Here is a 144179-nt window from a genome sequence, read left to right as displayed (position 1 = left end):
TATTATTCAGATTCCATGAAATAGTTCAAGCCATCTGAATGAAACGAACCTTTCCAGCAAACAGAACAACACATAATAATTAAAGTGAATGAGACATTCATATAGTTAAAAATGAGCATGACACATATAAAGCGTCCAGCTCCTGAAAAAAAAACCTAGGTGTGACTTTCCAGGCCCAAGCATAGAAATTACAAAGACTTTAACTGGCAGGCCTCATAGGGAAACTCTGCTCTCCCCATACCAGACTTGGAGCACAATCAGTGCTTTGCAGTCTCTGAAGGGAGTTACAGTCAAGGACTCGGGCCTCTCTGCCTGGTCCTGCTCTTAAACACCTTTGCATTCCCAGGCACTCTTCAGCCAGGGCCTTCCTAGGTGCCTCTGTGAGAGCCTCATTTTGTGCATGTGTTTGAGAAGGGAGGGAAAAAGGGGAAAACTTGAGGATACTTTCTCAGTACTTTTTCATTCTATCCTTCACCCTCACCAAGATTTGAATATCTATCTGGTATTTAACGACGAAATCCACAATAAGAAAAACAAATACAAAAAACATTGTCAAGACATCAAGTATTCAATAGAACAAGAATCACAAAATAGCAAGATGTTGAATCTATCAGACAGGGATTTCAATGTAGCTATGATTAATATGATACAATATGTAGTAGAAAAGGGGAATGTGTATAGATGGGCATGTCCAGTAGAAATATGGAAAATATATAAAAAGGCAAACAGAATGCTTAAAATAAAAATACATGATATCAGAGAGGAAGAATTTGTTCACAGTGTTCAACACATAGCACAGCCAAAAAAGAATCACTGATCTTGAATATAGTTCAATATAAATGTTCTATGCTGAAATAAAGAATTAAGAAAAAAGAAATTTAAAAGAAAATAGTATCAAATAGCTATTTTAAAAATCAGATAACCTAATGTATGTATTTGAAGTCACAGAAAAAGAAGAGAATGACTCTGAACATATATTTGGAGAGATATTGGATGATATTTTCAAAAAATAATGAGAAAAAACAAATAACTGATTCCAAAAGGCAGAAAACTCCAAACACTCTCATTCGATGCAGAAAAAAAATGATGAACTTTATCCATTCATGATAAACAAAACAAAACATAAACTCTCAGCAAACTAGGAGTAGAAGAAACATCCCTGAAGTGATAAAAACATCTACAAAAACCTTCCCACAATACTATATTTAACAGTGGTCTGCTCTCACCAGTTATACTCAACACAATTTGGATGTCTTAGCCATTGCAACAAGGCAACAAGAAGAAATAAAGGACATATAGTTTTGAAAGGGAGAATTAAATGTCTTTATTTGAAGATGATGTGATTGTGTATCTAGAGATTCTACCGAAAAATAGAGAAAAATCTTAGAGAATCTACAAAATAAGCTGCTAAAACCAATGAATGACTTAGGCAAGTCTGAAACATGCAAATTAAAATACTAAAATTAATTTTATTTATATATATTATGACCACAAAATTGAAAGTGAATGAAAAATAACACTTACAAAGTCATTAAACCTACAAAATACTTAAGGATAAATCTTGAAAAAATTTGCAAGATTTGTTTGCTGAAAACTATAAAATATTGCTGAAATAAATCCAATAAACCTATACAAATGGAGAGATACATTGTGTGTATGGATCAGAAGTCAATACCTTTAAGATGTCAGCTCTTTCTGGATTAATTTATTGCAATTCATATCAAAATCATATTGCTTCACTTTTTTTTTTAACATCTTTATTGGAGTATAATTGCTTTACAATGGTGTGTTAGTTTCTACTGTAAAACAAAGGGAATCAGCTATATGAATACATATATCCCCATACTCCCTCCCTCTTGCATCCCTGCCCCCTTCCCTATCCCACCCCTCTAGGTGGTCACAAAGAACCAAGCTGATCTCCCTGTGCTATACAGCTGTTTCCCACTAGCTATTTTACATTTCGTAGTGTATATATGTCAACGCTACTCTCTCACTTCGTCCCAGCTTACCCTTCCCCTTTCCTGTGTCCTCAAATCCATTCTCTACATCTGAGTCCTTATTCCTGTCCAAAGTTCATCGGAACCTTTTTTCTTTTTTAGATTCTATATATATGTGTTAACATATGGTATTTGTTTTTCTCTGTATAACAGACTCTAGGTCCATCCACCTCACTACAAATAACTCAATTTCATTTCTTTTTATGGCTGAGTAATATTCCATTGTATATATGTGCCACATCTTCTTTATCCATTCATCTGTCAATGGACACTTAGGTTGCTTCCATGTTCTGGCTACTGTAAATAGAGCTGCAGTGAACATTGTGGTACATGAGTTTTTCTGAATTATGGTTTTCTCAGGGTATATGCCCAGTAGTGGGATTGCTGGGTCATATGGTAGTTCTATTTTTAGTTTTTTAAGGAACCTCCATACTGTTCTCCATAGTGGCTGTATCAATTGACGTTCCCACCAACAGTGCAAAAGGGTTCCCTTTTCTCCACACCCTCTCCAGCATTTATTGTTTGTAGATTTTTTGATGATGGCCATTCTGGCCAGTGTGAGGTGATACCTCTTTGTAGTTTTGATTTGCATTTCTCTAATGATTAGTGATGTTGAGCATCTTTTCATGTGTTTATTGGCAATCTGTATATCTTCATTGGAGAAATGTCTATTTAGGTCTTCTGCCTATTTTTGGATTGGGTTGTTTGTTTTTTTGATATTGAGCTGCATGAGCTGCTTGCAAATTTTGGAGATTAATTCTTTATCAGTTGCTTCGTTTGCAAATATTTTCTCCCATTCTGATGGTTGTCTTTTCATCTTGTTTATGGTTTCCTTTGCTGTGCAAAAGCTGTTAAGTTTCATTAGGTCCCATTTGTTTGTTTTTATTTCCATTTCTCTAGGAGGTGGGTCAAAAAGGATCTTGCTGTGATTTATGTCATAGAGTGTTCTGCCTATGCTTTCCTCTAAGAGTTTGATAGTGTCTGGCCTTACATTTAGGTCTTTAATCCATTTTGAGCTTATTTTTGTGTATGGTGTTAGGAAGTGTTCTAATTTCATTCTATTACATGTAGCTGTCCAGTTTTCCCAGCACCACTTATTGAAGAGGCTGTTTTTTTCTCCATTGTATATTCTTGCCTCCTTTATCAAAGATAAGGTGACCATATTTGCATGGGTTTATCTCTGGGTTTTCTATCCTGTTCCTTTGATCTATATTTCTGTTTTTGTGCCAGTACCATACTGTCTTGATTACTGTAGCTTTATAGTATAGTCTGAAGTCAGGGAACCTGATTTTGTCAATGAAGTTTATAGATACCTCTTTTCTACTCATCTTGTTTTGATCTAATCCAATGTATCCTCTAAATTTCCACTTAAGTAATCTTTTTTAAGCAACAAATCCACTACAGTAACTCCCTATAAAACACTTCAGCAGTTTCTCATTGTTCTTATGGCAGGGACAAAATTTTGAAAATGTCTTAGACATGTACCCAAATCATGCAATATCACTGCATTCTCTTCCTTGACTTCTTGAATGTGGAATTTTCTTTTATGCCATAGAGACATTTGTCTATTTAGTCCTTAAAATAAATTTACTTTATATTGATGTGTATAGATAACAAAAGTTAAAATTATATAAAATTTATGTATAAAGTTTACATTTGTAAGCTATATACATACATATATTTACATTTAAAGTGTTTTTTGCTAAATAATTTTCTTTTTTAAGATATCGGAGGATTTGATAGTTTGCTTTATATGATTATAACAGCGGAACATAGAGAAAGAGAGAGGTCTACGTACATATTGCATACTGTATGCTTTTATAGACTGAATATTTGTGTCCCTGGAAAACTCATATGTTGAAACCCTAATCCCAATGTGATGGTATGTGGAAGTGGAGCCTTTGGGAGGGAATTAGGTCATAAGGTTGGAGCTCTCATGAATAGGATGGTGACCTTATAAGAAGAGCTCAAAGACTTAGCTGGTTCTCTTACTTCACACAGCAAGAAGCTGACCATCTGTGAATCTGGAAAGGAGTCCTCACCAAGAACTTAACCATATAATTACCCCTATCTTGGACTTCCAGCCTCCAGAACTGTAAGAAATAAATATTTATTGTTTAAGTCATGCAGCTTATGGTACTTTGTTATAGCAGCCTGATCTAATACAGGTGCAAATAGCTTGATTTTGATCATACACATACAAGTATGGAACTTAAATTTAAATATAAATTGAATATAAGTAGAAACTTAAATGGTTTTCATTACACAGAGAGTGTGTATATACATATGTATGTGTGTCTGTGTGTGTATATAGATACATGTATATGGTGTTTATTCATTAATTTCTAGTAACTCTTCCTTTCTAAGATCAAATCTTACTAGCTTCTTCATCATATAACTTTTTTCTATAGCAATCAATTACTAGTTACTCTACTGAGTTGTAATTTTACATTTATAATATGATCATTTAAAGGCTTGTCTCACTGCACTGTATATATTCCATAATGTCGATCAATATTTGTTTGTGTTTCCCAATGCAGCCCCAATGTCTGACAACTTATAAATAGTCAATAAATATTTGGACAGATAAATGATTGAGTACAGAATGAATGATGTATCTTTCAGTGGATTAAAGAGTACATATTTGTCAAATGACAGACAGTAATTGATCTCTGCATTTGGAGTATAGGGAAAAATTATCACCATAGATTTATTATCAATGTACTCTAATCAATCAAGCTCTTATAAAACACCATTTTTCTATTATTAACTGTATAATATTATATTAAAAATGTATCTTCTAATTAATTTCACAATAGACCATTATTGCTTCAGTGCTTATTTTATATTTTTCTTTTTAGATATTTCCTATGTATTGTTACCATAGAAAAGTTATATTATGTTAGTATACAAATACCACCACACAAATAAGAGAATATTGTCAAGAATATTCTTGTTAAATTTATTTCAAGATCTTGCAATGACATTTGAGTGCAAAGAACTGCATACAAATCTGATAAAATTAACTTTATTTCACATTTGCAATGTTATTTGCAACTCCTTTTACTAAAGAAAAAAGTTATTTGTATAATTAATCATTAGAATCTTCCCAAAGGATTTATTTTTTTATAGAGAGAAAACTTTTGTGGTTTGTAAGTAATGAAATCGTTTCATCAAGACTCTGTGGTGATCAATTACCTTAGTTGAGGAAATTTTCTTTATTCCTTATCTAAACAATTCATTGATTTCTTTCATTCACTTTTGTAATATCTCAAGAATAGCTTTTCATTATTTATTGGTGACATGTTTCCTCTGTAGCATACTATTGTTTTCATATTATTAAAAAATATATTTATACACACATGCACAAAAATATCAGCATTTAATATTTTATTTTCAGGCTCTAAAGAGTAATAATATAAAGCAATTTACAGCCTAAAGAAACATTTGCTGAGTAGCTCTTTCACAGAGATATCAGAATGTTGATAGTTACCCTTTATGTTTATAAAGGCAGAACATAGAGAGAGGTATATATTTAATATGTTTAATAAATATTTTGCATTGTGCCCAGATTGCACTGTTTTGTCATTTCTTAACATAGTTTTCAGAAGTCAATTTGAGGGAAAATGAATATTCTTTAATATCAAGAAAATCCAGCTATTATACATATCCAGCTTTTTCCAAGAAAGGGAAATAAAATTCAGGTTTTTACATGAAAAAGAAATAATTATAACATAAGAAAATGTTACCAGGAAGAAATATGCAGTTCTTACTTGATACATACATGTGTACACAAGCATTGCACATAATTAGTATATAAATAGCAGGTAGCTAAGTGCATCATAAACTCTGAAAAGATATTCTAGATAACAGCAAAATTAAGAAAACATTTACATCATTGTAATAATATTATATATTTACTTAGAAAGCTTTCATAATACTACAGAAGGAAAGAAAACAATCTTATACTCTACCTAAATTATCTAAAATTTCAAATTAGTTAAAAATTAAGAAAACAGATAGGGAACTATTTTTTCATAGATCATTTATCTGGCAACATTAACCATGTGACATGTGCCACAAACTTTGAAGGTAAACATACTATTTGCTGTCTTGTTTACTGCCACATCAGTGCAAAACAGTACCATGACTCATAGATGCCCAGGAGGTATTTGTTAAATGAAAAATAAATTGAAGCATAAATATGTGGTGGTCATTCTTTACTCTGATGGTCAGCAACCTCAGTGGGAAATTGGGTTGTGAATAGATACTAGTTATCACAGTGAGCATCCCTGAGAATCTATCAACACAAAGTAATTCTTATATTCTGTGGTTTTAGGTTCCTAGATTTAATAAGCGGTAGCTACCGTAATGCAAAAAGTACATTACCAAGTGCATTACCAAGTACTGGATAGCATTTCCTGGCAATAGTTTCAAGTAAACGTAATAAGAGAAAATCATTTCCCTGAGTGTGATCTGGGATTGGATCCATTTTTCAGGTTGATTCTGAGCAGGAATCCTTCATAAAAATGGGCAGATCAACCAGGTTCAGGCCATCTTGCCCAATAAGTGAAGCCATCTTATAAGATTGCCACCTTCAGGTAAAGATGGGTTTGTGAGTTATTTTCCAGTTATAAACTTTGTCATCAAAGTCTTTGGATTCCCTCTATAATCAATCTCCTGAGACAGTATTAAACATAGTAGAAGAGCAATTATCTCACTCTTACACCTAATGTCACACTGTAAATGCCTTTAAGGATTCTAATTCTATGTCTCCCATATACTCCCTACTAATCATGATAGGTAAGTATCTCTACTATCCATATTTCTAATAATCTAATATCCATCTTAAATTAATCTCAGGGAGGTATAAAGATATTTTTGTGCCTATGACAATGGTAACATCAAAATTCCACCATTTGCTAAACTGCAATAAACCATAGAGTGTCCAAAATATAATACTAGCCATGAGTTCACTGCTAGCTCGTAGAAAAAGTCCCATCTAGCTGTGTTCAGTCCCACTTCAGTCAGGAGTGGGTATTTCTCTTTGTTCTCCTTAAAGCATAAAACTCATCCAGACTCCCTGCTCCTGGCAAGAAAGTTGTTAAAATGTATCAAGAGAGCTGTTGAATGGCAGTGTTTTCAGAGATGATAGTTTAGAAGGAGGTGAGGGTGTTCACACATTCAAAGGCAATTCATCCTCTGAAGCTCTTCCATTCTGCTATTTGGTCCTTATCACCTTGAGGACTCCATCAGTGCCTGTCTCCGTTCAAGTCTCTACTCCTAATCCTTTCTTCTTTTTCCTTTACTTCTCTTCCTTCTCCCAGCACAACTGTTAGCTATCTAATAAAAAATATGATATTATTTTCTTTCTAAAAATTATAATCATTTCTGTTCCATAGCATCTTCTTTTCTTCTATATACATCATAGATTCAAAATCAATATGCGGAGGAAGAGAGAGTATTCCAAAAAAAATGTCTGAGTCTCTGATGACAACACTAAGCCACTGAACAAACCCTGGGGCCACTAACTCCAGGTTTCTATTATGTAATCATTAAAAGTTATTTTTACCTACAAAGGAAAGTGAAATTAACTGAACTATATACTAAATGTCTCTTTTTCTGACTTACAAGATGGAAGGTCAATTGCACATGACACCTTTAAATACCACCCATAAAAAAATCTCTACCTGAGATTTCCCTGTCATTTTTACTAGTAGTTGCAACTTTTAGTCTATGGATGATAAAAGAAAGGATATAAAAAATACCTATTTCAGGCCTAATCATTGAGTTTTTGCATGGGGATTTGGAATTGTGTTGCAATTAAGGTTTGAGTAATTCCCAGTCCTTGACAGAATGGATGAATAAGAGTGGGTGGACCCTAGACGTGGGTAATGTTTCCCTTTGGGTAAAAGCAATGTTTGGAAAATAAGTGACCATTCAAAAGCTGCCATGCCTTGAAAGAGAAATTCATTGTGTTTGTGTGTGAGGTGAGGAATTAGGCATTGCAGGGGGTCTCAATTCTTATTCAGAAAGCAGTATTCAAGTGAATACCAAGTTTGTAGGAGATCTAGGGCATTCATTCATATGTAACATAAATGTCACCATAAGCTATGGAAGTGGATAGCACCGAACTGAATGCTGGAGTTTCAGGGATAAATTCAAATATACTCTTTGTTGGTGATGGACTACCATTGGAATGAAGGAGATTCATGAATGTTTCAGGTGAAAAGTCCAGTACAAAATAAGGTAATCAGTCAGAACAAGAGAAGAAAAACTTAGGATGAGATCAACTTTTCTGTGCTGGGCCATACTGGAGCAGATGAGAAAGGCAGTATATGATATTGTGACTAATGGGTTATAGTAGTATTGAGACCCATTCTTGGACATTTTCATTATTGATAGAAGAGACCTCATAATCCATAAACCCAGGAAGAATGTCTGAACCAGTGACTTCTGATAGAGACTTACCTACAAACTGCAGTGGCTAGAAAACAATCTGAGCAGCCTCTTTCCGAGTTGGCTTAGGAACATTTTGTGTATAACTGTGCATTAGTCTACGACTGGATACTTCTATATATGTGACCGGGAGGAGAAATGCAGCATACATCAACCACTTTTTTTAACTCAAATTCACATGTACTCTTATACTATTTTTTTCTCAAAGTATTCCTTCATAAGAATATATATTCTTTCATAATATGATCACTATTTCTGTTAGGTGATTTGGTGATCTTTTATTAAAGCCTGCATTTAAAACAGTTCAAAATAAACAATTAAACATTTCAAACATAGAAAACTAGGAGTAGTTATGAAAGAAAAATTGGACTTAAAAGGAAAACATATAAATTATAATCTAAATGAATCCAAAAATAGACCAGAATGCATTTATACTGTATACCTAATGTTGAGAAAAAAATACACGTATGATTTTTCTTCCAGTTCAAATAGACTTCCATGTGGAATTTCAAAATTCTTTTTGTGTTCCTGTACTGAATGGTAAATGCTTTGTGTGAGAGAACTCTTTTATTCAGAAAGTATTGTATTATTTGATATATCTAAAATTTCCCTTATGCTTTTAGACAGATACCAGACATACTAAAACACTTGAGTTTTAAAATAACTGGTATTATAAGGAATAGGTACAAATAGTATCTATAATGCTTCATCATTATTTTTACTGTGAATAGAATCAGCTTTATAAACTCAGAGCCAGTTTCTTTGGGGCAATTATCATGAATACGCATGAATTGTATTCATTTTCCATTTATGCTGCAAATAGTCAATACTAGAACTGCAGTATAACAACTTAATCTTAATGCTCTTCATTCTCTATGCCTAGATTTTCCTAGGCCAAAATGATTTATATGCTTTAAGTCAAAATTAAATGTGCAATAATGCAAAACTCTTTCTGAAGTTTTCTTTTATTGTAAGTACAAAACTAAATATTGGAATCCTCTAACTAACAAACAGGTCATGTTCCAAACAGCCATTTTGAAGTCAGGTGAGAGGAAATAAGAATGCATTTTCCTACAAAAATAGCAGTTAAGCATCATAGCTGATTTGAGGGGAATAAAGTGAAATTTCTAGCACACCAGGATTTATGACCAGATATGTATACTGTCTCAGTAAAAAAATGTATACTGGTTTTCTCTGTCTGCCCCCTTTTTTTCCCTACTACTCAGCAATGTGCTTCTGCTTCTTCTAATCATCAAGGTGGTTGAACACAGTTGGGAGGCTGATGGGAATTCTGTCTCCTTCAAGTAGATTCAGGACATAGATTCTTTCAACTGATTATGTTGAATCGGACAATGGGTCCAGCCATTAATATTGACAGGTACAATTACTTCTTATAGAGATCAAATTCTACTTAATTGAGATAGACAATAAATAAAAATATAATACATTAGCAGATCATGATAGAAATATATCAGGGTGACAGAGCACAGAGCTATTAGGCGAGTTTTTCTAATTGTGTGGTGAGGAAAGACCTTCTCAAGGGATGACGTTTAACCTTGATCCAGGAGGACAAAGACTTGACTAAATAGAGATGAAATAAGTGTATCTTAAAGGTTAGGGGCTTAAACCGAGTGACACATGGTAAAGTGGTGACAGCAGGATGAAGCACATTCTGTATAAATTTGCAAGCCAGGATGTAGGGTTTGGATTTTATCTTAAGTGCCCTAGGAAGCAAGTGAAGGTTTGAAGGTAAGTAATGTTATATTAACATTTGAAAAGATCACGCTGAAGTTAGCCCCAATAAAGAAGCCCTATTCTCTTTTCTATTTTTTCCTTTGTGTTTTCTCTCATTTATCCTTCTCTCCTCCTTTCCTATGTTTCTCTTTTCTTTATATTTCTAAACACAGCAGATTTTAGAATTAAATTTGATAATGTGACTTATGAACAAGAATTATAATTGCATTTCTCAAACTTAAAATATTCCCTAATGCATGTAATCATCCATTTATTTAACAATATATATTGAATGTGTTCTTTATGTGAAGACTAACCTAGATACCATATAGGTATAGAGCAGCCCTCAGAAGAAGGAAATAGACAATAGACAAGGAGTATTTAAAAATAACTAAATAACTAAAATACATAGTGAATAAGGAAGTGAAAAATGTGAGGAAGAAAAATAAGGCAGAGAAGATAGATTTGGAATGTTGGGGGATGGGGGGAAGCTTTCAATTTCTTACAGGATTGTCAAAAAGGCCTTACTGAGAAGATGATGTTTAAATAAGGACTGAAGCATGAGGAAGTGTACCTTGTATAAACTTGGGACAAGAGACATTCAGGCAGGCAAAAGTCCACATGCCCTGAGCTATAAGCATGATTTCTGGGTTTAAGAGAGCAAGAAGGCAATATATATACAAGATACAAATCCTGCAAAGCCTTGAAGAGCCTTGCAAGCATTTTGTTTTTACATTGAGAAAATGGAAAACTTTTTGAAAGTTTTGATCAGAATAATGATAGGATCTGTCCTAATTATAAAAAGATTACCCTGACTGCTTTGTGAATATAAATTTAAGAGAAGGGCAAAAGCAACATTAAAGAGATCAGATTCAATTTTTTTAATGCTTACTAAAAAAATAAAGTAAAACAAGATTATAAACATAGAAAAAGAGAGAGATCAATTAAGAGATATTAAATAATAAAGGCAAGAGTTAAAGGTTGCTTGGACAAAGCAATAGCTTGAAAGAAGTAGCAGATTCTAGACGTATTTTAGAGGAAGTTCTTATAGAATTTGTACAGGAATTGGATGTTGGATGTGACGAAAAGAAAATCAAGGATGATTCCAATTTTCAGCCTAAGCAATAGAAGGAAAGTCGGCTTTAATGAAGAGATGAAAGAGAGGCAGACAGAGGCAGTTTCATTTCAGAGTAAGGTGTGGATGTAGACTAAGGACTTTGGTTTTGAACATGTTAAGTTTGAATGTCTATTAGATTTCTTAAGTGGAGATGAAATTCAGGCAGTAAATTAGATGAATGACCAAAAGAGAAGTTGTTATATAGATGATATTTGAAGTCATGACAGAAGTCGAGGTCAATAAGAAAGGAAATGTACAGTAAAAAAAAATTAGGAATAGATCCTTCAGACACTAAGATTTCAAGGTCTAGAGAAAAGCAATAAGTTTTGTAAGGGACACAGAAAATGAACGATCCAAAGAAAGTACAAATGCTGTATTTTAGAACAAAAGCCAGAAGGACATGATTAACTGTGTCATTTACTATAATAGGTCAAGGCTAATTTAGACTAATAATCGAAAGTTGGATATTGTGACACAGAAAAGGACATTTTAAGGGATGATTAGAATTAAAAGAATGTTTGGATATGATCCAACAGCAAATCAGAAGAGAACAACTGGAGACATTGACCATAGACATCTCTTTGGAGATATTTTGCTCTACCTAAAAGAAAGGAAAAGAATCTGTGAAAGGTTAACGGAGTTTAAGAGCTAGCCTTTTTGATTTTAGGTTTTAGCGGAAAATAGAAATATTTTTGTAATCATAGAAATAATCTGTGAGATAAAGAATCATAGAGAATGGAGTAACAGAGGAGAAAAGCTAAAATAAGGTCCATGACCTAGCAAGTGAGGATGAAAGCTGTTCTATACAGGAGCATAGAAAATTCTTCCATAGTAACAGGAGAGAACCCAGAACCAGGTGGGTGTGGGAGCTGTGATGCTGGGAGGTTGTGGGAATTCTCTTTTGATGGATTGAATGCATTTTTTTCTCAGTTCAATATGAAACAAGGCCATTCACCTGAGAGTGAGAATGGGCAAGAGAACTGCAGAAAGAATAGAAGTATAGAATTAATATCTAGGAGAGTGGGAGGGTAATTGGGTTAGGGAAATAGAGAATGACTCCTGATGGCTACTTAAAGTTAGTGACCATTAATTTTAAAAAGTGCTTTTCTCAGTCATCTTCACCTTTATAAATGAAGTTTGGATACTTTTGTATTGCATGTTTTTTATTTCTCCACTAACCAAGAAGGTATTGTACTTTCTTTGCTGCATCTGGACTTTCTCTTATACAACGTATATTTAATATTTTGTTTAACAACACTCATTTCTTAACCTTTAAACGTGTTCTACATCCCATTGGTTGCTTGCTGAAAAAAACACTGTTACACCGTTTTTAGTCATAGAGAGGGACTATAATTTGGCTCACCACATTTAAATAAAAATAAAGCCCACCTGAAAAATGCCCTTATTCATAGGCCCAACTAAAAGATCAATAGAAGAAATTAATATTTTAGGATGAATGACTTCTTTATTGCAACACAATGACTAAATGAACATGTATTTAAAATTCATAGAGAAATGATGAACATGTATTTAGTGAATTTTAATAACATATTTTCAAAATATTATACAATGAATATTACATTGCCTAGCATATAGTCAGAAATCAATGTTGCTAATATTATTAGCAGTACTGGTGTTATTACTATTATTATTGATAATATATTAATCCCCAAATCTATTTAATTACGATTCCTACAATTATACCAAATTGGTCTGGGCGTTATCCTCGTCAACTCCTTCATTTCCTCACTAAAAGTTTATCACATTAATTACCTCCTTCTTACTCTATTTCCAGCATGTTGATTTTGGACCTGCAACTACAATATAGCCCCTTAGTTATTATTACCATCCTAGTTTCAACTTCTTCAACTATGCTAGCACTGATTGACCAGAGTTATATTGGTAAACCGTAAATCTAAACCAAATTTACTTACTGAACGTTCTGAGATGGCTGCCTATAACCTCCAAAATGTCCTATAGTGTCCTGTGTGTCTTTTTGGTATCAGCTCTCAAAATAATCTCGTTTGTATCCCATACCCAGCAATGCCAAACTATACAAAATGATCAAAATATGCTATAGTTTACTCTAAGTCCAACTAATTCTAAATCATCCCTGAAGGTTCAGATCAAGAATTACCTCTTTAAGGCAATCTTCCTTAATCACAGGCAGTTAATACTCTTTTAAAATCACAACATAACTCTTGTTTACGTTTATTTAGCACTTAGCTGATTCTGAGATCTTGGAGAGAAGAAATCATATGGTGTTTACTTCTGATTCTCTGTACTAAAATCAACACCAGCACTATTGGAGAGGTACAATAAATAATTGTGAAATGAGTAAATTAACGAATGAACTAGTTAATGGACAATGTAATCTTCTTCTGGATATTAAAATCAGCAAATACTGAAGCAATGACAAGAAAGACTACTCTCAAAAAATAATACAAATAGAGTTGTTTTTAAAAAGGCTAAAGAAAATTTAAAATCAAATCTATAAATAGCTTAATTATATTCAATTTTTAGAAAACACTTTAATTTTATTAATTGGAAAACTTTCTGTTAAAGAAGTAGAAACAATAGAGCAGCACATTTTTATAGACATGTTAATTAGGATACTACAGACAACTAGCAAGTTGAAAAACTACCTGATGTAGCTAATGACTTTAGTAGCATTTAATTCAACATGTGAATAAGGTAAATAGTCCCCAAAGTATAAATATGATGGATTATAAAATAGCCTGATTAGGCTTAGCAAATACTGTAATCTTGACCTACCACTGAACTTCCAAAGTTAGTCAACACATCCTTAATTATCAGTTTAAATGTTTCTAAAATTATGCAGAGTTAATTGCTATTTTAATAAGTATTTTCAGACTAACAGGTCATTGCACACGTTTGGGCTGATTAGGTTAGGAAATAACACCTTTGAGAATAACAACATAGTGATTTTATAAATGTTACATTTTGTAAATGTTACTCAGAACCATGATGAGAAATAGATTCTTAAAATATTTTTCTTCAAAGTTAGATTAATGTTAAAGAAAAGATAGGTAATATGATACTACTACCCTTTAATGGTTTGTTGTTGTTATTTCAGAATCAGCCTTCTAATAATATTGTTTATGACAATTTAATGCAGCCTGGTCTCCTGCTTCTTTGCCCAGGGCACCATGTTTAGAAAACCCTCCAACAGAGTTTCAAGACGAAAATACCTTTTTTTTTCCTTTTCCATGATGTAACCAAAATGATCGTAGTTTTTTCAGCTGTGATTAAAAACATAAGTGATGTTTTCTGCAATAAACAACAGACTTTAAAGACTTTAGATCATTCCAGAAATACTGTACAGGATCTTAGATGAAAGCTCTGTCTCTTGTCTCTTCATTTCTATGAGTTGAATTCCACTCAACTCCTCAAGAAGAAATAGACTTCACCAAGTATGATTGATTTTATTTTTCTTCTCTCCTTTCTGTCTCTCCAAGAGGGAAAGTATGATTTATCTGATTTAAAATACTTTTTACATTTCTATTGTTTGTAATTTATTGAAATCCATTGAAGTATCTCTTTTAAGTGCATTTATTTGAGAAAATAAAGATGTATAATTAATGTTAATTAGCTGTTGATAATTTCTTTATATTTTATATTATAATACTTAATGCATCTTACAAAAATTGTATGTATAGGTCCTGTATTAGTTTCCTAGTGTTGCTGTAATAAAGTACCACAAACCGGGTGGTTAAAAAAACAACAGAAATTTATTTTCCCACAGTTCTGGAGATTAGAAGTGCAAAATGTTGTCCATAGAGCTATGTTTCCTTTGAAAACTGTAGGGGACAGCCTTCCTTTTTTCTACCTAACTTGATGGTAATCGTCAAGCCTTGGCTTTCCTTGGTTTGCAGGTATAGCACTTTAATCTTTGCCTCTATCAACACATGGCACTCTCTCTGGTGTTTCTGGATCTTCACATGCCATTTTTCTGTTATAAGGCACAACCATACTGGATTAAGGCTCATGTTATCTCAGGATGACCTCCTCCTTACTAATTATATCTGAATGATCCTATTTCCAAATAAGGTCACATTTGGAGATCCTAGAGTTTAGGACTTGAACATATATCTATTCAGGGAACACAACTGAAACCATAATAGGCACCGTGCTGTTCCTTTGTGGTTATTGTAGTTTTAGCATTGAGGTCAGCTATTTGATGAATAAAATAGCTGACCACAATGCAAAAATTACATTCATAAAGAACTTCTTGTGGTAGGGGTAAACAGGATTTACAAAATTAGGGATTTTTTTATGTTTTAGTTTTAGCTTTAGCTTTCGACTTTAATCTTGAGCACACATTAGACAAAACTACATGTTTTATGTGCCTTGGAAGGACTTGTCTCCCCTTCACTTTCAACAGCATTCAAAATGATGTGATGGCTAAAAGCAAGCCCATTCAGTGGTTAGTGCTTTATGCTGACACTTCTTCCTGCTTCGCCCCACTTCTCATCTAATAGTTTACCTTAGGTAGGAGGTTGGGTGGTAGATAATAAAATAGCAGCTAACCTCCCTGCCACTTCACCCTGTTGAATATTATCTCTGCAACAGTATTCTTGTTTTCATCCATGGTTTTATTCCTTCTGGATATCTTCACTCTAATCAAAAGATCATTTGGAAAGGCTTTTCAGTATTATAAAAAGGTAGATTTAGAAAAATCTCTGTTGGATTTTGAAGAACCAGATACCAATTTTCATCAGCTACTTTTACTTCATTCTACATTTTACAATATTTGGCAATTATGACTCAGAGTTTGCCAGGATTGGTGATGTCAGTGAAAATGGAGCTTATTTTCTCTCTTTATTTTTTGGGAGATTTACTTTTGAGTGAGTAGATTAAATATGTGCATCTTTACTTGGGTCTTTGTATCAAGGAGTTCTTTATAAATTTGATTAATTAATAATGTTTTTCTGAAATGGATCTGCTATGAAAATAATATTGAAAAACAACACCATTCATGATTTATGTAGCCATTGTAAAATAGAGTACATAGTGATATATTATTGGGTGTTGTTAATGACAAATAAACATTACTTAGAAGTCACATTTGATTAATTCAAATGCTATTAATGGGAATATGGAATTAATAGTAAAGAAATGTGAGACCTATGATATTTCTCAAAATTAAAAATAGACTAGGTGCATATTACTGAAGCATGACTCTATTATAATTGATCATAAAAACAACCTGTATAATGAGCATATTTGCCTAAGAGAACAATGTACTTAAGTATTTAAACTGCTTCTTCAATTTTATGGTAATCACTCTTACTATAAATATAACGACATATGTATTCACAGAAGACATACACTAGTTCATTTTCACATTGTGTAAAACCGTAAGGCATTTTAATCAGGTTAAATGTCCATCAGGAAATTTTAATACATCAATATAATTGTAAAAACTATGTAATGATAAAGTTTGTATTTTATTAGCATATTTAATAACATGGAAATTTAAAAATTATATAGTAAATGTAAAAATCAATTGAAATAAAAAATGCCAATGGTGATTATTTCTGGGGGGTAGGGATTATGGGTAACTCATTTTTAATTTATGCTTTTTATGTATTTCTAGTTGTCAACAGGGAATATGTATTGCTTATAAAATTAGGAAGAAAACAATAATCGTCATTAAGATTTTTTAAAAAAACAATTAAAAATATTATTTATGATAGTCCCTAAATTTAAAATTGATAAACCTTAATAAATCTGTTATATAAGCACATTGCTTATAAGAAAATACAAAAAAGTTTTAAATAAATGATTATTTGATTTTTTTAATTTATATTTTTATAATTAATTTTTATTAGAGCATAGTTGCTTTACAGTGTTGTGTTAGTTTCTAATGTACAGCAAAGTGAATCAGCTATATGCATACATATATCCCCTCTTTTTTGGATTTCCTTCCCATTTAGGTCACCACAGAGTATTGAGTAGAGTTCCCTGTGCTCTACAGTAGGTTCTCATTAGTTATCTATTTTATACATAGTATCAGTAGTGTATATATGTCAATCTCAGTCTCTCAGTTCTTCCCCCTACCCTGTCCCCCTTGGTATCCATACGTTTGTTCTCTATTTCTGCTTTGCAAATAAGATCCTCTATACCATTATTCTAGATTCCACATAAATGTGTTAATATACAATATTTGTTTTTCTCTTTCTGACTTACTTCACTCTGTATGACAGTCTCTAGGTCCATCCATGTCCCTACAATGATCTTTTTAACTAGGCTTTATTTTTTGGATGAGTTGTAGGTTCAGAGAAAACTTGAGTGGAAGGCACAGAGATTTCCCATATACTCCTTTTCTCCAGTCATGCATAGCCTCCTCCATTATCAACATCTCCCATCAGAGCGGCACATTTGTTACAATCGAGGAACTGACATTAACCTACCCAGACTCAATGCTTTTTTCTTTTTGTGGAAAGAAATATATATAACAGAAATGCTATTAGTTGGATTTTTATTTAATTTGGGGAATATGTTTGGGCTACATGCTTTATAAATTAGGTAGCCTTCTTTGTGCTCTGACAGCTGATTGAATCTTAAAATTAAACCTCCCTTGCTTAATACAGGAAAAGTTTATTTCTCACTCATTCCATGTAGTTCCTCCTGGTTGATGGATGGAATTGCAAGAGGTGGCACTCTACTCTGTGTGGTCTCTTAGAGATTCGGGGTGCTGTATAAATTCTCTGACATCTTAAAAGATGATCTGTGGTCACTGTTGCAGAGAACAGAGATCTGTAGGAATCACACCTGTTGTTCAAGTTTGATTTTATCCCATTTGCCAGATTAGTCATGTGGAACACTAGAAAATGTCACCTTGCTCTATGCCCAGGAAGAGGAAAATGTGATGAATAGATAGTGTTGTCTCTGTGACACATAGACTCTTTGAAATTTACATCAGTGCTGCATTCAAAGGGACAGAAGATATTTTGAACAGAGTAACAATCCAAGGCATGAGATTCTTTTGTGACTGCTGACCTCATGAGGCAAGCTATATATTTTAAGATAACATAAAAATAAACAAATAACTGTTAATAATATGACCACTATATTTAAAAGTATATGAACAATTGCTTTTAATTGTAGCCTTTTATTTTTAATCTAGTTGCTTCTTACATGAACAACATTATTTAGTCATTATTTACTGAACTTACAGTTCAGTAGCAACAGAAATTCACCTAAGCATTGCTACACGGATTTTAAAATTTCTCTCACATATGCATGTTTTGTTCCCTTCTGTCTCTATTTCTTCCTCCAATGTTGCCATGTATCTATACATTTAAGACTAAAAAATGGAGGCACTGAACCATTAATAGTGAACTCAGGATAACGAAGTAGTCAAAAAAGAATCTTGATGCTTTTCTGTACTTTACAAATATAACACAAATTAATTGTATTCTTTTTAATTCAGAGATAAATCACTAAAATAAAATATAGATGTGATTATTTAACTTATATCATATTACAACCATAAATAGTTTTCAGGATCAATTACAACTTATCAGCAACAGTGAAAGTGTATAAGTATTACCTGTGTTAAATTAATTAAACAAGGGAACCATTAGACTGAGGTGGCTGTAGTGCAGTGGCAGCCTACTTAAGCAAACTAAAATCTGAGACTGTAAATGTCTCAAGGTTACAAAATTGAAACCTCAGGACAACCAGTCACAAACAGCCAACTAGACTTTACGCCATGCCAATCAATTTCCTTACTTTGCTTCTGCCTTTTCTCTATAAAAGTTCTTTCCCCCAGCTCCTATAGATGGAGCACTCCTAACCACTGGGACTGCCTTATTCCAATTGCTTTTTGCTGAAATAGATTCTTAAAAATTTTTATTTGCCTCAGTTAATCTTTTAACACCTGCCCCTTTGAGTGCATCACCAATGTGAATATCATATACACCAAGTGTGGCAGAGACAAAAATAATACACTCAGACATTTCCTCTTCCTTCCCCAGCCTTCCATGTGCCTGACCTGGCAAATGGGAAAATTTGTAAAGTGAAGTTTTTTGTTTTTGTTTTTAACCTAAAGCAATGTTGGAGTATTGTAGGAATCAAGATGATATCCTCAAAATTTGGTTCTGAGACTTGGATAAAAACATGAATGAGGGCTTCCCTGGTGATGCAGTGGTTAAGAATCTGCCTGCCAATGCAGGGGACACGGGTTTGAGGCCTGGTCCGGGAAGATCCCACATGACAGGGAGCAACTAATCCCGAGCACCACAACTACTGAGCCTGTGCTCTAGAGCCCGCGAGCCACAACTACTGAGCCCGTGTGCCACAACTACTGAAGCCCGTGCGCCTAGAGCCTGTGCTCTGCAACAACAGAAGCCACCACAATGAGAAGCCCACACACTGCAATGAAGACCCAACACAGCCAAAAATAAATAAATAAAATGAATAAATTTTTTTAAAAACCACAAATGAACTGAATTATATAAGCTTTTGGCCTACAAATATAAATATATCTGGCATCATAAAACAGGCAAGATAAAGTAAACAAAATGTTTCTTAAAACAGACATTGTGTGGAAGCAAACTGGCTATTAGTGTGACAGAATTGTCAATGATACACACTCTTTCTACTTAAAATTGTTATGAATATGATCTTATTCTATTTTTTGTTAATTGAATTTAATCCAATCATTAGATGTATTGATTATTTAAGCAGAGCTATGAAAAGGTACTTTGACCTTTATTTGAGAAGAATAGAAGCATGGGAAGAAGTATAAAGACATTTAAAGTATAAAAATTAGCAAAAAGAGCAAAGCTCACCTTTTCTTACCTAATATATTTTGTTGCCAAAGTAGTAAAAACAAAAGTCTTTAAACATAAGTACAGTGCATTCTATTCTCATACATTCTCTTAAGATGTCCTGGGGAGCGTTAGAATATCTTTGAGCCCGTTAAAGCTAGTTACTTTCTGGCAAAATGTTTCTGGTTTGCTGTGCAAATAAAACTAAATTTACATTTAAAATATGAATAGTAAAATAATTTTTATAAGCTCAAAAATTATAAATCCTGACAAATTTTAGCCACCTTTTGAAGTAATTCACATACACTCACAGTTGTTTTTTGTTTTTTCTTTTTTTTCCTTTTCTCATAAATCAGGAAATCCTACTACTATTTGTGCTATATACAATGACTGTGCTCAAGTTCTTGTAAGGAAATTGGTATTAATACAATCAGAAATGTATTCTACTTTTGAACTCTTCTCCTGTTTGAATTTAACTTCTACTATCTGGGAAATTCCAGCCTTCCAATAAATAAAATATAACATATAGCAATCCCATAATATATAATTATTAACTCTTCAGATTCTAGGACCAAAACTTTTAGGAGTGACTCTCCTCCTCAAAGGGAAGATTGAATTGGGAGTGGTGAGGGGTGTGTAGAACAGGGAGAAGAACCGGGAAGTTCCGTCAGGTAACCAAGAGAAAAACAGAATCCTCAATGCCCCAGAATATACACAGACTACAATTTTCACACCTTAGAAAACAAACTGTCTAATTTTATGACCCATGAGTCTTTTACTATTTTGCCTTTTAACTTGAAAGTGTCTGCTAAATATTCTTAAAAATAAAATATTCAATCTTAGCTGTACTGTGGCTATTTAAGTCAAAGCAACAATATTTGCATAGCTTTATGTATTTTTAAAAAGTTATAATCGTTTAAAAGTGACTATTTTTATCCATGGAAGAAATTTAGAAACTTGAATTATAAATTTAGAAATTATTTAAGTGAAATCTATTGAGAAAATTATAGAAGAATACAGTTGATTCATATTAGAAATAGTGATGCATTAAAGAAGAAAACAGTAATCAAAATTGTTTGTTGTTTGTTCATCACTTTAGTACTTTATAGCTACTTGAGAAAATACTTGAATCCCCTGTATAAACAATATATGCCATTTAGTAAAAGACTAAAAAAACTTTTTTAAAGCCAAACAACACTTCAGAGACTCTAGAATTATTCTGTATATGGACATTTAAATCTTCTTGCTGTGACAGTAATAACCGAAATGTTTCAACACACACACAGACTTCTCTCATCAAAAACATATGAAAACAAGGTACAAAGAAAAGCCCTTGTCCTAGGAAAAAGAATTGCAATAATCTTCTAGAGGATGACACCCACCCTCCCTTCTTCACTTTGGTACTAATACCTTTCAGAGGGCAGACTCAGTTACATCTTATTGTTCTAAACCATTCAGCCTAATGGAAAAGAAATACAAGTCATCTAAAGCACTGAAAATTTTTCACTGAAAAATTCAGTGAAAACATAATCTGTCATTCTCTTTTCTAATGTCATTTTAAAGAGTTATTGAAGCCAATGTGGGAAACACATGGTTTCTCTTGTGGTGTCATTTTTCCCCCCTCAGTGAAACCCATAACCACCAAATGTCAATTTTGATCTTATACCAAGAAAAAACAAAGCCCAGTTTTGTAACTCTTTGAAGAATAATTTTCCCATCGTAAATTAATCTCATTTGGAAATGATTTTTAAAATTTGATTTATGCAAAACAAACCCCAGTGCCCAAAATAACCTGCATTTGTGGTTGTTATGCCACAGCTAGAAGTGAAATTACTGAGCAGTGAACTGTTTCAGAATGGCAACGTGAACTGCAGCCCAGATTAAGGAATCTGATGAAGCATAACCTACCATGAAAGAAATAAAAATATTTAATAGGATTCATGGGCATTATTGACAGGTTTCTACTGCTTTTTCAATATGATTCTATTCAGCAGGACATCTCATTTGTAAAGAACCCTTTTATTTAAACATAGTAAAATGTCTCATTAAATTAGGGGAAACCCCAAATGTTTTCCCATTAACACAGTTTTGTGTAGGGAATTGTTGCTATGAAATCTTTTGAAACACTTTTCGGCTTGTTACATTAAACTTGAAATAAAGAAAAAGATAGATATGTTTTTAAACTAAGTAGGGTTTATTTACATTTGAAATTCAGTAAGCATTTACACCAACCTAGTTTTAGGATGACACATTTTTTCAATTAAGAAAAAAAATAGTACTTCTTCTGTTAAATCTATATCACTCTAGCAAGGCTACTATTTTGATAAATAAATACTGTCTTAAGAACCCAATTCTTAAAATAAAAATAAAATGCTTCCTTTATTTAAAATAAAATTTACTCTATAATCTTGTAATGGCAGTATCGTCAAGCCACACATATTTTCCAAAGTGATTTAATAAGTCTCTTTATAAATGAGGAAAGGACACATAAGGAAAAATGGAAGCCTTGATTTCAAGTATGAATTTGAAAGAAAGTCCTCTTTTCTTTTAAGAATTACTGCATGTCACTTCTTTTTGTCTGCAGTTTTCTATCTCCACCACACATCAAAATCATCCAAAGAGATAGTAGACACCAACAGAAGAGTTCTTAGATTCCATATCCAGAGATTCTGTTTCTGGTTATTTGGGGTGGAGCTTGGATATTGGTACATTTAAAGAGTGTCCCAGGGGATTTTAATGCAATTGAGTGTTGATGCAACTGCTCTAAACGAAGGGAGAAAACCAAGTGAATACATGAATATAAGCAGAGATCCTGTGTATAATTATAATTCTATAATTATATGCTTTAAATTCAGAATTTTTCTTTTCAGGTGAAGTTAAGATTTTATTAATGGTCTAGCAATAAACTATCTTGATATAACAATTTTCGCATAATGTAAAAATTGCCAGATGAAATCATAATTTTAACATCAATTATAAGTTTAGGGGATATTTTTAACTCTTTATTAATATGTTAAGTTAAACATTTAAAAGGCAATTTCAGTTAATACAAGAGATAACATTTCTACTACAAAGTGACAAAAGAATCACTCATGCAAGCTGACTTGAAAATTACCTTGGTTGCTCTTTTAAGAAAATGTTCTAAACACCTACATCTCTCAGTCACAGTTCTGATACATTTCACAGCTGCTATATGAAGAAGCAGTTCACAAAACCCAAAGTCTATATATACGAATGAATACACAATAATTTATTGCATCTGGTATATCTCATACAAAATCTTACTGTAAAATTCTAAAAATAATGAATTGGTTTATAAAATATTTATGCAATATCCAATTTCAAACCCTAGCAAATTAAACAATTTAAGAGGCTAAGTCATTAATATTTGTGCCTAGGCCTTCGCACTGCCGATTATCCTTTACACTATATACAGCCAAGAGTCACTGCTGCTTACATTCTGCCAGATATTGGCATTGTGAATCATGTTCTTCTGCTATGTCATCCTCTTCCACACCTGTTTCTTCCACTTTGTCAGCATTGTTATCTTATGTGATGCCTTCTTTTCATGAAATAGAATATAACTCATGAAACTAAATTTTCATTTAAAAATTATTCCGATAGCTAATTATCAACTATTTTAACACTTGAAGGAAACATATATTAGCATTCCATCTTCAAGAGTTACAGGAACACAAAAGCAGTTTGAAAGAGTGTTCTTTCTGCTCTTTTTACTGCTTAATGATTTTCATAATCTGTGTCTTTGCTGTCAGTTTACCTGCCTGTCCTGCCATGATGTCTATTATTTCTAGCCCATGGGACAAGTAGGTATTAGAATTATCTGAATTGGCCTCTTTTCTATGTTTTCATTAGCATCTCATTTGGGAAATAACTCAATAAGTTCAAAAAGAAATTCTATTATAAAACACATACGCTTGACAACATCTGAGAAGTTGGACATCTTTCAAGAGTTTGGCAATAGGTTAATCAAATTTGAAGAGGAATATTCAGATATCCCAAGTCATATATTTGGGCATATTAACATTCTAAAAATAGTCAACAAAAAACAAGGAACACATTGTGGGCAGTCTTTTCCTTCATGTGTTTTACTTTCCTCAAACTTGCATTTCTCAGAAATTACCTTCCAACCATTTTTGAGTTTTTTTTTACATTCATATTTTCTAGACCCATTCATTTAATTGATCATATAATATCTTTTTTTGCAAAAAGAGCTGGAAAGAGCCCAGTGTTCCCTATTAAGATTATGAATTTTTTTAGAGTGTTTGACTGCTGTTTGTACAATTTCTACTTAAAGTTTATTAGGGCAATAATTTATCACTTAACAACTTTCAGCAAGTGTCCAACGTAGCCTGAAGATGCTCCAGTGTGTTGGCACATCTTTCTAAAGGGGTTACAAAAAACGGAAAGAATTGTCTCCGTTTTAACAGTTGCTTCTTTCTCTATTTCTCAGCTTCCTCCCAAACCAATCAGCCTCCTCATGTTCTGCAGCATTTTCCCTCTGTGTCGCTGGCACAGCACAGGCTCCTGGTCTACAGATTTGTTTGCATTTTGCAGCATCGTGATTATCTTCCTCTTCATTGCCTTTGAAGCTAAACCAAAATGGTATCCTGTAACTACAGGTCTGTGAGCAGTTTAGAGCAAGGTGTATCAGCCTGTCAGCATTGTTTAGTAAGTGGATTTATGTTTGCACCTGAATTTGGATGAGCCTGGGGGTTGGGCAGAGAATTTTAAGATTAAGGAGGTCCCTATAGCTAGAATGTATCTGTGCATCAGCTCCTTGTGAGAGCTCTACCTCAAGGGGACTCTGAGCTTCCCCATGGAGAGGAATTTGTCCTAATGCTGGCAGTGTCTACAGACTTGGAGACAGTGGCAGTGGTGGAAACACAAAGAAGATTATTCCTAAATTCTCAGGTTCCCTTTCAACACATATCTTTGTTCCATTGTTGAAGTCTACACTTTGATTGTAATAATTCTATTCCAGGTGTAAAATCTGGTGGTGTCCCAGAGTCTATTAGCATCTGATTACCTAAGTTGATCCAAGTTTAATTAACAATAAATGCACTTTCTCATAGAAGGCTATTTGTACACTAAGACCAATAATTTTCTTCTGAAAGTATTGCTATAACACCATAATTTCTCTTTATTAGCACTTTGCACAGATACAATTTGAAAATTTTAATTAATTTTTACTGTTGATTTTTCCTACTACATAGAGTCCATGAGGACAAGAACCATCTCTGAGGAACCTGACAAAGAGCTCAAGAAATATTTGCTGACTGGCTCAAGAATCAGGAGGTTGAAACAGAATATTAAAGGTATAAGGAAAACTGAATAAATTAAGTCACTGTGGAGTAACCAGTAAGGAAAGGCAAGGTTATGATGAGATATAGTTAAACTGCAGAATACAGTTCCGTATTCTGGAATACATGGAAGAAATGTTATGATAATGGAATAATGGAAGAAATGTTTTCAATAGTACAAAAAAAGCAGAATTTTACCCATTGAAGACAACTCTAACAACAAGAGAAAATGAATGGGGAATAGTTTAGGAGAAGATATAGATATGCCAGGACTCATATTTAACAAATTTATTTCCATTCTGAAAAAAGAAGTGAGATTTTCTTATTGAGTGAGGAAAGAGGTGTGAAAGTTAGAAGTGGAAAGTTGCTAGAGAAAACCTGAAATAAAAGCCGCAAAGAACAGGAACAGAGCTGAGCAAATGGCACCATTTACTAATGTTGCCTAGGCCTTTGCATGAGGAATTGTTATAGGAAGTGTAGTGCTTATGATACAGAGCAAGACCCTGTGGGGCTCTTGAGCAAAAATCATTTCGGTGTCCCCTGTTTCCTGATTACAGGAAATAGGCTTCATTCAGCCTCCACGACTTTCCCTGAGTTCCAGTGGGCAGGTTCGAACCGATACTAATTAAGGAAGAGAGGGGATGTGGAGATAAGGGAAGAAGAGTCCATAGTGATACCTTGGGGAAGGGTCCTGGTTCCCCCTCCAGGGAAATACATAACAATATCTTTGAGCTGTTTTGCAGATACTAAAACCCCCATCAGGTGGGAGAAGTTAACAGTTAACAGGTATGCTGCCCACAAGCAGGACCCCAGACCATTTGGAACCTGAAGGTTGAAGATGCTGACTCCCACTTACCTCACCACCAACCAATCAGAAGAATGTCCGTGAGCTGATCACGCCCTCTTGGAACCATTACCATAAAACTCTTAACAATCCCATCCAGATCAGGACACACAGTTGTGAGAGCATTAGCCCACTGTGGCCCCCTTTGCCTGGAAAAGCAATAAAGCTCCTCTTTTCTACTTCACCCAAAACGCTGTCTCCATCATTTAATTCGGTGTTGGGGTACACACGCAGGATTCGGCTTCACTTAGACTAATAAGGTCGTGAGGCATTGTGTTTAAAAAATTAGAAAAGATTTGTTGCAAACTGTAGTTTTCATCATATTAATACAATGAAGCACAATGTGAATTTCTGATAAGTAAATATTATGTCTAACATTTACTGTGTTTACTTAAGGCCATATTTCCTAATGTTTATGTGCATGTAAACATTTTTAGTTAAATTAAAATAAAAAGAAAAGAAAATCCATAAATCCATATAAAAACAATAAAGCTTTACTTAAAAAAGAAAATAAGAGAATGATGAATACAGGATTCAGGAAAATGTTAACTTCATTAAAAGGAAGCCAGGTAGATGGGATGACAGCAACGATATGTTTATATAAATAATTATTGGTCTCAGATTTGTTTTTGTGGTGGGTTCATGGGTGCTTTTTACATTTAGATAAATATGAGGTTTTTTTTTAAAAAAAACTAACTAAAAAACTAATACATAAAAGAAGGCCAGGCATGGATCAATGACTGTAGTGTGTCATGAAACAGAGATTAAGAATTATTCAAATATGTGCATATACAGTGAAAGTAATAATAAAATTAAAGTAAGAAAATAATTTTGTTTCCAGAAAGAATTTTGTGTATGTGCACTATTATCAAATCATCTTAAGTGATTTTAAAGATTTTGTAAAATGTGTCATCTATTTCTTCCAACGATGCTAACTTACTCATTGATGTATTTATTTGTCCTACATCTTTCTACCTAAGGAGTCTCTTTATATGTGTCTTCATTATTATTATTATTTTTTTAATAATTCACTGAGGGTTAGTATTGGCAGTTGGTCTACATTATGTGCTACAAATCTGGTAATTAACTGAGGGCAAATATTTTGACTGTGGTGGATTGTTGATGTAGTAGCAATGGAGCTAAACGTTACCTTGCCAATGGACCACAATGAAAACTTCCTGTTCCCTGGTTTCTTACACTCTCCTTTCTTCGGACTTTTGTAGACATATGAATCCTTTAGCTCCTTCTCAGACATTTGAAGCAAAAGAAAGTCAAGAACTCTCCCATAGGTCTGATGTCAACTTTACAAACGGGAGTTTACAGATTTCTGCTTATCAAACTCTTCCTGGGATTGGCATATTCCATGACCCTGACACTTTCATGTGCTGGTCTCCAAGCTCTTGCATATCCCACAGGGAAGAAAAGCACTCACAACTCTCCCCACTAAAGCTCACCAAGAGTTTTATTTCAACCCAACTGCCCTCTAAGCACAAAGCCACAAAGGTAGATAGAAGATTTGGTGAATGATGGGTGTATCACTCATGGAAATGCTGATATCTCCTGCCTCAGGGAACATAGCTGATGACAGCTCCAAATATTGCCCTCTGAATCCAAGACTAACTTCCTGCGGGCCACACTTCCCCTTTCGACCCCACCTTCTAGTCTGCTCCTACAAAATGAATTGGCGTGACTGGGGGAATGGTGCAGGCTCGCTCCTTCAGAGACAGGTTCTCTCTAATGAGCAAATTATGTGTATACACAGAGACTCTTCCTATGTATTCACAAGTTTCAGACCTGCCTGGTGGTCTGAGGGTTTTCCTGCCTCCTTCTGCACCGTCCTCTTTACTCTTCACAAGGCATTTCTCTCAATAAGTCTTGTGCATATATAAGCCTGTCTTGGCAACTGCTTCTCAGACGTCTCCAACTGACACGATGCGGATGCAAGATTTATATATAGTACTATTTTCTCAGCATCTTTGCCACTGCTATGATATTACAATGTATCAAAATGAAAATATATTATGACAAATTAGGGTTTATTCCAAGAATGTAAGAAAGTAAAAGAGATATCATATGTTCACATCAATAGGTGCTGAGATACAGTTGATAAAATTTTGAAGCCATTTTTAATAAAGGCACAGTTACATAAATATACAATCTATTTCCTGAAAGACAACAGCAAATATTATTCTAAACAGCAAATCACTGAAAGGAATCCAATTAGAAATATAAACTTGCATTGAATGCCTATTGTGACTATTAACGTTTATGGGTGCCTCAGAAGTGACTGACAGAAGGTGTTTACAGGGATAGTTAAGTGATATAATGTAGCCTAGGGACTTGTGGTATGACACGGTAGTTGTGTAGATTATTACCTTTCTCCTCTTCTTCTAGAAATCATGTAACATACTTTTTAAAAATAAAAATGAATTACATTCTCTATGGTTACAGGAACTTGGGAGTCAGGTGTGATATACAGATTCTAGAGTGTAAAGGTTACTAAAATCAATTGAATCTGTGCATATGCCTTGCAAAAATAAGTGTGAAGTTTATTTAATTGGCCCAGGGGTGGCAGATCCCAGGATACACTGCAAAAATATACTTCCCACAGATAAAGGAATCATCCTGAGGGGTGAACAGTGTATCTCTTATTTTTACTAACCAGGTAAGTAACTTTAATACATTAGGACCAGGTTGACTATGTTCCCAGAAGGATGGAGAGAAGAGGCAGGAGAGTGGAAAGGGTCAAGAGACTAAGCAGAAAAGGGTTTTTAGCATCAGAAAAGTGCATGTCCTAAACTTAATGTGCTTACCAGGAGTTGAAGAATTTTATTTTGCAGTGGCTTTTGATAAAACTGAGAAGTTTAGGGTTGGCAGCAAAAGTCCTCTAGGTTCAACTTTGTACAAAGGAACACGAGAGACGGATTTTCAAAGAGCACACCGGACTTTCAAAGAGCACATTTGTAAGAAGCTGTCTGATTTGTAAGAAGCTGTCTGTCTCTAGGTCTGAAGAATAATTAAGAGCTTTGACCTCTTCATGCCAAATGGGAAATCTCTGCAAACAAATAGTCAATAAAAACTAATATGTTCAGTAACAACATAGGAAATGATAGTCTATTGTTATAATATTGTTATTAGAATAATCTGGAGAAGGGAAACAAAACTTTCATATTGCCAAATAATTATATAAATAGAAAAGCCTTTTCAGAGCAAGTGGGAAGCAAATATTCTGCCATGAATTAATGAACACACACACACTGAAGTTTGCAATCAGTCTTATGAAGAGCGATCACAAAGCAGTGTAAAGAGTTAGAGAAGATAATGAGAAAATATGAAGGCATGAAACATGAATTTGTAGGACCTAGGTAAAAGCTGAAGGAAAAAAATAAAACCATCAGACAAATGAAGACGGAATTAGAAGTGATACCAGGGAGAATCTATCAAAGAAAATATAGAAGTGACTTGGAAAACAGAAATGAGAAAACTGACTCAAACACAGTCAAAATTAACTTGAAAAAAAATTTTAAATGGGAATCCATTTTTAAGAGGCTTGGGGGAAATCATGTTCTGTATTGTGCTTGGTAGGAGTACAAATTGATACAACACCTATGGAGAGCAATATCATATACACTTGACCCTTGAACAATTTGGGTTTGAACCATGCGGGTCCACTTATACGTGGATTACTTTCAATAGAAAGACTACAGCACCACTCTGTCTGTGGTTGGTTGAATCCATGGATTGGAACACCAGGGATAGAGGAACCCATGCTGTATGTTGGGGGTCTGACTCTAAGTTATATGCAGATTTTCAGATGTGTGGAAGTTGGGTGCCCCCCTATCCCCAATAAGTTCAAGGGTCCCTGTATATGTAATATCTAAGTTACAAAAGACTATAACCTTTAACCAAAGAGTTTTGCTTCAGAGAATTTTTCATACAGGTATACTTTCAGGAATGCTATTCATTGCAACCTTGTTTGTAATACCAGAGTAGTGAAATCTAAACAATTAAATGAATTAATTAAATTTTTATATATCCAAACATTGGAAAATGTTATAGCTCTAAAAAGGAATGATTAATGTCTCTATGCCCTGAAATAGAAATGCTTTTTACATATTTTGGAAGGGAAAGGAAAAGTAAGGTGATGCACTGTATATGTAATTATTATCTTTGTTAAAATATACGGAAGGAGTCAGAATCTCTACACTTGTTTACTTGTATATACATAAAGCAACTGTGGACAGATTGATATAATTCAGGAGGGCATGGGAACAGGCAACTGGGTAGAAATGTGATAAGAATAAATATTGATTATTTAGCATTTTTAACATTTAATTTTGACTTACATTATTGCCTTGTGTGTCTTAAGCTAACAAAATACAAAGCTAATAAATAAAACACGTGGTGGTTTAAGCAGTGGCATGACATAATCTGTATTATGAATACAAATGGACTCTATGGAGGCAATGAATCTGAAATAAAGTTGATGAATTTGGGATAAATCTTGAGGGCAAAGCTATAGGAATTTTGGATTTATCCCTTTAACAAATATTTACTGAGTACTTGATACATGTCAAGACTGTTTAAAGGCACTGATCATTAGATGTTAGCAGTGTTGTGAAAAGGAAAAAATCAAAGGTGACGTGAAGGGCGTTAGTGTAAACTATTGAAAACAATGGAAGTGCCATATACTGATGAGAAAATTTGGTACAGGAAGAAACTTGAGGACAGAGTTCCAATGTGAATATTTACTTTGAAGATGTCTTCTTGGCATTTATGTGGAGATGTTAAAGTAGATATATTAGTAAATGATTTTTTTTCATATTTTTTAATCTGACATAGATGCTTGTCTTCAAAAATATGGTGAGACATACTATGTTTCTCTATGGGAAAACTCAATATTTTAAAAATGATAGCTCTACCCCCAATTGAATTATAAATATAATTCAGCCCTAATTAAAATCCTAGAGGGTTTTTTAATGGAACTTTAAATTTGTATTCTAAATTTAATCTAGGAAGAAAAATATGTAAAAATGGCCAATTCTAGAAAGAAAAATGGAATTTTTATCACAACAGATATCAAATGTTACAAAACCACTTTTTACAGCACTCTGGGTTTGGTACAGAAATGATCAAAAAGTGATTTTATTGGTAATGTTATATCACAGTCCTTGGTCAAACAGTATGAATTTTGAGGAAATTGGGTAGGCTGTGAGCAGTGTAAGCAATTAATCTTTTCTGTGAAACATTTTTCTTCCTCTTTGTTAAAACTGCCTTTGCTGGGAAAATCCTCAAGTTATCCCTCTTTTTGGCAGCATACAATCTCATTTTGGCTGATGCTATGTGCTACATTAAGGGCATAACTCTAATATCGTGTCAGGTTTCTCTTTGCTGTAGCTCCTGGCATTGGACATGAATTGTGTAATCTCCCAGTGCTGCTGTTTCCAAATACCAGGGATCAACACACACAAAATTGATTCCAAATGATGTGTGACGTATCTGCTTCATGGTTCACCTTTTGGCTCCAGATTCTATCTTCTTGCTTAAGGGATATTAGTAATCATTCCAGCTTGTCTTATTCATTCTGTCTATTCCTTTCAGCAGTACATTTTCCACAAATTCCTAAAGAATTGTGGTATGTATATGAAATTCTTAAGCAAACTAAACAGATTGAAGCAGTACAATATTTTTAATATTACATTAACTAGTTTTAAATTTTTTTGAGAAGGCGATGACATCTCTGTTTACACTATCATGTCAATGGTATTTTTCCCTTACATCTTTATCAATAAAAAACTAAAATAAAAAAATGAGGTAAAACAATAAGCCCACACAAACACACAAATATTTTTTTCTCTGACTTTTATTATGATACTTCAATTTCTTTGAAATAAGGTATATAACTTAAATAGATAAATCGATAAATTGTCTTTGATGTACTGTTTTTGTAAATAAAGGACTTTTAAGGCACTTAAAAAGTAAAACGTTTATTTAATTATGAATCATAATGTGTACACTAGTGACACTTTTCTCTCCAATCTACTGTCAGCTTTCTATGCCCAGGGATGTTTCTCACAACTATGCTTCCTTGCTCAGGCTTGGTTGAGGAGCTCTGCAGAATAAGTGAAGGCTTTGTTCGTCTCCATAGTATAGAATATACATAAATTTAAGGTACATATTAATGAATTATTATAAATTAGATACCCACTTCACAATTTGCAGTCTAGAAATAGCATTGATATGACTCCAGGATCCCCAAGTTCTCTTGTTCCCTTTCCATATCATAATTGCCTCACATTTTCCTGGTTTTTATTATAGTCACTTTCTGCATATATTTATAGATATATCATCTCCCCATCTATCTCTAATTATGACTTTTTTGACCAATTAAAAAAATTTATATTAATGGAAGTGCACATTACATTTCTTGTAATATGGATCTGCTGAAGATAAATCCTCTCAATTCTTGCTTATCTGGAAAATATATTTAATTCCTCTTTATTTTTGAGGGATATTCTTCCATGTTGCACAATTCTAGACATATTTTTCTTTTATCCTTTTGAAGGTGTGATTCCATTGCCACTAGCTTCCATTGTTTCAGATCAGATATCAGCAATTTTTTTTTTATTGTTGTTCTCTGAATTAAATATGTCCTCCTCTCATCTGTTTTTAAGATTCTCTTTTTGTCTTTGGTTTTCAAAACGTTTTCTTTGATATGTCTAGGTCTGATTTTCTTTATTTTTATCTTACTAGAGGTGTGTTGAACTCCTTGGAACTGTGAATAAATGTCCATCAATTTAGAATGGTCTCTGTCATTATTTCATCAAATATTTCTTCTGTGTCACTTTCCTGTCCTTCTTGAAATGCAGTAAGTACGTTAAGATATTTGATATTATCCCACAAGTTTTGGTCAATTTTAATTTTGAAATTATTTTCTTCATTGTCTTTCTTTTTGGATGATACTTATTATACTGCTTTCAAGATCACTTACTCTTTCTCCAGCTATATCCCGATCACCAAATGATTTCTTCATTTCCAAAATGTATTTTATAATATATATGCAATTTCTGTGTGATTCTTCCTTGGAGTTTCTAAATTTCTGCTAAAAGTATTTATCTACTGATGAATTAGTTTTCTCTGTTCCACTAAATTATTTAATCATTTTGTTAGCTTATATTACTTATTTTAAGATCCTTATCTTTTAATTTGAACCTATGGTCATCAAAATATATTCTTTAAAAAAATTTTTTTAATTCATTTTTATTGGAGTAGAGTTGCTTTACAATGTTTTGTTAGTTTCTGCTGTACAGAAAAGTGCATCAGCTATGCATATACATTTATTCCCTTTCTTTTGGATTTCCTTCCCATTTAGGACACCACAGAGCATTGAGTAGAGTTCACTGTGCTATACAGTACGTTCTCATTAGTTATCTATTTTATACATAGTATCAATAGTGTATATATGTCAATCCCAGTCTCCCAATTCATCCCACCACCACCACTTACCCCTTGGTAACCATGCAGTTTTTCTCTATGTCTGTGTCTCTATTTCTGCTTTACAAATAAGATCCTCTATACCATATTTCTAGATTCCACATATATGTGTTAATATACAATATTTGTTTTCCTCTTCCTGACTTACTTCGCTCTGTATGACAGTCTCTAGGTCCATCCACCTCTTTGCAAATAACCATATGTTTTCCTTTTTATGGCTGAGTAATATTCCATTGTATATATGTACAACATCTTCTTTATCCATTCCTCTGTTGATGGACATTTAGGTTGCTTTCATGTCCTGGCAATCGTAAATAGTGCTGCAATGAATATTGGGGTGCATGTGTCTTTTTGAATTATGGTTTTCTCATGGTATATGCCCAGTAGTGGGATTGCTGGGTCATATGGTAGTTATATTTTTAGTTATTTAAGGAACTTCCATGATGTCCTCTAAGTGGCTGTACCAATTTACATTCCCACCAATAGTGTGAGAGGGATCCCTTTTCTCCACACCCTCTCCAGCATTTATTGTTTGTAGATATTTTGATGATGACCATTCTGACCTGTGTGAGGTATTATCTCATTGTAGTTTTGATTTGCATTTCTCTAATAATTAGTGATGTCGATCATCTTTTCATGTGTTTGTTGGCCATCTGTATGTCGTTTTTGGAGAAATGTCTATTTAGGTCTTCCACCCATTTTTTGATTGGATTATTCATTTATTTTGATATTGAGCTGCATAAGCTCTTTGTATATTTTGGAGATTAATTCTTTGTTGGTTACTTCATTTGCAAATATTTTCTCCCATTCTGAGGGTTGTCTTTTCGTTTTGTTTATGGTTTCCTTTGCTGTGCAAAAGATTTTAAGTTTAATTAGGTCCCATTTGTTTTTTTTTTCTTTTTTCTTTTCATTACTCTGAGAGGTCAGTCAAAAAGAACTTGCTGCAATTTATGTCAAAGAGTGTTCTGCTTATGTTTTCCTCTAAGAGTTTTATACTGTCTGGCCTTACATTTAGGTATTTAATCCATTTTGAGTTTATTTTTGGGTATGGTGTTAGGGAGTGTTCTAATTTCCTTCTTTTATATGTAGCTGTCCAGCTTTCCCAGAACCACTTATTAAAGAGACTGTCTTTTCTCCATTGTATATCCTTGCCTCCTTTGGCATAGACTAGGTGACCATAGGTGCATGGGTTTATCTCTGGGCTTTTTATCCTGTTCCATTGATCTATATTTCTGTTTTTGTGCCAGTACCATACTATCTTGATTACTGTCGTTTTGTAGTATAGTCTGAAGTTAGGGAGCCTGATTCCTCCAGCTCTGTTTTTCTTTCTAAGACTGCTTTGGTTATTCAGGGTCTTTTGTGTTTCCATACAAATTGTAAAATTTTTGTTATAATTCTGTGAAAAATGCCATTGGTAATTTAATAGGGATTACATTGAACCTGTAGATTGCTTTGGGTAGTGTAGTCATTTTCACAATATTGATTCTTCCAATTCAAGAACATGGTATATCTCTCCATCTGTTTGTGTCATCATTGATGTTTTTCATCAGTATCTTACAGTTTTTTGCATACAGGTCTTTTCCCTCCTTAGGTAGGTTAATTCCTAGGTATTTGATTCTTTTTCTTGCAATAGTAAATGGGATTGTTTCCTTAATATCTTTTCCTGATCTTTCGTTGCTAATGTATAGGAATTCAAGAGATTTTTGTGTATTAATTTTGTATCCTGTAACTTTACTATATTCATTGATTAACTGTAGTAGTTTTCTAATGGCATCTTTAGGATTTTCTATGTATAGTATCATGTCATCTGCAAACAGGGACAGTTTTACCTCTTATTTTATAATTTGAATTCATTTTATTTCTTTTTCTTCTCTGATTGCCATGGATAGGGCTTCAAAAACTATGTTGAATAATAGTAGCTAGAGTGTACACCCTTTTCTTGTTCCTGATCTTAGAGGAAATGCTTTCAGTTTTTCACCACTGAGAATTATGTTTGCTATGCATTTGTCATATATGGCCTTTATCATGTGGAGGTAAGTTCCCTCTATGCCCACTTTCCGGAGAGTTTTTATCATAAATCGGTGTTGAATTTTGCCAAAAGCTTTTTCGGCATCTATTGAGATGCTCCAATGGTTTTTATTCTTCAGTTTGTAAAGATGGTCTATCACACTGATTGATTTACATATATTGAAGAATCTTTGCATCCCTGGGGTAAATCCTATTTGCTTATGGTGTATGATCCTTTTAATGTGTTGGATTCAATTTGCTAGTATTTTGTTGAGGATTTTTGTGTCTATGTTCATCATTGATATTGGCTTGTAATATTCTTTTTTGTGATCTCTTTGTCTGGTTTTGATATAAAGGTGATGGTGGCCTCATAGAATGAGTTTGTGAGTGGTCCTCCCTCTGAAATTTTTTGGAAGAGTCTGAGAAGGATAGGTGTTAGCTCTTCTCTAAATGTTTGATAGAATTTTCCTGTGAAGCCACTTGATGCTGGACTTTTGTTTGTTGGAAGATTTTTAATCACAGTTTCAATTTCATTACTTGTGATTGGCCTGTTCATATTTTCTACTTCTTCCTTCTAGTTCACTTCTACTTCTTCCTTCTATTTCTTTTTTCTAGTTCACCATTGGAAGGTTGTACTTTTCTAAGAATTTGTCCATTTCTTTCACGTTGTCCATTTTATTGGCATATCGTTGTTTGTACTGGTCTCTTATGATCCTTTATGTTTCTGCTGTGTCCATTGTAACTCCTTGTCCATTTTTAATTTTATTGATTTGAGTCCTCTCATTTTTTTGCTTGATGAGACTGGCTAAAGGTTTATCAGTTTTGTTCTTTATTCTTCTCATAGAACCAGCTTTTAGTTTCATTGATTTTTGCAATTGTTTTCTTTGTTTCTATTTAATTTATTTCTGCTCTGATCTTTATGATTTATTTCCTTCTACTAAATTTGGATTTTTTTGTTGTTCTTCTTCTTTCTCTAGTTGCTTTTGGTGTAATATTATGTCATCTATTTGAGGTTTTTCTTGTTTCTTGAGGTAGGATTGTATTGCTCTAAACTTCCCTCTTAGAACTGCTTTTGCTGCATCCCATAGGTTTTGGGTCATCATGTTTTCATTGTCATTCTTTTCTAGATATTTTTTGATTTCCTCTTTGATTTCTTAGTGATCCACTTGATATTTAGTAGCATATTGTTTAGCCTCCATGTGTTTGTGTTTTTTACAGTTTTCTTCCTGTAATTTATTTCTAGTCTCATAGCATTATGGTTGGAAAAGATGCTTGATATGATTTCAATTTTCTTAATTTTACTGAGGCTTGATACATGACCCAAGATCTGGTGTCTCCTGGAGTATGTTTCATGTGCATTTGAGAAGAAGGTGTATTCTGCTGCTTTTGGATGGAAAATCCTGTAAATATCAATTAAGTCTATCTGGTCTAAGGTGTCATTGAAGCCTTCTGTTTCCTTATTAATTTTCTGTCGGATTGATCTATCCATTGATGTAAGTGGAGTGTTAGAGTCCCCCACTACTATTGTGTTACTGTCAATTTCTCCTTTTATGGCTGTTAACCTTTGCCTTAGGTATTGAGGTGCTCCTATGTTGTGTTCATAAATATTTACAATTGTCATATTTTCTTCTTGGATTGATCCCTTGATCATTATGTAGTGTCCTTCCTTGTCTCTTATAATAGTCTTTATTTTAAAATATATTTTGACTGATGTGAGTATTCCTACTCCAGTTTTCTTTTGATTTCCATTTGCATGGAATACCTCTTTCCATCCCCTCACATTCAGTCTGTATGTTTCCCTAGGTCTGAAGTGGGTCTCCTGTAGACAACATATATATGGGTCTTGTTTTTGTATCCATTCAACCAGTCTGTGCCTTTTGGTTGGAGCATTTAGTCCATTTACATTTAAGGTGATTATCAACATGTATGCTCCTATTACCATTTTCTTAATTGTTTGGTGTTTCTTTTTGTAGGTCTTTTACTTCTGTTGTATTTCCTGCCTAAAGAAGTTCTTTTAGCATTTGTTGTAAAGCTGATTTGGTGGTGCTGAATTCTCTTAACCTTTGCTTGTCTCTAAAGCTTTTGATTTCTGCATTGAACCTGAATGAGATCCTTGCTGGGTAGAGTAATCTTGGTTGTAGTTCTTTCCCTTTCATCACCTTAAATATATCCTGCCACTCCCTTCTGGCCTGCAGAGTTTCTGCTGAAAAATCAGCTAATACCCTTATGGGGATTCCCTTGTATGTTATTTGTTGCTTTTCCCTTGCTTCTTTTAATATTTTTTCTTTGTATTTAATTTTTGATAGTTTGATTAATATGTGTCGTAGTGTGTTTTTCCTTGGGTTTATCCTGTATGAGACTCTCCGTGATTCCTTGACTTGGGTGACTATTTCGTTTCCCATGTTTGGGAAATTTTCAACTATAATCTCTTCAAATATTTTCTGACACTTTCTCTTTCTCTTCTTCTTCTGAGACCCCTATAATTCGAATGTTGGGGCATTTAATGTTGTCCCAGAGGTCTCTGAGACTGTCCTCATTTCTTTTAATTTATTTTTCTTTATTCTGCTCTGCAGGAGTTATTTCCACCATTCTATCTTCCAGGTCATTTATGCATTTTTCTGCCTCAGTTATTCTGCTATTGATTCCTTCTTGTGCATTTTTCATTTCAGTTATTCTGCTATTCATCACTGTTTGTTTGTTCTTTAGTTCTTCTAGGTCCTTGTTAATCATTTCTTGTATCTTCTTGATTCATGCTTCCATTCTATTTCTGAGATCTTGGACCATCTTTACTGTCATTACTCTAAATTGTTTTTCAGGTAGATTGCCTATTTCATCTTCATTCATTTGGTCTTGTGGGTTTTTACCTTGCTCCTTCATCTGCAACATATTTCCCTGTCTTTTCATTTTGCCTAACTTACTGTGCTTATTGTCTCTTTTCTGCAGGCTCCAGGGTCATAGTTCCTCTTGCTTCTGCTGTCTGCCCCCTGGTGGGTGAGGTTGGTCCTAGGGCTTGTGTAGGCTTCCTGGTGGGAAGGACTTGTCCCTTCCCTCTGGTGGGTGGAGCTGAGTCTTTTCCCTCTGATGGGCAAGACCGTGTCAGGTGGTGTGTTTTGGGGTGCCTGTGAGCTTAGTATGACTTTAGGCAGCCTGTCTGCTGTTGGGTGGCACTGTGTTCGTGTCTTGCTAGTTGTTTGGGGTTAGGTGTCCAGCACTGGAGCCTGCAAGCACTTAGGTAAAGCCCAGTCTTGGTGTCGAGATAGATACCTCCAGGAGAGCAACCACAATTAATATTCCTTGGGCCTGGGAATTCTCTGGTGGTCCAGCATCTTGGACTCAGGGCTCCCATCTGGAGTCCCAGGCCTGAACCCTGGCTAGGGAACTAAGAACCTGCAAGCTGTGCAGCATGGCCAGAGAAAAAAGAAAGAAAAGAAAAGAAAAAGAAAATTTTAAAAAAGTAAAAGAAAAGAAAAAAACCCAAAACCCAAGAGAAATAGCAAAAACAAAAACAGAGAGCAACAACAGCACAACACACACACACACACACACACACACACACACACACACACACACACACAAGAAAGAACACAAACAGATATACCAAATCCAAGACAAATGATAAGAATAAAGCCAAGCTAACAGAAACAAAGAAGCAGACAGAGAAGAAAAGAAAACCAAACCAAACAAAAAACCAAGCACAAACAAACAGTGAAATGATCTCAAAAATCAGAGTAATCAATAAGGACTAAGCTAACAAAAACAAAAAATGAAAAATAAAACAAAAACAGAAAGTAAACTAAAAAAAAGCAAAGAAAACATAAACACATTAAAATGATAAAAAGTAGATAAATATAAAAGTTTTATATATATATATAAACAAAGGACAATACAAAACAACAAAAGTAAAGTAAAAATAGAAAAATTAAAAAGATATATTAAGAAAATAGAAAAATAAAAAATAATAAAAACACCACCGCCAACTGAACAAACCGAAACAAACAAAAAAAGAATAATAGTAATAAGAATATTTTACTGAGGCTTCCTCTGTCCGTGTTCTGGCTCCCACAGTGAGACACAGCCAACCCCCATCCCCCCAGCAAGCTCTGCAAGCTCTGCAACATATCTAGTTAGTCTCTGGGTCTGCTGTTGACACTGTGAGGCCAGCTCAAACTCTGACCTGGCCCAACTCCCATGTGTACTTGTCCCCAAAGTACACTGCAGCAAAAGCTAGACTGGTCTCAGTTGTGGGTACACTCGTCTATTCAGATATTCCACAGATTTATTCCACAGGATTTATTAAGCAGACTGCAGGGATCTAATCCACGGCTTGTTCAGCTGCAAGGAGAGATTTCTGCACTCAGCTTTGGGTTTGCCCCCACCTCTGTGTGTGCACCACCCTCAGGCATCTCTTCCCCACCCAGGCAAGAGGGAGGTAGGGGTTGGCTGGGGTTCATTGAGGGAGCAAAAACAGTGGCTGATTGGGGCACACTTACTCAGGCCTGGGAGGGGTATGGCAGTCACAACCAGGGTGTGTGTGAATTGCCTGCAGTGGTACAGACTGGCAGGGAGTTGCAACAGACTGGGGCATGCTCACTCTGGTGGGAGCCCCTCCCAGTGCCCGTACAGGCAGGGAAGAGCAGGTAGAAGGAATAGCAGCCCTGCCCCTTGTGTGCCACTCAACAATGGAGCCTCATTTCCTAGGTAGACCACACTTCCTCTAGGGGTATTCCCAGTCACAGAGCCACTCACTCCTGACCCTCTGTTGTATCTGCGCAGCCAACAGCGTTCCTCTCTCCAGATTTTCTCTCTTAACCCTACACGTTAGCACTCAGCCCCTCTCAGCATTGGTGATTCCCATCTCATGCAGGGCTGCCCAGGCTGATTCCCAAGGAGTGTTTGGGATGGGTGGCCCTCAGGACCCTGGAGCCTATGCAGAAGGCCTTGGCTTGAAGGGTAGGTGAACCTGCTCAGATGAATGTCCCTCCCAGTGCTCCTGGAGACCAAAGAGTTGATAGGTGGAGAAAGGGGTTGCCATGGGAACCTACCACTTGTGTACCACTCAACAATGACAACTTGCTTCTATGGTGTCCTGGGCTTTGTCTGAAAATTTTCCTGGTTGTGGAGCTCCTTACTCCTGTCCCTTCAGGCTGTCTTTACAGGTGGTCTCCCCCGGGCTCACACTCCAACCCCCACTTTCCAGCACCCAGACCCCTCCGCAACAGGAGAAACAAGACTCAGGCTGTGGTGCACGGGGCTGCAGCACAGACCATGTGCGCAGTTCTTACTCTGTCCTGCCTTCCAAGACCATCTGCTGTGGTCTCCTTTTATTCCTCAGAAGATCCCTTTCTGTCCCAGCTGATTTCCCCTCCATGAGGGGGTTTTTCTGAGTGCAGGGCCTCTCCTCACTTTCCCCTTCCTGCCAAGGTTGCTGGGCCCTTTTTGATTCCCAAAATATATTCTTCTTCTTCTTCTTTTTAAAATATTTATTTATTTTTGGCTGTATTGGGTCTCAACTGTGGCATGCAGGATCTTTCACTGAGGTGTGAGGGCTATTCGTGTGGTGCGTGGGCTCAGTAGTTGTGGTGCATGGGCTCTCTGGTTGTGGCGCGTAGGCTCCCTAGTTGTGGTGCGTGGGTTCCAGAGTGCATGGGCTCTGTCGCTGCGGCATGTGGGCTTAGTTGCCCCACGCTGTGTGGGATATTAGTTCCAAGACCAGGGATTGAAACTGCATCCCCTGCACTGGAAGGAAGACTCAACCACTGGACCACCAGGGAAGTCAAAACTATATTCTTCTATTAACTGTTTTTATTTTAATTATGGTTCATACATTTCTACTTATTTCCAATCATATTTTTTATTATATGGCAGAGCTTTTGTACAAAAGAACATAGAAATTGAAATTAACAATATTTAACCCAAACACATATGTGGCCCTATATTTGTTATGCCATTAGGGTGAAAGAGTACTGAGTCAGTCTACTCTAGAGTTGAGTTGGTTTTGAGCTCTGTTTCAGTTTTAGTTAGATTCAGTTTCCCACTGATTTTAAATGTTTTTAAGTCAAGATCAACAAAGGCTCTTCATCAAAGTGAGCACAGTGCTGCCCAGTAACTAGATGCTAGTGAGTTATTTCTCTTAAGGCTTACCCTCAGTTTTCTATGCCTAGAGATATCTCTCACTGCTAGGGTTGTTTCTCACTCTCACAGCTGATTCCTCACTTACCCTTTGTTGAGGAGCTATTCCACACTCAGTGAATGGCTGTATTCCCTCTATGGTTTCTCTCCTTAGCCCTCCAGCCCTGTCCCAAACTTTCAGCACACTGCTGTTATACTCTTGGAGAAGACCACGTTAGAAAGAAGTGGCAGATGGGTGCAGACTCACTCTATAACTAGGGACCCTAGGTTATTAAATTTATCATATCACCCACACATAGCCATCAAAATTTGTTGAAAGTTTCTCCCTAACCTCAGCTAGGGAAGGTTCTTTATATATATACATATATATATATATATATTCTAGATATAAAAGCACTAAAGGCTCTCTTTAAGAAAAGGGTTGTCACACCCCCCACCCCCCAAAATAAAAGAGTTTTCTCTATGGAATTTTGTGAATCTAGAGTCTCTTCAAGTCCCTCAGGTCTCATAGAAGTCTTTCGTGACACCCCAACCTAAAGTGTACCCTTCCCTCCTGTTCCTCCCTGTCACATGAACTCATATTATAAATAGTATAGCATTTGTCACCACTGCGTATTTTCCAATTTTCTTTTGAGTTACAAAAGCTCCAGGACAGTATAAAAACTTTTTTCAAAACAATCACATTGGGCTTCCCTGGTGGCGCAGTGGTTGAGAGTCCGTCTGCCGAAGCAGGGGACACGGGTTCGTGCCCCGGTCCAGGAAGATCCCACGTGCCGTGGAGTGGCTGGGCCTGTGAGCCATGGCTGCTGAGCCTGTGCGTCTGGAGCCTGTGCTCCACAACGGGAGAGGCCACAACAGTGAGAGGCCCGCGTACTGCAAAAAAAAAAAAACAAAACAATCACATCATCAAGAATGTTATCTGCATGTATATACATACACTATATATGTAATAAAAATATATAAAATATATGTCATGAAGATTTTAGAATAAATGCATAAGAAAATAGCATATAGATGAGAACTGGTTAACTTATCTGCATGTATATACATACACAATATATGTAATAAAAATATATAAAATATATGCAATGAAGACTTTAGAATAAATGCATAAGAAAATAGCATATAGATGAGAACTGGTTAACTTAAGAATGAGAAATAACAGAAATTTAGAATCAATTTTCGCAGAAAATTAAATTGTTTGCAAAACTATCAGTTTTAAATTAAATATTGGTTCAAAATGCCAGATGAGAGGAATTAAGATTTAAATCAAGGAAATACAGGATATTTTAGAAAGGAGATTTACATATTATGGTAGGCAGAATAATGGCTCTCCAGAGATGTCGCGTTCCAATACCCAGAATGTGTGAATATGTTACCTTATATGGCAAAAAAGACTTTGCAAATGTGATAATTAAGAACTTTAAAATAAGGAGATCATGCTTGATCTTCTCTGCATTTCTAGTGTAATCATGAGGGTCATTGAAAGATGAAAAAGAGGCAGAAGAGACAGAGAAGGGAACATAATGATAGAAACAAAGGTCACAGTGATTTGATAGCTGAGGGAACGTGGGGCTCCAAGCCGAGGAATGCAGGCCACATCTAGAAAATGGAAAAGACAAGCAAGTTGATTCCTTCCCTGGAGTCTCCACAAGGAATGCAGCCCTGCTCTCACCTTGATTTTATCTCAGTGAGACTCATTTCGAACTCATGAACTCTAGAAATGTGAGATAATAACTTTTTATTATAAACCACCAACTTTGTGAAGTTTGTCACAGCTGCAATAAGAAACTAATGCACGTGTTAATGTCCATTTGAGTTATTATTCTTATATTTTAATCAATATATGTTGCAATCGTAGGTAGTCATGCATTGCATTACTTGTCCCCATCTTTGAGGGGAAAAGAAAAACAAAAAACAAACGAGAGCATAAATTTGCAACATGCAGGTTTAAAAAATAATCCATAGATTAGAATGATAAAATGTGGGGATTATACTTTCTTCCATAAATAATGTGCAGTTTTTGATTGATTCTTTTTTTATAAATAAATCCACGGGTAAGCAACAATCTATTGCATAAGTATTTTCCCTGTGTTGTTGTTATTATTATTATTATTAGTGGTAGTAGTAACATGTGTTTTAAAAGAAGTGTTTTGCAGGAAAGGATTAACTCAGCACACCTGAGTAGCTCAAAACCTGCATATTGCCTGCAGACTGTCTTCAGAACTGCCTATTGTCTGGCTCCTGGGAGATGAGGTCTAAGCCCGTCAATCTTGTGCCTGACGTGATCATTGTTGTATGCCTGTTGCTAAATTGTGATTTAGAGTGGACACTTATTTTTGCTCTGTAGTGTCGACATGTGAGAAGCCAACCTCAGTCACACAGTGCTGCATGCCTACATGACTGACCCCAGTAAATACCCTGGAGCTTAGGTGAGCTTTTCTGTTTGGCAATACTCCAAACATATCATATATAGTTGTTGCGAGAAGTAAATGCTTCCATGTGGCTCTACTGGGATAAGACACCTGGGTGCTTGCTTCTTGTTTTTCTTGGAATTTTCACCATGCATCTTTCACTTTGCAGACTTTAAGCTGTATCTTTGCACTGTAGTTGCCATAATCATGAATATAATCACGGGTTTTTTTAGAAGCTTCTTGAAAATCGTGGTAACTGTGAATGGTTTTGCGATCTCTCAACCCAATGTAAAATTTTTTCTTGCCTTATTTACTAAACTATATAATTCTAATGTATATGAGATTAGGATTACAAAGGCTGTTTTAAAAATCAGTTATTACTAACTTGATAATGATTTCAATAAATTGGAAATATAACAAAACATAGCTAACATCTGAGTGAGTTCTGTTTTCTAAGCACCATGACAAGAGCTTTACATGATAAAGGGTTCTTTACTCTATGAGGTTAAAATCCATAATGTGATTGTTCTATTATATAAATTGAGAAAATCTGATCATTCCCTAAAAATCAGTGTTATTAGGCAAAACTGCCTCTGGAGTCTTTGCTTCCAGTAATTATTCTTGTATTTGGTATAATGTACCTCAGAATATTGATTTTAATGATGTCAGTGAATTTGAATTGTGAAGTATACTTTTCAATGATAGTCAGTATTTACTTCTGTCGTACGATACCTAACTATTAAACTTTAATTTTGTTCATGTACTTTATAAGTAATATGTTTGTATTATGGATCATTCAGTGGCCATGACTTCAGCAAAGATGTGGAGAGAGTGATTAGCAGTAAAAGGTATGGTACTATAAGTGAACGCAAAAAATAACAGGTAGTGGCCCATTTTTAAAGTAAATTTATTAGTGGAATTCATATCTTATTATAAACTAGATATACATCCACACAGTTAAATGATGCCAATCTGATTTATGTATATTTTAAATTAAACCTTTTATTTATTTATGCAGTACTAAAAATGTTGCCTACTCTGTCTTGTTTGGTATTTATTCATTAGAATAACAATTTTGTTTATACCTTCATAGAAGAAAGTGTTAGAAAAAGATTTTAAGCCTCAAGCAATTACTTCCTTGCCCCTGGAATACTATGACTCAGATAAGCTTTACAAAGAATATAAGTACTAGTTCAGTTTTTCTTTGGTAACTCTTACCTTGCTTTTGTTTCAAAAGCTGATTCAGACCATTTCTAGAGGGAATTCTGGAAGAGAGAGCTTATTGAGGCAAAATACCTCTAAGAAAATCATGCTTCATAAAAGAGGAGTATGTTTTTTGTTTGTGTGTGTATATTTGTGCGAGAGAAAGCATACCCTCAAAATCTCTAAAGCCAAAGGAACATTAAAAATAATGTTTTCTATTTCATCATGTTACATTGATCTTCTCCTGTGTTACATAAAACTGATAGTTGAAATTTCCTGGTATCTTTAATAAGCTAAACTGAAACTGGTTGCAATTTAGCTTCTAGTGATGCTAAATAGAACTATTTTTAAAAAGTAGAGACGTGGCTTCCCTGGTGGCACAGTGGTTGAGAATCCGGTTGCCGATGCAGGGGACGCAGGTTCGTGCCCCGGTTCGGGAGAATCCCACATGCCGCAGAGCGGCTGGGCCCGTGAGCCATGGGGAGAGGCCACAATAATGAGAAGCCCACGTACCGCAAAAAAAAAAAAAAGTAGAGATGAGAGTAAGGTTATTTTCTTTCCCTGTGCTTGAAACTCTACTGCCACTACTTAATTTTCAATTTCCTACTCCTAGCAAGTTGCCAAAAAGCAAAATCACCTTGAACGAAAAAGCTGTGAAGCCATGTTAATATTCTATTAAAAAATTATTACCAAAAAACTACCTTTTCAGGTGCCCATATGCAAGCTATCCCAAATCTGTGAATGAATGTTTTAAACTATCATTATATTTTTATACAATACTAAACAAAAAATATGTCTCATCATTCTTTTTTTAATGCAAAAAGAGTTCTCAAAGATATATAGCCCAACAACAACAAAAAGATATATAGTCCATCTAGTGGTAATTAAGTAAATCCTTACCGGTACAATTTAATGTTTTCTATAGTGTATTAATATAAACAATCAGACATTGAAAAAAATTTAAATCGAGAGAATGTTTGCTGCATAAATGTAAGAATTAATTAGATTTTTTAAAATATTATTTATTTTAATTGATTTAATGAAAATCCAAATAATACACCATGTTCCAAAATGACATTGAACCATTCTTCTCAAATGAGCTGGTATGAATTAAAATTTGGGGAAAGTAAATCTAATACTGTGATCATCTGACCATTATTACAGCATAAATTTAAATAAGTAAATTAGATAGATATAAATTAAAAATTATAAAGAAACAACAAGACAGCCAATTTTAAAGCATTTTCCACTATTGAAAAAGGACAGTGATATTGATAATTTTTATAATAGCCTTTCAACTTAATAACTGTATGTTAAAGTCTATGTAGAAGGTAATGGTGGTCCTGAAGATGTCCATGAATCTCTATGGACAAAGGGTCTTTACATGCAAATTGATTAAGGTAGACTAGAACAGTGCCCTCAAATGTTAATGTGTAAACATATAACCTAGCTGTCTTGTTAAAATGCGTTTTCTGATTTAGTGGGTCTGGGATGGAGTTTGCGAGTCTGCATTTCTAACAGACCTCGAGGTAACGTCAATGGTCTTGGTCTAAAGACCTCAGTTTGAACAGCAAGAGTTAGATGGCCCTGCTGTTTATTGACTTTTTGATTGTTCAGATCTAGTTCCAGATCTGCAGGAAAGAATGAAATAATAGAGCTATTATATGACAGTACATTATTTTAATAGCAGAAGAAAAAATAAATTGCTTTCTTGTCTAAGAAGAGATTTGAATTAATTTTGAATGTGGGTATGGGAAAGCTGTGCATGGAAAAAATTATTTTGTTGTTAGTGTTGAAAGATGGGTGAAAGTTCAGGATGCAGAGACTAGAAAGAAGAGTTTTGTGTGAAGAGGAAACAGCAATCAGAGTGAGTAAGGATCTATGGGGAAATTTGGGGAGATTGTCACATGGTCATCTGAGCTTAGAATGTCTGGTGGAATGTAGGGAAAACATGGATACAAAGTTCTCCGTGCCATGTTTTAAGCCAGTCTTGCAGGCCAAACTAAGAAATTAAAAACAGCAATTTGGTGCATTTTGTATAGTAACTGCTTATTTATGTATTTTTAAAATCAAAGGACAGAAAGTTCAACATAGTAGCATTTATTTGCTCTGTATACTATTTCCCAGAAAAGAGCTTGTGCTAGTTCCATATTGCATGAAAACAACTTTTAAATCGCTTCTCAATCCTATCAGACCCAATGTCTCTTCCTTACAACAAATATATTTAGAATTCCTTTTACTACACTGAACTGAGATGCATAGAAATGATCACCTAAGATCATTCAAGCGTTTTAAATCAGAATGATGCACTAATTTTAACTAAAAAGGGAAATGAAAGGGAGATAAGTTATATTTCAGTGGATGAATGCCTACAGTGAACTACATAAATAATATAATAAAGTAGTCAGGTGCTTGCACCCATATGTGGATTAACCCTAAATGTAAAAGCTACAAATGCAGACCAATAAAGATTTATTTTCCTGGTAATTCAAACACCATAAATAGTGTGATCTGGGATCATCTGCTAAATGACGAACAATTTTGGTAACACTGCCAATAAAATTAAGTATAATCTTTCTTAAATTTATATAGGATTGAATTCCTGGATAATTCTGTTTATATTAAAATTATGCACACAATAGTTTATGCATGATACTGTGTTTACATATAAATCAGAATAATGTCCTAGGTGAAGATAATTAATAGCTGATTTTCATATACATGAATGACTTATAGGATATACAGACCTTGTGCAGGGTGGGGAACAAATCTTCATTGGTGACTCACTGCATTGGAGGATATCAAGAATCTCTGGAGACTGTGGTGCCAACTCAGTGACTGTGAATATCAAAAAGACCCTATGAATTTCAATCTGCCTGAATGGTGTCTCAACTGATGAAATCACAAATGATCTTCTCAAGCTTATTATCTCGCAAACTGTTCAAATAAATTGTGAATCATTTTGTTAATACAAGTTCACAATTGAGCAATATTTATTGTGTCAGAAACGCAAACCTGAGAATGAGGAGCCTTTATTTCACTTAAAAGTGACTTTAAAAATTCAACATAAAAGCTTTATCAAAGTTTTCTTCCCTGGTGAGATTTTTAAAAAATGTAACTATACTGTTGGATAGCATTTTTGGGGGGATTTCTAATAGTATATATGCAATCATTTATTATGTATTATAAAACATTTGTTGTTAAATGCAGAAATTTAATCTGTCTTAACTAGAATTTTGTTTAATGGCCTTTTAGATCCTTTTGTCATGTTATATAATTAAGTCAAAATCTCACTATAAACTTAATGACATTAACATTCATTAATGGTGCTTATTAGTAACTTGTGCATTATTAATGGATTAACATAGTAGATTAACACTGTAGGAGCTCTTTCTTAAGCTGAAAAATCAGTTTCTCCTGTGGATTTAAACAGAAAACATTGAAATACATTCATAAGATGTATTAGTAAGTATCTGCAATTTCTTCTAAATATAGAAAATGTTAGATGACATAAAAAGTCTTTTATAACACCAGAAGCTTTATCAACAACTTCTGATGGGAATGTACTATTGGCAATATATTGTCACTTTTTAAGAAACAAAATCAAAGGCAGCTGTGAGGTTTTATATAATTATACAATATAAAATAATAAAATCCAAAATTTCTTCAAGTTGACTCATCTTCCAAATATATCAGTTAAAAACATCTAACTCCATTCATCCCTCAGTGCTCACTTAGGTCATTTCCATGTCTTGGCTATTGTAAATAATGCTACTATGATATGCAGGTGTTGGCATCTCTTTATGGCATAGTGTTTTGTTTCCTTCAGATATATTCCCAGAAGTGGAATTGCTGGATCATATGGTAGTTCTATTTTTATAATTCTTTGAGAAACCTCCATATTATTTTCCATAGTGACATTTTCTTCACATCCTCACCAGTATTTGTTCTTTCGTTTTTTGATGATAGCCATTTTAACAGGTGTGAGGTGAAATCTCATTGTGAAATATATATATATATATATGAATATTATTCAGTAATAAAAAAGAAGGAAATTTGCAACAATCTGGGTAGACCTTGAGGGCATTATGATAAATGAAATAAGTCAGAAAAAGACAACTACCGTATAATGTCACTTATATGTGGAAGCTAAAAAAAAAAGGCAAAAACCAACCAGCCAAATCAGCAAAAAAAACACACAAAAAACAAAACACCCCCAAACTCATAAAAAAAGAGATCAGATTTGTGATTACCAGAGGTGAGGGATGGGGGGCATTTGACAGAAGTGGACAAAAGGTACAAACTTATAAGATAAATAAGGACTGGGGTTGTAATGTACGTGATGACTATAGGAAACACTGCTGTATGGCACACTTGAAAGTTGTTAAGAGAATAAATCCTGAGAGTTCTCAGCACAAGGAAAAAAAAACATTTCTTCTCTCTCTCTCTCTTTTTATTTTTAAGTATCTTTATGACATGATGGATGTTAACTAAACTTACTGTGGTAATCATTCATTTCACAGTATATGCAAATCGAGTCATTACGTTGTACACCTTAAATTTACACAGTGCTGTGTGTCAATCACATCTCAATAAAAATAGGAAAAAACCCTGAAGATTTTGTACTAAAGAAACAGGGATATTTCTTGACATTTGAGAGAATGGAACCATGTGAATAGCAAACAAGGTAAAAAAATACACACTTACATGACATTTTGTACTTGACGTGGTAGCGAGACTCCAAGATGGTGCCCAATGATTTTTGCCTCTTGATACTCATAGACTTGTGTAGTTTTCTCCTGTTCTGTATCAAGATGGGTCTGTGTGACCAATAGATTCTGTTAGAAATGATGCTATGTCATTTCCAAGATCAGGTCGTAAAAGGCATTTCTGTTTCCTCCTTGCTCTCTCTCTCTCGGATCACTTGCCATGGGGGAAGTCAACTGCCACGTCATAAAAACATTCAGGTAAACTTGTGGAGAGGACAGTATGGCAAGGAATAAGGTCTTCTTGCCAACACCCTTGGTGATAAAGATGCCTTTTATTTTTATCAAACGACAATATGTGTGACATAATCTGAATACAAATTATGGAGTTCCTTAGTCATCTTCTCTCTTTTGAAATTGATCTATAGTTTTTAATAGAATTATTTTTAGGTCAGTTTAAAGTTCACAGAAAAACTGAGTGTAAATTACAGAGCGTTCTCATAGGCCCTCTGCCCACACACATGCAAAACCTCCCCCCATTATCAATATCCCCCACGTCTGTTACAACTGATGAACCTACATTAACACATCATAACCACCCAAAGTCATAGTTTACATTATAGTTCACTCTTGGTGTTGTACATTCTGTGAGTTTGGACTGATGTATAACTACATGTATCCATCATCATAGTATTATTGTACAGAGAAGTTCCACTGCTCTAAAAATCCTCTGTGCTCTACGTAATCATCCCTCTCTCCTTCTTAACCCATGACAACCACTGATCTTTTTATCATCCCCATAGTTTTACCTTTGCCAGAATGTCATGGAGTTGAAATCCAACAGTATATATGATTAGTTTCTTTCACTTAGTAGTATGCATTTGTTTCTTGATGTTTTTTCACATCTTGATGGTCCATTTCTTTTTAGTACTGAATAATATTCCACTGTCTGGGTGTACCACACTTATTTATCCATTCACTTATTGAAAAATATCTTGATCGCTCCCAGGTTTTAGCAATTATGACTAAGTCAACTTCTTTATGCTAACTAAATAATAAAAATGATCAATTTATGTAACTTCAAACAAAGAATTGTGTTTTCATAATATGTAATTAATTTCAGAATGTTTGCTATTATATAATGCAAATTTTATAGGTGTCAGAACTTAAAAGTTGTCATTTTCAAGTGTCAAGATTTCTATGCTGTTAGAAATTAGCATTAAAAGTTTTTAGCCACATGAAAGTAAAAAAATCCCGTTCATTTTCAGACTATAAAAAAAGATACTTGGGGCTTCCCTGGTGGTGCAGTGGTTGAGAGTCCACCTGCCGATGCAGGGGGCACGGGTTCGTGCCCCGGTCTGGGAAGATCCCACATGCCGTGGAGCGGCTGGGCCCGTGAGCCATGGCCGCTGAGCCTGTGCGTCCGGAGCCTGTGCTCTGTAATGGGAGGGGCCACAGCAGTGAGAGGCCCGCTACCGCAAAAACAAAAACAAAAGATACTCGAAATGATTCTATCAAGTGATATAATATCGATAATGTATAAAATCTAAATAACCCTGGATATCTGTGCTAGTTTATTGGAAATTTTTTTTCAAAAATCTTTATATTCTTTTCCTAGAGCCTGGATCATGTCCTGAAATAATCCCTAATTCTCTGCCTATTTTCTTTTTTATCTTGGTAATTCACCCTAGTACAGGCAGACTGATTTTCTTTATCACTTTTGTCACTGGAACACAAATATGTGTTTTGAAAGATCTTTCACATAAAATGAACAGAGAAAAAGAATGGTAACTGAATGGTATTGTGGGGAGGATGGCAGATAAGGGCTAATGCTTCAAAGTTAAGAGAGAAAATGATAAAACATAGATATGGGTTTCATGCCAATTGAGATTATATGGTAGAAATCTGAGGATATTTCATATAATAATTTGAAATTTATCCATGATAATGTTTTACTTGGTTGCCTTATGACTTCAGCTCTCTGATGGATTCAAGAAAATATATAATTTTGAATTTTATCTGGCTTTTTTTTCACTGTTAGATTGAGAGCAAAAGTCTTTGTAGACTTCTATGTCCTAAGTAGGAAGAGGTCTTCTTTGTTACTTTGGATATTTTAATGGTTAAATTAGAACTTTCCCTTTACCAGGCCAGGGAACTGAGCACTGAGGGGATTCCAGATATCTATTTAAATGTAGCCAAACCAGCAGTCTGCAGAATAGTAGGCGATTTCTCCATATTTTTCAGAATACTTGCTAGGGTTTGTGTCACTGGGGTAGGCTCTTTGTGGTCTAGTGCCTCCACCTATTCGGTATATTTTTCAGCCTTCAGGTCCTTTGGAGTTCAGAGGGCAGAAGTTAGTGAACTCCTAGAATGCCTTCTCTCGGCACTCCTGCCTCAATCTCTGCTTTTTTTTTTTTTTTTTTTTAATGAAAGTCTGGAGTTTCTCTGATCTATTTTTCTCAGCTCTCCTGTTCTGCCCAGTTGCATTCTGAGACTAGCTACCTTGCACCTGATGGATAGAGTGTCCATAACACGTGGGGACACTCAACTCCCCTTTTCTGCTGCAGCTTTTGGCGTGCTTCTGCTGAACACTTAGTGAGTAACTATGTAAGAGGTAGCCGGTGGGTGCAGACTCACTTTGTGCCTGGACTCTGGGATTTTAATCTCTCTTGCCAGCCCAGGAGCAGATAACTAAAGTCGCTTGAGTTCTGCTGCTTTCACAGACCTTCATCATAGTGGCCTTGGGTTATCTACTCACAGTTCCACAATTATTAATGAAGCTCTCAACTGAAAAGCTTTTCACTTTCTGGAATTTATTTTATTTAGGTTTCTTTGAGTCTTCAAATTTTCCTCATTTTAAAGAAAACTTAGATTGTAACGTTTGTTAGTGTGAACCTGCAGTCTTGCAAATTTCCGTATCCAAACTGGAAGCAGAACATCTTCTCAGTTATTTTAAATTTAATTTTTGTTGTTGCTACGTTTGCATCTGTAAAATCTTTTTGAAATTCACTAGACAAAGTCAACTATAAGTGAACTACACATATTCATAATATTTTTCAATGTGAGTGCCTAAATTGAAATGCTGTTTTGAACACTGACTTCTTAGGGGATTGGTTTTTGCAAACATATTAGCAAAGCAATGATGGGGAAAAATCATGCTCTTATCAAAATACCAGTAAGCTGTCTTCACTATCAAACAGTTTCATCACATTGGTCTTTTCCAACCACACACACAAAAGAAGACATCTGGGAAGAGAGAAATTATCTCTTCAGATTGAGCCCCAAGGAGGCATTTGCTTTCATATTTGGGGATCAAACAAAAGAGGAAGTGGTTACATTCCACAGCTTTCTCTCTGCAGGCTATTTTTAGACCACTTAATCTTTTATCATCCCATTTTAATCTCTTATGCTCCACACCTACACTATGTTATTAACCCCTAACCTAGTCTCTCTTGTTCTAGTGTGTCCTTTATTGGATATCCTTCAACAACCATATTGAACAACCAAAAATACTACCTTCATCATATTAATTTTCTTTTGAAAAATCAGTGTCCATTATACATGACATAAAGATGCCAAAGCAAGAGTGGAAACACAGAAGCATTTTAACTAATTAAACTGGCATTTTATATTAGAAAATATTGTAACACTAAGATCATATTAGTTTATAATAATTATTGCTCATTTCATGTCAGGTACAATTCTAAGTTCATTATGATAGATTGACTCAATTAATTCCCACTAAAACTGTGTGATGTGAGTAATATTATTATCATCAGCTCTGCTTTACAGATAAGGAAATAGCACAGAGAGATTAAAGACGTTGCCCAAGGTCCAAAACACATACGGTTCCAAGTTGGTTATTTGACTTCTCTAGAACCTAAAAATGTACCCAATACACTATTACCTCAGTTGATAAAATTATATATAAATATTAATAGAATGTAAACTGTGTGTCTAATATAATCATTTAAAAGAGGTGGTAAAAAATGCTGTTCCTCCATTTTGCTTCATTATAAAATCATACATTTTAGAAAGTTTAGATTAATTTTGGTTTGGTAGTTTAATTGGAGAACTTGAATTTTACTTGCTGTGAAGTATCTTTAGAAGTCAAGGAGAAAGATCAATTCAATATATGATCTATATGCTAATGGAAACCTGGCCCAGTGTTAAAGCAACTGGAACAGATATGGGTTGTTATTCCACCTGGAAAGTAGTTTGGGAGCACGGGGGTAGAGGTAACTTTAGTAGCCAAAATTTAATTCAATAAGCACTCATTCAATTCCTGGCCTAGGAAGTTTTTTCTTTGTTTGTTTGTTTGTTTTTTGCGGTACGCGGGCCTCTCACTGTTTTGGCCACTCCCGTTGCAGGCTCCGGACGCGCAGGCTCAGCGGCCATGGCTCACGGGCCCAGCCGCTCCATGGCACGTGGGATCTTCCCGGACCAGGACACGAACCCGTGTCCCCTGCGTCGGCAGGCAGACTCTCAACCACTGCGCCACCAGGAAAGCCCAGGGAGTTTTGATAATAACAATAATAATGAACATGTAAGCCACACTTCTTAAGCTGTACGTGTTATCCTATTTGCTGATTGCTACCATGTCTTCAACATCGGAGAGGCTCTCTTAGAACATAATTATGGAAAGACATTTTTCTATTCAAACTTCCACTTATAAAGGGATAAATCTATGAATAATGAGTATTCTAAAAATCAGTACTAGCTAGTGAATACCTAGATTTATGCTACAATAGAAAAACCAAATACATGCATTGACCTTTCCAAAGATTTGGATCTGTGGAGACCACATGCATGGGTAACTTACTGAACACAAGGAACTCTTCCTTTGAGGGGGACAAGGTAAATTTGGAGAACAATCCCATCTTGAGTTGCAAGATCCTTCCTCCAATCATTACTGATAGATTCTCACAATACTTAGCACAATACCCTGTATCTAATAGCCATTCAATCAAAATATATTGAATTGATAAATAAAATTAGTTCTAGGGTACATGATAAAATTTAATTGCTAATATCATAATGAAAACTACAGTATTTTAACTATACCTTTTTAGAGTAAAAATGTATAGCTTTATAGTTTGAAGTTATAAGATTGGTTTGTTATCCCCAGTCCTATAACTAACTCTCAAATTACACTTGTGTAAGTAATTAATCTCTGGGTGACCAAGTTCTCTCATCTGTAAAGCAGATACAATAATTATTATTGCCTACCCTGTGGGCATAGTGTGAGGATTAATGAGGTAATTTCTAAAAGCTAGTTGCTTGAAAGGTATTTATATTTATAACATCTTTCTGTCCCAGGCTATTTGTTTTATTTTCATCATATAAAATCAAAGTCTAAATGTTTTACAAAATAATTTTAAGTTTTAAGGTTTAAGTCTTTTAATTTTAAGTTGACCAATTACCACTAACAGAGACCTGATGGCTCAACGAGAGTTGAAATGTAGCAATAATAATTGAAATCTTAACTAATATTTCTGTAGTGGTTTTTTTTATTGGCTATATATTTGTGATGTACAATATATCCCTGTAGTTGTTGTTTTTTTTTCTTTTTTGGCTGCACTGTGCGGCATGCAGGATCTTAGTTCCCTGACCAAGGGTCTAACCTGTGCCCCATGCAGTGGATGTGTGGATCCCTAACCATTGGACATCCAGGGAATTCCCTCTGTAGTGTTTTATATGTATTTTATTTTATTTTATTGGAGTATAATTGCTTTACAATGTTGTGTTAGTTTCTGCTATACAGTGATGCGAATCAGCTATATGTATACATATACCCCCTCCCTTTTTGACCTCCCTCCCCCACAATCCCACCCATCTAGGTCATCACAGAGCACCTAGCTGAGCTTCCTGTGCTATACAGCAGGTTCCCACTAGCTATCTATTTTACACATGGTAGCATATTTGTGTTAAACCTAATCTCCCAATTCATCCCACCCTCCCTTCCCCCCCCCACCCTGTGTCCACATGTCCATTCTCTACATCTGCGTTTCTATTCCTGCCCTGCAAATAGGTTCATCTGTATCATTTTTCTAGATTCCACATATATACGTTAATATACGACATTTGTTTTTCTCTTTCTGACTTACTTTACTCTGTATGACAGACTTTAGGTCCATTCACATCTCTACAAATGACCCAATTGCATTTCTTTTTATGGCTAATATTCCATAGTATATATGTACCACATCTTCTTTATCCATTCAACTGTCAATGGACATTTAGGTTGTTTCCATGTCCTGGCTATTGTAAATAGTGCTGCAATGAACATTGGGATACATGTGTCTTTTTGAATTATGGCATTCTCAGGGTATATGTCCAGTAGTGGGATTACTCGGTTGTTTGGTAGTTCTATTTTTAGTTTTTTAAGGAACCTCCATACTGTTCTCTACAGTGGCTATATCAATTGACATTCCCACCAACAGTGCAAGAGGGCTGCCTTTTCTCCGAACCCTCTCCAGCATTTATTGTTTGTAGATTTTTTGATGATGGCCATTCTGACTGGTGTGAGGTGATACCTCTTTGTAGTTTTGATTTGCATTTCTCTAATGATTAGTGATGTTGAGCATCCTTTCATGTGTTTGTTGGCAATCTGCATATCTTCTTTGGAGAAATGTCTATTTAGGTCTTCCACCCCTTTTTTGATTGGGTTTTTTTGTTTTTTGATACTGAGCTGCATGAGCTGTTTGTATATTTTGGAGATAAATCCTTTGTCCACTGCTTCATTTGCAAATATTTTCTCCCATTCTGAGGGTTGTCTTTTCATCTTGTTTATGGTTTCCTTTGCTGTGCAAAAGCTTTTAAGTTTCATTAGGTCCCATTTCCTTATTTCTGTTTTTATTTTTATTATTCTAGGAGGTGTGTCATAAAAGATCTTGCTGTGATTTATGTCAAAGGGTGTTTTTCCTAGGTTTTCCTCTAAAAGTTTTATAGTGTCTGGCCTTACATTTAGGTCTTCAATCCATTTTGAGTTTATTTTTGTATATGGTGTTAGATAGTGTTCTAATTTCATTCTTTTACATGTAGTTTTCCCCGCACCATTTATTGAAGAGACTGTCTTTTCTCCACTGTATATTCTTGCCTTCTTTGTCATAGACTAGGTGACCATAGGTGCATGGGTTTATCTCTGGGCTTCCTATCCTGTACCATGGATCTATATTTCTGTTTTTGTGCCAGTACCATACTGTCTTGATTATGGTAGCTTTGTAGTATAGTCTGAAGTCAGGGAACCTGATTCTTCCAGCTCTGTTTTTCTTTCTCAGGATTGCTTTGCCTATTCAGGGTCTTTTGTGTTTCCATACAAATTGTAAATTTTTTTGTTTTAATTCTGTGAAAAATTCCATTGGTAATTTGATAGGGATTGTACTGAACGTGTAGATTGCTTTGGGTAGTATAGTCATTTTCACAATATTGATTCTTCCAATCCAGGAGCATGGTGTATCTCTCCATCTGTTTGTGTCCCAAGGTATTTTATTCTTTTTGTTGGGATGGTAAATGGGACTGTTTCCTTGCTTTCTCTTTCTGATCTTTTGTTGTTAGTGTATAGGAATGCAGGAGAGAATACGTGTATTTTAAATTGAACATTCTTTTGGGTAAGTGATCTTGTTTTCTAGAAGTTCAAACTTTCAAAATTTTCTTTTTACTTTTTTAATCCAATAGTTAGATACCAAAAGCTGCTGCGATCTATCTAGAGAAGGGTTCTTCCACTTCAGCACTACTGGCATACTGAATCTAGACTAATTTGTTTTGGGATGACTTTCCTGTGCATTATAGGATGTTTAGCAGCATCCTTGGCCTTTACTCACTAGATGCCAGTAACAACCCCCCATGGCTGATGTTCAAAAATGTCTCCAGTTTTGACGTTACCAATTGTCCCCTGCAGGACAAAATTACATTCAGTCGAGAACCACTGCCCTAGAAGAATTAAATAGGGTGAATGGCCTATCCAAGCTCTGCAGTAAAATCAATTTAAACAATATTAACACTCGGGAAATGCACAGATAGACATACACACACACACACACACACACATACCCCTAAGGGGACCATATAGCTTAGTTTGCCTGGCATAGGTCTGATTTACACTTGATATCCTAGCATCTGGTCTCATTACCATTTGTACTATATTTTCAGTTTTGTAATGGAGTATCATTATTAATCCATGTGAAAAATAAACAGGTGAGGATTTCATTGACTTACAATTTGTACTTCCAGTTTCTTCCATTTTTTGCCTTATTGTGTATAGGATCTGTTCTGGGTGATGAACAGAGTTTTCACTTTAAGACCTTGTTAATATGAAAGATGTACCCATTTCTTGTTTACTCTGCCCTTTCCTGAGACAATGAAACTGAAGCTTCCTTCTGGAGCCAGTATGCTGAGCGGTGTGGAGAGGAGGAGCTAGAGCTCCCCCCAGATATGACACAGAGGTAGGATCATGCTTTCCGCCCCTGCCAGTCACTGGATGCACCAGCTAGTCATGCTTTGGCTCATGCATGGAGCCTCAAGGTGGGTAGTCAGTGGGGATCAGTGGGAAAGGTAAGAACTTCTAGATTGACTGTACAGGAAATTTATGTAGAAAGTAGAGACTAAGGAATACCATTTCAGAACATATATCTTGCTGTGGTTGTTTTTAAATTTATTATATAGTGGAAATTTACAAATATTTATTTATTTTAAAGTTTGATTTTTAAAAATTTACAATAAATTATTTTAATGCAAATAAATGTATAAAAATAAAGTTGATATTTAAGGGAAATTTAAGTATTTCATTGATGTGCATGCACTGTACCAAAATGTTTGTTGACTTTTATGATACCACTGATCCTCACTGACTGTGAGCCCATCTTGGTCTGGTGTTTTCATTTTTTGGTTAATGATTTATTAGCTGTTTGGGAAAAAATAGATTTATTTTTCACATGAAATACTACTTTCAATGTTTGAATAATAGGTTTTCATAATCTAAAAATACATTTTTTATGTTTTTAATACAATGTAGTCTGTCATCAGTAAATTAATATCCAGAGAAAAAATTTATTAAGGCTTACAATTTCTAGTTGTACTTTCTTCATTTGAAGGAAGTATATCTTTAAATTGGTTTTCTCCCACATCAAAGAATGCAAAATCCACAGATCTTGTCTTCAGCAGATAGTGTTTAAATGAGAATTATTCAATAGGCATAAGTGAATTGAAAAAAAAATAAACAATGCTAATACCTAGAAATGCCCACATAAAATATAACTGCTACTCTTAAAATATTATAAATTATTTCAACAGTACACATGTATTCTAAAGAATGTATTATTTCACCAAGAGAAATTGTTTTGTATACGTCTTAGGCTAGATAGTGATGCTTGAAGCTGAATCCGGCCTCTGTACCCCGACACCGAATTAAATCTCAGAGACAGTTTTGGGTGAAGTAGAAAAGAATAGCTTTATTGCTTTTCCAGGCAAAGGGGGCCACAGAGGGCTAATGCCCTCAAAACTGTGTCCCAACCTGGGGGGCTTTGTGAGGAGTCTTATAGTCCAGGGTTGGGTTGATGAGGGGAATCAGGGTGAGTGCATGGCCTGCATTCCTTCAATCCACAGATCATCTGGCGTCAGGTGCTGATGGGCGATCCGTGACCTTCTCTGGAATGAAGAGTGCTTCATCTACTAGTTAGCATCTTCCATTTCTTGGGGGTTTTAGCTCTGCAGGAGACCTCAAAGATATTGTTATGACTATCCCTTGAGGCGGAACCAGGACCCTGCCCGCAAGGCTGTACTCTTGTTTCTTGACTGCTCTTCCCTGGTCTCCACATCCTCTCTCTTCCCTGATTAACAACTGTTTGAACCTGCTCTTTGGGACTCAGAGAAGGGGACACAGAAAGGCTTTTGTGCCCAGGAGTCCCATAGAGTCCTGCTCAGTTTCAGTGCTATCAGCTAGAGATGATTGGGGGAGGGAACTCCCCTGGACTCATACTATTCGTGGGAAACCCCCAGAGACCTTCCATCAGAGCCCAAGTTGTGGTCTGACTGGTTCTTCTTGTGATTGCAAGATGCACCATAGCAACTGCCATTGGAGAACTTTGAAAAATAGAGGTTTATTGCTAACAGGTCATGGACTTGCATGCCCAAGGGTCACACAGGGAGGTCTTGGGTAAAGAGAAAGAGAAAGCCTGGACCAGGTCTCTGCCTTTGTTAGGGTCAAGGTTGGGGTACTTGAAGTTTCAGGGGTTCACTGTTTACTGGTTAATTTAATACATAAGAAAAAGAATTAACGTGCAGGAAGGGAAAAACAAATGATCAATTATCTAGGTCATGCATGGGTTTCTAAAAGGGGAACTTCATGGGTGGGGCAGCCTGTCTCTTTATCTAGTTGAGTAGCTGGCAATGTGTTTATTCAAGATGGGTGCCTCTGAATGGGTGCCTGGGCAAACAAAAGCTTAAGGTTAGGCACTTGCCTTACAATCAAAAAAGCTAATTGTCAGGCAATTTACACTACAGACATTTAAAATATTTTATCTAAATTACAATTTTGGGGCTTCCCTGGTGGTGCAGTGGTTGAGAGTCCTCCTGCCGATGCAGGGGACGTGGGTTCGTGCCCCGGGCCAGAAAGATCCACATGCTATGGAGTGGCTGGGCCCGTGGGCCATGGCCGCTGAGCCTGCATGTCCGGAGCCTATGCTCCACAACGGGAGAGGCCACAACAGTGAGAGGCCCGCATACCGCAAAACAAAATAAATTACATTTTTTTTAAAACAATTGAAGTTGTTACTGAAAATTTTCTCATTTTGTATGGTATTTTATTCTTTCCATTAAAGTGACACTTTTTTTAATCTTTTTTATTCTCCAATTTCTAACCACCACTTTTATTTTTAGGTTTTCCCATTGTCTTAGTTCAGGCTGCTATAACAAAGTACCATAGACTGGATAGCTTATAAACAACAGAAATTTATTTCTCACAGGTCTGGAGACTGGAAGGCCAAGATCAGGATGCCAGTATGGTTGGGTTCTGGTGAGAGCCTTGTTCTGGGTAGCAGACTGCTGTCTTTTTGTTGTGTCTTCGCATGGCAGAAAGAGAGTGAAAGATCTCTCTCAGGTCCCATTTATAAGGGAACTAATCCTTCTCATGAGGACTCCACCCTGTCACAACTTGGGCTAGAAATTCAACATAATGAATTGGAGGGGGGGAGGCATAAACATTCCATCCATAACACTCATGTTCTCCTATATTTTCAAATCTAACACATTTAGCCTTTACAGAATATTTTCACTCAACTATTTGAGAGAAAAATTCATGAATAAAACAATGTAGGATATGCAATAATTTTCATGTTTAAGTAGCTTATTCTGCAGATGTGGTATGCAAAGGTAACATTTTAGCTAGTCATATTTTTCAAAGTGGTTGTGTGTTACTATAATAGTCATTTTACATGTAACAACTGCTGTGAAGTAATCCTTTTCTGCATTTTAATTTGGAAATTTTAGGCTGTAGTATTATGCATTCATTTTCCTCCAAATTTGGGATAATGCCAAGGTAACCTGATATAAAGGTTGGCAATATTAAGATTCTATTTTACTTGGTTTTGATAAAACTGAGAAAAGTGGCAGAGAATAATTATTGATCCACTAGGCAAAAATCCCCTTGATTTGTATACCGAGCAAGGATAAGTGTAAAGAAAATTCCAATCAGGGGCTAGAGGGTGTGTAAATACCTCTTGTTGAGTGATGCATGTCAGGTAAAAGAAATTGGAGCAAATTAGAGCAAAGAGGAAAATGAGTGTGTCATGATGTTAAAGAGGGAAGAAGGGGAGTGGTGGTAAAGAGTTGTGTTTTTTTCCCCTAAGGCTATTGTGAAGCAATTGCAGCAGTTTAAACTTGGAGATTGGTATATTTATGTAATAAAAACATTCACGTGTGACATAAACAGGCTTCATTCTTATAAACATCACTCTGATTTGTGTGGAGAATGAATCTGAGTAAGGCAAGAATGAATCTCTGTGCATCAATTAGGCTTTTATGGGGTCACAGCTATGACAGCTATGATAGCTATGATACCATCACAGCAAGACGGTAATTTGGTTTAGGATTGTGATGACTGAAACGGAGAATAGAGGAACTGAAAAAACATTTAGAGGATTCAGATGGCAGGATGTCATGGTGAAGACTTGAATATGTGAAAGAAGAGACGCGATGGTCCAGAGAACGAATGCTAGGATTCTGACTTAAATGACTCAATTCAATCAGAATGGAGTAGAGGGCAGCCAGGTTTGGGGAAGTCCATCAGAGATTTTAAGGTCTTGTGAAATATGTAGGAAGATTTTTCACATAAGAAGTTGGATATAGGGATTTAGAGCTTGGAGAAGAAGTTTGGATCGAAGATAATTCATGTATGTAGGTGGTCATCAGAGTCATGGACACAAGAAACATCATCTACAAGGAGAAGACAGAATGACAAGAGGAAGACTGCTATTAAACCTTTAGGGATACAAACCCTTATCTGACAGATGAAATAAGCCTACTAAGGAAATTGAGGAGGATGGATCAGCAAGAAGGTAGGAGGAAAATCAGCTGAATGCAAAGTCATAAAAACAAGAAAAGAGAATGGTTCAAGAGATAAAGGAGTGGCTACGAGTGTTGAATAATGTTGAGAGATATAACAAGAATCAAACAGAAAATCTTACAGGATTTTTCAGTTTGAACATAATTGCAAACTGTAGAGAGCTGTTTTATGAGAATTATTGAGGTTAAATCCAGATTGCCATGGGCAGATTCACAAGAATGAGGTTAAATACGAAGAGGAAGAGATTGGAGAGGATGGAGGGTAATAGCATCATTAAGAAATTTTTTTTTCATGAACTACCCTAAGCATTAGTCTATTAAAATTATCTTATAAAGTTCAGTTTAATCTTTATCATATTAGGAAATTTTGCAGTTGCCTCAGGTCAGTGAAATTATTTTCACTTGATGTCATTATAACTTGATGTTAAAATGTGCTGTATTTGAAACCAGATATACCACTATATATTTATTAGAAAATTTATAGAGTTCTATGAACTATATCCACTATAACATATAGATAATTTTGTAACTATATTATATATAATGTCAATAACTTGATATCAGACTATATATGAGATATTTATCTTATATACAGTATATGTTATATTGGGTGAGATCATACATGTGTACATATAATGTAACAAAATATTGATTAAATATGAAATTAACAAATGTCATTTCAAATAAAAGAAAGTACTTGTATCAGAGCTCTAGAAGAATAAATATATTACTTATGCATTTAAACACTTTAAAATGAATTAGCCATTGAATTTAATGTTTATGAGATTATGATACATTGTAAGCAGAAATGAAAGCTGCGTTTACACATGAGTTGATTATTATTCAACTTCACTCTGATATTAGCAAATGCCCAAGGAAGACTATCTGTATCAAACCATTAACCAGTATAACATTGTGGCCCAGGCATTTATATATATACTTACGTTTCCCTTTCCTAAGTGCACAGTGTTGTTATTACCAGAGTTGTCCTTAAAAAAATAATTACACAGGTGTATTTTTTTTTTCGGTACGCGGGCCTCTCACTGTTGTGGCCCCTCCTGTTGCAGAGCACAGGCTCCGGACGCACAGGCTCAGCAGCCATGGCTCACGGGCCCAGCTGCTCCACGGTATGTGGGATCCTCCCGGGCTGGGGCACGAACCCGTGTCCCCTGCATCGGCAGGCAGACTCTCAACCACTGCGCCACCAGGGAAGCCCACAGGTGTATTTTTTTAAAAGGCCAAAATCATAGACTGAGAATAGGACTTTCACAGAAAGAGAGGAAAATCTAGGACATTTATAAAAATTTTAAATGCTAGAAGGTAAATAGATTTCTTCTAATAAAATTAGTACGGATGATCTACTTTTATACTTACCAGGAAAAAAATGTTTCTTAGAGAAAAACAAAGAAATTAAGAAAATAAGGCTTTATTCAATTGTCAGCTAAATCTTAGGATTGAGTGGCGGTATTGGAAAGGACAAGGGCACAGAGGACCACAGGATCAGAACACAAGGAGTCAGTTTAGTTCCTAAGCTCTGTGGGTGTCCAATAAATGCCAGTGCCTCAGGCCTATGAATCTTTAGCTTCTGGCAGAATAAAAACTGGGATTAAGGCAATGGACAGCTGCTTATAGCTAGTGGCGATAGATTTGCTTCAACACCTCAGAGTTTCCTGCCTCTATTCAAATCCAGTAAAATGGATTTCAAAATATATATATATATCATATATAAAGTAAGCATAGACGGGCCATTTCACCCTCCTCTGACAGCCACAGAACCTAAATTTCCATCAGCAGAGGAATGGATAAAGAAGATGTGGTACATATATACAATGGAATATTACTCAGCCATAAAAGGAACGAATTTGGATCATTTGTAGAGACATGGATGGACCTAGAGACTGTCATACGGAGTGAAGTAAGTCAGAAAGAGAAAAGCAAATACCACATATTAACGCACATATATGGAATTTAGAAAAATGGTATAGATGATCTTATTGCAGGGCAGGAATAGAGACACACGTAGAGAACGAACGTATGGATACCAAGGGGGAAAGGGGTGGGGTGGGAGGAATTGGGAGATTGGGATTGACACATATACACTATTGATACTATGTATAAAAGAGAGAACTAATGAGAACCTACTGTATAGCACAGGGGACTCTACTCAGTGCTCTGTGGTGACCTAAATGGGAATGAAATCCAGAAAAGAGGGGATATATGTATGCATATAGCTGATTCACTTCACTGTACAGCAGAAACTAACACAATATTGTAAAGCAACTCTACTCCAATAAAAATTAAAAATAAAAGCATAGAAAAATCCTATCATATGACTGCATTCAGGTGTGCTCACTTTCTTCTTAACCCTTCCTTGTGTTTTCTTTTTTTCCTTAGCAGTATCACCTGCCTTTTGATCATCTGATTTGTCAGGAATTTGTACCACTTTACTCTTATTGTAATGACTGATGTCTAACCATTTAATTGGGGATAGTAGGAGTAGCAATGCCAACAGGGTCCAATTTCCAAAGTCAAAACTTGTAAATACTGAGTCATTAAGGCCCTGAAAGTAAAAAATTTCAAAAAGAAAGGAAGAAAAGAAAAGAAACAAATACAAAATAAAACAAAAAAGAACTCCTTCCTCCCTTTATGTTCTGGTTCTGTCTAGAAGTACTACACTGTGAAAATGTTGACTATATCAACAAGTGCGACTTTAAGTCACTCTGAAGTCTCCAAAAGTGGTTAGTTGCATCTGGCAAATATTTACTCACACCTTCATATCCATGGCACGTTGAAACAGAAAGTTGAAACTTGCCAAGAAAGTGGATGATGTATATTGCATACTCAGATACCTTTAGTGGCAGCCACAAATTTTTAGATCATTTCAAGATGATACAGTTAAGATCTTTAGCTTAGACAGCTGTATGACTTAGAACAAGAATGAAGAGCAAACCCATTATAGACTCCTGTAGCTGTGAAATCCTCGAGGGACTCTCAGTATCTGTACCTGGAGAATTGGGTATAGGAAATTACAGAAAGCAGAAGTGTGTGTGCCTGGATGCTGTGGCCGTGACTACTAGCTGCCTAGGAAGTATCCATTCTCCCCTTCTTTAAAAATGGAGCCCCAATTTTATTCCAGGCAACCAAGTGCCAAAATTAAGGGCTTTGTTTTGCAGCCTCCATTGCAGCCAGGATGAGTCTTATTGTAACATTATTAAGTATGCTCTGACTCAGCTGAAAGGGCACTATTTTCATGATCTCTTTTTACTTCTTTTCTGCCAAGTCTGTGGACAATTATCTTATGAAGCAACCTTGAGTTTGAGTCTCATGCCATTCTCAGTAGTGTACAATTAAAAGACTTGGTTTCTCATGTGCATAGAGCTACCACACTGACCTTGTATTCCTCTCTCTGATTTGTGTGTGTGAAAGAAGAGCAAACTTCTTCTTGGTTTAAAGATTCTTTTTATTATTTCTCACTTTTATACAGCCAAGTCAAGCCTAATTGATTCAATTTCTATTTGGACATAAGCAGATGGAAGCAAAGTCATTCCAGCAAGAAAAAAGGCACAGTCCAGGGATAGCATACAGAGTTCAAAGTGTAGGAAAAAAGGATGGACAGGTGTTTCTCACTGGCAGCTACCGACCTGTATTATTAAAGCCAGTATAACAACTTTAAAAAAAAACATTTTATGCATTCAGGTGGAACATATACTCTCTAGTCACCTTTGCAACGTCTAACATTTATTTTGTTCACCTAAGCTCTGAACGCATTTTAGCGTCAGACATTTAAGAGCATAATAAGTAGTCAATTAAATCTGAATGAAGTCTGCATAAGGGAAAAAGTTATCAAAATAGTTACAACAGAATAACAGTGGAAAATTGAATCTTTAATGGTAGATCCTCTCCATGCCGTCACACGAAGACGTACAGACACCAAATTCTGACAGAGAGACAAAGCTAAGCAGGTCCACTTGTGAGACGAGGAGTAGGTCTTCCTCATGTTTGGAGTGCGATGATGACCTTATTGAATGACACTTAAGAGATAAAATGAAAGAATTGTAGGCTGTGGTCAGAGACTGAAATTCTCAAGTTTAAGTTTTTAAAAGTGATGAGAATGAGTAATGCATATGCATATGAAGGTTTGAGAAACAGCTGTTTACAGATTGGGTGTAGCGAGCTCAGGTGTGGCTAGTTTCTAATACTGAATGGCTGTTGAGAGCCACTGCCACTCTTGCCAAAGTGATTTCTAATTAGATGGTTGCAGATTTACTGGGTAGACTGCCATTTGAGAACAAAGAAATAGCGTGTTAAGGGTATTAAATACGCAGTGGGATAAGTCTATTAATGTTTTTCCCCCTAAGAGCTGAAGGGACACGGGAGAAGCAGAGGCTGATAGAGAGATGATGGTAAAGGAACACTATGTTGTCAATGGAAAGTCCATTTCAGGTTCTGGAGGAAACTGGAAAAATACAATTCTCACTGTCTGTGGATAAATTCACTTTATTTTTATTTTTTTAATTTTTATTTTGCAGTACGCGGGCCTCTCACTGCTGTGGCCCCTCCCGCTGCGGAGCACAGGCTCCAGACGCGCAGGCTCAGCGGCCATGGCTCACGGGCCCCGCCGCTCCACGGCATGAGGGATCTTCCCAGACTGGGGCACGAACCCGTGTCCCCTGCACCGGCAGGCAGACTCCCAACCACTGCACCACCAGGGAAGCCCTAAATTCACTTTATTAATTCTAAATATCAAAATATCTTTTTCTGGTGAACTTATTATTCCCAATAGTTAAAAGTAATAAAATGAAAATTCACATTGGGACATTCCCCAAAGACACACTTCAAATTGATTGTTCAAACTAGCTCAAAAATACAAAATTGGTCAAGGATTCTATTTCATTCTTAACATCAAAACCTGTACTTCACTCAAATATAGTTTACCGAAGCCTCTTTCTATGGGATTCAGAGAATTCATTCATGCATCCTCCCATTAGGGTAAGCTTATCATAGTAGATGAATTTCAAATGAAATCAAAGCTTGCTCTTTAAGTGTATTGAAACTAAGACATGATTTTCTAATTTTCAAGGATAGCTAGTGTATTTTATTTATGAGGATTTTAAGAGGCATTTATTAATTATAATACTTAATTCATAAAATATAGAATGTATTTTACAATTTTAATTATATTACACTGATAGTTAAATTTTACCTTTATTTTCCATCACATATTCAATCTGTGTTTTTCTACACATCTAGGCTCTTACTTTCTAACACTATTTGTTTCTTTGTTAATTAAATAGATGATTTCAGGTACATTTTAATGCTTTTACTAATTAATAAAATTCTGGCATGTCAGTATCAAACAATTCTAATTTAAAATACACATGCATTGTTAACATATAGGGCTCAAATATGAAATTACACTTTAATGAAAGCTTTCCATTTTAGTTGCTTATATTCTAGGAAACTTAAACTAACAATGTTGTGGTGATAATTAATGGTGAAGGAAATTAAAGATGTGTATTAACGTAAAGTGTATTATAATATTAAGTTAGTAAAATGATGTTCCTACAAAATATAGTTTATACAAAAACTAATAAATATTTGCATATGAATTCCCCTCAATTAACTTAATGCTCAAATTCACTTACTATCATGATTAACTCTAATATTAGTGTTAATAATTACTTCTAAGTGCAAATAAATGGTAGGTTTTAACAAATATTGGTGAAAATATTACTTTAAATATGATCAAGATTTTGGAGAGCTACGTAAAGAGAAATGAGCTATCTTTCTTGGATACCCATTGCAACTTCTTCAGATACAATCTGTGCATTTTGTGAATGTTGCTTCTGTCCTTTTAAATTGACAAAATGGAGCAGTTGGAAAGAGAAATTGTGGGCAGAAAATAGTAGACTTCTATAAATTTAGATTAGATAAACTATGTGGCCTCATGAGAATTGTTTTAGGTCTGCCGTATTCTAATTATTAGAATCAAATCTGCTTGTGATGTGCTACAGTGCAAGGACACAATTTTTCAGCAGTTATCAGCACTTTTTTTTTTCTGGAAGCGAAGTCTCTAACATATTATTCCCACACTGGCTGTTTAGGCCTCCTTCTCAGGTCTGCAACAGGCTCTTCTAACCTAGGAAGAGATCCAGGTTCGTAGGTTCTCTTCAACTACCATTAATTCATATTAAAAATTTCAACCCCTGTTATCTGTTTCCTCTCATTAAAACCAACAAAACTGAAGAAGAGCAATTTCCCTACGAGGGAGAGAAACAGAGCAAAAGAAAAAGTAGGGCTTCCCTGGTGGCACAGTGGTTGAGAGTCCACCTGCCGATGCAGGGGACACGGGTTCGTGCCCCGGTCCGGGAAGATCCCACATGCCGCGGAGCGGCTGGGCCCGTGAGCCGTGGCCGCTGAGCCTGTGCGTCTGGAGCCTGTGCTCTGCAACAGGAGAGGCCACAGCAGTGAGAGGCCCGCGTACCGCAAAAAAAACAAAGAAACAAAAAAGAAGGCATAAAAGATTCTTTACACTAAAGTAAATGAATGATATGAAAAACTAAGCAATACGTTGTTTAGGGATAGAAATTTGTGGAAAAATTTAAGGAAATTTATAGGAATAAAAGCATAAAATCATGGAAATTGTTGTCTCTGGAGTACAGGAAGATAGTGTAATGTGGTCAGACACCTCAAATTTTTAAAGAATGTAATTTATTAAAATGTAACTGAGGGACTTCCCTGGTGGCCCAGTGAATAAGACTGCACGCTCCCAATGCAGAGGGCCTGGGTTCAATCCCTGGTCAGGGAACTAGATCCTGCATGCATACTGCAACTAGAAGATCCCGCATGCCACAACCAAGATCCTGCGTGCTGCAACTAAGACCTGGTGCAACCAAAATAAATAAATAAATTTTTTAAAATGCAACTGATTTGTATTGTGTTCATGAATAATGAAATATGTTGATGTTTACAATAGAATTTTGTTTCATTCAATATGATTTTAGAATAGACTTTCAGAAATTTTTGTGCCTGCCTTGTGGATATATAAGAAAATAAACTCCATTGTGTTATTGGGCTAAAATATTATATCACTGTTTTACACGTGATAATAAAAATTTAGCAAAATTCTACTGCATTGGAATTTGGAAGAAAAAAAGCTGCTAAATGACATGTTTTCTTTTTTATTTGAAAGAGTCGGCCACCACACTGCACATTAGAAAAAGGAAGAAAGGAAAGTTAATTTATTATTTTCACCTACACTTTACAGGAATTGTCAAATAGCATGAATCATTTATAAGCCTCTTTTACATACACTTTTTTGAGTTATTTTAGGCAGACTATAAATGAAAAAGTATTATGATGCCTGTGAAAAACCGTCACCTGGTAGAAGTCACCAGGAACTACAAGAACAATTTTTTTTTTTTTTCCTTCTGGATGTTTCTTTATCTCCCCAAAAGGTGAAAGTGGGAGATGGAAGGAGAGGGTGCTTTTTTGTTTGTTTATGTCACAAACATTATTTTGGACAAATTATACTATCTCCTAAGTGAGTAATGTGAATAATATAGTACAATTTCTTAAACAAAAAAGTACAGTCAATAGTCAAGTGCTATGAAAATAGTGTAGTGCAGTGCATTTTATGAGAAAAATAGTTTTTGATAACAGAGGCCAAAAATACATCTGCTAAGTTTCTATTATCATTATTATCATTAACAGATTGTAATAGTCTTAAGTATAAAACAAATGTAACTACCAAACAATCACAATTGGAGTACATTTCAGCTACCACTTAGTTATCAAACACAGAAAAAGAGAGAAGCATTTCCTCATATACCATTGTACCTATAATAGTATCCCACATCTCATGATATTTATCTTAGCCTTCATCTTTTAAGTTTTATTTGCACTGATAAAAGAACATCCAGACTACTGATTTAGCTGTGGTATTTCTCAACTTTTCATAATACTGAATATCATTTACACACTTTTGGTCATTTATATTCTGTTCCTCTTATTTAGTTCAAAAATGGGGGAAAAAAGTCATATAATGCATTTCTTAAACTAAAAATATATTTGTTCACTGCCTAGTGCTGTATAGATAGAAAAAATCACCATCTATTACATCCAACATTATTACTTATATGGAGGAAATAGCTGAAGTAACAATGGTTTAAGGCTTACCACAATAATTCAAACCCTTTTGTAAGATTAACTATATAAGTTCATATGTAAAATAAAGAGAAGTGTTCTCTATGTTTTTCAACCCCAAATAAAATTTCACAGCTTGTGAAATACCTTAATTTTGATGTCTGGTGTGGGTGTCTTGGCCCTAGAAAAGTTCACTGATCCGAAGTAATATTATATTTACTTAAAGATCCATAGTGTTCCTGAATTGAGAGAGTTGACATGTAGAACCTAGAGGACAGAAAAAGAGAAGATAACATTCTATGGCAAATGGACATAAGAAAAGAAGATATAGATCTATATTCTGGAATACCTGGGAAGTCTAACCTCTTTTTCAATGAAATCTCTTTATTTGGATTGCTGAGCACTTGGGTGAAGAGAATTCTCCTAAGAACTTGGGATTAATCTATAAAGGAGAAAAGGTTTAAAGACATTAACAATCAACTTCGGGAAGGAATAAAAATAATAATACATGATAATGAAACATAACAGGTTAAGATGAAAAGATAAGATAAATGACAGTGATGTTGTCCCATTAATACTTTGGTTAGGAGAGACTGGGATTTATTTTAATGTAAAAGTCAAAATAAGAGATAAGGGGTGTAAGCTTCCAAATCATCAGTTGATGGACTTATCAAACAGTAAGGTTAAGATAGCTGCAACAAAAAATTTATAAATAGACAAGAAATCAGAAGTGAAACTGGAATGTCTTCTTTGGATGTGAGTAGATATCTCTATGCCCTGCAACTGCAGAGAAAAAGGCAACTGTAGTTAAAAAAAAAAAAAGACACACACACAAAAAACACAGAAAAGTTAGAGCACTGGCTATTAGAAGTAATATCTTTAAGCAGAGAATGAATCTTTGAACAAAAACCTCAGTACAGAAGACTAGAAAACGTTACTGTAAGTTTCCCAGGCAGTATTTATGTCACACTGATGCCATTAACCTATTCAAAGCTGTACAGAAAAAGAGGAAAATTATGGGCTATCCGAGTCTAGACAATCAGAATTGTATGCTGTTGCAGCCGTGTGCTATACTCTTGCTGGTTGTCCGCCAATGCACACTCACTAGATCCATTCTTGATGAGACATATTAACTTCTTGCTACAGATTCAGGAATTTCTCATTGACACACACTCATTGAGCTTACTATCTAGAGTAAATCTGGTTAAATTAATCTCTTTGTATGAGTTTCTGATTTGAAAACAAAACCCAATATTTTTTACTCTTTTTATGACATCATTCTCACCATAGTTCTTAACACATTTTCATTTTACACTTTAATCATTTAACTGAATACAAACCTGTACTAACTTCTAAATCCAATTTTCTTCAAAATTCAAGTGAGCTTTCAGTCTTTGAGATGGATTTGTGTGTATTTGTGTGTGCAAACATGTTTGCTTTCTGAATGTAGAAATAGGAAAGTACTTTTCCATGTAACTACTAACACCGTCACTTCTAACATGGAAATTGATGACCCTCGTGATTCATTGATCTCAGAGCTCTGCAATTTCCTAAATACAGGAGAACTTCATCCAAATCGTATTCTTTTTTGTCCAATTGTTATTTTTATTTTATTATTATTATTTTATTTTTTGGCCATGCCATACAGCATGATATTAGTTCTCTGACCAGGAATTGAACCCATGCGCCCTGCAGTGGAAGCCCAGAGTCATAAGCACTGGACCGCCAGGGAAGTCCCAAAATCATATTCTTTTATCTTTGTTGATAGCTATATCACAGATATCATCATCTCCTAGAACTGCTAGAATAAAGATTTTAATTTTAGAGTGTATGACCTTCCCAACTCTCCCACATCTTTATACTTAGTGATTTGTCTCTGCCTCCTTATTGTAAAATTCAGATCCTTACCAATGTACCGTTTTCAAAGACAATTAACTTTACATCATTAATTCTTGACATACCATAAGTGGATTCCTATTAGTCATTTGAACAATGCCCATGAAAATAGTCCAGGATTTTCATATCTTTTATTTACTACTGTATCTACTAAGTCAATCTTGAGAATGGCCCCATGAAGGCAGTTGTTTAAGTTGTCACAACTTTTCATGCTTCAGACATGAACTGTGCATTGGAGACAACATAGTAAGGCATTAAACTCCACGATGCTCTTTTGCTCAAAGTGTCTCACAAATGAAGATAATGTGCACAAAAAGCTATCCTCATCAAGCTTACATTTCTTCCTAAGTGAACAAACATATAAGCTCTGTTCCATCACTATTCCTTTCATATCCCCTTTTCCCCAGACCAAGCAGTCCTGCCCCAAGTATTGTAAGTCATCATTAGTCAACAGTTTCATTATTACATGTCCCATTATTTGCAGGATTGCTTTATTATTATTATTTTATAATCAATGTTAATTATATTAATACTATGAGCAATAATCAGAGCAGAGTATATTTGTATAATGCCTCTATTGAAGGAACACTTCAATTACTTGTAGATCAAGTTAGGCCTGGGGTCTTTGGAAATTTTCTCTAATTCAGTGAAGAAATAAACCCCTTCTGGCTCTCTCGGCTTAGTAAATTTCTTTATTTGAAAACTTTATCCTCTGAAAGAATCATCACAACCAACTCTGTGCTTAATTATAAACATGAATCAAACTCTGAAAGCTTTTGTACAATCTGCACTTTCTTAATCTATGTAATACATCAAATTTTTAAAATGTGCATTATAAATTATACCTTCACTTATAATGTGGTCGTTCAGCTTGCGTTTTTTTGTATAATTCTGATTTCCCTATTCATGTTTTCTTCCAGTTTTACTGAAGTAAAATTGACATACAGCACTGTATAAATTTATGATTTGATCTACATATATCATGAAGTGATTATCACAATAAGTTTAGTGAACATCCATCATCTAATATAGATACAAAATTGTTTAAAAAAAACCATTTTTCCTTGTGATGAGAATTCTTAGGATTTACTCTCTTAATTTTCATATATAACATAACAGTATTATTCAATATTTATCATGTTGTGCATTACATCCCTAGTAATGATACTTATATGTCTTATAACTGGAAGTTTTTATCTTTTGACTACCTTCATTGAACTCCCCCTCTCCCCACCCCCTGACTGATCTCTTTTTCTATGAGTTTTCTTGTTTGTTTATTTTTGAAGTATAAGTAACCTTCAACACTATGTTAGTTCCTGTTACATAACATAATGATTTGAAATTTCTATACATTTTAAAATGATCACCAGGATAAGTCCAGCTACAATATGTCACCATACAAATATGTTACATAGTTATTGACAATATTCCCCATGCAGTACGTTGCATAACGATGATTCATTTATTTTGCAACTGGAAGCTTGTACCTCAATCTCCCTCACCTACTTCTTTCCTCCCCCGACTCTTTTCCCCTTGAAAACCACCTGTTTGGTTTTTTTAATTTTTAGCTTGGTTACTTATGGCTCACTCATGGGTAATTATGCGTTCTTTATTGGTCAAAAGTTATACTTAAACTTCCTTAACCAGTTAGATCTTTACCATTTACCACTGGATATGTATATGCCTTGGATGCTACTATTATAGTTCAAGGAGCTGTGTTTGCCCCATTTTCAGACAAGGCCTAGTAGTTTGTATATCTCCTCTCCAATCACTCTAGAGAGGACATAGCCTTGGACATTCCCTGAGTCTTCCAGATTGCCAAGGGTGAGTATGATTTTATTTATAAGAGTTTATAGGAATTGGCTTTAGAGGAGTTGCCACTGGGTCAGAGTAGCTTATTACTTAGTATACGCTCTGAGATTGTGTTTAAGCCCCCATACAGGGGAGGCTTCTGCCTTATATTGATGAGTCTGTGTGTGATTTGTTGAATGCTTTATTTGCAACTTAACTAGAACTAACACATTAACCACTTTCTCCTGCTTTAGACCTTTCAAAACAAATTAAAAAACAAAATTAAGTCAGAATATCATTGATTTAAATTGATCAATACAGCCAACAGTATATGGAAAAAGTCTTTAAGGACATGTGGGTTGAAACTAACTTCTCTTTTGTATGGTTTCTTAAATCTTTAATCAAAATGTGTTTTTTTATTGTTTTCCTCAGCATCTTCACCTCTGCATAAATAAGTTAATACTGTTCTTGTTTTTGCACAAATAAGTTAATATTGTCTTTGCCTGTATTCGTTTCCTGAGGCTGTTCTTAACAAAGTACCACGAACCAGGTGGCTTAAAGCAACAGAATTATATTCTCTCACAGCTCTGGAAACATTAAGTCCAAAATTAAGGTATCAACAGGGCCATGCTTCCTCTGAGATTCTTGCATCTTCCTAGCTTCCGATCACCGCTAAACCTTGTTACTCCTTGACTTGCATCTGCACTGTTCTAATCTCTGCCTCTCTGGCCACAGGGTTTTCTCCCTGTGTGTCTCCGTATACACATGGAATTTTCTTCTTCCTACAAGGACACCAGTCATATTGGATTAGATCCCATCCTACTCCAGTGTAACTTTATCCTAACTAATTACATTTGCAATGATTCCATTCCCAAATAAATTCATATTCAGAGGTACTGGGCGTTAGGAATTCAAAGTATTTTCTTAGGTACACGATTGGACCTATAACATTGTTTTTACACAAAATGCTACAAGTAGTACTTAGAAGCCCTTTCTTTCCCTCTTTGAGACTTAACCAACCCCCTTAGAGTGGGACAGATGAAAGGGAAGACTTAAAATAACTTCTGCCCAAACACAGCCCTCACTTTAGTCTTTCCTACCAAAGCTCCAATTTAAGAACTTCTGACCTAATCTAAATATTCAGTTAAAAGATAATGAAATGTAGGCCAAAAAAGGCCATATGACTTATCCAGAGTCATATTAATCATCAACAGAGCTGGGATTCTAGTTTAGGAATTTTGAATTTTCAAGTTTAAATCATTATCCAAAATGAAGTGATGAACTCAAAGTTTCATCTGTATTTGTTTTGGTGTCCAAGAATCAGGGACATGGGATGAGCCAGCATCATAAATCTGCATCATTTTTCTAATTCATGCATGGATCCAGTCGTGTGCTGAATGTAATTACAGTAAAGTTAAACTGCATTTTGAAGTTTACATCAGAATTCTAGAAATAAAGAAACCAAGAGTAAAAACCAGATTAAGTCAGAGTGACAGCTATTTAAATTAGGAAGCACAGGACTTCCCTGGTGTCGCAGTGGTTAAGAATCCACCTGCCAATGCAGGGGACACGGGTTCCAGCCCTGGTTCGGGAAGATCCCACATGCTGTGGAGCAACTAATCCCATGTGCCACAACTACTGAGCCCGCATGCCACAACTACTGAAGCCTGCGTGCCTAGAGCCCGTGCTCCACAACAAGAGAAGCCACCACAATGAGAAGCCCGCGCACCGCAAGAGAAGCCACTGCAATGAGAAGCAGCGCACTGCCCAAGCCCTCACTCGCCACAACTAGAGAAAGCCCACGCACAACAACGAAGACCCAATGCAGCCAAATAAATAAATAAATGAATTTATAAATTAGGAGGCACAGCCAAGGTTATGGGGAAAGTCTGTACTCAAACAAATCTACTATAAACCCATTTCCTTGTTTGCAGTTGTCACTGTATCTGCAAGAGACACTGAGCTCCATTTATTCCATTTGAGAACAACCAGAAGACATAAGCACTATTAGGTAAAACTGCCCATCTTTCCAGATTTCTGATCTAAAACTTCATCATTGGTTTCTGACGGCTAGCATCCTCTCTCCATGCAGAAGTTCTTAAATCTATAATCAAAGGGTTAGAGATTAACTCCTAACCCTTGTTTCCTTCAATATTTAACATCTTTAAAAATTCAAACTATATACTCTATGTTAGATAATCATCCCCAAGAATAGGTCTGGAATCCTTTAACATTAAGAAGCAGAGATTTTAGTCCCAAGCCCAAACCAAGAGGTTTAAAGACTCACAGATCAATGCGAGAACTGTCAGAAGAGATGTTCCACCTGACTACATTTCTGAAGCCTTGTTATTCTTTGTTTTATAGTCTGATGCGTGGCTCTTTCTCAGCGTGTCATATTTTAGCCTTCCTTTTCCAGTTTCACACAGTGCTCTTTGGTTTTGACTAATGGCTTGACTTGGCTTTCGGGAGTAACTTTCCTCTTGACTCTTACATAATCCCGGTCACATAAACCACTCTTCTAATTGTTGACCACAACTTGCCACCGCGGTAACTCCTGTTTTGAAGACTTTGTGAGGGGTACCAGCTGCTCTGTTACGCTTTGCTTCCCTCCTCTGGCAATAACTAGTCATTGCAGTTAACCTCTCAAATTCTTACATATCAGTTGTAGTTCCTGACTCAGTTTATTAATTTATTCATTTGTCCATTTCTTCAAGAAATATTTATAGATTACCAATCAATTGCCAGACACAGACAGGTTATGAGGACAAAAAGTTGTATAAAATCATATTTTTTTCTTAGCCTTATTGATCTGACAGTATGGGGAAGATAATCATTAATCAGGGCTTCCCTGGTGGTGCAGCGGTTAAGAATCCGCCTGCCAATGCAGGGACATGGGTTCAAGCCCTGGTCCGGGAAGATCCCACATGCTGCAGAGCAACTAATCCCGTGTGCCACAACTACTGAGCCTGTGCTCTAGAGCCCGTGAGCCACAACTACTGAGCCTGTGTGCCACAACTACTGAAGCCCACGTGCCTGCAGCCCGTGCTCCGCAACAAGAGAAGCCATCGCAATGAGAAGCGCGCACACCGCAATGAAGAGTAGCCCTGCTCACTGCAACTAGAGAAAGCCCGCGCACAGCAACAAAGACCCAAAGCAGCCAAAAATAAATAAATAAATTTATTTTTAAAAAATCATTAATCAAATAATGACTTGCTTATCATTGACATTGCCTTGTTGGAGTTATCTGTGTTTCCTTAATTGCCAGGCTTGCTTCTTTTGGATCTCATGATATTAGAATGATTACTTTTTAATAAATTATCTTATTTATTCTTTTCATCTGTTCATTCAACATGAATCTATTAAATAACTATGTATCAGGCTCAAAACACTGATGATACAACATGAACATGAGAGATCTCTAGCATGAAATCTAACACAAAATCTATCAGAAAGATAACTATTAAGATAAGTGAATAAAATAAATTTATCTAGAATAAATGTAGAGTACAAGAGAAGAAACACTTGAAGTATGTAAGAAGTACTTATTTTCAAATACATACTTTCCATATAATGAGAGAATTAGGCCAAGTTTTCCTCTAGTGTTTGCACATGGTAATATTATCACCTTTATCTTTGTGTGTTTGTATATGTATGCTTTTTGGGGGGTGAGTGCTATACTCTGCATAATTTGTATAATCTTATTAGATGTATATATTTTTACAGAAAAGGAAAATGATTCTCAAACAAATTTAAGGGATTTGCTTAAGACTAAGATCTAAAAAGTGGCAGAGGTAATTTTTCAATTCAGAGTTTCTGCTGTGATTGCTCTGTCTTCCTCATATACCAGAAAATGAATATAATGCTAATATTCATTTAATGTACCATCAGGGTTTTGTCTACAAAGAATTCTTTAAATCACATTTAAAATCATGCAACATTTAAATAATGTAAGATCCCCTTTTTTTCCCATTTTTACTTTAATTTTATAGAGCCTAACCATTTAGCCTGTCATTAATCTGTATTGGATTCTGTGATGTGCCACTGAGATCTACCTTCAATGAAATGTTTGCTGATCTAGCTGCTTGGAGCTCTGGTGGCCAAAAGCCTTCAACTTCCCTGTAGAGATTGTCTCAGCTGAAGAGAGTCGCTTCTTTCAGATCATTCTCCTTCCTGGGGCGCCCCCCACTCAACCACATATCAATTCCTGACCATTTCAATTCAAATGAACAATTCGAAGGACCATTCTAGTTCCATAACTCCAGTGCAGTTGGTGATACAGCCATTGGACCTGCATTACAGTGTGACATCTCCCTTTGCCCAATGTTTCTTTCCTCTCTCTTCCACAGTTATTGATTTCAGGGAAGGGCATGCCTTAGTAAATATCTAGTACACTAAACTTCATCTCAGTTTAGTCTGCTCTCTGGGGAATAACCCCAGTGATAGTTGTACCAGATGTGGGCTAAGAAAGTAGCTGCATAAGCTGGGTTCCTTATGATCCACCATTGTTGTACCAGCTCCCCTCCCCCAGCTAACACTTATGGCAGTATGCAGGGACTTTTATGATGACCTGATGGAGGAGGAAAAAAAGCAAACTCTGTATGTGGATGTAAGCCAAAAATAGATGGAATTCTCTACAGATTCACCCAGTGGTGACCTTGAAAGACAGTGGCAAGAGAAAATTCCCTTAATGAGCAGAACACCTGGTGTCTACTTTGTGTGGAAAGAGATGTGGCCCAAGGTTAGAATTTATACTTACTTGTGGACACTAGCAAATGGTAAGGGAAAAAAATGAAATATCATGGACAGGAAGGTGTAGATTAGAGAAAAAAGTATTATATATGAGAGTGGGCATAAACTATGAAGATTTTCATATCACATGTTAATGCCAACCAGAGAGCTTCTACCATGAAACAGGCAATAAACAAGTAGAAAAAGTGACTCAACCTGTTAACATCTGCTGGCCTCTCTCATTGGCCATCACAGTGCCGGCAGAAATGGAGGCTATGCATGGACCCAGAAGGATGGGCTTTTGCTTACCAAGCCTCTTGTAGCTCCTGCTGCTGTCAAATGTCCAACCTGGCAGCAAGAAAAACCAACATCCAGTCCCCATTGTGGCACCATTCCTTGATCATACTAATTGGCCACTTCGGGATAACTTTACTACATGGATCTTCTATCATGGGCTTGGGAACCAGAGAGTTGAAATAGGAGTGGCCCCACTTACCCTCACTCCCAATAACCCACTTAGGACATTTGTGCTTCCTGTATCTTGAACTTTAAGTTCTGTAGGTTTAGAGGTCTTGGTTCTCAAAAGCGGAACATGTCCACTGGATCCAGGAAACCCAGGGAGAATCCCATCTAACTAGAAGGTAAGAGTGTCACTTTTCATTATGGGCTACTTGTGGGAAATGACAATCAGCAAGAAGATGTGAGATATGTGATATCCTTGAAGAGATAATTGACCTTGTTTACCAAGAGGAGTTAGGACTGCTGTTATACCTGGGTTCAAGGAGGAATTTGTTTTGCACACAGGTGATTCATTTAGGTATCTGTTCTTATGTCCTTGCTGTAGTTTGATTGTAAATGGGAAAGTGTAGCAATTCTGGCTTGAGTAGGGCATGCATGGGCCCAGAACCTAGAAATGATCATTTAAGTCACACCAGAGGTAAGCCATTGAGACCAGCAAAGGTGATAGCTGAGGAGGAGGGGAAACTATAGGGGATAATGAAGGAGAGAAACAATGAATGTCAGTTTTGGCCAACTGCAGAAGCAGTGAACAAAGTGCTAATCTTCCTCTCAAAGGATTCCTCCAGGAGGAGAGTCCACTGGAATCCCACTGAAGTTTCAGAGCATATTTGAAGTTGTGGATTCAAAAGCTGCAAATGGGGGATGTTGTGATGCACCACCCTTTAACCATCAGCTGTCATCCCCTCCAGGAATTGCAACAGTTGCAGAGCTGCCTTGCCCCAAATCACATCCCTTTCCTGGGGTGGATCTAGTCTAACAAGTGATCTGTGTACTAGTCTAAAGACCAAGCCATCTCTTTCTAACCTTAAGGTCAACTCTGAAGGGCCCATTCTAGCTTCACAGTTCATAATGGGTTGTCCAAGGCTGCTGGGCTTGCATGACACCTCAACTCTTCCTTTGTCCAAACCTGCTCCCTCCCTCTCCCATCCATAGGTATTGATCTCAAGGGTGATCCTGAATATTTATCCTACACACTAAACTACATCTCAGAATCGGCATCTCAGAGAATGTAACCTGCAATGAACATTCTTTGACTCAATTTCAGTTTTCCTCCTCTCCTAATTTTGCTGGGATTTCCATATTTAATTAGACTAAGCTGAGATATAATAATTTTGCCTGTTGATGTTCTCTAGTTTATAATGAACTCTTTCCTCAGCATTTGATGTATTTAGTTACATAAAATTATTTATGACCACTTTATATATTCCATATGTTTCATTACCTTTAGCAATTATGCAAGACCTATAGTTTTAGTTAAATTAAAAAAAATTTTCTGTAACATAATTCTCTCACATAGAAGTATGTGTATGTGTTTAGGTGGAAATGCAAATAAGAGTGAGGAAAGGTATTACAAGTAGAAGGATGTATTTAGGACAAAAATTTCATAGATAACATTATAATATTTCTAAATTTTTATATTTGATCCATTAGTTTAAATGATCACGATAATACAGTTGTAATTGACAGTGACACATTTGAAACTGACTCATAAATAAGTATTTACATGGAAATGACTCCTATGCAAGTACTTTTCTGACAAGTTTGAGTCATATATATTTCTAATTAACTCAAATTATTTGTATTCGCTAATGCAAATTATTGTAATAGCAATTTCATGAAGCTTTATATATATATACCTCTAATAAGTTTTTGTAATTATACTTTCTCTAATATCTATTTAACTTTGTTTCCTCCCTTGAGAGAAAGAGAGAGAGAGAGAGAGAGAGAGAGAGTGCCTATCACAGGGATAATTTTTCAGATTTTATCTGAATATAGGTAAGTCAAAGAAATTATTTTTTTATATTTGATTTGAATTTTTTATAAATACAGAATAAAAAATAATAAACAATGCATCAATATATCCACCAAGTAGACTAACCTATTACTAATATTTTGCTACTTTTGATGTATACTCAGTCCTCACTTTGCAGTCAGATGGTAACAGGAATTTTATCTCAATTACCACTAAAACTTGGAAATCATGGACTGCATTCTGATCTGCATGTCTCAATTAATGTGGTACTGTACAAAACAAGGACTGCCTCTGTGTGTGTGTGTGTGTGTGTGTGTGTGTGTGTATGTTTCTATTTATATGTACCAATGGAAAGCAAACTATGGACATCATGACTCTTCACTCAAATGCTTCAGTTCACATCTCTTAAGAAATTCAGCATCCTGTTACATAAATACAGTACAGTCATAACCCCTAAAATATAACACCTAAATTATAATTCAATAATCTCACAGAATAATGAACCTGTATTTTAATTTCCCCAATAATTATCCCTCCTCTCAGTCTAAGATCCTATCCAACTTTACACATTGTATTTGGTTGTGATTTTACTTTTGCCTTTTTAAATATACAGTGTATATATGTATATATATTCAATACATATATATACATATAGAGAGAGAGACAGAGAGAAGAGAGAAACGTTTTTTCATGACCTTTTCTTGAAGCATCCAGGTCAGTAATCTTTGATAATCTGATGTCTGAATTTTGTCTTCCAAATGATTTTTGCCCTTTAAAATAGTTTTAGTGTTAGAAACACACATGCACACAAGTATTTCCACTTCTATTGTCATTAATGAAAGATGCCATGCATTCAAGTCAGTTTTTTCATTGGACCCATTCAAATTCTCCCTCCTACGTGCTTTGACACACATGGCACTTTTTCTGACAGCAGTCTTCTATTTCTACGTACTACGTATAAAGCCCTTTTATTGAGTAGGAACTGAAATTAATTTTTCTGCTGTTGCCCTAGCAAATGGGAACTCAGGTATTATTAAGATTTTTTGTTCCAAAGGGTAGAGATCAGCAGAGGTATTTTTTTCTTCCATTTAAACACTGCTCTTTCCTTTCATTATGTTATCTCAAAGAAGAGAGAAAAATATAGGACAGTATTAGCAACTCAGGCACCAAAATAATATTCTGGGGTCTGGCATACTATGTCCAAAGATTATTTTTTTGTTTGAATATCTCTAATGTGCTCTCATATTTGCTGATATTTCTAAGGTAACTTCACACACACGCGGTCAGCACCTGGATATGTAGGACAGTTTGGGGGGACAGTTATAACCGCTCTCATCTGCCTACACTACAGTGCACATGTCCTTGGTCACATGTATAATTTCAGTGACTTTTCCAGAATATATTTAGGGTCTATATGTATATATATGCCATATGAAAAAAAATGTACAGAATATAGATATACAGAGGTGTTTTTTTTCCCCGCATAAGTAAATGCCAGATATCTAGAGATGTACAATATGCAGATAACTTTCACATACATTTGTTCTCATGGACAGGAATTTGTATTTTTTTTAATATACAACTGTTGGCATTTTTCCCCTATGCTAAATTTCTGTTTGGTAAATTTCATAGATCTGGATTCAACATTTCCTGATTTGTAGCATCCAACTTGAAAATATTTAAGGCACAAACCAAAGCATAGAGGAACACCCTGGGTTTTTGTTTGGAGCACTTATCCATGGTAGTTTCTGTAAATTAGTTAATATCCAATAACACTTTGCAGTTTCTGTGTTTTGTGATAATTGTATAAGCATATCTATGATTGGTTCCAGCTATTTTTGTCTTTTGCATGTGGAATATTTAAAATCTAAATTTGCAGTAATGTATTTTCTATGGTCATTTAGCAAGATTTTATTTTTCTATATGCCTTTCTGTTCAGTTCTCCTGTTTAACCATGTAGAAACTGCTGTTTAAAGACGTGGTGTCAAAAGGCAAGCTTAATAAAGGCATAAATATGGAGGACATAAATATGACTAAATAAAATTACACTTCATGCTTTTCCAGGAGTAAAGATTTATTCACCATTTCACTGCATCATCTAACTGAAAGAAAATTCATAACATACAAACCTCATTTTTGTCTTTGTCTTGATAGTATTGAATGAGACACTTCAAACAATTATTATAGTCTTTCCTTCTCAATTTGATCAGGAAAGGGACCCATTTGATAGAGGTGTTTTCCATCATGTATGAACGTGACACCATGTCAAGATGAAGCAGAACATAGAAAGTTGCTATAATGTAACTTTCAGTTGACACAGTGACTCTCTACTGCGTACAAAGTGTTATTAAAATCTGGCTTAAATATAAGCAAAGAAAGGGGAAAGTACTGTGTATTTTTATAGTGACAGTAAAGTGTTTGGGGTTGGGAATAATTAGTTGTTTGTTTTTACAAAACAGCAGGAGTTCACTTAGACAAATAACCAGCATTTACAAGTACTTGTAAAAAGAAAAAAAGTGAGATAAATTTACCAGCAACTACTAATCTGAGAACAAAGACTATAATAGTAGCTGTAAACAGTTTTTATGTTCAGACATGCTATTACTAAAATATTTACTTCTCTGCAAATAGAAGTAAAGCGGCTTTTGGTTAAATGTTAACTTCTGTGAAAGCAGGTACAAAAAGTACGTTACAATAGCAAATGTGCTTTACTATACTTCCCAATATACAACATAGCAATATACAATATACAAAAATTTTGAAAATACTATTTCTCTGACTAATATATTACTATAATATACATATAATATGCTATAAACATCTACATTTGAGTAAATCTTTCTGCACACAGAAGCATTTCTGTGCTTCTGTATTAAATTGGCAAATAGATCAGTGATATATTAGGATTTGGTTTTACTACATCTCAACCAAGGCATTTCAGTATAATTTAAATATATTTATATAATAGGCCAGGACTTAAATAGAACATTAGTTGAAAAGGAATTTAGAAAACTTATTCATATTCTGGCCTGTTCCAATTTAGAAATGTATATATACTTTCAGGAAAGATTCAAATCAGCACACATTTATCCAGTGGCAGTGTAATCAAAAGAAAATATTTGGATTTAACTTGGTTTCAATTTTTTCAAGTTAATGTTCATCTCCTATAATTTCATGTTCTTGATAATAACCCAAATATATGTCATTCTTCAGTGATGTCTTAAGCAATTAGGGATGTACTTTAACTTTTGTGATCTAACAATGTAAAATTAGATTGCTCTTGTATTTCAGTTCATAAGAAGAATTTTGTGTGCCTTAGTATTTGTACCTAAAAGTTTTATTCTAAGGCATACATGCAATAAAATGTCATGTGGACCGGATAAGTAGCAGTTACAGTAAGTCCCCTAGATACGAACGAGTTCCGTTCTGAGAGCACTTTTGTTAAGTCCAATTTGTTCGTTAAGTCCAACAAAGTTAGCTTAGGTACCCAACTAACACAGTCGGCTATATACCACTGCTTTCACGCTTGCTTCCGGACATCCTGGGCTTGAAATAAAGATACTGTACTACTGTCCTCTATACAGTACTGTACAGTAAAGCACACAAAATCACAACTACTTGAAGAGGATCCACGCCTGTGTCAATGTACACCAGACTCGTGAACTAACTTACGTGATTGGACATGCAAACGCATGTTCACATCTTTGAAAGTTTGCAACTTGAAGGTTTGTGTGTAGGGGACTTAATGATTATGATAAAATTTTTCCACTGTAGAATGTTGGTAGAAAAGATTCTGGGAATCTTACCCATGTTTAGTTGATGAAAAATATTTTAACCAGGCAAAGGGAGAATAGCTCTTATAAATTTTAGAGGACATGGCAAGGTTGGTTCCTATTGTTGGAAGAATCTAGAAACTGGAGAGGTCCCAGTGAGGGGGGGTTACTGTGATATTTTCCAATCTGGAACCCGGAAGAAACCACAGGAATTCAAAGTTAGTCCCTTCGCAGTTTCCTCCTTGGCCCTGATTACATAACGGGATTTTAAACTACTGAGCCAGCGCTTCCCACCCAGCCTTGGCAATAACAACTTAAAGCTAGATCCCATCCTCTGTAGCAGGCAAGGAAGTCAGCTGCCTTGTAGTTAGATTGCAAGCATATTGCTATGTCCCCAAGGGCTGAAAAGTCCCATGTATAGAACGTTTATATTTCCTATAATCACAATATTTCTCAGCTATACCTGCTGGGAAAAGCTGAAACTGTATTCCAAGGCTCCCACGTACTTGGTGAGGCCCTTGCTGTCCAAATACATATATCATATATAGTTCAAGTCATGCTTAAGCAGCCAGAACCCTTTGGATCATCTCCTCCTGCTAAAGTCTTATGCTTTTGCTGAGACAGAGGTGGCTGAAAATTGTAGACAGTGTCTGCCAAGGTCACCCTTATAGCCGGCAAAATTTTCAAAGGTTCAGTCTCTCCTGAGCTTCAAGATGTTACTAAGCCTGAGAATCTTTCCTGAGCCCTAACATTGCTATGGCCTATCAACCCTTGTTTTAGGTCATCATAGCTCATGTATCATTCACTTGTAGGCACTGTAGTCCTCGTTCTCTAGGAGGAGCTTTTCAAGCGAGAGCTGGGCCACTCGGCGTGTAATCACCCTCTCAACCATGCTGAGTCCACAGACATTGAAAGTCTACTGCACATCTGTAGAAATGCAGTGCTTCAAATGTTAGTTTCTACCAGATACCCAGGCAAAAACATCTTGCCACACATGGAATTTCAAACCTAAAAGCCACATGCCCTGGACTCACTCAAAGCTTCTCCATGCATTTAATGTGCTTTCCTAAGGTCCACTCATATCTAAATATGTCAAGAATATGTACTAAATATTGGGGTCTCTGAGGGCCCTCAAAAACAGCATACCACTTTGCTGCCTAAATTCTGAAAAAGAAAATGAGAATTGAGACTGGCATATAGAAGCCAAACTGTCACTTTTGTTACTAATAAAGGTTAAACCAGTGGAAGAGCTGCTTCCCAGAAAGGCAGATTTGCCCATCTAGAGATGACGCTAAACTTGGGTAGAGCTCACCTTGGATAGAGGACTTGTCCACAGAAGACCAATGATGTGGATTTGGCAAGAGCTCCTTTTCTATGTGCACACACTGGGTTCTAGGAAAGGAAAAAGAAAGTGCATTGGCTAAATACTCCCAGTTTATTTTTCCAAATTCATCAATTAAATGGGTAGTCTCACTTCCCCAGGTAGTTGTCATTATTATTATTATCATCATTATTATCCTTCTCATGACTATTATATAACACTAGTGCAGAAAGGAAAATGATGAAAACCATAGTTTTTCATGTATTTTCTAATATTATAAAAATGTGTGAGTTTCTTATGAAAACTCCCATATCTTTGAGCCAAAAATGATAAATTCTCAACTTCCACGATTATCTACCAACATAAGAGGTTTTGGAATTGACTCAAACCCCAAGTGGTCCTGGCCTTCTGAGATCTGGTGATCACATCAGGAGGCAGGGGTCACCTGTGGCAAAGTCCTAGAAATGCATTGGCTGTGTGACATTCACCAAGTGTGAGTCAACCAATGCCCTAATCTGAGCCAGACTTAATGAACACTTCTCAGATTGTATAGACCTCAAGTGTATTGTAAATACTCTCCCCAATTCCACCTTCTCCTAATACTATAATAACAAGTTGCACTGGAGGTTTCCAGTGTCTGTTTTGTCCTGGTGCCTCACCTCTTTGATATCCCTTGATATCTCATTCACAGAACGTCATAATTTCCTATCGGGTAGTGGAAAAACACAAACAAATATTTCTACCTTTCTCATTCTCTACTCTTGCCTCCAAATATTCCTCTAGATTGCAGAGGAATTGAAAAATTCCAAAATACCAAAATCATCAACTGTGACTGAAAGGACTAACAGGGGAGCCTTTATTCAAATATATTGAATATATTGCATGTATCATTCAAATATATTGTTTTGAAGAGCTAATATCAGAGATTTTTCAAGAAATGTGAGATGAGTTAAACTAAATATATTTGTTCTGTTTTCTTTAAATATAGATCACAGTATGATAAATAATACGTTTCTGTTGTGTTAGGCATTTTCAGTCTTAATTTTTTGCTAAGACCCTTTAGAATACTGTAGTGTTTTTATCACATATTTAATGAAAATTGTGATAATATGCACAACATATTTCTACTAAAAATCTGTGTGGCCTATGAATCATACCAGTTACTAATAAAAACATCAACTCAAGCATAATTCTGAGTAAATATCAGCAAGTTAAAATCAAGCTAAGGATGCATTAGAACCCTCATTTTCCAAGGTGTGTTTTGAATAACAGGTGATTACATCTAGCTGTCTGCTTCCCGACTGGAAGTTTTCAGGGTAATCTAGATTTACATAACAGTTCCCTTTGCTCATTATTCCCTCTTAGCTAATTGACTCCTTTCCTTCATTTGTACTAATTAGTCTACATTTTCTGTGGCACATTAGCTTGAATTGTGTCACTAAGGGAAAACAGCTTTAATAAAGGCTAACTGTGCAAGATTGCTACTAAGATTGTTATTGATTACAAATATACCATCAAAAATGAATTTAAATGAAAAGTAATTAAATTATATAGAAAGATGTATATTTCAATTTGTTTTAGGAATAAAAATTCCATTTTTATATACCTTTCCTTTATCTCTTTAGACGTTTACTATGAACTTTGTGATGAAATAGGCAATCTACAATTTCGGGCGTGTAAAATTTCTTGTGTTTGGTGGCCAGATTGCTTCAAAAATGACCAAAGACTACTGTAAAATAAGTTCACTTGTTCTACAATTGTGCAAGCTGACTGTGCTGATGGATTTGTGACCACTTGTAGAGACTCTACTGGATAAGCAAAGAGGGAGTTTTGCCTCTAGCAAGGAAGTTGAAACTAAGTGTGCCTCCTCTGCCTGAAAGACTTTTTTTTTAACATCTTTATTGGAGTATAATAGCTTTACAATGGTGTGTTAGTTTCTGCTGTATAACAAAGTGAATCAGCTATACGTATACATATATCCCCATATCTCCTCCCTCTTGCATCTCCCTCCCACCCTCCCTATCCCACCCCTCTAGGTGGTCACAAAGCACCAAACTGATCTCCCTGTGCTATGCGGCTGCTTCCCACTAGTTATCCGTTTTAAATTTGGTAGTGTATATATGTCCATGTCACTTCATCCTAGCTTACCCTTCCTCCTCCCCATGTCCTCAAGTCCATTCGCTATATCTGTGTCTTTATTCCTGTCCTGACTCTAGGTTCATCAGAACCATTTTTTTTTTAGATTCCATATATATATTTTAGCATATGGTATTTGTTTTTCTCTTTCTGACTTACTTCACTCTGTATGACAGTCTCTAGGTCCACCCACCTCACTACAAATAACTCAATTTTGTTTCTTTTTTGTCTGAGTAATATTCCATTGTATATATGCGCCACATCTTCTTTATCCATTCATCTGTCAATGGACACTTAGGTTACTTCCATGTCCTGGCTATTGTAAATAGAGCTGCAATGAACATGGTGGTACATGACTCTTTTTGAACTATGGTTTTCTCAGGGTAAATGTCCAGTAGTGGGATTGCTGGGTCGTATGATAGTTTTATTTTTAGTTTTCTAAGGAACCTCCATATTGTTCTCCATAGTGGCTGTAGCAATTGATATTTCCACCAACAGCGCAAGAGGGTTCCCTTTTCTCCACACTCTCTCCAGCATTTATTGTTTATAAATTTTTTGATGATGGCCATTCTGACTGGCATGAGATGATACGTCTTGGTAGTTTTGATTTGCATTTCTCTAATGATTAGTGATGTTGAGCATCCTTTCATGTGTTTGTTGGCAATCTGTATATCTTCACTGGAGAAATGTCTATTTAGGTCTTCTGCCCATTTTTGGATTGGTTTTTTTTTTTTTTTTTGATATTGAGCTGCATGAGATGCTTGTAAAATTTGGAGATTAATCCTCTGTAAATTGCTTCATTGGCAAATATTTTCTCCCATTCTGAGGGTTGTCTTTTTGTTTTAATTATGGTTTCCTTTGCTGTGCAAAAGCTTTTAAGTTTCATTAGGTCCCATTTGTTTATTTTTGTTTTTATTTCCATTTCTCTAGTAGGTGGGTCAAAAAGGATTTTGCTGTGATTTATGTCAAAGAGTGTCCTTCCTATGTTTTCCTCTAGGAGTTTTATAGTGTCCAGTCTTACATTTAGGTCTTTAATCCATTTTGAGTTTATTTTTGTGTATGGTGTTAGGAAGTGTTCTAATTTCATTCTTTTATATGTAGCTGCCCAGTTTTCCCAGCACCACTTATTGAAGAGGATATCTTTTCTCCATTGTATATTCTTGCCTCCTTTATCAAAAATAAGGTGACCATATGTGGTTGGGTTTATCTCTGGGCTTTCTGTCCTGTTCCATTGATCTACATTTCTGTTTTTGTACCAGTATTATACTCTCTTGATTACTGTAGGTTTGTAGTATAGTCTGAAGTCCTGGAGCCTGATTCATCCAGCTCCGTTTTTCTTTCTCAAGATTGCTTTGGCTATTCGGGGTCTTTTGTGTTTCCATACAAATTGTGAAATGTTTTGTTCTAGTTCTGTGAAAAATGCCATTGGTAGTTTGATATGGATTGCATTGAATCTGTAGATTGCTTTGGGTAGTAGAGTCATTTTCACAATGTTGATTCTTCCAGTTCAAGAAAATGGTGTATCTCTCCATCTGTTGGTAACATTTTAAATTTCTTTCATCAGTGTCTTACAGTTTTCTGCATACAGGTCTTTTGTCTCCTTAGGTAGGTTTATCCCTAGGTATTTCATTCTTTTTGTTGCAGTGGTAAATGGGAGTGTTCCCTTAATTTCTCCTTCAGATTTTTCATCATTAGTGTATAGGAATGCAAGTGATTTCTGTGCATTAATTTTGTATCCTGCTATTTTACCAAGTTAATTGATTAGCTTTAGCAGTTTTCTGGTAGCATCTTCAGGATTCTCCATGTACTGTATCATGTCATCTGCAAACAGTGACAGTTTAATTCTTTTCGAGTTTGGATTCCTTTTATTTCTTTTTCTTCTCTGCCGTGGCTAAAACTTCCAAAACTATGTTGAATAATAGTGATGAGAGTGGGCAACCTTGTCTTGTTCCTGATCTTAGTGGAAATGTTTTCAGTTTTTCACCATTGAGAACGATGTTGGCTGTGGGTTTGTCACATATGGCCTTTATTATGTTGAGGTAAGTTCCCTCTATGCCTAGTTTCTGGAGGGGTTTTATCATAAATGGGTGTTGAATTTTGTCGAAAGCTTTTTCTGCATCTACTGAGATGATCATATGGTTTTTCTCTTTCAGTTTGTTAATATGGTGTATCACATAGATTGATTTGCATATATTGAAGAATCCTTGCATTCCTGGGATAAACCCCACTTGATCATGGTGTATGATCCTTTTAATGTGCTGTTGGATTCTATTTGCTAGTATTTTGTTGAGGATTTTTGCATCTATGTTTATCAGTGATATTGGCCTGTAGTTTTCTTTTTTTGCCACATCTTTGTCTGGCTTTGGTATCAGGGTGATAGTAGCGTCGTAGAATGAGTTTGGGAGTGTTCCTCCCTCTGCTATATTTTGGAAGAGTTTGAGAAAGATAGGTGTTAGCTCTTCTCTAAAGTTTGATAGAATTTGCCTGTGAAGCCATCTGTTCCTGGGCTTTTGTTCTTTGGAAGATTTTTAATCACACTCTCAATTCCAGTGATTGTGTTTGGTCTGTCTATATTTTCTATTTCTTCCTGGTTCAGTCTCAGAAGATTGTGCTTAAGAATTTGTCCATTTCTTCCAGGTTGTCCATTTTATTGGCATATAGTTGCTTGTAGTCATCTCTCATGATCCTTTGTATTTCTGAAGGGTCAGTTGTTACTTCTCTTTTTTCATTTTGAATTCTATTGATTTGAGTCTTCTCTCTTTTATCTTGATGAGTCTGGCTAATGGTGTATCAATTTTGTTTATCTTCTCAAAGAACCAGCTTTTAGTTTTCTTGATCTTTGCTATCATCTCCTTCATTTCTTTTTCATTTATTTCTCCTCTGATCTTTATGATTTCTTTCCTTCTGCTAACTTTGGGGTTTTTTTGTTCTTCTTTCTCTAATTGCTTTAGGTGTAAGGTTAGGTTGTTTATTTGAGATGTTTCTTGCTTCTTGAGGTAGGATTGTATTGCTATAAACTTCCCTCTTAGAACTGCTTTTGCTGCATCCCATAGGTTTTGGGTCATCGTGTTTTCATTGTCACTTCTTTCTAGGTATTTTTTGATTTACTCTTTGATTTCTTCAGTGATCTCTTGGTTTTAAGTAGTGTATTGTTTAGCCTCCACGTGTTTATATTTTTTACAGATTTTTTCCTGTAATTGATGTCTAGTCTCATAGCGTTGTGGTCAGAAAAGATACTTGATATGATTTCAATTTTCTTAAATTTACCAAGGTTAGATTTGTGACTCAAGATATGATCTATCCTGGTGAATGTTCCATGAGCACTTGAGAAGAAAGTGTATTCTGTTGTTTTTGGATGGAATGTCCTATAAATATCAATTAAGTCCATCTTGTTTAATGTATCATTTAAAGCTTGTGTTTTCTTATTTATTTTCATTTTGGATGATCTGTCCATTGGTGAAAGTGGGGTGTTAAAGTCCCCTACTATGATTGTGTTACTGTCGATTTCCCCTTTTATGGCTGTTAGCATTTGCCTTATGTATTGAGGTGCTCCTATGTTGGGTGTATAAATATTTACAATTATTGTATCTTCTTCTTGGATTGATCCCTTGATGATTATGTAGTGTCCCTCTTTGTCTCTTGTAATAGTCTTTATTTTAAAGTCTATTTTGTCTGATACGAGAATTGTTACTCCAGCTTTCTTTTGATTTCCATTTGCATGGAATATCTTTTTCCATCCCTCACTTTCAGTCTGTATGTGTCCCTAGGTCTGAAGTGGATCTCTTGTAGACAGCATATATATGGGTCTTGTTTTTGTATATATTCAGCCAGTCTATATCTTTTGGTTGGAGCATTTTATCCATTTACATTTAAGGTAATTATCAATATGTATGTTCCAATTACCATTCTCCTAATTGTTTTGGGTTTGTTATCGTAGATCTTTTCCTTTTCTTCTGTTTCCTGCCTAGAGAAATTCCTTTAGCATTTGTTGTAAAGCTGGTTTGGTGGTGCTGAATTCTCTTAGCTTTTGCTTGTCTGTAAAGGTTTTAAATTCTCCATCAAAACTGGATGAGAGCATTGCTGGGTAGAGTAATCTTGGTTGTAACTTCTTCCCTTTCATCACTTTAAATATGTCCTGCCACTCCCTTCTGGCTTGCAGACTTTCTGCTGAAAGATCAGCTGTTAAGCTTATGGGGATTCCCTTGTATGTTATTTGTTGCTTTTCCCTTGCTGTTTTTAATATTTTTTCTTTGTATTTAATTTTTGATAGTTTGATTAATATGTGTCTTGGCATGTTTCTCTTTGGATTTATCCTCTATGGGACTCTCTGTGCTTCCTAGACTTGATTGACTATCTCCTTTCCCATATTAGGGAAGTTTTCAACATAATCTGTTCAAATATTTTCTCAGCCCCTTTCTTTTTCCCTTCTTCTTCTGGGACCCCTATAATTCTAATGTTGGTAGATTTAATGTTGTTCCAGAGTTCTCTGAGACTGTCCTCAATCCTTTTCCTTCTTTTTTCTTTATTCTGCTCTGTGGTAGTTATTTCCACTACTTGATCTTCTAGGTCACTTATCTGTTCTTCTGCCTCTGTTTTTCTGCAATTGATTCCTGCTAGAGAATTTTTTATTTCATTTATTGTGTTCTTCATCATTGTTTGTTTGCTCTTTAGTTCTTCTAGGTCTTTGTTAAATGTTTCTTGTATTTTCTCCATTCTATTTCCAAGATTTTGGATCATCTTTGCTATCATTACTCTGAATTCTTTTTCAGGTAGACTGCCTATTTCCTCTTCATTTGTTTGGTCTGCTGGGTTTTTACCTTGCTCCTTCATCTGTTGTGTATTTCTTTGTCTTCTCATTTTGCTTAACTTACTGTGTTTGGGCTCTCCTTTTCACAGGCTGCAAGTTCGTAGATCCTGTTGTTTTTGGTGTCTGCCCGCAGTGGGTAAGCTTGGTTCAGAGGGTTGTATAGGCTTCCTTGTGGAGGGGACTGGTCCCTGTGCTCTGGCAGATGAGGCTGGATCTTGTCTTTCTGGTATGCAGAACCATGTCTGGTGGCATGTTTTGGGTTGTCTGTGAATTTATTACGATTTTAGGCAAACACTCTGCTAATTGGTGGGGTTGTGTTACTGTCTTGCTAGTTGTTTGGCATAGAGTGTCTAGCACTGTAGCTTGCTGGTCGTTGAGTGGAGCTGGGTCTTAACATTGGGATGGAGATCTCTGGGAGAGCTTTGGCTGTTTGACAGTACATGGGGCTGGAAGGTCTCTGGTGGACCAATGGCCTGAACTTGGCTCTCTCACCTTAGAGGCTCAGGCCTGACACTGAGCCAGAGCATCAAGACACTGTTAGCCACATGGCTCAGAAAAAAGGGGAGAAAGAAAAAGAAAGAAAGAAAGAAAAATATATAAATAAAAATAAAATAAAGTTATTAAAATAAATAATAAAAAATTATTAAAAATAAAAAGTAATAAAAAAAGAAAGAAAGAAGAGAGCATCCAAACCAAAAATCAAATCTACCAATGATAACAAGTGCTGAAAACTACTAAAAAAAAAAAAAAAAACCCTGACAGAAACAACCCTAAGACAAATGTTAAATGCAAAGTTTTTCAGACAAAATCACACAAAGAAGCACACACATACACACTCCCCAAAAGAGAAAAAGGAAAAAAATATATCTATATATATAAAAATAAAAAAGGAAGAGAACAACCAAATCAATAAACGAACCTACCAATGACAATAAGCTCTAAATACTAAACTAAGATAAACATAAAACCAGAAACAAATTAGATGCAGAAAGTAAACCCCAAAGTCTACAGTTGCTCCCAAAGTCCACTGTCTCAGTTTTGTGTTGATTCGTTGTCTATTCAGGTATTCCACAGATAGGTACATCACTCTGATTGTGGAGTTTTAATCCGCTGCTCCTGAGGCTTCTGGGAGAAATTTCCCTTTCTCTTTTTTGTTCACACAGCCCCTGGGGTTCAGCTTTGGATTTGGCCCCACCTTTGCATGTAGGTTGCTTGAGGGCATCTGTTCCCTGCCCAGACAGGATAGAGTTAAAGTAGCAGCTGATTAGGGGGCTCTGGCTCACTCTGGCTGTGGGGAGGGAGGGTTATGGAATACAGGGCAAGCCTGCGGTGGCATAGGCCAGCGTGACATTGCAACAGCTTGAGGCATGCTATGTGTTCTCCTGGAGAAGTTGTCCCTGGATCATGGGACGCTGGCAGTGGTGGGCTGCACAGGCTCCCGGTAGGGGAGGTGTGGATAGTGACCTGCGCTTGCACACAGGTTTCTTGGTGGCTGCAGCAGCAGCCTTAGAGTTCTATGCCCGTCTCTGGTGTCCATGCTGATAGCCGCAGCTCACGCCTGTCTCTGGAGCTTGCTTAAGTGGTGCTCTGAATCCCCTCTCCTCGCGCACCCCGAAACAATGGTCTCTTGCCTCTTAGTCAGTTTCAGACTTTTTCCCGGACTCTTTTCCTGCTAGCTGTGGTGCAGTAGCCCCCTTCTGGCTGTGTTCACACAGCCAACCCCAATCTTCTCCCTGGTATCTGACCTCCAAAGCCCAAGCCTCAGCTCCCAGCCCCCACCTGCCCCAGCAGGTGAGCAGACAACCTCTCAGGCTGGTGAGTGCTGGTCAGCACCAATCCTCCACGCGGGCATCTCTCCACTTTGCCCTCTGCACCCCTGTTGCTGTGCTCTCCTCCGCAGCTCCGAAGCTCCCCGCCTTCCACCACCCGCAGTCTCCACCCGCGAAGTGGCTTCCTAGTGTGTGGAAACTTTTCCTCCTTCACAGCTCCCTCCCAGAGGTGCAGATCCCATCTATATTCTTTTGTCTCTGTTTTTTCTTTTTTCTTTTGCCCTATCCAGGTACGTGGGGAGTTTCTTGCCTTTGGGGAAGTCTGAGGTCTTCTGCCAGCATTCAGTATGTGTTCTGTAGGAGTTGTTCCACGTGTAGAAGTATTTTTGGTGTATTTGTGGGGAGGAAGATGATCTCCCTGTCTTACTTCTTCGCCATCTTGAAGGTCCCTCAAGAGTTGTTTTTAGTAATTCCAGAAGGTAAGAGAAGATTACAATTCCATTATCTGTTCCTATCAAGATGTTACCCGTGTCTTGAGAGACTGCTATCAAACTATTGTTGGAAAGTGGCCATTAAGTAAGAACAGAAGGTGACAACAGGCACAAGAGAACATGGGCAACTTCCAGATACATAGAATCACGAAGTTAGCTTTTAAAAGAACTTAAGGGAACAATTACTTGACAAGAGAGGTAAGGCATATCGGTGGATCCATGAACAAAGAAAAGACAATGGTGCAGTTATGGGTTTATTGTCATCTCCTAACAGGAAAGCTCTCAGGGTTAAGGAGTTGCTACAAGAAAAGCTCAATGACAAATTTTAATTTGGAAGCATGTAAAGTGGCTTTGTGGATTAGAAAAATGTAGTAAATTAAGAAAATCATGGCAGCACCACTACAGCAGACAAATTATTTTTAAAAGTGCACAGTTTAGTAACATTGAAGAGTGTTTTATTAAATGAAAATATATTAATCCATAACTCACATTCTTAAATGAAAAACAAGCAAGTACATTTTAAAGAAGTTACATAAAGGAAGAAATCCAAGAAAATGTGCTTAAAAATAGCATTCTGTACAGAATTTAGATATCTAAATAAGAATATGGTTTCTACCAATTTATAAGTCATTTCAGTTTTATGATAACAAGTAAAGATTTCACACTTAGATTCTCTAAATGCCACTAATCAAAGAGAAATAGGTGATTCTTTTATGTTTGTTTAAAATTATTAACTAATATAGAAAGTTAACATGCATTGATGAGTGAAATAAACAACAAATGTATGACTTTTACACAAGATCAGATAATGACATCAGAATGATGTCTTGCTAACCTCAGTCTCACAGTGGATGCATCAGACAACTCAGGAAACTTGAAAGCTGACAGGTCATGCCTCATTGTTGCCTTCTGGATACCATACCTAGTGGCATGGATTTCATAATTTTCTATTCTTTCTCTCACTATATATATAGGCATTTAAGAAGTCTTGACTTTATCTTAGACTCTCTTATAATACCAGTTGTACAGCCTGCAATAAGGTCAATCAGATTATTTATATTTTCCTTCCCCTTTTTTTCATTTCCTGTTACAGCACAGTCACAGAAAAGTCTTGTGGTTAAATTTATCCTTCAGTGGATTGCCAGTCATGACTTCTCAGCTATCTCTCCCTTAACTCTTTCCTCTGTCACTCACATACAGACCTCGGAAAGCCTTGTAATTTCTGCTTCCACAATATACCCCAGATTCATTCATTTTACTGCGTCTTCAATGCTGTCACCCTTATTTCAACAACTTTCGTCTCCCAGTCCACCAATTTGTTATTTGACATTCTTGGCTTTCTACAATCCATTCTCTACAAAGCAATGTGCTCTAACTTATAATTCAATTCATAGTATGCCCCAGCTTGAAATTCTCTAACAGCTTTCTAATTCGCTTGAAGAAAACCTGAATTCCTAATCATAGCTTACAAGGTGCTGTATGATTGGATTCTTCTGACCTTTTCTCATAACTGACTCCTTAACTAAGTTCCATTCACAAACTTATGTCTGATTTTTCCATAAAGACACTAAGCTAACTTTCATCTCAGGGCTTGCTCTTCTTTCTATTAGTAACTTTTTGCTAGTAACTTCACTTGGCTGGCATCCTTCAAATTTCATCACCTCAGGAAACCTTCACCAAAAATGCTATTTGAATTAGTTATCTTCTCCAACATACAGAAAAATACCTGTTATTTTATGCAGATCTTTCCCTTTATGGCACTAACCACTATTTGGAATTATCTTATTTATATAAATATTTTGCATTTATGTCTTCCTCAGCTAGAACGTTAGCTCAACAAGAGATTCCTTGACTCTTTTATTTACTCTGGTATTTGCTGGGATTGGAACAGCACATACGCAGAGTAAGTTCCCAATAATAACTCTCAAATAAATGAATGAATGAATGAAAATAACTGTATTTTCACAAAACATCTGTATATCTGAGTTAAGTAATGAATGAATAATAATTTTATTATCAGAATTATAATGTGTTCCAAAATTCATTTAGTCTTTTATTTTAAATCATAATATGATTTTAAAAAATATCCTAGCTAGTGGACATCTAACCAATTTTAAATCGAATGATAAGAATTTCTTCACATCTTAATCACAGTTCTTTTACAAAGATAATTTGTGAGAGAAGTGTTAAGTATATTCATTATGTTAGTTCCTTCCCTCAGAATTCAATAATTATTGCTACCAATTGTGTCCCAGAGATGCGATGGCAATACTGCCGTAACTCTGAAAATTGCTATAGATAAGCGTTCTAAGTGTTTTTATTCTAGATCCTATCTTATGTTAATACTAGAATAAATTAAATATTTAATATCTATAATTTATTATTTTTCTTCCTTCCTTCCCTCCCTTCCTTCCTTCCCTTCTTCTCCTTTCCCTTCCCCTCCTTCTCCTTCTTCTTTTTTTGATTATAGACTAGACTGGAGCTTAAAGTTTCTAAATCACTTCTCAGTCTAGCTAAATTTCATCTTATATGGCCCATTATGTCACCCCAATATGAAAAAATCTTTTGGGGATTCGAATTCACTCATCTAAGATCTCTATTATTCCATGTCTCTTCCTCTATCCCCCAAATTGGTGTCAATATTATCCAAGATACTAACTTCATTTGTAACTAGAATTATAGAGGTGAAAGAGCTAATATTATGATAAATTTTTTCTCTACTTTGAAATCAACACATAATTTCATACATATTTTCAGGAACACATTATGTATGACACAAGAATTATGCAAATAGACATAACACATTAGGTTCCAATTGCATAAAATAAAATATTGCAAACATTTACTGACCTCATTCAGACTCAGTTCACTGTTAGTGATGAACACCTTTACTCTTGCTTCTAATAGCTTGTGATAAAAGCCAACAATCAGCAGCTCCTACAGCCGTCCACCGGTTACCCTGGCATCACAGAAAGTACATCTATGTAATTCAGCTTCTCTTGAGCTCAAAGCCTCTTCTCTGTTACATAGAAAATCCAAGGCTCATGGTCAGGTAGTTCCCAATTCTAACCTCTGCTCTGAGGAGCTAAGTGCCTGGAATGAAGCAGAAAAGCGTAACTTTTTCCTCCACGTTGCCATCCAAGGTCCAGACAAGCTGGTCCTTGACCAGCTGTCCCAAATCTGTAACTGACATTTGTGAGGTGCTAATCTTGTTCACAGCCTGCTACCTTGATTCATCCTATCACAATCCACTCGTCTTCCTCACACAGGAATGAACGAGACGAAAACTGATAGCTAGCGGAAACAGAAGAGAACGAGAGGATTTTTTTTATAAAATAGCAACTGCATGTGACAGAAGAAGTTGTAAGCCCTGGCTGGCAAGAAGACACCAAAAGGTTGTAAGGAGGTAGGGTGAGAAGGTTTTTGCAAATTTCTCAGTTTCTACAATGTTCGTAGACACCTTTTTCTGGTTGTTATTTTTTATATATTGTCTTCTTTTTGATGGCTTGGTTTTTTTATGATTTCACCACCAACTTGAAGTCTGCAGCATTATAAAGATGCTTGAAATAATCATTTATTAGCTGATATTTAAAGGGATCTGTCACACACACACATAATATTCAATCTCTGATCATATTTTATCTCCTCTAATAGTCTTACAGTTTCTGAAATAGTGAACAATAACTAGACTTTTTAGCAGGAATTGGATGTGGCAGTGATTGATATATGTGATAATAATGCACCATTATTATCACAGTCTCATGCTAACAGATTTTGATGTCAAAAATCTATAAGAACATCAGTTAAAAACCCCAGATTTCATATACTTTCATCCATTTCCTTGCACTCACCATTGACTATAAAGACCATTTATTTATATGTTCTTAAGAAATGAAGACAATAAACAAAAGCTGAGATCCAGATTTTTAGATCTCTACCATTCATATTATCTGCAGTACTTGATGCACTTATTTAAACAACGAGTAATTAAGAGATAAAGCTATGGTCTCAAGTAGGTATTATTCTGATGGGCAACAAAATTGCACAAATAACAGCTTGAAAAGCACTCTATATCAAGAGGGGTATGTACAAGGAACTACAGAAGTAGTCTGATGAGGTAATTAATGACATCTGGGGCATGGGGAGGAAAATGAGCATCCTTTTGCAGAAGGCGCTATCTAGAATATAGTGTAAAAGTTGATTAGGACACAGCTTTTGGAGGCTGAGGCGATTCATATGTAATTCATGTTATTCTTTAATATGATATCCTTACATAGTCAAACCAGTTCTTTTCTATAGCTATTTTCTATAAATAAATGTTCTATAAGCATTTTTGAAAGCATTTAAAAAAGTTTTGAGGAATATTTATATGTTATGCAAACTGAGTCCTTCGTTTAATTGGAAAATAAATTTAGGCAAATTAAATCTGTACTCTGGAAACATGAATCCAAAAACGAATGAGATGAGTTCCCAGGAATCCTCTGCTTTTATTATTTCCATTTTGTGAAACTCCCTCCTTCCACTTCTGCTCTTAGAAGAGTGGAATTTAGCCAGATATGGTAAGCAGAATTTTAATGTTATCCCCTCAAATTTCTGTCTCTTTTTTTTTTTTGCGGTACGCGGGCCTCTCACTGTTGTGGCCTCTCCTGCTGCGGAGCACAGGCTCTGGACGCACAGGTTCGGCGGCCATGGCTCACGGGCCCAGCCGCTCCACGGCATGTGGGATCTTCCTGGACCGGGGCACGAACCCGTTTCCCCTGCATCGCCAGGCGGACTCTCAACCACTGCACCACTAGGGAAGCCCGAATTTCTGTCTCTTGATCTAGGTACTACGACAAAGGAAATTTGGTGTAATTCATGTTACTAATTAGCTGACTTAAAAATTGAGATATTATCTTGGATTATCTGAGTAAGTACAAAACAATCACATTAGCCCCTAAAAACAGAATAGGAAGGCAGAAGAGATGAGTCAGAAGTCAGAGAAGTTTAAAACAGGACAAGGAATCAACCTGCTATTGTCGACTTTGAAGATGGAGAAAGGGAGTCATGACCAAGGAATGCAGTCTATCTCCAGAAGCTGGAATGATCCCCTGGTTGATAGTAAGAAAGGGATACAGGAAACTCAGTCTGACAACCCCATTGTAGTAAATTCTGCCAACCTCTGCAGTAACCTTGAGAGCAGGTTCTTCCCCTCAGTTTCCAGAAAGGAATGCAGCCCTGCCGGCACCCTGATGTCCGCCTTGGGACACACTCTCAGAACTAACTGAGCTACTCTGTGCTCAGATTTCTAACCCATGCAACTGTGAGATGACAGGGGGTGTTGCTTTACACTGCTAAGGCTGTGTAACTTGTTACAGTGGGACCTAGAGATTGTCATACTGAGTGAAATAAGTCAGGCAGCGAAAGACAAATATCATATGATATTGCTTATATGTAGAATCTAAAAGAATGGTACAAATGAACTTATTTACAAAACAGAACTAGAGTCACAGATGTAAAAAACAAACTTATGGTTACCAGGGGGGAAATGGGGAGGGGGGAGGGATACATTGGGAGACTGGGATTGACATGTACACACTACTATATATATAATAGATAACTATTGGGTTGGCCAAAAAGTTCCTTTTGTTTTTAAGTAAAAATAAAAGACACATTTTCATTTTCACCAAGAACTTTATTGAACAATGTATTCACTGTTTTGTTCCACTACTTTCTGCCATTTTTCAGGCAACTTCATGGTTCCATCTTCTCAAAACGTTTTATCTTTTTGAGCAAAGAACTGTTCCAGGCACATTTTACAGTCTTCCAGGGAATTGAAATTTTTCCATTGAGAGAATTCTGTAAAGATCGAAATAAATGGAAATCTGAAGGTGCAATGTCTGATGAATCAGAACTTCCCAGACAAGCTGTAACAGTTTTTGCCTGGTCATCAATGTTCATCAACAGAGGAATGGATAAATATTACTCAGCCATAAAAAGGAACAAAATTGGGTCATTTGTAGAGACGTGGATGGACCTAGAGACTGTTATACAGAGTGATGTAAGTCAGAAAGAGAAAAACAAATATCACATATTAACGCATATATGTGGAATCTGAAAAAATTGGTATAGACAATCTTATTTACAAAGCAGAAATAGAGACACAGATGTAGAGAACAAGCGTATGGATACCAAAGGGGAAAGGGGGGTGGTGGGATGAATTGGAAGATTGGGATTGACATATATACACCACTGATACTATGTATAAAATAGATAACTAATGAGAACCTACTGAATAGCACAGAGAACTCTACTCAGTGCTGTGCGGTGACCTAAATGGGAAGGAAATCCAAAAAAGAGGAGGTATATGTATACATATAGCTGATTCACTTTGCTGTACAGTAGAAACTAATACAACATTGTAAAGCAACTATACTCCAATTAAAAAAAAAAAAAAAAAGAAGCATGTGGTCTTGCGTTATCCTGATGGAAGATTATGCGTTTTCTCTTGACTAATTCCAGACACTTTTCGTCGAGTGCTGCTTTCAGTTGGTCTAATTGGGAGCAGTACTTCTTAGAATTAATCATTTGGTTTTCGGGACAGAGCTCATAATAGAGGACTCCCTTCCAATCCCACCATATATACATCACCTTCTTTGGATGAAGACCGGCCTTTGGTGTGGTTGGCAGTGGTTCATTCTGCTTGCCCCATGAGGTCTTCCATTCCATGTTATTGTACAGTATCCACTTTTCATTGTCCGTCACAATTTGTTTTAAAAACTGAATATTTTCATTATGTTTCAGCAGAGAATCACATGCGGAAGTACTGTTAAGAAGGGTTTTTTTGCTTAACTTATGTGGAACTCAAACATCAAAGCGATGAACATAACCAAGTTGGTGCAAATGATTTTCAAACTTGATTTGGATATTTTAAGTATGTCGGCTACCTCCCACGTGGTATAACGTTGATTGTTCTCAATTAATGTCTCGATTTGATCACTATCAACTTCAACTGGTCTACCCAACCATGGAGCATCGTCCAGCGAGAAATCTCCAGCATAAAACTTCACAAGCCACTTTTGACATGTTCGATCCATCACAGCACCTTCTCCATACACTGCACAAATCTTTTTTTGCTTTTCAGTTGTGTTTTACCTTTCTTGAAATAATAAAACATAATATGCCGAAAATGTTACTCTTTTTCTTCCATCTTCAATATTAAAATGGCTACACAAAAATTCACCAATTTTGATAAGTTTTTTAAAAAATGCACACTGATATGACAGCTGTCACAATACAATCTAACAAAATTGTTTCGAATGAATTAAAGACAACTAAGCGCTACTAGAGCCATCTTACAGAAAAAAACGAATGAATCTTTTCGCCAATCCAATAATAACAACCTACGGTAGAGCACAGGGAACTCTACTCAACACTCTGTAATGACTTATATAGGAAACGGATCTAAAAAAGAGTGGATATATGTATATGTATAACTGAGTCACTTTGCTGTACCCCTGAACCTGACACAACATTGTAAATCAACTGTACTCCAATAAAAATTTAAAAAAAAAGAGAAAACAAAACAAATACACCAAACATAGCAAACTCTTCCCCAGCTCTGTATTCTCCCATACTCTTTGATTTTCGTTTTTTGTTAATCCACAGAACAAGGTTCTGATGAAAGCAAAGTGCCACTCTCCTACACATGCAGGAGTAGGAGAAACATCAACCATGTTGAGCCATATTACTTTGAAATTTCTTCTTTTCACCATCTCCTGGAGGTAAGACAATTACTTTTTGTTTGAGAGGAAATAAAGTTCAAGTTGCCAGTAAAATTCTGTTGCGATAATGTGTTCCAATTTATTTTACTCTGATGAATAAATAATAAATGATCACTGATAAAGAGAACACTAATACCTGAGCCAGGGTATTAAAGGCTTTAAAGCAATGGTCCTAAATTTTTATATTTGTCTTTGAGATGGGAAAATATGACCACAAACTTGGAAATGGATTTAAAGAAGACAGACTTAAAAAATTACTTTAGAGCAGTTTATTAACAGAGTCTGGACAAGAAATAAGCTTTTGAAACATGAAAAACTATTACCAAAGCAACCAGGAGCATAATACAGTTTCAAAAAACCAAACAGAATAAAACATTTCAAAAAGATGTGATAGAGAGACTTAAAATTGGCAAAGAGATTAATTAAAATAAGGAATTTTAAATGCCCCATTAGATTCTGAAAAACAGGAGAACATTAGTGATCTTCTTAGAACTAAATTTAGCAGGTAAAAATCAGATCTAAGTGTATTGACAAGTAAGTGAGAAAAAAGAACTAGTGACAAGTTTACATGAGAAATGGAAAAGTGATAGAAAGTAGATTAAGAGGATTAATCGATAATGGAAGAGCTTCTTTAGAATGAAAAACAGTTTAACCTATTCATAAACTGAAGAGAAATTTCCAGTACAAAAAAAAAGTTTTAAAATATACATACAGGAAGAGGAATAAAAGTTAATATAATAACAGTAAGTGATTCCTACGAATGTAATTAATTCTCTGGAATTCAAAAGGGTAGCTGCCAGTCAGCAACTGGTGTGGGCCACAGAGGCTTTGGAAAGTCTGGGGGTCAGCAGGGGAGCTCATAGGGATACAGAGGGAGCAGAGGCTGGAGATCAGCTTGGTGCATAGGCAAGCTGCCCGAGGGCCTGCAGAGGGGAGCAGGGCCCTGTTACAGGTATCAAGGGATCCCTTAGAAGAGCGCCCATTTCCTCAATCTGGGCGTTGAATTCTCTTCCTTAAGCCTAAGAGGCCAGAATATGAAACTGAAGGAAGATTTAGGCCTTACTCCTAATTAATATCAGCACATGCCCTCAGGGCATTCGTCAAGTTCTTGCATGTATATAAAACTTATCTCTGGTTACAAGTGTTCACGAAGAAGTTAGTTTTCCAATCTTCAATGCTTTTAAGATTCTTTAAAAGCTATTTTACTGATCGTTCTTCCTTGTTTGCAGTAGGAAAGTTGAACCAGTTCAACCTGCAACTGCTATTACTGGGAAACAGAATAGGTTGAAATTTGACTATTTCATTTACCTAAGACATATATTTAAATTTTCAGAAAATCCCTTTATGCCTTTGATGACAGTCTCTCACCACTTTAGTCAGAGCACTCCATCAGCCATGGAATGACACCTCTCTCATTAGGATAAACTTTATCGCACCAAGCCTTATAAAAGTCTACATACAGTGGGCCCTCCACAGCCACAGGTTTCACTTCTGCGGGTTCTGCATCCTCAAATTCAACCAACTAAGGATTGAAAATACTAGGAAAAAAAAAATTCTAGAAAGTTCCAAAAGTCAAACTTGAATTTGCTGTGCACCACCAACTACTTACATAGCATTTACACTGTATTAGGTATTAAAAGTAATCTAGAGATGACTTAAAGTATATTGGAGGATGTGCTTAGGTTCTATGCGAGTACTATGCCACTTTACATAAGGGACTTGAGCATCTGTGGATTTTGGTATCTGCACCAGGTGTGTGTGGAGGTGGTGAATCCTGGAACCAATCTTCTGAGGATATTGAGGGAGGATTGTATCTGGTCTGCCCAGATCTCTCTCTGGCCATTAGAAATTCTAAAATGACAGATGGTTTTTGTCTAGTCCCCAACAGCTCTTCTTGGTCAACAATTCTCTTTGTTTACGAACATAGTGAACCCCACAATTATTTCTCCTTTCTGCTGGGTGAAACAGTCAGTAAGGAAAATTAAGACCTTATTTGTTAAAAATAAAAATAAGTACTGGAAACCTGGCAATGCTCTGTAATATGATTTACCTTTTCATCTCAGCTTTTTCAGAGTATGGAATTGAGATCTAAATCTTGATCATGGATTTGAAATTTAATTGTATTCTGTCTCTCTAAATTTACAGATTGTTGAGTATTCCTGCTGCAACCCAGATGTCAGCCCTCATATTTCCTACTTTGTGTTAACTTTACAAACAGGCTGAATTGACCCTTTCTGGACCCAAGGACATATCTGATTGACCAGTCTAGTCATAAAATGTCAACAAGTATTTTTAAATTTTCCATGTCATCCAGACTGCTCACTTTAATCAATTAATTTAAATTTTATTTAATTTGAAATTAGTTTATGTATATTTTTCAGTGTCATCGTCATTTTTAATATTCAGCACCCATCGTCACATGGTTAAGAGGTTCTGTACTGGAGAAAAACTGCCTCATTTCAGCTCCTACTTCCAATATTTAATAGGTTGGCTCCAGCAAGTTACTTAGCATTTGTTGTGTCTCTATTTCTTCATTTGTAAGAGAATGACATTAATATCTATCTCATAACGTTATTTCAGAATAAAATAGTTAATCTTTACAAACTGAAGAGAACACAGTGAGCCTTGAGATGTTAGCTCTTATTGTGATTTTAGTGTAAAATTATGATATTTTATTTTTATTATATATTGAACAATTATGCAAAAGATTATGCTCTCATGATTTTGTGCTCCTCACCTATTATATTACAAATTACATTCATGTTATAATTTAAAATACATGTTCCACATTTTCTTCAAGATAACTTAATAAACAATAGTATCTCTTATTTAATATTATGTTATTAAATATGAATGAATAATTTCAGTCGAGTCTAGTAAAGATTGTGCACTACTAGATTTCTCTTATCTTAGAACATTTATCAATTTATTTTATTTATTTATAGTGGGTAACAATAACACAAATTTATTATTTTATAATTCTGAAGGTCACAAATCTAAAATAGGTCTCATTGGGCTAAGATAACTCTTGATCTGGGACTTCCCAGTCTCCAGATTGTGAGAGAAGAAATTCTGTTGTTTAAGCCACTCAGTCTATGGTTTGTTATGGCATCCTGAACTTACTAATCCAGATTTGTTCCTTCTAGAGGTTCTAGGGGAGAATTTGTTTCCTTGCCTTGTTCAATTTTTTTTTTTTTTTCCTTTGGCCATGCTCCATGGCATGAGGTCGGGGAACCTCCCTGACCAGGGGTCAAACCCGTGCCCTCCTACATTGGGAGCACGTTGTCTTAACCACTGGACCACCAGGGAAGTCCCACCTTATTCAATTTCTAAAGGATCAATTTATTAATTACCTTGTATATTTTTCTACATCTTAATCTTGACAGAAATCTTTAAAAATCTAGATTCATTTTACCGAATGGGCAATTTTTTGCCAATGATAGTAAGGTGGGATTCCATTTTAAAGCCATTCATTTCCGGCATCTTAGTTAAGTGCCTTCCATATTTAATCTTGATATGTTGAAATAATACAACTTTCAGGATAAGAAAAAATAAGGATGTAGACGGAAACAAACTTAAATGCATTTTGGATATGGACAGAGGCTCAGACCCAGATAGGAAGCATACACGAGTGCCGTCAGTTTCACAAAGAGTCTATTTAGTGAAAATAGAGTCCTTGGCAGAGTCAGCTGTGGTGACCAGGTGGACAAAGCTCATGCCACAAAAACAATACGGGCATGCATATGTTTTAATTTTGTAAGCAGAAAACCATCTTTTTTTTTTTTTTTTTTTTTTGCGGTACGCGGGCCTCTCACTGTTTTGGCCTCTGCCGTTGCGGAGGACAGGCTTCGGACGCGCAGGCTCAGTAGCCATGACTCATGGGCCCAGCCACTCCGCGGCATGTAGGATCTTCCTGGACCGGGGCACGAACCCGTGTCCCCTGCACCGGCAGGTGGACCCTCAACCACTGCGCCACCAGGGAAGCCCACAAAATCATCTTGAAAGCTCTATTTTTTGCCAAACAAAAGCATTCTTAAAAATGGCTTTAAAATAAAAACATATTCAGGATGTTTTTCAAAAGCAATCACTGTCTGAAAAAAAAAATCACTGCTTATTAAACATCTAAAAATCATTTAAAACATTATCATAGGATTTTTACCGTGTTATTTTAGAGGAAGCTTTAGAAATGTAATAAACGGAATGTGAAACAACAAAAACAAATCATCATTTATAGATAGTACTATGCTTTTAAGCTGTACAACAAACTGAAGACTTACTGATAGTTTTGGAATTTAATACTTGCTGTAAAAAACAACATAAAAGAAATTCATCATTGATCAATGTCCATCCTTGGAGTTTACAAGTACATAAAATCACTAGTAACTGGTGCCGTCTTGATATAATGAAAATAAATGCTTATGAATAAATTTTGGTACGGTCAATTTTCAAAGGTCAGAATAATCAATCATTTAAAATTATTAAATTCAAATTATATCTGTTCTAAAATTGTCCGTAGGGTTAAAATTTGAGGTGCAATACAGATAATTCACATTAAAGCAGATTACTAACGTCAAACATTTTGAAATGCGGAACACAGGCTGCATTAATTAAAGGATGTATATCCAGCAGCACAACCATGAAAATATCCAGACCAGAAATCGTGGAAAAACTTGCACTAATTAAAAACAATACAACTACAGAGTATTGGAACACATTTTTGAAATATCAATCAAACAATTTAAAAGTGTTAAAAGCAATTTTAACTATTTCCAAGATAACTCAGAGTTATGTTAGGGAATTCAGAGAAGTATTTTAATGACTCAAACAGAAAAGGTATCACTTGCTGTTTAAAAGTAACTGAAACAATTTTACAACACTGTGAAGAACTGAGAATTTTTTATAGAGTTATCTTCTAAAGAAAAGCAACTTACTATAGAAAGTTACTTAACAACAGAAATAAATTTCAAAAGAAATTCTACATCAATAGAATTTCATACCATCCTATCATTTACTTTTGTGGCCAAAAAAATCAGAGCTTATTAATCATGGCACTTAATTTTCACATCACCTTGTTTAAATAGGAAGGAAGTAATAGATTTCTATCTATAGACATAAATAGAAAAAATCAATATAAAAACTAAACTGTTCACATTCTTTTGTATCATCGCTTTTCTTGGTGGCCTCACTGAGTCAAAAATAGTAAAATTTTATCAATTATTATAGTAACAACTACCTGTCTTTCATTCAATAGCTAGATGCATATAATGCAACTTTCTTATTCATTTATAATAATGTCAAAGTTATATATAAACATATGTTCTCTTCAAATATTATCCAAGGCCACCCATATTTAATTGTGTAAATGATGCAAAAGCTAAACTAAACCATCTGAAGTACATGAACTCACTATTAGGTCACTGGATAATTTAAAATAAATGTACTTTAGAGTAAACTTTATCATATGCGTTTTCCCATTCAAAACTGCACTACTTTGAACAGTATACATGTAGTATTGTAATCTAGATCAAAACTAATAATCAGAATAGTCTGTAGTTTTTGGTTAATTTAGTATGGATAAAGTAATTTAATGGCTTATTAATGGAGGTCATCCACATTTGACAGCACCATATTTCTGTATGTGTTTGTGCACGTGTGTGTTTGTATATATGCATTGTAGCTTAGAAAACACAACTCAAATGAGAAATGAGGTTATAATAACACTTCTTATTAAAATTCAAATGACAGGAATACAGATATGACATATGAGTATTTATTGAGGAAAAGTAGAGGAAATTGTTTATCTTGATATTTTTATATTATATTTTTGGAGTACCTATATAAAATATACAATTAAATAATTCACAAAGGTGCCTGAAAATTGAAATAATCTTTTTCTTCTTTGATTAATTGAAAAAATTTAACTAAAAATAAAATCAGATTTCTGAGTGTCTAATCTATTCCTGTATTTTTATTTCATAAACTACTCAAGGAAATAAAATAAAAAAGTACTTTGGCAAAATTATTATCCTTCTCTCTCAGGTTAAAAAAAATAATGCATACCCAGTGAATTTAATTACTTTAGCCCAAGCCTGTTTCCCAGTTTCCCCACTGCTGATCCACCTTATTTTGTACTACTTAGTGTATTCCTGCATTTTTATGATTTGTTTTCCTTTGTGAAGAAGCAGTTTGGTCAGCACTGTTGTCAACAGCATTCTCTGAGATATGCAAAGAATCAAACTGTGTAATTTTAAAAAAATTGATTAGAAAAAAGAAAAAGGAAGAAAAATGTTGTATCTACTCTACCCAAAACTTCTCTCCTAAATCCCTCTTCTCGCTTGTCTCTTCATTACTGCCTGGGAAGGCCAGAGCCACAGTTTACCTTCATTCTATAGAAAAAATATAATCTGTAAGAATTCCAACAGTCATAGAAAAATACTACTTAGGAACAAAAGTTGATTCTATTTTTAAATTGAATATGCTTTACTTACAAAGAAAGTACATTACTGCTTGCAATTACTATCAATTAAAAACGAAAATGTGAGTACTAATGAATCACATATATGTACAAATCTATTTGTATTAATTAACAAAAATTACCAAATAGAAAAATAAAATAAATAATTATAGTCACAGTATTTCTCAAAATATTTGAGTAATTTCCAAAATACTCAGTTTTTCGAGTTACAATTAAAAAAGCTCTAAGCAGCTGTGGTACTGGATGAGGAAAAGTGTGATACAATACACTACCATGTGTAAAATAGATAGCTAGTGGGAACGTGCTGTATAGTACAGGGAGCTCAGCTTGGTGCTCTGTGATGACCTAGATGGGTGGCATGGGGAGAGGGAGGTCCAAGAGGGAGGGGATATATGTATACATATAGCTGATTCACTTTATTGTACAGCAGAAACTAACACAACATTGTAAAGCAATTATACTCCAATTAAAACAAAAAAAGAATGAGTAGTGAATAAAGAAGGATTTATAGATAGTAAACTACATTCTTCTGACCAAATATAGAAAGGCAAACTGAACTAATTAAACATATTTTTTGTTGTTGCAGAAATTTCTATAGAGTATGTTAATGGTGGTTAAATTCCTAGTTTTGTCTACAGATTATAAAATACCAAGACATGATTTGTAAAAAAATAGACAAATAAATTAAAATCACCCTAAACCATTATACTGAGAGACAGATAACAAGATATGAATAAATTCAGAAATACATCATGTTCTTGAATCACATTACTTCATTTCATAAAAATGTCTAGTTTCCTCAAATTAACATAAGTGTGTCTGCACAAAATTTTGAGAAAATATGACAAAAAAGTGCCAAATAGTTTATAGTTCATATGAAGGAACATGCTTATTTCTATGAAAAATATTTAAATAGAGTGAAAAATGAAAAGCATGACCTAATTCATTAAACTATATCATGAAATAACTCAATAAATATTAAAAAATTATAACAAATGACAAAAATTACCTTTCAATTTAATTGAAAAATGAGATCATATATAAAAATGCCTCAGACTAATTGCATATATATCTGGAATAAAACATAGAACATAACCACAAAAGTACTAAAGTAAATTGAAAATTGTTAACAATTTTAGTGTAAACAAACTAACAATCTATTCAATAAATATAAGAACTGTGTAAAATCAAGATGTGTAGGTTGTACACTTTTTAAGAAAATAGTATATTTTCTGGAAAGTAAACATTTAATAAGTTAAAACAAAAAATCCCCTCTAAGGTGGGAGAAAATGTATGTCTGAAGTTGGATTGCTTTACCATTAAAGTTATATACTAACATATAGGATAACATTGAATTTAAAAGAATAGACTCTAGGATTGGCTGCATAAGTTTATATAATGATTCAATTTATTTGTTTTGTGATATATACAAGTTAATTAGCCTGTCAGGTTTCTCATTTGAGAATGAGGATAATAATTCACATATATATATAACTTAGAGCTCTGTTTGAAATTGTATGTCAGTATTATGCATGGCAGATGGTAAATGTTTAATACTTGTTAATCTTATTACTTATGTGTCAACTTTTAGAGTTCTTACAAATCATTAAGAAAAACATCTTGGAAAAGTGAGCAAAGGGCATATAAGAATGCAATTAAGAGATAAGGAAACATAGAACCGAGAAAATTCTCTTTGATTAGATTGACAACATTAAAGACTGGAATTTCTACAACATTTTTGGAATTTGGAACTTTCTATTCAATTTTATGCTTGCTAAAGACTTTGACCAAGTAATCACGCCCTTGAGAATCTATTTGGAATTAAACATGTCTCCATAAGAGATATATTTAAGGATTTTTACTGCAGTCTGTACTGATAAAAAAAATAGACAAATAAAATGAAGAGAGAGAGAAAGAAAGAGAGAAAGGACAAAACTCAGAAGCAACTTGAATGCATGATAATAGAGAAATGGTTAGAGTAATTACGCTGTATTCACATGTGCCCCATTGTTGGGCTTGACCACCTGCGATATGGCTCAGTGTCTTACGATATGCCCTTTGCTCATATATGAGGACAGTGTAGCGCAGGGACTCAGCATTCAGCCTAGGTCACAGAATAAGAACACATGGACACTAAATGCCAAGTGACCTACAGCCTGGAGCAGAATTTCAGTTGACTGTAGCTTTCATATAAAGTGAGTCAGAGATAAGATTTTGTTGCTGTAAGACACAGAGATTCGGTGGTTATTTGCTTTTGTCCCAAAGGCTAACAATCCTATAATGACATATTCTAAACCTATTGAAATAAGTAGACATATGATATATAGTAACAAAGAGATATGACAATATATGTATTTGTATGTGTGCATGTGTAATTATAATGGGCAACTTAAGAGTAGTCTCTAAATTCTGACCTTTCTTTTAAAAATATGTGAAAAATATTTGTATGTATATGTGTTTTGAATGTGTATGAGTACTAAGAATTATAGGTATAGAAAAGAACCAAACTTTAATTTTGGTTTATATGAAAAAGCAAATAGTGGTGATGGTGGGTCAGAAGAACTGGATTGAAGATAAGATTATTAATTTTTACACAACATTTATTTATCTTGTCAAACTAGCCTGCATTGCTTGTATAATTAAGAAGAAGAAGAACAACAATAATAACAATACAAAAAGAATTTGCAGTGAAAATTTGGTATGAAGATATTTTACACCATTTTATTTCTTTAAAAATCATTGCAAATATTCTTACAAGAAATTTTTAAAGGTCTAGAAATACTTACTTCAATCAAAAAGTGAAATAACCCCTACTAACAACATTTTTTTCTGAAACCTAGAAAGTTTGGACCAAATCTTGGGTGAAAACTGAGAGATGATGCAAACTTTCTCAAAATTTAATTTTCAGGTGAATGACCTAGGGAACAGAAAAAAAAAAGAGAGACTGTTCTCATAGAGATGCAAAATAGCCCATGGCTGAATTGCAAGAGGGAACCTGAAAGACCAGCTAGCTTTCATTGTCTAAGAAGAAAACACTCTGAGTATATTGACACTTCTCTTATCTGAAGGCAGTATAAAAGGAGGAGAAAGCATTGATCACAACACAATATTGAGAATTCAGAGCAAAGGTTTTTTTCTGTGAACTATATTGACCTAATGAAAGAGGGGAAAATGAGGGAAGATGGTCTATCTGGAATGGAGGATATAATGGATGGGTTACCTAGTGGGTAGGGCAGAAAATTAAAACTGGTGAAGTTTCAGACTACCTCTGGTCTCCTCCACCCACTACACATTGATTACTTTCTTTGATGGATACTTATGACTTAACCTGTAAGCAACAAAGAAACACCTAGAGTATTTACTGAATTTTGATGTAAAGGGAAGAATCCTGGAGATATTTGTTATTAAATAAATGGGAAAACATCCCAGAGCACATTCAAGTCCAGAAAATTGTCGAGCAAATTCTACAAAATTTTGAGGGAGAACAAACATGACACATGACTTTGGTTCCCAGTCAAATTGTCATCCAAATAAAAGGTCATAAAAGGAACTGATGGAAATTTTAAATCACGTAAGAATTTAGGAAATATGTCAGCCTTGAGTCAATCTTGATTTCAATTAAAAAAAGGATGGTAATGACAAAATCCAACATAACAAGAGGGGAATCGTAACAAAAAATATGGAAATGGGGGACCTTACTAAATTGACTAGTATTGGCACTTAAGACATTCAAGTACTAAAGAGAGAAAACAATTGTGGGCCTGGATATAAGATATAATTGTTTTGACAATATAAATAACACAATTTTGAGCTAAGAGATGTAAAACAGACATAAGCATGCTTTCTGTACTTATTAAGCAGCAAAATAATTGTAGTAATAATGATAGTCACAAATGATAACAAAAACAAAAACAAAAACCTAACCTTCTAAATGCTTTCATAATCCATTTTTTATGTTTGGGACACACTTATACTATCAAAATAATAATCATTGTTCACTGGAAATTAAAATTTAAGTAGGCATCCTAATTGTACCTGACAATCTTATTGGAGGAGGTGTATTTGCTGGAGACTTAAAGAAACCTAAAAATATAAAATATGATATTGAATTGCATCCCGTTTGGGACAAAAATAGCTGTTAAGAATATTTTTAAGACAATGGGGAAATATGAATATGGATTAGGTATCGGAAAATGAAAAAGTATTGGCATGCAGAAAGGTGACTGTTAACTAAAAAATGCCAGGTGATATTATGTACAGTATAAACTCCTAATTATATTCTTCTAACCTGCAGTATTTAATCCTCATATAATATATATATTTTTTTCTTGTCATTTTCTGACCACTCTATCACACCACTTTATTTAAAAATATGTAAATTGAAATTTAATATATTTAAAATTTTTCCTTGGACTATGAACATTTTTTTTGAATTTTATTTTATTTTTTTATACAGTAGGTTCCTATTAGTTATCTATTTTACACATATTAGTGTATATATGTCAATCTCAATCTTCCAATCCATCCCATCCCCCACTTCCCCCCTTGGTAACCATAAGTTTGTTTTCTACATCTGTGACTCTATTTCTCCTTTGCAAATAAGTTCATCTGTACCATTTTTCTAGATTCCACAGATAAGCAATATTATATGATTTTGTCTTTCTCTTTCAGACTTACTTAACTCTGTAGGACAATCTCTAGGTCCACCCAAGTTGCTGCAAATGACATTATTTTGTTCCTTTTTATGGCTCAGTAATATTCCATAGTATATATGTACCACATCTTCTTTATCCATTCCTCTGTTGATGGACATTTAGGTTGCTTCTATGTCCTGGCTATTGTAAATAGTGTTGCAATGAACACCGGCGTGCATGCATCCTTTAGAATTATGGTGTTCTCCAGATATATGTCCAGGAGTGGGATTCCTGGGTCATATGGCAGCTCTATTTTTACCTAAATGTAAGGCTGGATACTATAAAACTCTTAGAGAAAAACATAGGCAGAACACTCTTTGACATAATCACAGCAAGATCTTTTACGATCCACCATCTAGAGTAATGAAAGTAAAAACAAAAATAAACAAATGGGACCTAATGAAACTTCAAAGCTTTTGCACAGCAAAGGAAACCATAAACAAAATGAAAAGACAATCCACAGAATGGGAGAAAATATTTGCAAATGAAACAACTGACAAAGGATTAATCTCCAAAATATACAAACAGCTCATGCAGCTCTATATCAAAAAAACAAACAACCCAATCAAAAAATGGGCAGAAGACCAAATAGACATTTCTCCAAAGAAGACATACAAATGGCCAATAGGCACATGAAAAGATGCTCAACATGACTAATTATTAGTGAAATGAAAATCAAAAGTGCAATGAGGTATCACCTCACACTGGCCAAAATGGCCATCATCAAAAAATCTACAAACAACAAATGCTGGAGAGGGTGTGGAGAAAAGGGAATCCTCCTACACTATTGGTGGGAATGTACTGGTACAATTAATCGGTACAGCCATTATGGAGAACAGTATGGAGGTTCCTTAAATAAAACCTAATTCATCACCTTCTAAATTGCTACAGAATTAATTTTTTATTTTGCTTCTTTTTCAAAGAAGGCAGAGATTGTTATTTACTGTGTCTACTGCTGTATCTCCATGATGTAGATTATTCTTTGACAAATAATAACTACCAAATGAGTTTTTTTTGAGTAAATGAATATGTGGCCAAGGTTTTTGTTGATATTAATGATTATGTGTTTAAGATAATAAACAAAATGTTACTGAAATGGTACCAGTAGACTGGAAAAGGATGAAAAGAAAGGGAGGATATGTTAAGATATCTGGGAATATGAAAATTGTTACTTGCAGAGCATTGGTAGAGAGAGGACATCAGAAGGAAGGACCATACTCCCATTTTAATAAGAGGATGGAAAAAAAGGATGTTTATGGATATATGTAGTTTATAGATTTAGTGGCTAGATGTTGAGAAATTTATCATTTGAAAGTTTCTTTTGTTCTCTGTTTACTTTGACAATGTAATCATAGCCTTAGAATTAGCTGGGAGTTGGAAAATCAAACTTTTAAGTAAAGTGTAAGATAATTGAAACAGTTGTAGAAAATTAAAAGAGCTGAATAGGCAAAAGTAGACTTATTGAAAAGTATACAGTGATGTACATTATATATGGTAGATTGGTATGCATTATAATGAAATCAGTCTACTACTTTCATTGATCCTCTGCAGAAGTGTCAAGTAGTCTGGAATCCTAGTTTATTTATAGAAGGATTTTGTTTGAAATATAAGAATACTATGAGAATCCCAGTGAAATGACAGGTGTCTTAGTCAAATGAGAGTTAGTAGATTGACCAGGGACTTCAAACTGTAGAGAGTGGAACATCAAGCCAAAAGGAGGTTGACAGATGGGAAAAAAAAATGTAATAGCATTAAAAGACTGCTGGTCCAGAACTTATTGAAACTTTTAGAAGTTTAGAAGTTTGGAGTGATGACTGGGCATAGCAGGTAGATGTAGAATAGAAGAAATAAGCAGATCTAGGAAATGATCATCGCTGTTAAGGGATTGGTCATTTATACAAATCAGTTCTATAGTTTGGGGGTGGAGAAAGAGATACTGTGATTCAGATTTCAAGATCTTTAATTAATCTTATTGGTAGATTTGAAGAGATTATCGGTAGATAACAAAATAAGTTTTAAAAGTAGAGAATAGTAAACTAAATGAAACAAGCCCAACATCATAATTTTTCTTGATTATTATTTTATTTTGTTTTTAAAGAAAATAGTTATCAAATTGTCAGCCTGGGGTCTTGGAGCAAGGGGAAGGGTGACTGAATGACACAGAATTCATCACCAGAACCTGAGATACATTTGTGTGGTAAACTTGAGCTATTTTTTGTGTGGTCAAAGGGCAGCCTCCTTTTGTGGAAGCTCTTAGGGAAACAAAGTCCTTAGTGAAAACTAGATTTCATTTTGAGCAGCGAAAGTTTAGAGAAGTGAGTTTATGTTTCATTAATAAGAAGCTTAAGAGGGCATGTTGGAGAGAGAGAGAGACTAAGGATTTTGGTCAAAGAAAATGGAAGAGTAAAATAATTGGTGATGACCAGAGACAGGATAAGATGATCAGAGTGGAGAGTGAGGGCTTGAAATTTGTGTTGAGACTAAGGAAATGAGCAAGACAGTCTTGACGTACTTAGCTATTTGTCAGGCTAACACATTTCAGTGATCTTTAGATGGTATAAACAGGTTACTCTGAATTCAGCTGTGGCTAGAATCTCATTTTCCTTTGATCTTCAGGGATGGAAACCAGCAGGCTGTGAAGAGTGATTCTAAGTGGCTGCCCAGCCAGTCAGGCCTGACAGGGGCTGGCATTTTGCTCTGTCCTCAGCCTTGCTGATTTGGTGAGGTATTTTCAAAACTACATAAAGAATCTTATTGAAGAGTTTTGGACGCTGAAAAATTTACATTGTTTCCAAAGTGTTGGGTGGGGATAAAGCCTCATTTACTTGGTGTCAGTTTCTACCTATGTCTAGTAAAATGGATTTAAACTCACAAAAATTAAGGATAATCTACATGCAAAAAGCACCAAGCACCAAACTTAAAAGCATGAACAATTTCTACCTTGTCCATTTATTTTAAAGGGAATGTATTAAAGGAAAACTTTGGGGGAAGATGATGAGTAAATACACAAGTTCTTTTTTAAATTTTTCAACCCCCAAAGCATTTGTTGGTCCATAGATAATTTTATTTGAAAAATCAATGTTGTCTATCATGATGGTCACAAAATACACCTCCTCCCATATTTTGGTGTTTAAAATACTGCAAAGTATAAAGTGGTTTAAAATTTAAGTATAAAAATATACAATGTATATTATTAATATAGAAAAATAGCATTAAAGTTCTCCAGATTGAAATAAATATTCATGCTACGTTTAATGTATTTTTTAATATTCTGTGTTTATTGTTTTCCAGAAGAGAATTTTTCGTGAACTACTGAAATCCTTTTGCTATTATGCTCCAATCTTCTTAAAAAATCAAAATAAAGTGATCTTATTTGTAGCAAATTTTGAGTATGGCTGATATTTTTTTTTATAAATAAATGGTAACTATGTTTAGTAGGTAACTTCAAAATGTGTGATTTTAATTCTTTTCTTTAAAATGACTATTTAGTTTTTTACAGCAATGTTAAATTAATTAATTTTCAACAACTTTCTTGGTATTTATCTGTTTCTAAATTAGTATCCCTTAAATCTATCTACACATCATATAAATATACCATACCTCGGTCTTTCTATAGAATAATTATGAAATACTTTATATTACCAATGTGTTTTGTATATTGAGTTTGTTTTGAGTATTAGAATTACATACTATAGAATGAATCACTAGAGTCTAGCAAGGTGATGTAATGCAAGAAACAGAAGTAAAATTCAAATTTCCTAGGTTCTCTTTTTCTTTTTATTCCTAAAATAACTGTTTGATCTTTGGCTTCTGACCAGGAAATATCCACTCCACTCTGTTCAAAGATGCCTGATAATTCTTTATCAGGTTACAAAATACGCCTTTACACAATTAGAGTAAAAGACCCAGTAAAGATAAATTTAGGAAAGATAAAACACATAAATTCCCTGAGCCGGAAAGAAAGTGAACTATTCTTTTACTAACTAGATAGTGCTAGAGTTCTCGTTAGCACATAAGCAGAGAAAATTAAGGTCCATAGAGTGGCACAGATTCATGGAAGAGCTTAATTCAGCTCCCATACAGTAACAATGCTTCCTATAGTATGTCATCAAAGATGTTTACAGAACTAACAAAAACACTCATCTCAGTTTTCTCTACGTTTTGATCTGGTCTCTAGTAGCCATGATACCACCATAGAAAAGTATATCTTGATTCTTCACCCCATTATTAGCATCTTTGTACAAATTTGGATTAATTTCTCTTTCAATGGCCATTTCTCTATGAGATATATCTCAAACTCTCATCACATTTGAATGTGGCTCTCATAACATAATGTAGCTTCTTGGTGAGAAGAATCCTTTTTTGTGCTTTTACTGTTTCTTAAGTCACCATGTCAATAACTCTACAGTCAAAACATTAAAGAAGCTTTAAAGGTATGAAAAATTACTGATACAATAATAATTTTATAAAGTCTTACTATGAAAGAATTCTCAAGAATGATTAGAAGCTGCACCTATAGAATTTTATGGAAAATTTATGAATGTACTACATTCAAATTCATTTCTGCTCCTGAAATATAATAAAAGTTTAAGTAATTGAAATCTAGACAGTCTAAATTACAAATTAATCTTAAAATTTGGTTATGTTATTCATTCTGTTCTCATTTATGCAGAGGCGAGCATGTAATTACTTTCGCAAATTTCCCCTCTATATCAGTCCACTTATTAATTGCCTCATAGTGTTTCTCCTTTGGAATAACTCACTTTACAAGAAATACACCAACAGTTATTATTACATAAATGTCTATCTTAATTATAACATTAATAATGATACTAATTTCTATATTTTTTGGCATATATCATTTGCTGGATTTTGAGCTAAATTTATTAACTGTATTAACTCATTTGATCCTTACCACAATCCTATGAATGGAATACTACTATTATTTTCCTTTTACAGATGTAATGACTGAGTCTTAGAAAGTTTAAATTGATCATCCCAAATTGTACAATGAGAAAACATTAGAATTGAAATGTAAATTCAGGTAGTTTTACTTCAGATCACAAATTTATAAATATTACCCTTTCATCTTAAATGGGTCAATAATGTGACATACTGAAGTGATTTCTTAAATAATGCCTTTATCATATCATGAGGTATTATTTAACTCCTTGTGCCTATTTATTGTACTATATAACAGTGATTTAAATAGTGACATAAGGCCAAACGGTGTGACAGAAAGTGTTCAGGTCAGAAATCAGGATTTTCTGGCATTCCCCCATCTTTCTAAGCTTGAATTTTTTTTTTAACTTTTGGAAAATAATATTGATCTTTCAATTATTGGAGAGGATGACATTAGACAATGTAATCTATGCACTGTATGTACATATTGATTATTAACATTGAGTAGTCAATCTATAAGACATAGAAGTCCAAGTTATGTGGAATAAAGAAATAGAAAGATGGGCAACAGTATATGAATTAATAAAATCTTAAAATTTGTTTTCTCACTCATATCTTCACTTTTCATATTTCTTCACTCTTATTCCATAAACTCCCATGAATAACTAAGTAAAATCATTACTACTGTTGGCAGTAGTAAACTGCCAACATGTTGCCTCATCTCCTTGAAAAATTAACTGGATGCCTTCCTTATCCTGCTGGGGCTCTCATACTCTACTCTGGGCAACACCATCTTCCCTATCCACTACCAGAAATGAGCCAACCTTGTGTTGTCCCAAATCTAGTGATCTTAGGACTTTAATGTCCACAAAGAAAATGGAAAAGAAAAGAAGAAAAAAGAGAATCTCTCTCTAAATACAATTGAATAAATAATAAATACATAAATTCTGGTATATAAACAGGAGGTGATATGTTTATTTACATTAAGGCATGCTTGACTCAATAGCTTCCTGAAATATTTGCATTTTATCAGAGAAGAAAAACTTATCTTAAAAAAATGAATATTTAATACTGAATTCTATGAATTAGAAATTGATATACACTAATATGCATAAAATGGATAACTAATAAGAACCTGCTGTATAAAAAAATAAAGAAAATAAAATTCAAAAATTAAAAAAAAAATCGACAGTACTTTTACTCCAACTAATATATTTCCATTGAAGGGAGAGTTGTTAAATATTGGGTATTTGAGACCTTCAGGTTTCCTGGACATTAAATCCTTAAGGCAGCCATTTATTTTTCTTACATAAAATGTGATTCTGTCTAGAAAAAATGGTAGAGATGAACCGGTTTGCAAGGCAGAAATAGAGATGCAAATGTAGAGAACAAATGTATGGACACCAAGGGGGGAAAGCAGTGGGGTGGTGGTGGGATGAATTGGGAGATGGGGATTGACATGTATACACTAATATGTGTAAAATAGATAACTAGTAAGAACCCGCTGTACAAAAATAAATAAAATAAAAGTTAAACAACAACAACAAAAATGTGATTCTGACTAACAGCCATACGTCAACACTTAGGAGTTGGTGAAATAGAATTACATACATAAAAGAAGTAAAATACAATTTCAAGCTACTATAGTCTATAGGGTTTCAAATAACTATCCTGACTTATAGGCATTGTTCTAAACAATTAACATGTACTAACTAATTTAATTTGTATCACAATATTATGAAATAGGTTATTTTTTCATTATACAAGTGAAGAAACTGAGACACAGATGTTATTAAAACTGCTCTCAAGTTGTATACAATCAGTGGGTGGCAGAGCTGAATTCCCAGCCTAGGCACCCTGCATTGGTAAGCACTATGCAATGCTGCTTTCTGATAAGTCAGCAAACATAGATATTGTTTTGTGATGAATCAGAAACTTCTCTGATATCCCAGCATCTTTTTATATTAGCAACACAAGTGCCATTTCTTATCAAACCATTTCTTATCAAACTTTAGAGTTTTCACCCTTGAATCATCAGAAGTTCACTTATCTGTGAACAGAGAAAATAGACCTTTACTCTTATCTGTCATTTTAAAGCAATAAATGTGATAACATTTCTTTTCAGTAGGGCAGCTTGCTTATTTTTGACTTTCCTTATTTTTTTTTTTAATAGAATAAGTTAAAACGTGGCAGCTGTTTTTCCACTGAAAGGTGTGTGAATGGCAGTGTGTCAACCTAAAAAACTGTCAATAGACCATCTCTTTCCACATGAAGCTCCCTGTTTAAACTACTTCTGGACATTTTTATTCTCCAAGCATTTTGATTTTTGAGTTAATCAAATTTTCTGAACTGAGTCAGGAAATATTTATTACCATTAAAAAATATAAAGGAAAAAGATAACTAATGTTTTCATTATACATATTTTTCCCTTTAATGCTCTCAACAGTCTCAAGTTTATGTTAAATAATATTTTAGTAGAAAATGTACATAAAGAACAAGAATGTATTTTTATTTTAAGTTATTATATTATAATAGTTTTCCTCCTTGTAGTATTCTTGAGAATCTTTTTAACATCGCTGTCTATTTCTATTGAATATGATGCCTTTCATCATCACCAAAGATAAATCCCCATTTCTACCTAGTAGTAAGCTGTGAAGTTTCAGTGTTAAGAAAGTGTGATAACATCTCCTGAAACGACAGTATAGCTCTTTCTATACTGCATCTCATCAGAGTCTCTCAAGGCAATTAAAAATAAATGGGAAAATACTGTTCTCAGGGAAAATATTTTCATAGTCAGAAACAGGTACATCCATTTCACAGCTGGAAATATTGGCAAGAGAATGAGATTAGATAAGTAAAAGTTCACGTTTTACTGAGGATAGTCCAGCATTTTGTAGACCTATTCGTGTTCTAATCACTAAATAATTCATTCTCCTTTTCTGTATAATTCAATCCATGAATTGATGTTCATATGCACCGTTTTGCAGTGCAATACAAAATTTAGGAATATCAGTGCCGTGTAGAGCATTAAAGTGAATCTTGGACAAAGGTTTGAGGAAACAAATTTCTAGTGTTGTCTTTAAAATTTTTAGTAATGTAACGATGAAGACGAATATGATTAATATAACGATGATGATAAAGGAAGCAATATATTTTATAATAACTGATAAATTACCTTCAAGAAATAACCATTAGGGGGCTTCCCTGGTGGTGCAGTGGTTGAGAGTCCACCTGCCGATGAAGGGGACACGGGTTCGCGCCCCAGTCTGGGAGGATCCCACACGCCGCGGAGCCGCTGGGCCCGTGAGCCATGGCCTCTGAGCCTGCGCGTCCGCAGCCTGTGCTCCGCAACGGGAGAGGCCACAACAGAGAGAGGCCCGTGTACCACAAAAAAAAAAAAAAAGAAAAAAAGAAAGAACCATTAAAATGTTTCTTATAACTTGTGGCTATTGTATTAAAAGTTTAAAAGAATCATTGTATTTTGTCTTCTGTTAAATATGTGATGATTCGTTCTTCCTGAAACTCTTCACAACTTTGGTAAAAACATGGAATCTAATTATTTTCCAAACATAAAATAAAAATATTGTAGCATTTATTGAATTCTCTCACACACCTAATACTTGTAAGAATGATTTCTTGATGAAAATATAATAATGTGTTATGTCTATACACATAACTTCTCATAATTTTATCATCAATTTTACATAATTTCCCCAAATTGGGCTCAGAGTTATTTGGAGTGGAACCATCCATATAAATGGAGTACATGGCTGCCAATAACACCAGTATGGCTTTTAAGATCTCAGTACAGTTATCACGAGTACAATTTTCACAGCCTAACTATGGTAAACCTGTCTCTGTCCCCAAACCAGTTTGAAAATAAGTTGTGCAAGTTAAAAGAAAAGAAAAGAAGAAAGGTCAGTTTAGCTCATAAACTATGATAGTAGCTAGCCATTTAAATGCTCAGTCATAAATAATAATAATAACACATATTTCAAGTATAGTTAAGGGAATTCCCTGGTGGTCCAGTGGTTAGGATTTGGCACTTTCACTGCCATGGCCTAGGTTCAGTCCCTGATAGAGGAACTAAGATCCCACAGGTCGTGTGGTATGGCCAAAAAAAATAAGTATAGTTAAGATGCTCTGTGTAATTTATTTCAGTAAGATTGTTTCTGTGTGGAAAAAAATAAAAGATTAGTAGACATAATAATAATAATAATCCTCTATATTACTCATCTTTAACATTTCTTTAACACAAATGTATTAATAGAGTGATGTCAGTGATGTCCCTATTTAAAAAAAAATTTTAGGACCATATCATTTGTCTATTTTATATAGAGTAGTTTGTATCTGCTAATCCCAAACTCCTAATTTATCCCTCCCTCACCCCTTTCCCCTTTGGTAACCATAAGTTTGTTTCCTATGTCTGTGGGTCCATTTCTGCTCATAAATAAGTTCATTTGTGTCATATTTTAGAGTCCACATATAAGTGATATCATATGGTATCTTTCTCTTTCTGACTTACTTCACTTAGTATGATAATCTCCAGGTTCATTCATGTTGCTGCAAATGGCATTATTTCATTTTTTTATGGCTGAGTAATATTCCATTGCATAAACATACCACATCTTCTTTATCCATTCATCTGTTGATGGACTTTTAGGTTGCTTCCATGTCTTGGCTACTGTGAATAGTGCTGCTATGAACATTGGGTTGCATGTATATTTTCGAATTAAAGTTTTCTCCAGATATATGCCCAGGAGTGGGATTGCTGGATCATATGGTAGCTCTATTTTTGGGTTTTTAAGGAACCTCCATACCGTTTTCCATAGTGGCTGTACCAATTTACATTCTCACCAACAGTGTAGGAGGGTTCCATTTCTCTACACCCTCTCCAGCATTTGTTGTTTGTAGACCTTTCAATGATGACTATTTTGACTGGTGTGAGGTGATACCTCATTGTAGTTTTGATTTATATTTCTCTAATAATTAGTGCTGTTGAGCATTTTTTCATGTGCCTGTTGGCCATCTGTATGTCTTCTTTGGAGAAATGTCTATTTAGGTCTTCTACCCATTGTTTGATTAGGTTGCTTTTTTTGTTATTGAATTGTATGAGCTGTTTGTATAATTTGGAAATTAAGCCCTTGTCAGTCACATTGTTTGCAGATATTTTCTCCCAGTCCATAGATTGTCTTTTTGTTTTGTTTCCTTTGTTGTGCAAAAGTTTATTAGTTTGATAAGGTCTCATTTGTTTATTGTTGCTTTTATTTCTATTGCCTTGGGAGACTGGCCTAAGAAAACATTGGTATGATTTATGTCAGAAAATGTTTTGCCTATGTTCTTTTCTAGGAGTTTCATGGGGTCATGTCCTATATTTAAGTCTTTAAGCCATTTTGAGTTTATTTTTGTGTATTGTGAGAGGGTGTGTTCTAACTTTGTTGATTTACATGCAGCTGTTCAAATTCTCCAACACCACTTGCTGAAGAGACTGTCTTTTCTCCATTGTATATTCTTGCCTTCTTTGTCAATGATTAATAGACCGTAGATGTGTGGGTTTATTTCTCGGCTCTCTATTCTGTTCCATTGAACCATATGTCTGTTTTTGTGCCAATACCATGAAGTTTTGATTCCTGTAGCCTTGTAGTATTGTCTGAAGTGGGAGAGGGTTATGCCTCTAGATTTGTTCTTTTTCCTCAGGAGTGCTTTGGTGATCCTGGGTCTTTTATGGTTCCATATAAATTTTAGCAGTATTTGTTCTAGCTCTGTGAAAAATGTCATAGGTAATTTGATAGGGATCACATTAAATCTGTAGATTGCTTTGGATAGTATGACCATTTTAACAATATTAATTCTTCCAAATCAAGAGCATGGGATATCTTTCCATTTCTTTGAATTATCTTCAGTTTCCTTGATCAATGTTTTATAAACCTGCTTGGTCAGATTTATTCTTAAGTAATTTGGGTTTTTTTTGGATGTGATTGTAAAAGGGTTGTTTTTTCACTTTCCCTTTCTGATATTTCATTGTTAGTGTAAAGATATGCAACAGATTTCTGTATGTTAATCGTGTATCCTGTTACCTTGCTAAATTCATTTATCAGTTCTAGTAGTTTTTGTGTGAATGCTTTAGGGTTTTCTACATATATATTGTCATGTCATCAGCATTTAATGACAACTTTCCCTCTTCTCATCCAATTTGGATATATTTTATTGCTTTTTCTTGTGTGATTGCTGTGGCTAGGGCTTTCAATACTACGTTGAATAGAAGTGGTGACAGTAGGCATCCTTGTCTTGTTCCAGATCTTAGTGGGAAGGCTTTCAGTTTTTTACCATGGAGTATTATGTTGGCAATCGGCTTGTCATAAATAACTTTTATTGTTGAGATATGTTCCCTCTATATCACTTTGGTAAGAGTTTTTATCATGAATGGACATTGAATTTTATCAAATGCATTTTTTGCATCTATTGATATGATCATGTGGTTTTTGTTGATATCCTTATTTCTGAGTAAGAAATCCAAAAGCCAGCTCATATACAAAAGTAATTTTAAAAACCTGGCAAAACTGTCAGAATCAACATGATCAGAGCCTTGGAAACTAATCAAAAGCTTGTGGGGAGCACTTCCTTTGGAACAAAACAAAACATTGAATATTTTTAAGAACAGTGAGCTTTGTGGTGTTTTAACTAACCCTAGATTCCCGTTTTGCTCCTCAGTTCAGTGGTAACCTTGAAAATAACAGGCCATATTCCCAGAACTGGGACATGTAAGAGAAGAATGAAACTCATTCACAAATTGTCCTTATTTGATATGTCTGGTGATTTCTTGGAAAACCCACTCAAAAGGCTTGTCTTTATTTCACCAAACCAGAACTTGCCTTTTTTAAAGCTGCTGCCCAGGGACATTTGTTCAAAATGCTCAGAGAAAAATGTTTTAGTCACTGCTGCTGAGTCAATGGTTAGTAGTAGAGGCAGATACTTAACCAGCCAAAAAGCTTGGAAGGAAAGGCTGGAGAGTGAGATTCCTTGGGGAATAAGGCCTCTGAAAAGGCTTGACATATTTTTGGGCAACTAGAAGGACATACACATGCCCAGGGCTGTGCACATGCTTGGGAAAGACCTAAAAACCCCCTGACCTCTCATATCTGGTTGGCCTTGAGACTCTGCATGTGCAGAATTTGAAGGCTAAGGTAAAGTTATAAACTTCTTGGCCGAGTCTTAAAGGTGTTCCCTAACAAACACAGAACCCCTCTGCAAACCCACACACAGAACTGGGAGAACTTTTGGTTTAAAGCATTTGAGGAGTACTCTGTTCAATCATTAGACAATAAGCTAACAGAGGAGAGACTTCAGTGGCTGTATATGAGAAAGAATATACACTTTATAAAATTAATGCAGAGAATTCATTAAACAAACAAACAACCAGTAAGTACAACAAGCAGCAACAACAAACTATGCAGAGGAAGGAAACTCTGATTTCCAGAGTTGCCACATTATAATATTCAAAATGTCTAAAATTTAACCAAAAATTATGAGGCACACAAAGAAACCAGTGTTGTGGCACATACACAAAAATAGCAGTGATCAAAACAATCTGAGGAACCACAGACATTATATTTAGTAGACAAACTCAGTTATTTCTAGTATGTGCAAAGAGCTAAAAGAAACCTTGTTAAAAGTACTAATAGAATGCATTAAAATGTTGCCTCATTAAATAAAGAATATTAATAAAGAGATATAAAGTTTAAAGAGAAATTGAACACAAATAGTGGAGTTGAAAAATACAACTAAAATGAAAAATCCACTAGAGGGACTAATATTTTGTAAGCATGCAGAAGAAAGAATTATTGTACTTGGAGATGAGTCAGCTGAGATTTTCATCTGAAGAAAATTAAAATAACCTCAAAGACCTGTGTCACAACTTAAAGCATACTAACATATGCATAATGGAAGTCCTGAAGGAGTTCAGAGAGAGAAAGGAGCAGAAGAGTATTTGAAGAAATAATGGCAGAAAACTTTCCAAATTTGATGAAAGAGATTCATTAACCAATACATCCTAGATGCTCAACAAACTTCAAGTGGAATAAACTAAAAAGAAGCTATGCTTAAACACATCAAAATCAACTGATGAAAAAAAAAATCAACTGATGAAAGCCAAAACAATGAGGGAATCTTGAAAGCAGCAAGGAAGAAGTGACTCCTCACATGCTAGGGGATCCATAGTAAGATTTGATTTTATCAAATTACACCTGATTTCTCATGAGAAATCATGAAGGCCAGATGTCAAAGAGAAGACATATTCAAACTGCTTAAAGAAAAGTAAAAAACTGCAAAACCTAAATTCTATATTTGTAAAAAATATCTTTCAAAATGAGGGAGGAATTAAGACATTCTGAGATTTTTAAAAAAAAAGGGATACTTTTATTGCCAGCTTACCTACTCTACAAAAAATGCTGAGAAATTAGGCAGTAACTTGAAACTAAGAAAAAAATAAGGAATTGTAGTATAGGTAACTACATGTGTAAAAACAAAGATAGTATGACTGTACTTTTTTGTTTTTTTTCTATCTTATTTAAAAGAAAACTGCATAAAGAAATGCTTGTGAATATATGTTAATGGGCACACAATGTATAAAGATGTAATTTGTGAATATAACAGCATAAAGAGGAGTGGAATTATGTAGAAACAAATATTTTTATGTTTTTGTAATTAAGTTGTTACTAATATAAACTATATTATTATGTACCAAATAGTTTACTGTAATAATCCCCAGGGAAACCATGAAGAAACAAATTCAAAATATGTAGTACAAAAAAAATGGCAAGAGAATAGAAAAGATACCCTAGGAAATAGCCACTTAACACAAAATAAGGTGGTTATGGAGGAACTGAGAAAGAAAATGTTCATATCTGCTACTTTATTCCATTCACTTATGTTGGGCTTCTGTACTTGAGTATTTCAACATTTTTCTTGCTAAGTTTACCATTGTCTTTACACTGCCAACGCGATCTTCACACTGATCTTTACAATGTTTAATTTTAGTTCTGCTTTAAGTCTTTCAACAACATTCTGAACAACACATGCTCTCTTTCTTCTCCTTATTTAATGACAACACACAGTTCTGGCTTCTTCTTACTCTCTGGCTACTTGAGTTTTATCAATTTACTTCTCTAATCAAACCGTTACATCTGTTCTTCAAAGTTGTGTCTTGGACTTTCTTCTTTTCTCACTCTTTATACACTTTTCATTTGCAAAACTCACTCATTCAAATGGCTTTAACTAATTTCCCTATTTCAGCAATTCTAAATTTAAAAATATGATCTAAATCTTTCTTCAGCGATCAAGGATTTATAACCTAATACTTGCTTAAGGTTCACTCTTGACTACCTTTAGCTATATCAACCTTAAAAAACTCCAAACTGAACATCCTTCTCTGGTAACCAGCTTGGCATATGCATTGCTTAAGTTATTTAAGCCTGTGGCCTGTATTTCACCCATAACATTTTTCTTCTCTGTTACATTTTCACTTCTTTTATCTTAAATATAAAAAATATCAAACTGAGTTTATAAAATATATCTCAAATTCATCCATTCCTCTCCTTTTCTACTGCGTATACACTCATAATTCAAGATTGTCTTTTATCAAGACAATTGCTATAACCACTTCATATTTCCTTTTCCACTTTATATTTCCTCTGTTGCCATCTCTAATCTTCTAGTCCACCTTCATCATAAGCTTCATTATGATGAGAAAGATTTCTTTCCCAAACAACAAAAATGACAAGGTCTCAACAAATATTTGTATATAGGACAAATATTCTCTGGGAATGCCACTCTTCTCTCAGATTTCTCTAATGCATAAAGTGTTTTTATTCCACCGGGCATTTTGTACACTAAAAACCCTTCCATCCAAAATTTCCCCACGCACTCCTATTCATTCTGCAGATCTTTACTGAAAAGCCACTTTTTGGACTTCCCTGAACCTTCTCTGACACTTGCATGTCAAACAGAACTTCTGTAATCTATTCTCAAAGGAAGATTCCTTTCCCTATAGTTGCTACCACAAGGTATAATCATATATTTGTGAGGTTATTATTTAATAGTTTTCTTCTTTATTAGACTATAAGCTTTTTTAGAGTAGGTCTGGTGAATATCATCTTCCAGAATATGCTAGTTTTCTTTGGTGAGAGGAGGAATTCTATTGGAGACTGAGGAAGAGACATGTAAATTATTTCAAAAATGGATTTCGAACAATAGTGATCTCATGCCGTGAACTTAGTAGTATAATTGACAAAGAGCTCTGTTTTCCTGTATTGATCCTATAAATCATTTTCAGATCTCAAAAATCCCCTGAATAAAAATTTTTATATCTACAATTCATGGTATATCAGCATGATCAGAAAGTTGTAAATATAATACTATAATGATAATTGTAAACAATTTTTAGTACAAAATTATATTTTCATTTGGCCAACATATTAGACATTTTTCTATGATTCTTCTTTTCTACAGAAAAGCTATCAACTCTAATGCAAATCAGTAGTGTACAAAGAGAAAACTTCATGGTTTTCCTTTTTTTTTTTTAGTAAGCTGAAAAGTCTTGCCACAAATTCCTATTATGCAAATACGAATGACATACAACATATCGTATATGATATAAGAGCAAGTGGATTTTTTAAAAATTTAAAACTGAAAATAATTTTTCATCAACTTTCCTTTATAAAAAAGGTACTTAAGTTTCCTTACACTTCTTAGAATTTTAAAATTTCTTTTTTTATATAAATGCTAACAAATTATAAGACAAATATAATAATTCCATCTTATTTAACTGGCCTAAGATCGAATAAGATTTTATTTACATAAAGATTTGTTCTAGAGATTTAATTTAAAGCTGTAAATTGCTTTTAATTCATGCTATTTGCAACATGAAAATCTGCTGACAGTGTTGAATAGTAAAGCTACTAAAACCATAAGTTAAAGTAGTATGAATGAAAATCTAGCCTAAGACACAGTTTTATATGAAATTTTGAATCTTGTTGCTGAATATATAATCAGGTTAAGAAAAATTAAGTATGTATGAAATTATGATCATATATTTTGGTTTCTTGATTTCTCTTGTAAGATCATATATGTATAAAAGTACTGATGTGGAAAGTAATAGTAAACAATAAAAATTCTCTTTATTGTAAAAAAAAAGTTCTTGATTTTTTTCTGTACTTACTTCTGGATCAAACTTGAGAGAAGGACATAGAGATTTTGTCTGCACAAAGAGACATATTAAACATTTATTCATTTTAATCTGATATTCAAATTTAACTGTGTCCTTTTATCTGGTAACTCTATATCTCCTTTGAATGATTAGTCTGCAGCTAATCAGACTAATAAAGTTCTTCTTTTCTCCATTAAGTTCTCAGGCTGAGCAGCCTGATCTGGGGGCTTCTGCTCCAACAACTAGGGAGCAGACCCAGCCCCTGACAGGGCAGTGACAACTACAAAGCAAAGGGGAGGCTCCGCTCAATATCAAGGGTAGGCTCTGGTCACCACAATGCCAATCAAACCCCCTATCAAAGGGATAACAGCAAAAGCTTCTGGACAAACCTCACCCACCAAGGGACAGACACAAGAAGCAAGAGGAACTACAGTCCTGCAGCCTGTGGGAAGGAGACCACAAACACAGTAAGTCTGACAAAATGAGAAGACAAAGAAATATGTTGCAGATGAAGGAGCAAGACAAAAACCTACAAGAACAACTAAATGAAGAGGAGATAGGCAATCTATCTGAAACAGAAATCAGAGTAATGATTGTAAAGATGATCAAAGATCTCAGAAACAGAATGGAGGGATGGAATGAGAAGTTACAAGAAAAGTTTAACAAAGACCTAAAAGAACTAAAGAACAAACAAAGAGAGATGAACAAGAAAATAACTGAAATGAAAAATACACTAGAAGGAATCAATAGCAGAATAACTGAGGCAGAAGAATGGATAAGTGACCTGGAAGATAGAATGGTGGAAATCTCTGCCACAGAGCAGAATAAAGAAAAAAGAACGAAAAGAATTGATGACAGTCTCAGAGACCTCTGGGACAACATTAAATGCACCAAAATTTGCATGTAATAAAATTACATGCAATAATAATAAAATTATAATTAAAATAATAATCTGTACATTTGCTTGTTAAATGACAGTGATTTTAGGTAAATGTGCTTTCAATTTTGCAAAATAGAAAAGGATAACTTAGATTCAGAGCATACATAAAATTCACTGATCATTCGCTTTCATTGTAAAGATCTATCTCTGTATGTATTCCTTTTTGTTCTATAGAAATAACTCAGAAGATTGTAGTCCTTCACCACTAACCTCATCAGTATTACCTGTAAGCCTAGGCTTAGAATATTCCTCTTCTAAAATCTACCTCATCTTCAAAAATTGCAACATTGAACCATCAGAGGTCTTTGTAAAATACAAACAGTAGTCAAACATAAAACAGAAGGGCATTAGCATTATATGAAACTAAATGAGAAACCCACATACATATGAGAGTTTTAGCTTATATGTCTAACTTATACAATCCATACTTTCTAACATTAATAATAGCAAAGCACTATGGGAGAGCTGAGTTGAGGAACGTAAAACAAGTCATTTTTTATAATGAAACCATACTTTAATTTCCTATGACCACAGTAGAGTCTGTTTGCTCTTGTGAGTCAGTTGGTGGCAAATAAAAGAGGTCAGGGGAAGGAGGGAGGGCATGACATCATCAGCTGACTTGTTTTCCCCTCTGTTCAAGACAGAGTTTAACAAAAATCAACTGCCACATCTTTCTCAGGTCAAATTCTGAGAATTGACTCAGCAAATGAACATGGTCCCTACTTACTGTGCACTGCCAAACGAAACTGAAAGATTTTCATCAGAATTGCTAAAAAGTCTGCTTAGTCAAAGTCCACTAGGGCAAGCTCTTACATTTTGCAGTATGTAAAACTAAAAAAAATTTTATTTTTCAGTCATCATCTCTCACAAAGTCTCTAGCTAAAACTCATGCAATTTTGTGCAATATCCTCACTGAGAAACTCTACTGTAAATAAAAGAGTTAAAAAGGGACTGAATACACTAGAGTGAGTAGAAATCGTTCCATTATTCTGAGCTATCTTTGCAGGCATCTCCCATATCCACATGCAGGAAGGAGAGGTCGGGCTTACTGAATATTTGAACTTGAATAGATTTCTCTAGGTCATGTCATTCACACAGCAATTGCTCATTGAACCTAAGTTTATAAAATTTTTAGCTAAGCCCTTCAATTCTCAATTTCTCAAGGAATCCATTTATAATATTCTATCCCATTCCTTTGGCATCAATTTTCTTTCTTTCAAAGGTCTTATTCCTAATAACATACAAACATATTTGAGTCATCTAAGATCTAATAAGTAATAACAATCTTTCTGACCCTCTATGCAACTATAGCTTCTTTCCCAGTTTTCTCCTAGAAAAAAATCAAACAACCACTTCATATTTTGTGACTACACTTACTCATAATTAATTTTCTAATTCCAGTGCTCTCTGGCTTATGTCCTAATTCCATCACTGAAATTATTTTTTTAGGTCACTATTTTGCTATTGCTCAAAATAATCAACACTTCTCTATCCTTGTCTTGATAACTTCCAGTAGTTTTAGAAATGACAGTCTACTCCTCCATCAAGAAACAAACATTTTCTCTTGTATTTTGTGTAATCAATTAAATTATTAATTTCTTCCCAACTCACTGGCTACTTATTTTAAGCTAATTTGCTGGCTATTCCTAGTCTATTCTATCTCAAGGCTCATTCTTTACTGCTGTTCTCTCTCTTCCTAGAAATCTCTCATTCTCATGGCCTAAATGCTACCTCAGAAACAGATGTTTAAATTATGTTTAACAATTTAAACAGATGTTTAAATTATTTAATTATGTGCTGGATTTTCTATAGTCAACTCCATAATACTACCATTCTTTTCTTTGGCTTCAAATGCTACAGAATCCTTTTCTCTGAATGGTTTTGTGCTAGACTTAGCCAAGGAGAGCAAGTCCTGCAAGTTTTAGAATGTGGCAGTGAAGCAGAAGCCATTGGTTCGTTGAGGGTGGCTGGAGCCCTTTGTGTGGACGAGGCTCAAGTGAACCCTGAAACTGCCAATGAAGGCTGTTACAATCTCAGGTTTTTGGAAACTAGGTAAACCTAGTTTCTAGAAAGACCTTGAAAACCACTCTCTTCAGTGCTTCAAGCTGAGATCATTAGGGTCAACTCCTCTGACTATCAGAGGTAATTTTAAAATTCTGTGAGAATGGAAAGCATCATGGAGCCAAAGCCATATTCTTTGCAACAAGTAACCTCTCTCCTTTGTAAAGTCATTCTGGCTCATCCTGAATTTCTGCCTTACCATCACACCTCGTAATGTATATTTCTACAAGTTGTATTGCCTCGAACTCTAAAATTGATCTTCAGTAAATCCAGTTGCTGCCATCTCTACTGCAATCACCGTAGTTGAAGACGACTCTAGCTAGACTAAATTCTTCCTCATTTCCTCTTCACTGTTCTTAAACATATAAATAATTTTGCTTCATAATTATCTCATTTCTTTTCAATTATTTTCTCATCTATTTTATCAGTAACTTTTATATAAAAACATGTATTATTATTGGTTATATTACACTGAATACACTTTAATGTAAGTAAATTTTCCATTCATTTCATTTTAACTCCTTTATCTACTCCCCGTAGCATCATATTTTGCTTAAAACAAAAAGTCATCTGCCTTAATTGTCTCCAACTGTACTGATATTCTCTTCTCTAGTTTCCAAGCAGGTGTGCCTTCTCATAATTCCACTGAAAATTCTCACACTAAACTCACCAACACCCATGACTTATGTTCACTTTGTATCTAAGTCAGCCTTCAGTAACCTTGGTATGGGTGAATCTCCATCTTCATTATTTTTTTATTCCACATTTTTTCCCTGGGATAGTTCATTTTTCCCATGAATTAACATACCATATTAACATAACATATTTGGAGTTATAAATATTAACTCCAAAATCTCTCTTTTTAACACAGATATTGACTGCAGTACCTGACTTATAAACCCATGTGAAATCTCCATTTGGGTGTCTAAAAGGCATCTCAAACTTAACATGATATAAACAGAGCCATGGATTTTTATAGCCCACTGATAAATTTGCTTCTACCCAATTTTTCCTCCTATTACTAAATGCTAGATTTATCTATCCAGCTACCCAGACTTAGAAATCATCCTTGTCATCTCCCCAAATAAACGATATAAAGTTAACTTGAAAGATCTATTGGTCCTACCACTTAAATATATCCCCAAGTATAGACCCTCTCAGTACTGCCATTGATATAACCTTATTTCAAGCTACTATAACTATTTCCTTGGGCTATTTTCTTAAGCTCCTAAATTATATACCCACCCCCACTTTCTCTTACAGTCTGATCTTTGTTCATATCTATAAACCAGCCTGAGAGACAGTTTTAAGCATAAAATTATGCCATATTATTCCTTTAATTAAAACTCTCTAATGCTTTTCCATTACTGTGATGTCAACTGAATGAAATAATTATATGAAGGCTAGAAGAGAAAGCTCTCTTTTAATGTCCTTTTCTTAAATTTGACAGTCATGACTGGTGAAGTCTCACTTCAATTATAACTATACAAGGATATAGGGAACATATTCAACAATGAAGTAAATTAGCTTAGTCTGATATTGTGGTGATAAGAATAATGTTAGGCACAAGTACACATAAAAGATACCTGTGAAGACTGTCAAGCAGATACTTCAAACACGGTGACCAGCAATTTTAGCAGGGGGATGGCTTAGTGTTAGAGGGGTTTCTAGCATTTCATAATGTGCTTGATAAACAATGGGAAGTATGTACAAAGCTACCTTCTACAAATATTTTTCAACCTGTAACAAGACAAATTATACTTCTACTTTTTAAGGAGTACTCTGGTAAAATGGAAATATCCAAAATACTGTGATATTTTTAGTCACACTAACCTAACAAAGCCGTGGTGAGAGAAAAGAAAAAGAAATCAGGAACAAAGTAATGGATTTGAAAAGCATTGGAAATGCCTTTGAGTGTGGCAATGCTGGAAGCACAACTATGGAACAGTACAAGTGGTCAGTGTCTTTGAGAAAAATACAGGAAATGAGGAGGTAGGTGTACAAGGCCAGCAAAATGAGCTTCATAGCTTCTCACATCTGTGAAGAACCTGCCTTTTCTCTGTTTCTTTAGGTGATTAAATTCACTTTCCTTGTGCCTACTTGGCATTGCTAAATCTGATATTCCTGTTCAGGACTGATTTTTCCCAGAAGAAAATTAGGAGAGTGAAGTGGTTTTAATACAACATAAATAACATAATGTAAATATTAGGCCTCGAGCAAAGTGTGTATGTGGTCCAGCTCTACCTTCACTGTGTATGGCTGAAGGTCTCACCTTTCTGACCCCTAACCCTGCCCTTTGATTGTCATACTATGAAAACATTAAAACAGTCTACTTTTATGTATTTATACTTATTTTTGTATACTGAAAACTCACCTTTTCTTTACTTTTCTCTTGCTCATTCCTTACCATTCCAATACCTATATTCAAGTTGCAGATCAAGTCACATGCCAACAGAAATTGAGTTCCTACTAAGTTGCTATGGTGGTAGCAGATATCCCTTATTTTTTCTTGCTCTTTTACCCAAGACGTTTTAAAGCAAACAGAAAGCTAGTTATGAAATCAACTCTGGGGGATGGTCTTGAATAAATGACCAGATTTCTCATGTCACCTTTCAGAATGCATGCATTATCCTAAGCCTCAGCTTTCATGCACTTTTGGCATAGCTATGGTGGGAAAATGGTCCTGTGATGGTTTATGGTATTGTAACTCTCTAGCCTCAGAAAAATTAAAAAATTATATTTTACTGAAATACAAAAATGAAAGAAATCATTTTACTTGATGCTAGAGCACTGAGTTAGAATAAATTTTTGAGTTGTCTTATAAACAGTAAAGTTTTTTTTTTAGGTTTTACTATTGCTAAACAGCATATATTTGATCAGTGTAAAGCAGAGAAATTAATCACTAATTGCAATGACACTGAGAAAAAGATTTATGTGTGTATATACATAGGTGTTTATATAGAGATGTATGTATGTTTATGCGTATATGTGTGTCGCTATATCTACACCTATTTATCCATCTACCTATCTATATATATACCTATCTACACCTATCTAATCAAATACCAAACCCTATATATCTATATATCCATATCTATTCGTGACCTCATGGTTCTTGAGTTACTACAAGGATGACAAAACACACACATACCACACACACACATGAAAAACAAAACAAAGCAAACCAAAAACTAAGGCATATTAGTACAAATAGAATTGGAAGATTAATTTTAAGGTATAAATTTCCTATAGCTAATTTCTATATTTCAATATAATATTATATTTAAAGCATATGTTAATATCTATATCTATAGATTTAACAGGTTGAAGGACAGAGAAAACATTTCTATATATGTAAATAATTATTTGGTTTTTCTTTGAGGGAAGTATGATTTTCTAAGGTGTAAATGTCCTAGTTCAAAAAATAAAAAAGAAACCATTTTCTAATTTGAAAAGTGTTACCTTCTATTCTACATAATCATAAAAGTGTTATTATCATTCTTTTTTTTTCTGATTGTATTTCCTGAGGTACATTATATTTGTGACTATTAATATCATAGAGTATTACATAATTTCTAGTGAGCTGTAAAAGATAGTTGTCTCTCTTTTTATTTTTTTAACAGAAAGTCCATTAAATTCAGTGAATCATATGTATTTGCATATGTTCAATTTACAGTGCCTGGTAGTTTTTAAACATGTCTTCATTATCCATGATCCAAATCAGAAATATAAGCCAACAAGTAGTCCTTGAGAAAGTTATGGCACTGAGATGTGTGTCTGTAACAATTTCTTAGTGTTTTAGAAAAGAGCTAATATATTAGCATATTGATGAAAATTTTTGAATTAATACATTGCAGTTTATAAGGTAATTTTCATGATTTCCAGCTAGCTGATAGAGTCTAAGTAAAGTATAATACATTGAGAAAATCTTAAATTCAGATTTTAATGATCTATATTTCAGTGTAAAAAATACTGTATACATGCTGTCCAGTCCCTATAAACATCTTTGTTTTCTAAGTAAATTATTTACATTTTATTTTGCCAGTCAAAATCTTACCCAGTTTAGTGAAATGTTCCATTCCTTTAATTAATTAGTTTATTTATTTATTTTTGGCTGAATTGGGTCTTTGTTGCTGCGCGTGGGGCAGGCTTTCTCTAGTTGTGGTGAGCGGGGGCTACTCTTCCATGCGGTACGTGGGCTTCTCATTGTGGTGGCTTCTCTTGTTTCTGAGCATGAGCTCTAGGCATGAGGGCTCAGTAGTTGTGGCTCATGGATTCTAGAGCGCAGGCTCAGTAGTTGTGGCACATGGGCTTAGTTGCTCTGTGGCATCTTCCCAGACCAGGGATCAAACCTGTGTCCCCTGTATTGGCAGGTGGATTCTTAACCACTGCTCCACCAGGGAAGCCCTCCATTACTTTAATAATAGTCTTTAATTAACATTTGATGTCTACATATCACATGCACAAAAAACCTGTTATTTACAAATTAAAAAATAAATGAAATAAATCATAAAAACAATATAAATACAGTTTCCTACACTCAAGTAATCCACATTCTAATGTAAGGGACAAAACAGGATGCAAGTAATTTTAGCAATGTGCAACTGCTACAGAATGTTCAAAGTGGTAACAGAGCAGGAAAAGCGTCCAATTTTTTAAAAGACTAGAGAAAACTATATTAATGAATGAATGGTTTCTCAGGCAGCATTCATTCTTCTTCTTTTTCTATTCCTAACATGCCCAGATATCTTTAGCAGAACTATCCATTAATTAGTACATAGCATTGATGAATTTTCTGTGCTATTGATCCCTGTGCAGCAATGGAGCCTGACTGGTGGGATCTCATCTATCCAGCCAAAGTGGTTGGTCCAGATTTTTCCAAGCAGAACTTTTGTCTAATCATAAATTTTACCTACCTCTAGAGTATAGGACTTGAAAGCCAAATATAGGCAACCACATATATATCTAAACTTATACATATATATATGTGGTTGCCTATATATATGTGTATGTCTATGTGTGTGGGTATAAAATTGTGTATTATTATGCCTGGGGTGTTCTTATCTTCCCTCTTCACCTAGATATTTATTTTATTCTTCATGTCTAACCCCATTCATCACGCAATGAGAGATATCCCCTTGTCCTGCCTCCGTCAACTGTTCCTCAAAATAATACAGTCTCTTTCAGCACTATCAGCCTTTTTTTCTTTGCATTTGTCATGAATGCAATTTTACAAAAGTTAGTGTGCTTATTTGATTACTGTCACTCGCCCACAAAGACTACCATCTCTCAGTCCAGGAACGAGTTTTTAAGAGTTTCACTCTGTCCCTGTTATGTAACCCAGAAGTATATAATAGGTAATATGTAAATTAATATGAACATTCAGTACATCTAATTTCCTACAGGTAGTGTATGTATATGTTTTTCTGCTGCTTTCATATCACTGTCTTCAATTAGGCAGATAAATCTTTCCAGCTTTTAAATTTGGTGCAGGTCATAGCATTCTTGAATCTTTTCTCCATTTGTAAAGACTGGGCCAATGACTACAAACATCTATTTTTCAAACTGAGGCTACTGTCTGTGGTATTCCAAATTCTTCACTCATATTTTCTAATGAGAGAGGCACTTCAATTCTTCCTGGGGAAAAAAATCTTCATTATGCAAGAATATATGCATAAGTAGAACTGCCTTTGAAAACTGCATATTTGGTAAATATAGTTGCTCATTTGAAAATCTTAATGTGTCCATACAAAGCGATCTCTCCGTATTGACTCTCCAAGGAAGAATGAACATGATAAAAATATGGAACCACAGCTTATAGACCCTGATTATGTTAAGTTAGTCTCTTTCATTATCTAAATGGCAAGGTTATTTTCGTCTGAAGAATTTTTGAATATTATGAAGAAATACCTGAGAGTGCCTAAAAGGTATTCTAAAATGTTTTCCAAACCTGATGGCAACAGTTAGTGAAAGAACTCCATTTTTACCACTTTGAAAATATAACTAAATAAACACATTCAAAAGAACAGGTTTTGGAGATTGATTCAGATAAATTATTGAAAAAAACCATAATGGAATGAATTTTTACCATAACTTTATGTTTAGGAGGTAGTTCTCAATATGCAATATTTTTCGAGAAGGCATTTATTATATTTTACCCTTTCTGGTCACATGTATGTGAGTTTGGATTGTGTATCCCAATAGCAACAAAATTACAGAGTTCAATTGCCTTACTTAAACTTGTGATAGCACTGCTAGCTAATTATCAGTGGTTCTCCTTCTGAGTTTTAGCTGGGCATGTGGTCATCAAACTAGAATTACACTTCCCAGGTTTCATTGGAATTTAAGTTCTACCCAATAGCATGTAAAATTCTGAAATGACATGTGCCACTTTAAGGTCATGAACTTAAAGGCATATGGATGTTCTCCATTCCTGTTATGTCTCACTGCTTGAGTGACAACTGTATTAGCCACCGTGGAGTCAAAGATAGAAGCCAACTGTACTCTCAGCCCTTTACGTGCACCCTCAGACTCTTCTATGAGAGAGATAAACTTCTCTGTTTTGGAGTCATTATATTCTAGTGTCTTATTTTCTAATAACACAGTTTAGGCAGTACTCTAATAATACAAAAACCCTCATATTATTTCTAATTTAGTAGCATAAAGCTGATAATAAATAATCAGAAATGCTCTTATTTTTATATTATAAATAGTGACAGTGAGTGATTTTTAAAAAACAAGTTACTTTTATTATCATGTTTTAAAATACAAATTTATAATTTTTAATTTAATAACCGTTTTCATTATGCTTATGTTTTATAGTTACCCTCATTTTATACCAAGGTATGTTGTTTTTTCCTTCATGATGGTGATGTAAAATATTCATACTTAGGACTTCCCTAGTGGCGCAGTGGTTGAGAGTCCGCCTGCCAATGCAGGGGACACGGGTTCGTGCCCCAGTCCGGGAAGATCCCACATGCCGCAGAGCGGCTGGGCCTGTGAGCCATGGCCGCTGAGCCTGCGCGTCCGGAGCCTGTGCTCTGCAATGGGAGAGGCCACAGCAGTGAGAGGCCCACGTACCACAAAAACAAACAAAACAAACAACAACAAAAAAATTCATACTTAGATTTTTTTGGAGTAAAAAGTGGGTCAACCTAAATAACAATATTGAATAAATAACCATATAGATGATACATGGATATGGCAAAAATCATGAAGATGGCATATAAGTGACACCACAAAAAGCACTTTTAAAATGTTAATGATTCATAACAAGAAGTACCTTGAAAGAATAAGATCTATATTCTCTGCCAAGGCTGTGTGATTCTGCACAATTTACTTAGACTCCATCTCTCGGTTTAATTCTGTGGGTAATATTCTCAGATTCTTAAGCTATGGGTAAACATAATAATCATTCCAATCCAATAAGAGTGTAATGTGGATGAAATTAGATTTGTTCTGAAATTTCAAAAAACAGTTTCTGAATAGTGAGTATTCATATAGCATGATGTAGAACCATGTGTTCTGATTACCAAAATTCCCCATAAATTCAGATTCTATTATTTATGTAGTGAAACCGCCTCTGACAAGAACATCTCTGATGATACAGAGCCCTAAAACAATAACATCAACTTTCATTTGTACATCAATTATCACTAATTAATCTATAACAGTCCTTCACAGTTATGTTAGCTCAGGAAATCAAGGGCAACTTCAATGGAAGTTGAAAAAAGTATATAAAACTACATAATCATGAGTTGCTCTTTACTACTCCTGAAGAGCATAAAACTGTAGAGAAAAATACAAACTGTCCCCAAAATTTAGTTATGAAAGGTTAAAAAAAAAAATTCAACAGAAATTACAAAATGGGTTTTAATAGAGAATCAAGATCCTTCTGAAGTTGAATGCTGGCATTTGAACATAGATGTTAAAGCAACGAGAATCAAATTGCTAAAACAGGCTTTCATTACTTTGGTGCACTAGAGTTAAAAAAACAAACAAACAAACAAAAAAACCTTTCAGCAGTTTTTAGGAAATGGCAGATAATCAGGTGAATTCAGTTGTTAGTTTAGACCTTGTTGGTCTGTTGAAAAAGATCTCCTCATTATAGGTTCCTTATTGTTTGATCTTTGATGAAGTAGATTATGTAACTTTATGAGCACATACCTTTTGCTTTAGCATAAAGCTCTGATTTGTGGAACTTCTGAGCAGTCTACAGCTATCCTCATTTATACTTAGGGCTTCTAGTTACATGGCAACACCAGCTATTTGATGGAGACTTGCTTGGACAGGTATTGGTTAAGTCAGGTATCATTGTACATCATAATGCAATTTTACCTTCAATACAAAGTTAATATTTTTACATTTCTAAATTTCTTTATTTCATTTACTGAGTTTCCCAATTCTGCCTACTGTTTTATTTAACAACTTAACAAAACTTGTGAGGTTTTTCCTTTGGATAGGCTTTAGGGAATAATTTCTTTGATCCATTTCCTAAGGAACAGTTTTATGATCCAACAAGAATTATTGCTAACCTGCATTCATTCTTCAGGGAAAGAGCATACAGCCTGGCTTAATATGAAATTTAATTATTACTAGCATTAATATGTGATGACCACTAAGAGAATAAATCATTGCAGGAAAAAAAAAAAAAGAACAGAAAAGAATAACATAGGAACACTTCATCTACCTTAAAGTAAAGTAATATGTATGCTGAAAGCAGCTGCCCAAGTAAAGTTACTGTACCTGTATTGTTTTCTTTTTAAAAAATTTTATCCTCTTTGGGTAATGCTGATTTTTTTTCACCTATCCTCCCCTGCTCTAGCTTTACTTTATTATTTCCTAGACTACTTTCTCCATTCCTTTTCTTACACTTTGAAAATATGTCTTTGAGAATTCAAACTCTAGACTGATAGAGCATTTAGGTCACTGTTCTAAGCTATATTGAATTTAATCATGGGGTCACTTGAACCAAGTAGCTATGCTGTTTCTAATCTACTAACTGCACATTTTCTCTGAGATTGGATAGGACCAGTCCTATTAGGATTTCTGACACAGGAGGTCAATAATTCTTTATTTCATCCATAATTTTATATTTTATTGTCCTACACCTCTCAAAAGTTTCACAGCTTTTGTGGAGAAAATGAAATATCTTATTACTAAACTAGATTGTCATTTTTTGTCTTCTTTACGTTATCATGGGACATTATTTTTTCTCCTCAATTTCAAGTTTTCCACTTGCTAACCTGTCTTTTATCTTTAATACTTGTATATATAATATTGCACATATAATGCACATTTATTTCCATAGAGTTGTATTTATTCACTTGAAAAAATCTGATTTAATTAAGTTGAATTAGGTTTTAATAAAAATTATAAGGTTATAAACAACTGACCTAATGTGCTTTTTTATGTCTTTTTGATGTTTTAAAAGTAATAAGCAATGCTATTTTGTATGATATTTTTACTAATTCTATGAAAATATAAGAAAACTTAAGTAAAATTAATCCATTATAAATTATTTTTTAAAGTTACATACTGGGAAATTGAAAGTATTCAATTTCTAAAATGTACCTTGAAACAACTGCAGAGGTGTTTCATGCTTTTAATTAGGAAAAGAGTTTTTATAGAAAAATCTAGGAAGGCAAAACCCCATGTTCTGGCCAGACTGAGCTACTATATTCTGTGACATTGGGCAAATTATTAAGCTTAATAATAATTAGTAATATATTCAAAGCATTTTATAGTTTAGAAACTCTTTCAAACATTACATTAGGTCCTTGCAAAACACTAGTTAAGAAAGAACAAACTGAGATTTAGAATATTAAATAATATATATAAACATTATAAAACATTAGCAAAATATTCAATAGAATTCAGGTCTGGCTCCTTATCCCATGTATTTTCAATGATAGAACACTGCCTCATTCAAATCAAGTCAGGGACTTTGTTTCCAAACACATTAAAATTGTATGCTATTAACAAAAAACAACTACCTCATGGTGTTCTTATGTGAAAAATATTAAAGGATTAATGTAAAATTGATTTTTAAATTATTGAACACTACCTTTTCATATTTTATTTTTAATGTTCTGTTTGACTTTTTAAAAGCAAATTATCAAAATACACCTATTGCGCTTCCCTGGTGGCGCAGTGGTTGAGAGTCCGCCTGCCGATGCAGGGGACGTGGGTTCGTGCCCCGGTCTGGGAGGATCCCACATGCCGCGGA

The 144179-nt window shown here is 35.0% G+C and overlaps 1 long non-coding RNA gene across 1 annotated transcript; it reads right to left on the bottom strand.

Annotated features, from left to right (window-relative positions):
- Positions 1–66204: 66204 nt before the first annotated feature.
- On the bottom strand, positions 66205–124106 carry LOC137223402 (uncharacterized). The gene is made up of 5 exons (XR_010942851.1): positions 122923–124106; positions 98764–99006; positions 86702–86781; positions 71077–71196; positions 66205–66815 (listed from the first exon to the last, which is right to left on the bottom strand). It is a non-coding gene; the product is annotated as an uncharacterized lncRNA (long non-coding RNA).
- Between the last annotated feature and the right edge of the window lie 20073 nt (positions 124107–144179).

Source organism: Pseudorca crassidens, chromosome 4 (genome assembly GCF_039906515.1).
Source record: "Pseudorca crassidens isolate mPseCra1 chromosome 4, mPseCra1.hap1, whole genome shotgun sequence".
Taxonomy (NCBI): Eukaryota; Metazoa; Chordata; class Mammalia; order Artiodactyla; family Delphinidae; genus Pseudorca; species Pseudorca crassidens.
This window is presented reverse-complemented; position numbering and strand designations above follow the sequence as displayed.